At 44.5% G+C, this 144,179-nt stretch overlaps 4 protein-coding genes across 5 annotated transcripts; 3 read left to right on the plus strand and 1 right to left on the minus strand.

Moving 5' to 3' along the window:
• Positions 1-16,966: 16,966 nt before the first annotated feature.
• HIGD1B (HIG1 hypoxia inducible domain family member 1B) lies at positions 16,967-53,843 on the plus strand. Its single transcript, XM_077252610.1, has 4 exons — positions 16,967-17,105; positions 17,326-17,475; positions 19,147-19,281; positions 53,497-53,843. The coding sequence occupies exons 2-4, from the start codon at positions 17,379-17,381 to the stop codon at positions 53,568-53,570; spliced, it is 306 nt and encodes a 101-aa protein (XP_077108725.1). The 5' UTR covers positions 16,967-17,105; positions 17,326-17,378; the 3' UTR covers positions 53,571-53,843.
• Positions 53,844-54,045: 202 nt separating this feature from the next.
• On the minus strand, positions 54,046-79,115 carry EFTUD2 (elongation factor Tu GTP binding domain containing 2). Of its 2 annotated transcripts, none has more exons than XM_077252608.1 (28): positions 79,022-79,115; positions 75,135-75,253; positions 68,764-68,929; positions 68,576-68,654; positions 68,170-68,245; positions 66,530-66,595; positions 65,930-65,965; positions 65,748-65,838; positions 65,337-65,419; positions 64,986-65,152; positions 64,779-64,903; positions 64,088-64,151; positions 63,867-63,957; positions 63,650-63,785; positions 63,335-63,462; positions 61,701-61,894; positions 61,498-61,609; positions 61,222-61,362; positions 60,988-61,089; positions 60,775-60,857; positions 60,580-60,666; positions 60,253-60,379; positions 58,946-59,033; positions 58,733-58,851; positions 57,215-57,309; positions 56,971-57,124; positions 56,766-56,873; positions 54,046-54,401 (listed from the first exon to the last, which is right to left on the minus strand). In XM_077252608.1, the coding sequence occupies exons 2-28, from the start codon at positions 75,240-75,242 to the stop codon at positions 54,306-54,308; spliced, it is 2,922 nt and encodes a 973-aa protein (XP_077108723.1). In that variant the 5' UTR covers positions 75,243-75,253; positions 79,022-79,115; the 3' UTR covers positions 54,046-54,305. The 2 variants fall into 2 exon arrangements, with proteins under 2 accessions (XP_077108723.1, XP_077108722.1); XM_077252607.1 differs by lacking the exon at positions 79,022-79,115 and adding an exon at positions 78,885-79,001.
• Positions 79,116-79,197: 82 nt separating this feature from the next.
• Positions 79,198-97,810, plus strand: DNAAF19 (dynein axonemal assembly factor 19). The gene is made up of 4 exons (XM_077252609.1): positions 79,198-79,307; positions 81,619-81,760; positions 91,286-91,418; positions 97,210-97,810. Exons 2-4 carry the CDS (start codon positions 81,621-81,623, stop codon positions 97,615-97,617), a joined length of 681 nt encoding a protein of 226 aa, XP_077108724.1. The 5' UTR covers positions 79,198-79,307; positions 81,619-81,620; the 3' UTR covers positions 97,618-97,810.
• Positions 97,811-103,897: 6,087 nt separating this feature from the next.
• FAM187A (family with sequence similarity 187 member A) lies at positions 103,898-105,465 on the plus strand. The gene has a single exon (XM_077257721.1). It carries the CDS (start codon positions 104,008-104,010, stop codon positions 105,268-105,270), a length of 1,263 nt encoding a protein of 420 aa, XP_077113836.1. The 5' UTR covers positions 103,898-104,007; the 3' UTR covers positions 105,271-105,465.
• The last annotated feature ends 38,714 nt before the right edge of the window (positions 105,466-144,179 follow it).

Consider the following 144,179-nt stretch of genomic DNA (forward strand, 5'->3'; position numbering starts at 1 on the left):
GGTCACCACACGTACCGGAGCCACTGACGTGTGAAACAGGCCTTAGGCTATGTTCACTTGTTGCGTTTTGATGATTTTTTTTTCCACTGGCAAAACCTGCTCTCTTGGCAGTAGGAAAGTTGCCGCAAAAAAGCAGGGTTTGCTTAGTTTTTGTTGCGTTATTTGCTGCATTTTTGTTGTTTTTTTTCCTGCGTGTTTGTCATTGTACATTTGTCTCTTGTGCATGCTGATAACGTTTGGTGCATAAAAAAATCTGATACTACTTCATCAGGTTTTGACACCAAAAACGCAGTAAAAAATTATACCTGTGTTTTTTTTGCATTTTTTTGCACCACCTATTGCTTTCAATGGGTGAAATACGCTGAAAAAAAAGCTGAAAAAATGCTGACATGCTATTTTCTGCAAAACCCAAGGTTTTGCACAAAATACTGAGGACAAAAAAAAGCTGTGTGCATGGGATTTCTGAATTTTCACAGACTTTGTTGGTACTGTCAAACACAGCTGAAAATTTGCATAAAAAACGCAATGTGTAAACATAGCCATAGTCAGTTTACTGGAGCAGGAGTTTCAGGGAGAAAATTAACTTTTATTCACCCCTGCAGCCAATCACTTCCAGTCATCAAGGAAGGCAGTGTTGGGAACTATTAGGCTATGTGCACAAAGTGCATTTTTTCAGCATTTTTTCAGCACGGAAATGGTCAAAAACGCTATGGAATCCTTATTCAAGCTTATTCAATGACAATCCTGAAGTGGCGTGCACATAAGTAAGTTTCCGTACGTATTTGCAGTGCGTTTTTTTCTGCAGCATGTCAATTCTTTTTGCGTTTCTGCACCTGTTGACTTCAATTGAGTCAGTCAAATCCGCAGCAAAAATGCAGGTATAAAAATGTTTGCGGATTTGCTGCAGATTTGCTGAGTTTTTGTTTTACGTTTTACCGGCTTTCTATGGTGTTTCTCGCGCTGTCATCTGTGTGACAGCGTGGGAAACACCGGCACGGTAGTTCTTATCAGCGGTAACGCTGCCGCTGGTAAAACTGTCGGTCAGAGCTTTGCGGGGGTCATGCTGTCAGCTGTGACTGTCACCCGCGGTAACACTACCACACACTGTCGGTCAGAGCGCTGAGGGATCATGCTGTCAGATGTCAGCATGACCCCGCAGCTGTGAGCCTGTGTGCACACGTTGTGGATTTTTAGCGTTTTTTAGCGTTTTTTCACTATAAAAACGCTTAAAATACGCATGCATATGCATCACATCATTTAGAATGCATTCCGCAATTTTTGTGCATATATTGCGTTTTTTCCCCGCGAAAAAAAAAACGCATCGCGGAAAAAAACACAGCATGTTCATTAATTTTGCGGATTGTTTTGCAGATTTCACACTATATTATTGCATACCAGAACCTCCGGAAAAAAACGAGAGAAATACGCGAAAAAACCCACGAAAAATCCGCATGCGGATTTCTAGCAGAAAATGTCTGGTTTTGTTCAGGAAATTTCTGCAAGAAATCCTGACGTGTGCACATAGCCTGACTGTTACTGCAGGCGTGAGATAACAGTGACAGCAGGTGCCGCTGATGGTAGACAATACAAAGGTGACATCAATGCCACAAATAAGAACCCCATTTGCCACTGCTACAGGGCAAGTGGGAAGAGCGAGGCTAAGCGCCAGATTTGGCGCATGTTATAAATGCGTCTTTTCTGGGGAGGCTGAGAGCTGTTGTTTTTCGTCTGGGAGGGGCTAATATCCATGGCCCTTTCCCAGGCTGCCTAGCCTTTGCTGGTTAGATTTTATAGCGGAACTCTATGTCAATTTTTTCTGCGTTCCCCCTGTAAACTAGCCAGTAAAGTCTAAGCAAAGAACTGTGAGCTGATATTAATAGCCTGGGAACCTTTATGGCTATTGGCTCTTTCCCAGAATATTAACATCAGCCCTCAGCTTCCCTGTGCTGGCTAATAAAATTACGCGGGAGCCCACGTTTTTCTGCAGCGTTTTTCCTGCCAAGAGATGCAGAAACCTTGCAGAAATTTCTCCAAGCAAATACTCAACGTGTGCACATAGCCTTACAGTCACTGTTTACTATAGATTGTGCATGGCTGTAATTACTCCCAGGCATTTTGATAAAACATTGGATCACACTCTGACCGATGTTATTCTATAGAGCTAGGCACCTGTACGATTATTTCCTCAGACTGAGTCTGTCTGAGGAAAAAATCAAAGCATTTTTGATTTGCATCAGATATCTGGATTGCCCTCGGCCACGCAAGTCAATGAGTTTGAGGAAAAAATTGAACTGCACTCGGATGACATAATGGTGAAGAATGAAGATGGAAAACATGTTTTTTTTTTCATCTTCTCCACATCTTAAATCAAATCACACTGTAATCATACTCTGATCAACCTCTGATCAGAGTTTGATAAGAGTGTGATAACCATAATCGGACCAATTCTCTCGGATTTGAGAAAACACTGTGGTCTAATCCTAGCCTGACTGAAAATGATCCCTGCACTGCCCTGATGACTGGAAGAGAGCAGCTGCAGGTAGACTAAGGATAACTTCACACTAGACAGTTTTGCAGCATTTTTTTTCTGCAGTAAAACTTTCACTCTTGGCAGAAAAAAGCAGCATGTTTCGGTGTGCTTTTTGATGTGGTTTTTGGTGTGTTTTTCAAGATCCCAAAGTTCACTTTTGCCTTCACCAAAGAAGCATGAACACAGGTCACCACTACAAGACATATGTTCATGAAAAAATACATATACAAATGTAACAGCTCAGGAGGCGAATTGGTCTGGAATAATTTACCTAAGACCCTGGCAATGCATTGAGTTTGTAGGCCACTGTTTTACTTTCACACTTTGGTCTGCCATTGAGTTGCTCAGGCATTGTGCAATCTCACACCTTTGTCAGCCACAGGCATTATTCAATTTCACAACTTTGTCGGCCAATGTTTACACATCACTAATTTAATTAAACTGTACATAGCCAAACTGCCATCTCAAGTGACAGAACATGATGGTAAACATGGAATATCACAAAAATAAATGGTTTCATTTTCGATATTGCTGTACTTTTTTTTTTTCATTTTGTCAGCTTTTTTTTAAAGCAATGGGTGAAAAAAGCTGAAATAGCTGAGAAAACGCTGAAAGAAGTGACATGCTCTATGTCCAAAAATCTATGCAAAGCACAAAATACTGATGACCAAAAAAAAACAAGCTGTGTGCATGAGATTTCTAAAAGCTCATAGGCTTTGCTGGTACAGTAATAGGCAGCTGTAAATTAGCATAACAAAAAGCATAAAAAATGCTGCAAAAACGCAAAAAATAGTATTTCTGGATGTGACAGGCTCCCGATAAAATTCCTGCAATTTCAACTAAGAATAAAGTACTTACAAATGAAATCAATGTACAGTGTGTCCTCTAAAGCGTGAGACCTTTGAGAAAGGCTCCCTTTGAGAAAGGCTATATCGCCGAAACGCGCGTCGGGGAGGATGCTCGCGGACATACCCCTGGCATATTACGGGTAACAACTTCAGCTTATGCAGCTATTTACTTTTCTCCCCGTATTTATGATATAATACTTCATATACTAGATGTTATATAGGTTAGGCTGGGTGGCAATGGTGCAATATACGCATATCTTTATACCCTGAATTATGATACTGTATATGTCCCTTGTAGCCTGACTACTAATATATCTTATGTCTTTGTGAGCGTCCGTTTTTTCTGGCATGTGCTAGTGGGTGTAACCCTTCCTTTTTCCTTGCTGTCATCTATACCTGTTCTTTTTCAATAAATATATTATGGATTATTTAAACTATGTTTGGGAGTTTCTGGTCGTGGTTTTTTCATGTTATGCATTATGTTTGCGACTATTTCCGTAATTATGTCCTTAGAAATACATTATCACAGTATTCTGATACTTTAAATCTTGTTAATTTAGTTACTGTGAGTTTTTCTTTGTCTTCATGAGGTGTGTTGACAGCGTGAGACCATTGTAGTCACTCTGCTCTAGCTAGCAGATGAGGAACCTCCTTCTTTTAATTTAGGATATTTAAAGGGAACTTGGATTTGCCACCACCAAGTTACTCATTTCTTTTACAACATTACTCCAGGCTCATATGAGATTATGAAATATAGTATGATTTGCATACAGGAAAAAACCGGATGATTTTCATTAGTATCATTATTGGTATTTTTATTCCATTCGTATGCCATCCATGTCTCCATTTTTTTAAAAAATTTGTATGTTACTATGTTAAAAATTGCAATATATGTATAAATTGGATGCAATGCAGATGATCCAGTACGTGCATAATTGCAAGGTCCACGCTATAATATCACCTACTGTGGCATCATTGCCTGAAAAGAACCCCAAAGCTTCTGTGATTTATTTATGTCTTTGAGCATGCTGCAGCTGCTGACTTTTCTTGTGCTTCTAGTTCAGTAGAGGTGTATGTCTTGAGAGTTCAAACTGAAACCTCAGTGCATACTGCCATCAAATCTTGCTGTAGGTTGTTCACAGCTAATCAAGGGTTCTTGACCACCTACCTCTACAGGAATCTGGTGGTAGTGGGTGATAGCTATCTCTTTCGACCACGCCCATGTTGTATAGTCAATGGTCCCTTTTATTTGAAGTTGCTATGATTCTGACTTTACCTCTAGGGGCATTCAATGCCTTTGCTTTCTCTTTCCCTTGTTTGTTCAATGCAATGATCTCTTAACTTTTTTTGGACCACTTTCTAGACAACCGAAAAAGTCTTTAGTTACTTACCAGTAACAAGATTTTTTGGAACGCATGACAGCACCACAAGAGAGGGGATTGGCCCACCAAGGACAGGAAACCTACAGATTATCTACAGCATCAGTTGGATTACAGAGCATGAGAGGACCTCCAATGGTTATCAGAACAACAGTATAACCAAAACCACATAACACCTATAAGTGTGAAACTATAAGAACTTTTATAAAAGTAGTGCTCACCCACTCGTGACAGGAGGGAGTATAAGGGTTCTGTCATGGGTTCCAAAAAATCCTGTTACCGGTAAGTAACTAAGGACTTTATTTGATCACCCTTGACAGCACCACGAAAGAATTACAGAGATTGAAAGAAATTATAATCTAGGGAGGGACTACAGCCTGAAGCACCCTTCTCCCAAAGGTGAGATCAGCAGATGCACCCATATCTAATCTATAGTTTCTATAGACTATAGATGGAAAGGACCAGGTGGCAGCCATACAGATCTCCTCTATAGAGACATCCGTCTTCTCAGTCCAGGAGGTTGACCCAAATGGAATAAGCCTGTAAACCTTCCAGCACTTCCCTGCCTTTTGACAAGTAGGCTAGCCATCTAGCAATAGTAGGATTTGAGGCTCTATTTCCTTTCTAGAGTCCTGGAATGATATGAAGAAAGACCTATACTTTCTACATTCTATGGTGGCTGAAAGGTATTTAACTACACATCTCTCAACATCTAATGTAAGCAACTTCTCCTCCTTCTGGTTAGGACAAAAGGAAGGAAGTACAACTTCTTGCACTCTATGAAATCAACTTGCCACTTTAGGAAGATAGGCCAGATCTGGTTTAAAGATCACCCTATCATCCAGGATCGGTAAATCGCAGGGCTATAAAAAGGGCCTGGATATCACTAACTCTCCTGGCTGAACTTAATGCTACCAGCAGGGAAGTTTTGAAGGAAAAAATCTTGAGGGTTGCTGATTCTATAGGTTCAAATAGTGTGTCAGTTAAGGCTGTTAGTACTACATTTAAATCCCATGGCAACGATTTTATTTTTAAAATGGGTCTAGATGTTAAAGAAGCTTTAATGAATCTCGATACCCAATAATTACATGCTAAGTCGCAACTATATAGGGCCCCGAGAGCTCATAGTTGTACCTTTAGGGTATTGGTAGACAACCCTAATTCAAGGCCCCTCTGAAGAAACTCAAATATCTTTTGTATTGGTGCCCCCTCTTCAACCTTTGCACCTGAAAAGGGTAAGAATCTTTTCCAAGTTCTAGCATATATGTCTTCTCTGATTTTCCTCAGTGAAACCCGAGGGAAGGGGCACACTAGGCTGAAATTCCAGGGAATCATGAGAGCGTCCACGGCCAAGGGTTTTTTCCTGGGGTTCAGGGAACAGAACGCCCTCACTTTTTGGCTTAGCCTTGTGGCAAATAGATCCACCACCAGGAGGCCCCACATCTGGATTATATCTTTGAACACTTCTTGATCCAGTTCCCATTCCCCTTGTCTCAGAAAATCCACCTTGGTGTTTTCTTTCCCTCTTATATGAAGGGCTGTCAGGGAAAGGATATACTTGTCTTCTACCCGAAAGAGCTGATCTGTTACTCTTATCAATGTTTTTTACCAATCTCCCCAGTGGTTTACTTAGGCCACAGATACTCAATTGTCCGAGAGAATCTTGACATTCTGGCCTTGTAGTGATAGAAGGAACCTGTTTACCACTCGTTCTATAGCTAGCAACTCTTTAACATTGGAAGAGAGGCTTTTCTCAGTCTTAGTCCAGGTTCCCTGGATCACCTTCCTACCCAGATCGGCTCCTTATCCTGTGGGACTCGTAATTGTGGTGACTATCAGAGTGACGTTCTCCACCCAGGGAACTGGACAGGTTTGATACCTCTGACCACCGATTAAGTGACTATACTGATCGAGGAGACAATGTCATATTTTCCTCTAAGTACCCTCTAAGAGAAACCTCATTATATAGCACATCCCACTGCCGTGCTCTGGCATGGAATTTTGCCCATAAAACCGCTGGTAAGCATGATGTCCAAGTACCCAGCAGGGACATTGCAGCTCTAAGCAACGTGGAGGGAATTTTTTTATAGCCTTTGTCACACGGTACTGGATTATCTCTAGTTTAGATACTGGGAGGTGACACTCGTGGATCTGTGAATCTAACATAATCAAGAGGAACTGTTGAGTCTTTAAGGGGACTGAGACTGCTTAGGGTGACCATTACTACTTCTATTTGTTTTTTACATTGGTAGGCCGAATCTACTACCACCAAGAAATCATTCAGATAAAAATGATTAATGATTAAAATATCTTGCTCTCTGACTTGAGCCATAACTTCCGCTACCACTTTTGTAAATACCCAAGGGGCTACTGCTAACCAAAATGGGAGGGCCCTGAATTGGAAATGCCTAACCACCTCATCCATGACCACTGCCACCCTAAAGTATATCTGAAGTTCTACATGTATGGACACATGATAGTATGAAACTTTTAAATCCAGTACCGCCATATAACAACCAGAAAACAATAGTTTTATTGCTGACTTGACAGATTCCATTTTAAAGGTCTCTACTAGCAGGAACTTATTCAGGGCTTTCAAATTTATAATAGTCTTGAAGGAGCCATCTGGTTTGGATATCAGAAAAAGTTTCTGACTCTGGTACCTCAACAAGATGGCCTTTTGGACTAGTTTCAGGACTTTGCACTGTAGGGCTGATTGCTCTCTTAAAGAGGCATGGGAACGGTTGAGAAGAAGCCTAACCCGAGGGATCGAATTGATCTGTAGCCTTAGACCTGACTCAGTCAGGCTGAGGATCCAGTGAGTGCTGAGGACTGGCCGGGAAGAAGTAGTACCACCTGGGCTGAGTCATTCATTTGCTTTCTGGGCCATCTGAGCAGAGGAGCCAAATAAGAGTCCTCTACCTCTACCTCTACGATCTTCCCATTTGTCCTGATCTTTAGCAGACTTCCTACGGAAAAATCTCGTTTGTCTGTAGAATGCTTAGGAATGAATGGATAGATTAGGAAATCCTTTCTTTACATCTCTTGCTTTTCAGGGCTGGACCAAAGAAAAATTGTCCCTCACAAGGGATAGAACACAGTCTTGCTCTAGCTTGGATATCTCCTGGAAAACATTTCAGCCACAAAGCCCTACAGGCAGCATTTGACAGGCTGCTGACCTTGCTGCCAGTCTCACCAAGACCGCTGAAGCATCCGCCAAGAAGGATGCTTGTCATGGTTCTCAATGGCAAGAGAACGTAATAAAGCATACAAAAGGACTAGCTCTTGGAAGATGGGAACTCGAGCTGACCATGAGCTAAACCTACCGCACAACTAACAGTGGCCGGGTAGCGTGCCTACGTTTTATCCCTAGACGCCCAGCGCCAGCCGGAGAACTGACTGACCCTAGCAGAGGAAAATACAGACCTGGCTTACCTCTAGAGAAATTTTCCCCAAAAGGCGGACAGTAGCCCCCACATATATTGGCGGTGATTTTAGAGGAAATTGACATACGAAGTATGAAGATAGGTTTAGCAAATTGAGGTCCGCTTACTAGATAGTAGGAAGACAGAAAAGGGAACTTCACGGTCAGCTGAAAACCCTTTCAAAATACCATCCTGAAATTACTTTAAGACTCTAATATCAACTCATGACACCAGAGTGGCAATTTCAGCTCACAAGAGCTTCCAGCCTCAGAAAAATTCAATCACAGAGAACTGGAACAAAAATGCAAAACAAACTTAGGACAACAAGTCCAACTTAGCTGATAGTTGTCTAGGAGCAGGAACATGCAACAGAAAGGCTTCTGGTAACATTGTTGGCCGGCATAGAAATGACTGAGGAGCAAGGCTAAATAGAAAACTCCCACATCCAGATGGAAAACAGGTGAACAGAGGAGATGAAGCACACAAGTGCAGTACCACCAGAAACCACCGGGGGAGCCCAGAAACCAAATTCACAACAGTACCCCCCCCTCAAGGAGGGGGCACCGAACCCTCACCAGAACCACCAGGGCGATCAGGATGAGCCCTATGAAAGGCACGGACCAAATCGGAGGCATGAACATCAGAGGCTGTCACCCAAGAGTTATCCTCCTGACCGTAGCCCTTCCACTTGACCAGATACTGAAGTCTCCGTCTGGAAACACGGGAGTCCAAGATCTTCTCGACAACGTACTCCAACTCACCCTCAACCAACACCGGAGCAGGAGGCTCCACGGAAGGCACAACCGGTACCTCATACCTGCGCAACAATGACCGATGGAAGACATTATGAATAGAAAAAGATGCAGGGAGGTCCAAACGAAAGGACACAGGGTTAAGAATCTCCAATATCTTGTACGGGCCGATGAACCGAGGCTTAAACTTAGGAGAAGAAACCTTCATAGGGACAAAACGAGAAGATAACCACACCAAGTCCCCAACACAAAGACGAGGACCAACACGACGACGGCGGTTGGCAAAATGCTGAGTCTTCTCCTGGGACAACTTCAAATTGTCCACCACATGCCCCCAAATCTGATGCAACCTCTCCACCACAGCATCCACTCCAGGACAATCCGAAGACTCCACCTGACCGGAAGAGAAACGAGGATGAAACCCCGAATTACAGAAGAAAGGAGAAACCAAGGTGGCAGAACTAGCCCGATTATTGAGGGCAAACTCCGCCAAGGGCAAAAAGGCAACCCAATCATCCTGATCCGCAGACACAAAACACCTCAAATAAGTCTCCAAGGTCTGATTAGTTCGCTCGGTCTGGCCATTAGTCTGAGGATGGAAAGCAGACGAAAAAGACAAATCAATGCCCATCCTAGCACAGAACGCTCGCCAAAATCTAGACACGAACTGGGTTCCCCTGTCAGAAACGATATTCTCCGGAATACCATGCAAGCGCACCACATTTTGAAAAAACAGAGGAACCAGCTCGGATGAGGAAGGCAATTTGGGCAAGGGAACCAAATGGACCATCTTAGAGAAACGGTCACACACCACCCAGATGACAGACATCTTCTGAGAAACAGGGAGATCAGAAATAAAATCCATGGAGATGTGAGTCCAAGGCCTCTTCGGAATAGGCAAGGATAACAACAATCCACTAGCCCGAGAACAACAAGGCTTGGCCCGAGCACAAACATCACAAGACTGCACAAAACCTCGCACATCTCGCGACAGGGAAGGCCACCAGAAGGACCTAGCCACCAAATCCCTGGTACCAAAGATTCCAGGATGACCTGCTAACGCAGAAGAATGGACCTCCGAGATGACTCTACTGGTCCAATCATCAGGAACAAACATTCTACCAGGCGGGCAACGATCAGGTCTATTCGCCTGAAACTCCTGCAAGACCCGTCGCAAGTCTGGGGAAACAGCAGATAATATCACTCCATCCTTAAGGATACCTGTAGGTTCAGAATTACCAGGGGAATCAGGCTCAAAACTCCTAGAAAGGGCATCCGCCTTCACATTTTTAGAACCTGGTAGGTAAGAAACCACAAAATTAAACCGAGAGAAAAATAACGACCAGCGCGCCTGTCTAGGATTCAGGCGCCTGGCAGACTCAAGATAAATCAAATTCTTGTGGTCGGTCAATACCACCACCTGATGTCTAGCCCCCTCAAGCCAATGACGCCACTCCTCAAAAGCCCACTTCATAGCCAAGAGCTCCCGATTACCAATATCATAATTTCGCTCAGCGGGCGAAAATTTACGAGAAAAGAACGCACAAGGTCTCATCACGGAGCAGTCGGAACTTTTCTGCGACAAAACCGCCCCAGCTCCGATTTCTGAAGCGTCAACCTCAACCTGAAAAGGAAGAGTAACATCAGGCTGACGCAATACAGGGGAGGAAGAAAAGCGGCGCTTAAGCTCCCGAAAGGCCTCCACAGCAGCATGTTCAGGCACAGGTAGATTAAATAAACGACCCTTTGGAAACTTACTGCCCGGAATCAGATCTATAGTACAATCGCAATCTCTGTGCGGAGGTAGTGAACCAAGTTTAGGCTCCTCAAAAACGTCACGATAATCAGATAAAAATTCCGGAATCTCAGAGGGAATAGATGACGAAATGGAAACCAAAGGTACGTCCCCATGAGTCCCCTGACATCCCCAGCTTAACACAGACATTGCTTTCCAGTCGAGGACTGGGTTATGAGATTGCAGCCATGGCAATCCAAGCACCAACACATCATGTAGATTATACAACACAAGGAAGCGAATAATCTCCTGGTGATCCGGATTAATACGCATAGTTACTTGTGTCCAGTATTGTGGTTTGTTACTAGCCAATGGCGTGGAGTCAATACCCTTCAGAGGTATAGGAACTTCCAGAGGCTCTAAATCAAACCCACAGCGTTTGGCAAAGGACCAATCCATAAGACTCAAAGCGGCGCCAGAGTCGACATAGGCGTCCGCGGTAATAGACGATAAAGAGCAAATCAGGGTCACAGATAGAATAAACTTAGACTGTAAAGTGCCAATTGAAACAGACTTATCAACCTTCTTAGTACGTTTAGAGCATGCTGATATAACATGAGTTGAATCACCACAATAGAAGCATAACCCATTTTTTCGCCTAAAATTCTGTCGTTCGCTTCTGGACAGAATTCTATCACATTGCATAATCTCTGGCGTCTTCTCAGTAGACACCGCCAAATGGTGCACAGGTTTGCGCTCCCGCAAACGCCGATCAATCTGAATAGCCATTGTCATGGACTCATTCAGACCTGTAGGCACAGGGAACCCCACCATAACATCTTTAATGGCATCAGAGAGACCCTCTCTGAATTTCGCCGCCAGGGCGCACTCATTCCACTGAGTAAGCACAGACCACTTACGAAATTTTTGGCAGTATATTTCAGCCTCATCTTGCCCTTGAGACAGGGCCATTAAGGCTTTTTCAGCCTGAATTTCTAAATGAGGTTCCTCATAAAGCAACCCCAAAGCCAGGAAAAACGCATCCACATTGAGCAACGCAGGATCCCCTGGTGCCAAAGCAAATGCCCAATCCTGAGGGTCGCCCCGGAGCAAGGAAATTACAATCCTGACCTGCTGTGCAGGATCTCCAGCGGAGCAAGATCTCAGAGACAAAAATAATTTACAATTATGTTTGAAATTCTGGAAGCGAGATCTATCCCCAGAGAAAAATTCAGGTAAAGGAATTCTAGGTTCAGATGTAGGAGCATGAATAACGAAATCCTGTAAGCTTTGAACCTTCATAGCGAGATTATTCAAACCTGTAGCTAAACTCTGAGGATCCATATTAATCAGGTGAAATCAGAACCATTCAAGGATTAGAAGGAGAGAGAGACGAAGGCTGCAGTAAGCAGAGATGCTAGTGAATCAACTAATGAGCAAACTCAGGAAAAAAAAAAAAAAAAAAAATCTCTGCAGACTTCTTTTCTCTCCTTTCTTCTGTCAATTATTTTAACTCTTGGCCGGCCAAACTGTCATGGTTCTCAATGGCAAGAGAACGTAATAAAGCATACAAAAGGACTAGCTCTTGGAAGATGGGAACTCGAGCTGACCATGAGCTAAACCTACCGCACAACTAACAGTGGCCGGGTAGCGTGCCTACGTTTTATCCCTAGACGCCCAGCGCCAGCCGGAGAACTGACTGACCCTAGCAGAGGAAAATACAGACCTGGCTTACCTCTAGAGAAATTTTCCCCAAAAGGCGGACAGTAGCCCCCACATATATTGGCGGTGATTTTAGAGGAAATTGACATACGAAGTATGAAGATAGGTTTAGCAAATTGAGGTCCGCTTACTAGATAGTAGGAAGACAGAAAAGGGAACTTCACGGTCAGCTGAAAACCCTTTCAAAATACCATCCTGAAATTACTTTAAGACTCTAATATCAACTCATGACACCAGAGTGGCAATTTCAGCTCACAAGAGCTTCCAGCCTCAGAAAAATTCAATCACAGAGAACTGGAACAAAAATGCAAAACAAACTTAGGACAACAAGTCCAACTTAGCTGATAGTTGTCTAGGAGCAGGAACATGCAACAGAAAGGCTTCTGGTAACATTGTTGGCCGGCATAGAAATGACTGAGGAGCAAGGCTAAATAGAAAACTCCCACATCCAGATGGAAAACAGGTGAACAGAGGAGATGAAGCACACAAGTGCAGTACCACCAGAAACCACCGGGGGAGCCCAGAAACCAAATTCACAACAGATGCTGCCCCTTGCATCAGCGGAATGGTGGGCAAGATATCCTTTCTTGCAACCCTGTCTTTCAGCTGGGATTCTAGCTGCTCCAACCAGATCATTAATGACCTTTCCCCTCCCAGGTACCTTTGAGAAAGGTGTCTGCCTTTCTGTCTAGTGTATCCTTTAGAGCACCCATATCGTGGAGGGGAGAGAGGCTTTCCTGGACTTAGTAATTGCCACATGCTGCTTTGTATCAACAGGACGAAGAGAGCTCATCAAAGGGGTATTTTCTTTTGAATGAAGGGGCAAGGAACCCTTCCTATCTGGCTTACTCCACTCTTTCTGGACTAGTCCCTGGATTTTGTCATTTAATGGGAAACATCTCGTCTTCTTTTGATCTAAGCCATGGAACGTCACATCCTGCGCTGACATTTCTGGCCTGGCGTCCACAATCCCCATGGTAGATTGGTCTGCTTTAACCAGTCCGTCAACTTCATTCAATGGTAATCGATGGTGTCCTGAACCACCATTCAACGTCAAGGCTGATGATGCGGAATCTGCTGAGCTATCCTCGACGGATACCAGGGAGACATCAGAAATCGGGGATACATCCCTATCCACTTCGCTCTTCTGCTTCCCTTTCTTAGAGAAAGACTTGCCAATTTCTGCTTTAATGATAGATTTTAAGTTGGTACTGAAGCTAGGAGTTTCCTCCGCCACGGTCTGCTGTATGCATGCCTGACAGAGCCTTTTCTGATACGATTCTTCTAATAGGGCCCTGCACAGTGCTTGATGTTAGACACACACTTCTTTCACTGGAAACAAAATAGACAAGAAAGGAGTCCCTATTAAAAGGTGAACTTTCACGAAGATCACCCATCATGTCGACTCAATCAAATGGAACCGGTTTGGAGGAAGGATCTTTCTCAGCAGGGAGACCATCTCTGGAGGCTCCAGAATCATTCATTTTGCTGGAGCTTCTTTGGTTGGACCTACTAACAGGTCCCCACCTATCCATGGTCTGGCCACGTCCACTGACCCAAAGGCAAGGATGCTCCACTCTCTCCTTGGAATTCCCATACAGCTGCTGCTGCTCATGAATCTGCACCAACTGTCTCCATGTTTAGCAAGGGATAGTTGGGCTGGGAAGTCCTGAGCCCTAATGGCAGCCCCAATAAAAGCTGCCTCCTGCTCCCGGTACCTGAGTACTTCTGGGTTCAGCGCAGCTCCAGGGACCCAATTTTTCTATTTTTATTTTCATCAGTAACACCCCCTGGCCCCCACACATCTATAGTCCTGGAGCAATCCAGATGAAACTGCCCGTTGGGCACGTCACCTGTCGAGTCACGACGCCTCCCTATGACATCATCGGATGTGCCTGTGGTCGACACCATATGCTGTGCCCGCCTCTACTGAGAGCGCAGCACTTTCAGTATCAGCCTACGTGACTGCAGGGAGGGATCCAGGACGCAACAGGCATTGATACCCACCGCTTGTGCCACAGACGAACTGAATATCCCCAGGCTGACGCCCCTCACTCTCCATTACCTCCATGTGCCAGCCCCCTTGAGCGGATTGTGGAGCCTCCGGGAGCCCCACACCGGCCAAGGCAGAGAAGGGATCCCTGCCTAACTCGGCCGGCCGAGGCAAAAATAAATCTTTTGTCTTTCTTCAACAAGCCTGTCACTGGTTCCCCCATCAATGACAGGAAACCAACTGATGCGGGAGAGAGGTGCCGTTCTTTTTAGCCTGTAGGTTTCCTGTCCTTGGTGGGACCCCTCTCTCGTGGTGCTGTCATGGGCGATCAAATAAATATTATTGAAATGGAGGCCATTGTAATGAAGAATAGGCTGAGACTTTTTTTTATGCAGGTAAAATTGGACAAGCTGGGTTTGTAGCAGTGTATAATGACTGGTGAAAATGTAAGAGACCTCCTGAACTGCCAGAGATGATTCCAGAGGATAATATGCGTTTATATATAATCCAAGCTCAGAATACGTACGACAAGTCATTATATCAACAAATACATCAAGTGTTTGCGCAACTTGAGCAGTTCGACAATATCATTTGTCAATGTAAAAATAGATTGTACCTTTCCCATGGTCCAGGGAATAAACTGTACTGCAACCCGGGTCCTTCTGGAGCAATAATAGTCCTAGTCACGCGTACAGTCATGCTGACAAGTGATGTAACTTGTATAAAGCCCATTCATACTGGCATTGTACTGAATTGTGCAGTATATCGTGAATCAGAACATTTAATTAGATATCGGCTTCTCTTTCCAACACATTTTAGGTAACACCGTGTGCACTGAGCCTATACAGAGGCACAAAGAATGTATATGGCTGGCATGATGCCTTCATGTGGCACCAAGTAGGAGGTTATGTTCAGAGAGTGGAAAATCCGCAGCGTATTAAAATATGTGCACACATCTTTCTCAAGCAGAAAAAAATCTGCCTGAAAAAAAAAAACCGCTGCAAAAATGAAAATAGTGCAGAAAAATGTAAAAATGACATTTCCGTGAACATGTTCAGTCTTTTTCTTTTCATCGTTTCAGGATTCGGAAACCATGAAGAGGTTAAAGGAAGTATCATGTTCATTCTTCAGGCATTTTTTTGGGTCTCTTCACATAGAGGAGTAAACTCTGATCCAGCGCAGATAGATTTTTCTTTTTAATATTTATTGATCAGTGACGGACGGGTGTTACCGTAACACTATCTGCTGCAGGGTCAAGAGGGTGTAAGCGCTACTGGTTTTTGTAGATTGAATTTTTTTGGAAGCTGCTTGCTCTTTATAGTTAAAAAAATAAAGAATAGGCATAAAAAACAACGGCAAAACCGACCAATCATTTTTTCCTAAAGCTAGGAAAACCTTGGAGGGTCTGCAAGTGTCTTAAAGATTTTGTGTGAAGTGTTAATAATATAATAATTATAATAGCATATAATATATAATCATAATAACATAATACACTAATTATGACAGCAGTATTAGGAAACAGATTTTACTAAATCTTATTCACACTCTGTATAGAGAATTGGTGCAGAATTCATAAGGACATTTACCTGCGCCTTTTTGAATCTGCAATGGGTCAGTTTATGCTGCAAATTTCACAGCGGACTTCACCCTTTGCAATACAGAGTGAAATATGCAACAAATCAGCATGTAACACATATGGGTTTAGCACAGGTTCCTTGCAGATTTTGGACTAAAGTAACAATTCCAACTAAAAATATGTACCAAGTGGATGTAGCTCAGTTTCGCAATAGTGATGAGCGAATATACTCGTTACTCGAGATTTCTTGAGCACGCTCGGGTGTCCTCCGAGTATTTTTTAGTGCTCGGAGATTTAGTTTTTCTTGCCGCAGCTGAACGATTTACATCTGTTAGCCAGCTTGATTACATGTGGGGATTCCCTAGCAACCAGGCAACCCCCACATGTACTTATGCTGGCTAACAGATGTAAATCATTCAGCTGCGGCAAGAAAAACTAAATCTCTGAGCACTAAAAAATACTCGGAGGACCCCCGAGCGTGCTCGGGAAATCTCGAGTAACGAGTATATTTGCTCATCACTATTTAGCATATGATGGAACATGTCACAATTGTTATCTCATTGTTTTGATATGAAGCTAAAAACACCCAGAGGGTACAGAGCAGGTCCACAGAAGTTTGTAGGTGATGTATTATGGTTTTGCAATCACAGACCATACCAATTATATGCACGGTGTGTATAACTCCTGTATATTGCGATACACAGATGACTTATACAATGCACATCATCATACATGTATAGGTAAATGGCTCCTGTGTAGTTCCGACTCAGGAGCTTTCAGTGACACCTTGGGATCTACTAGATACTTATACTGGTCAAAAATATTTTATGAGGCAGAACGCACGTACTAAATGTAAAGTGATGGGATTAAGTAAGCAACACTTCTTTCTCCCCATTGTGGAAGATCTAGAAGATGCCAGTGGGTTAAGGCAGGAGGTGTTTGCCAAATTCAACATTCATCATTGTTTGTTTCATGTGTGTGATAGAGGCGCAGCCTGCGACCCCGACTACCCTTCCCAGGCTCTTCATGGAAAGAAGCCCAGTCTCCCTTGTACATAAAGCACCTCTGTGAGAACAGCATTCAGTCCTAGTGAGTGACCCAGAAAGAGAAGAAGGCTGGATGCTCTTCAGATACACGGCTAGTAGGTGGGTATTGAAAGAATGGCTTCCCCCCCCCCGGTTACATAGTTTAATTTATCAATGGCTGTATAGAAATTATTGTTGGTCATAATCACTGCTGGCATGACAAATACCTGTCCTGTCTTATGCACCTGTACCATGCCTACAAATGCCCTAGTAATGTAGACTTGTACACATCTGACTTAGATCTTATGTTATTTCATGTCTTCTACTGCTCACATGCCAGCCCTGTGCCATCCACAATGTAACCCAGTGCTGCAACTCTGTGAAGGTGGCGAGATGTCTGCAGATGGGGACGAGTGGGTCCCTGAGGAGCAGGAATCTGTACCCAGCAAATTACAGCGGAAAATGAAGCAGTCTCCTCTTGTTCCAGTGGGTGAGTAACAACAAAATATATCCATTTCTGCTTATGAGTTATCCTCTATCTTAGGGGCCAGAGTCATAGAGATTACAGCTACATTCATGCAGATATAAGAAATGGACCAATTTGTTTCTCATCCGTTATTTCGAATGAAGAAGGTAGACTGAACTGTTTTTTTATCCATTGAGCCTTAGCAATATATCAGTTAAAACCAGATGACATCTGAAGCACAAATTCTGTCTTCTGCGTGTCATCCGTTTTACATGGATCTCCATAGTCTTTAATGGCAGAGTCTAATTCACAAAACAGATGAGAATAGGACATGCTGTGAGTTTTTAACACTGATGTGTGAATGGATCAATGGAACTCTATGGGTCCAAGTGCTGTCTGAGGAAAAACGGACAACCCTAGGATGTGTCACACGGATATGTGAATGTGGTCCAAATTCAAGACCCAGCATTTTTTTTTTATCTGTGTTGGTTATAATTTATACATATAGGGTCCATTTCATCATTTATAATTTATTGAAATCACTTCCCTTTTTCTTGTCCTGTGCCATCTGCTGCCGTTTTTTTGCTCCAAATTCTTTAAAATGGCGCATGCAGTTTATAAATTTGGCACAAAATCAAAATTGATTTTTATTTTGGTCTTCAAACCATTTTTTTGCGACTTTCCAGCAGCAAATGTTACAAATCCTTTAAAAATTGCAAATTGAAAACTCCTTCATAAATCTCGCTCAAGGAGGAGACTGGAGTGAGATTCAGCATAGTCACATTTCATGAATCTGTCTAAAACCTCTGGAGAGGATAAGCGCTGTGGAGTTGCGCCTTTATTCGTTGTATGAAGAACACTTTTCGGCCGCAATTCCACTGCCCTTATAATCTCAGGACTATTTATGACACACACAGTAATCTGTATCTGATAAAGGTCCATGTTATGGGGACTGAAACATCAACAATATATTATTTTTCTATATGCTTTTTGATGCAGTGGAACCCTCCTTGAGCATCATTTTTATTCAGAAGAATGCCATATATCTATGTCTACTGATTCGTTACTAGTAATCTACAAATGTAGGCCAAATCCTAGCAGTGTAAACACCAAACGGACAGATGAGATATACTCCGGGTTATGTTATTTCATGGAACAACAGAACTAATATCCTGGCAGAAATGTATCCAAATGTGTGCAGATAGTACTAGAGTTCTAGTCCTCTTCCTCTCTGAAAAGGCAATTTGCATATTAAATTTATTAGAGGAGCATGCATGGCGTATAAGTCTCCTCATTCTGACATGCCAGGACTGGCTTGTCAATCTCCACAAGGAGAAATGTTACCCCTTACATCCCAGTCAGAGGCCTCTCACACAGACAAATCAGATCTCATACTTTGCACCGATGAGGGGCAACACCCCGAAACACATTGTCTGCAAATTGAGATTCTGGTTTGGTTTTTATCCTAAGTCATGTCGCAAGGCATGTTCAAGGGTCAATATTTACTTTTTACGATTGCTACTTCCGATAGGTGATGCTAAGAGTTCAAGTCCTCTTCCTCTCTGAAGAGACGATATGCAAATGAAAATTGTCGCATCTGGCATAAAGAAACCAATCACATCCTAGATCTACCTTTTTTCAGAGGCCCCTTTTTGAAAATGAGAAGGGCAATCTATGTATGCTTAATCTCTGCAGGTCTGGCTGGATTTGCCATGATTGTCATTTATGGACTTTACAGACTAAAACAACGAGGCAACGTAAAAATGTCTGTTCACCTAATTCATACCCGGGTAGCCGCACAGGCCTGTGTGGTAGGAGCCACTGCATTGGGTAAGTTTATGCCACAATGCTCATCTACCTCAGTATCAAAATAAGAAGCTATGTTTTACCTATGAATGCTCCATTCATTCCATTTGATTGTGCAAGTAAGGAGGAACAGGTCTTGGATGGATTGAACACCTATCTTTTGATCAGTGGGGGTCCTAGCTGGAAATAGTAGGGTTCCACTAAGTGCTATGGGTATTGTATAAGTCTATACTTGTACATATAGTTGACCATTTACATAAACATTTTTTTTCTTAGATTGTTCACACCCGACAGTCTGTCTATAAGCTCTATTAGGGACCATAATGACATCTTAGAACGGCCACCTATTGGGTTCTTGATATTTGGCCAGAGCAGTGAGCAGCTGGAAGAGCAGTAGACTTATGTAAAAAGGATCACAACGGATCTTGCAAAACTTTGACCAGTGTCACAATCTAATGACCTCCATGGGCCGTGAGACATGGGAAGATGATTCTCATGGTCACCGTTTCTTTTAACTCCAGCATTGCATATTCCCTTATCGTTACGGTTCTTCTTATGCCAGACACCTCTGGTGGTGACACCGTTACCCTGTTATGTGCATGTCCAGGCCGATCACTTTATCAGTATTAGTAAAGCTTTATAGCATTACCCATCTGTCTGCAGAAGTCACAGCTGAATGTCTGCACGTCTATTTCTCTTTGCATGTGACTATTCCGCACGATTCACAATTATGACAGATCAAGAGTTAATGTTCAGGAAATGCAAAAAAAAAAAAGCAAGATCCCAGGAAGAGGGTAAATTCCAGAATATGCACTGAGGGATTACAGAGCCTGGAGCAAGGGCACAGAAGGAGCACGTGTCAGCAGAGTCAGGGGAAAAAAGATTATTACAACTCATCACATAGGGCTCAGAAGCAGAGAATAATTACCCTGCGATCTACTGAAGTAATCATTTGCATTTTTACATTTTTTAAATGGATTTTTCCTCTAACCCAATCAAAGTTACATATCAATTTCATGATTATCCAGATATTAAGATTTTGGAATTGCTCAGAAAGTAACATTGTTTAGCTGCCTATAACACAGATCCTCAGGTCCTTCATGATTTAGGACAGTCACACACACATGTTATGGAGCGATTTGTTTATTTTAGAGTTGTTCAGTTTGGACAATCCCAACAAAATGACAATAAGCCAATTATGAAGTGGCAGCGTCACCAATGGAGAATATAAAGGGGATGTCTCATCTTGATAAATGGGTAAAATTGCAAAGTGCTTGAAAAAACAAGAGACTTTGCAAATAACCTCCCATTATAAAAAGTCTCTGTTCTTGAGAACAGAGGGATTTTTAAAGTCTATAGTTCCTAGGTTACCGGTTAAGACTGTAGAATATCAGAGGTAATCGGTCTTCTAGGCAGACTTTTTGCAATAGAGCTTGCAAGCACAGCTCTGAAGCCAACCTGATCACTAGATCCAGGTTGCTTCAGTGTCCCTGCGTTCCTTTGTTGCTGCAGAGACAGATCTGCCTGTGCATGCATCATCGTAGAGGGCACAGTTTGGATCAGTAGCTCAGCCTTACATCAGGAATGCATCACCACACAAGCAGAGAGGCACAGAAGCGGTGTATTCCTGAAGATAGAGGAGACTATTACAGGAGTAGTCCAATCTCCAAGATCCTATCCTAACATGTAGAAGGTGTAAAAATAATAATAATATTAGCAAATAACTCCAATTAGAAATGCAATATAGTTCTTCTGATTTGCTATGTTGCTTACCCCATATGAAGGGCATTGCAGTAGCTTAGGTATCCATGGTTATGACCACTCATATAATGACAGCTGTTAGTGATAGTAACCATGGATACCTCAGCTACTGCAATGCCCAGCACATGTGGTAAGCGACATAGCTAATCAGATGAATTATACTACTTTTCTAATTGGAGGTTTTTGCTTATATTATTATAAAGAACAGCAAAAAGGCAGAGATGCTTACCTGCCTAGGCCTCCAAACAAATGCACTATCAGGATGCAGTGGACCCATGTGGTTAAGATGGCGGCAACACAGGTGCAGAATTACCGATGAGGCAACCACTCACAACCTATCAAACTAATGGAGGGGGTGGCTGCTTGGCATATGACTGCACATAAGAGACTTGCATGTGGCGCTGTTCACACAATGGGAATGCACAGGATCCAGGTTAACAGCCTAGTAGTGACACCCTTCTATTAGATCAGGCGGGCTGCCCAGCGCTATCCAAATGCATCCCATGTGAACAGACAGCACAGTTTACAAGACGAAATGTCCCAACTGCACCCCGAAAAAAAGGGCAAAAAACACATATAAGAAAAAAATATATGTGAGATATTAGTTTATATTTTGGCCAAAATACGCAAGCTCATAACCCACGTCACAGGTCCCCACGCTTACAAGTCCTAGTTCTAAACAGCACTAGCACAAAATAGGGATTTTTGTGTACTAAAATTCTTTTCCCTGAGCCATTCATTGGGGAACACAGACAGTGGGTGTATGCTGCTGCCACTAGGAGGTTGACACTAAGTGATACAAAGAAAGTTAGCTCCTCCCCTGCAGTATACACCCTCCTGCTGGCTCTCAGCTAACCAGTTTGGTGCAAAAGCAGTAGGAGATCCAATAACAACATATGAAAATATAGCATGTCACGTTATATATGAGAGTATAGCATGTCAAATTATAAAACAAGCACAAGCTAATAACAGGGTGGGAGCTGTGTCCCCCAATGAATGGCTCGGAGAAAAGGATTTTACGGTGAGTACACAAAAATCCCTATTTCTCCTTCGTCTCATTGGGGGACACAGACTGTGGGACATCCCAAAGCAGTCCCTGGGTGGGGACAACATCAGATCAGGTCCTGTGTAACCGCTACTTACAAGTGCACCACCGAGGCCTGCAGAGTCCACATGCCCTGATTCACATCCACGGAAGTCTGGGAATTCTAGTGCTTCAAGAATGCATGCGGACTGGACAAACCCAAAAGCTTGCAGGCGTGCTTTGCCGACGCCTGGTGCCTAAAACCCAAGAAACCTCAATAGACATGGAGATAGGCTGACATCTAACACGTAAGGACTCCTGGATGGTGTAACGAATCCACCAGGCTAACATAGCCGATGAAACGGCTAAACCCTTCCTGTAACCATCAGGAAGCCTTCCTCTTACTGTCAGGAAGCCCAAATAAAGAGTCCAACCTTCGGAAGGACTCCGTCCTCGATATGTACCTACTCAGAGCACTCACTTCATCCAAAATATGGGGAACCTATTCCGTTTTGTGGACTGGTGCCGAAAGAGATGAGGGAAGAACGATGCCCTCATAACAGTGGGAATACAATACCATCTTGGTAACAAGGGACGGGGATGGCCTGAGGACAACCTTGCCTTGATGGTAATAAGGGCAAAAGAACAGAGCGGCTAGCTCCGAAGACTCGTCAGGATGACGATATCGCAGAAAAAAAAGGGCGACCTTCCCTGATAGTAAAGTCTGTTCGGATCAAAAGGATATAAAGCATAAGAAAATTGGAGCATAGTCCAAGGGTAATCAAAAAAATATAAATTTATTGAAATAATACACACTACATATAAATAGACTAGGATCAGGTAATAAAAACACAGACAAAAATGTCCTGACTACAGATGTTATTGCTATTCATGGGTAAAAAGTGCTCAAGTGCCGCAAGAAGGACCCTTGAGTCCAGACAGAATATATATAGTAACGATACAAGTATCCAAATGGCTGTAGTAATCTGCGCGCTATGCCATTAAACAGTGCGGTGACCGCACCTTGAGAAAGAGGCAAAACGCGCGTCGGTGGCGGCGTGGACAAGTGTCCTGACTTAGCAACATCATGGGTAAGCACGGATAAGAGCATGTGACCCTGTCCTGTTTAATGGCAAAGCGCGCAGATTACTACAGCCATTTGGATACTTTATGCATACAAACAAACCCAGGTGCATGATAGATACTATTAGGTGGGGGTACTAAGTAGTAACCCGACATATGCAGAACGATTCAAACTCCATAAGTAATATAGAATTCAGGAGAAAAGCATAGGAGTAACTCGAATCACAATATATAAAAAGAGTATAAATTTTATTTAAACAAATATTTTTTTAAAAACACATACATGATATGATAGGATTCAGGATATACAGTATACAATACTGTGCACACAGCAAGCCAGAGAAAAGATGACAAAACTCTTATAGCTGTAATAGATGTATATTAATATAGTTATAAATGTGACTCTGGCTCGTTTTAAGCAGTAAGGGCGATGCTGCGGTAATAGTAGCCATTTGGATACTTGTATCGTTACTTTATATATTCTGTCTGGACTGGGGCCCTTCCTGCTTTCGAAAGGCTCTCGGAAGTAGTGGAAAAGGGGTTATGGAAACTGGTACCACGGAAGAGCCAAAGCATGCACTGCGATGGCTTTTGGATCTCGAGGCCGAACCATGAACTAGAGTACATTGACGTTCAGTCTGGACGCCATCCGACCTACATCTGGAGTGCACCAGTGAAGGGAGATCTGATGGAAGACTTCCGGGTGAAGATCCCACTCACTTGAGGTGGGACCCTGACGGCGTCTGCCGCCCAGAGTTCTACTCCTGGGATGTGTAGTGCCGAGATCACCGAATGATAGATCTCGGCCGGCCCATCAGAGAATGTGAGGTACCTCGGCCATGTCGCCTGACCGTGGGTACCTGCTAGATGATTGACGTATCCGATTGAATTCGGATGGGGTATCCCGCCAGAAGGCAGTGTGCCTGCTGTAGGACTAGCCGTACCGTTCGGATCCCCAGAACAATGATCGGGAGAAGACGAATGGCAACGGCAGTCACTAATAACCATTGAACCGGGAGAAAGGATCTCCCCGATGAGGAAGGAGCTCAGAAACGACCCTCTGAAAGCCTGTTGACCTGCAGAAAACGAGAGGAGCAAAGGAAACTGCTTCCATTGCCGTCACCATTTTTCCTCAGAACCCTCCAAGCAAATCGAATGGAATGAGGGGATGAAGGGCCATGGCCTTGTCTCGAGGGAGAATAACCAACCTTCTGGAAGTGTCCAGGATCATCCTCAAAAAGGATATCTGCTGGGCTGGAAATGAGGAAAACTTGTCTAAGTTTAGACGTCAGCCCAGGTGAGAGAGGGTATCGCAAGAGATATAGACGACTCAGTGCAGTCCTGGAAGAGAGGCTAGAAAGTCGACCAGATAGGGCAGGATGACCACGCCTCTAGGGTGCAAGAGGAACACGACAGCCGCCATGACTCCTGCGAACAATCTGGGTGCGGTAGCAAGGCCGAGGGGCAAGGTACTGACTTGAAAATGCTATTCGCGAATGGAAAAGGGAAGGAATTTTTGAAGAGGGGAAAAATAGGAATGTGAAGGTAAGCATCACGAATGTCGATGGATGCCAGAAACTCCACCTTTTTCCGGTGAAGTAATGGCTGAGCGGAGGAACTCCATCCGAAGGAGGACCTTGTCAAGCTTGTTAGAAGTTTGAGGTCCAGGATCGGTCTTACTTTTCAGTCCCCTTTTTGGAACCAAGATCCCATAGGGCACGTGCACACGCTGCGGATCCGCAGCAGTTTTGACACTGCGGATTCGCAGCTGTTCTCCACGAGTCCACAGTACCATGTAAACCCATGGAAAACAAAATCCGCAGTGCACATGCTGCGGAAAAAAACATGCGGAAACGTTTACTCCGCAGCATGTCAATTCTCTGCGCGGACTCCGCTGCGGTCCACACCTGCTCCAGAATAGGAATCCGCAGGTGGAATCCGCACAAAAAACGCGGTAAATCCGAGGTAATTCCGCAGTGCGGTTTACCTGCAAATTTACAAAAACAGGTGCGGAAATATCCGCAGAGATCCCACCTACGCGTGCACACCCCCCCAGATCTACACTGTCCTGGACAACCCTTCCACTGCTGGTTGGGTCTATAAGAAACATGCGATCCTTTGTTCCTGCGTGGGGAACACTCCGAACTTCTCACCGAATAACCGACCACTCTGATAAGGGAGTGATGTCAGAGGCTTTTTGAACGCAGAGTACGCTTCCATTCTCTGAGCTATAATGCCCTACTGAGTGTAATGACATTTGCTGCTGACAGCGCCGCGCAACTAGCCGCATCCAAGAAGCGTGAACCAGTCTCCCGCTCAAGAGATTTGAAGGGCCAGCTGTACTGTCTACAGGAAAAGGTTACTGTTGTGAATCAAAGTAGTTAAGGTCTCCAACCAAGAGACCATTGCTCTAGCAACCCATGCGGCAGCTAAGGGAGGGTAGAGCACTGAACCCGAGGCCGCAAGATGGAACGAACCAGATTTGCTATCTGACAGTCTGTGGTATTTTTAATTCATGACCCATCGGGCAGGGATACTGGTAGGTATACCACAGGAGATTCTACCCGGTTAATCTGCCAAGTGGCAGAATGCGCGGCTGCATCCAGCAGGTCAGGAAAAACCGTCTCTTGCTATCGCCGCTCTCTTTTGACGGTGCAGAGTTAAAATGATGAACCTCTCGATCCACCATCCTCTTAACAGGGAAGTGGAGAGGGATCGTCCGCCTTCTTGCATCATCTGCTAAATAGTGGTATTAAAGAGGGCGGAGCTCAGACGCCAAAAAGGGTGCCTCTAATCCACAGAGTTAAGGTACCGGGGGGACAGGGCTGGTTGTTCGGCGTTAAGGTACCGTCACATTTAGCGACGCTGCAGCGATATAGACAACGATGCCGATCGCTGCAGCGTCGCTGTTTCGTCACTGTGTGGTCGCTGGAGAGCTGTCACACAGACAGCTCTCCAGCGACCAACGATGCCATCGAACCAGAGCACAGAAGAGACAGATTGGGTCGGCAGCCAGTTCACAAACAGCAGCAGGGCCGTACAGAAACTGCGCATAATAAGAGGTGGAAATCCTGACAGGGTCAAAGTAATTCAGAGTTCTTAAACAGACTCCGGTGACAGTATTGGTTGCAAATCCTTTTTTGTTGAAGTAAACTGGTTAAACGTTTCAGCGCCTCAGTCTTTCATTTGGACAATAGCCATCGATCCAGGATCGGGGTCATCACAGCTGAGAGGACCTGCTGCTGATCAAGTAAGTGTCTGTTCCTTCATGATATCCCTTACATTGTGCATCGCCTGAGGCCACAGCACCGGGTCAAGCCACTAGTGACATCCCCCTCAAGAGACGGACCTCATTGATCTGGTGCTGGGTACCTCGGTCTCCCGGGCGTCACAACTGGCGTCACGAACAGGATGGGGCCAGCCCGTGCACCGGGTATTGTGTGTCGTAATTGGAGTCTGAAACTGTGAAAATTTGGATGAAGAATCTTGGAGATTGACTTTGTTAAAGAAAATCCCGTTCCCCATTGAAAACTATTGAAAGTGACTTTTCTCCATTGGTTATAATGGGGTAAAAATGGCCGCCATCCCCTGATGTAATCATCTCATAACCGTTAGGCACAAAACTGTTAATCGAGCTACGTCATTACCCAAGCCCCAGTCTAACTGAAAAACTTCAAAATCCATCATCACAGAGCGTGCGGCAGTTAGAGGCAGCAGGGGGCGTGTCATTGTCATCCTGCTGCACAGAGGAACGAATCTACATTATCTAGACGGAAGCTGGGACCGGAGGGGTCTGGACTAACTAAGGGGGTACAGTATGTCGCAGCACGGAGACGCCGCAGCACCCGGCGACGCTAATGCAGCTGAAAGACAGAGTGTCGATAGAGAGCCTGGCAGCGCAGCAGTGCAAGGAGTGGCGCCCATCATGCCGGTGTTGATGCCATATACCCCGGGTGGCCCGTGGCTTCCAATGTATGAAGGTGAACCTAATACCCTTGACGGTTTCAGGGAAAAGATGCTGGCTCATTTTGATATGTTCCCCGTGGGTGAAGCTCAGCGTGTTAGTCTCCTGATGATGCAGTTAAGTGGCCATGCTAAGCGAGAAGTCACGGCATGGGCAACTGATCTAAAAGGTACTGTTGAACGCATATTTGCTGGATTAAAAGCTACATTTGAAACCACTGCCAGCAGCAAAGCTAAAGTACGATTCTTTAATTGCAAACAAAAAGCTAATGAGGGCGTGAGAGATTTTGCCTTAAACCTGCAGGAAGCCCTTAAATCACTTATACTGGCTGAACCCATTTTTAACACAGGAGCCGATAAACTGCTAAGAGATCAATTTATTGAGGGACTCTACACCCCTTCTCACCGGGGGCATGTGAGCATGCTTGTTTTTAAGAACCCTGAATTGACATTTGCCCAATTAAAGGAGAGCGCTATACGTCTCCAGCTGGCAGAGGCACCTCGGGATCAGGATCTCACACAACCCATGGCAGATGCACTTCAGCAACGGGGAATGCCAGTGACATCAGCTACGTCCGGTGCCAGTGCTAAGTCCCTGGGGCCCATTACTAATGAGGCTCTTCAGCAAAAGCTTGACTCTTTAACTGATGTTGTTGCTTCAATGGCTAAAACCATGCAGGAGGTGAGAGAACCCAAGATGGAGTTGGCAAACCGTAGAGAGGATGTTCCTTGGATGAGGTCCCGGAGATACCCGACATGGAGAGGACGACCCCGTGACCGCTACCAACCGGATGGACAGCCCATTTGCCGCCGTTGCCAGCAAGCAGGCCACTTTGCACGAAATTGTGATTTAAACGGGAATCCCCTGGGAATGCGGGCCGCTTCGCAGGAATGAATTTTCAAGGCCCAACACCCTGGCACGACAGGTACATCGGAGGACGACCCATCATCCCTATCGTGCTGGACGGAATTCCCCTCAACGCTTTGTTGGATACAGGTTCCCAGATTTCATCTATACCATATATCCTTTATAAGAGGTACTGGGCTGAGGTAGATATTGATAAAGGACCCTCTGATGTTGAACTAGATATATGGGCCAGTAATGGTAAGTTGGTACCGAAACTAGGATTCAGGGAGATGACCATAAAGATTGGTAAAGCAGAATTGAAGAAACAGGGTATAATTGTCGTTGATGTTTTTTTTTTTAAACCAGTTGTTTTTTATTAAGGAATTCAAAAAAATATAAGTAACAAACAGTTACCAGTAAAAGAATACAAACATAAAAACAAAACAGAGCAACAACAACAAGGAAGGGGAAAGGAAAATGAGCAGCTATACATCCTGTTACATATAAGATACAAAAAGCATTGAAACAGAATCTAACTGTTACTCGGTAATACACAATAATTCAAGATCTAACGAGAATCAGGGAGGTACTTCAACAATGTTATAAATAGAGGAAATCCACGGGTCCCACCAATTCAAAATCTTTATTTTTGTATTTAAATCATGTGCTAGCATGAGCTCATATGCACAGTGTAAATTTAGGCGAGATATAGTTTCGGGAAGAGTAGGGAGAGTCGGAGACTTCCAATGGGCTGCTATAGTCTGCCGGGCCGCAATGAGGGTATTTGTTATGATTGGTCTAATAGTAAGAGGAAAAGTCTCCAAATCCAAACCCAGTAAAGCTAGGGAGGGCGTTAGTATCAAGGGAAGACCCGTTAAAGAGGAGATAAGAGAGCTCACTTCAGTCCAAAACTGATTCACCTCAGGACAGTGCCACCACATATGGGCTTCTGTGCCCAAGTCAGAACAACCCTTCCAGCAAGAAGGGGAGGGGGAGAGACCCCGACCACTAAATTTCGCGATTCGAGAAGGAGATAGATACCAATTGAACATAAGTTTTTTCGATTGCTCCAGGTGGTTAATGCAGCGCGTGAAATGATAAGCATGACCCGAGGCTGTAAGCCAATTTTCTAAAGGAGTTGAAAAGGCAAATCTGGATTCCCATCTGAGCATATAAGAAAGTTTAGACGTAACTCGTGATTCAAGAAGGGCTTTATAAATAATAGAGACTCCGCGACGGGCCCGGGTGAGTTGACCAAATAACGCTTGTAGTGAGAGGTTAATCTCCTTGGGATCGCAGACTGGGAAGGATACAGAGTTAAGAAAGTGTCGGAGCCGAAGATAGGAGAAAAGGGAGGAGGGAGGAAGGGAAAATTTCGAAGCTAGGTCGTTATAAGGAGAGAGACAACCCTGAACCAACAGATCATCAAGTGAGAGTGTGGATGTGAGACTAATGCCCCAAGATGCAAAAGAAATTTCTCCCATCAGGGTTTCTACAGCTCGCAGGGAAATATGTTTAAAAAGGAAAGGGAAATGTGACATTTTAAATTTTTGCCAAGTCGAAAGGAGGCATTGGATAGAACGAAGAGAGGTGGGCGGAGGGGAGAAACGAAGTAGATTCATTTCCAAAAGAAGTCTGGTCGATCCACGAGGAGCAAAACACATCTCAATCTGCAACCAAAGCGATAAAGGAGACTCTAGCCACCAATTCCTCGCTACCTCAAGCACAACAGAGGAATAATACGATGCAATATCAGGGACCCCAAAGCCACCCCTCCCAGATGGAAGGGTCAGAGTGGTCATGGCGACACGATGTGATCCGTTACTCCAAATGAACCGACTCAGACCCGATTGAAAGCGGTTTAGATATCTTTTAGGGAAGAGAAGAGGGATACAACGGAGGAGGTATAGGATCTTAGGGAGAAACATCATTTTGACAGTTTGGATTCGAGCGATCCAGGATAATTGGTAAGACGAATATTCTGCACATAACGAACGGATATCGGAAAGAAGGGAATCACAGTTAACTCTAATAATATCTTTAAGGGAAGAGATGTGAATTCCTAAGCAACGAAAGCCGTTAGGAGTCCAATTAAAGGGAAAATGTGCGGAAAGTTTTTGCTGGGAAATAGAGGGAAGGTTAACTGGAAAATTCGAAGACTTAGTAAGGTTGAGTTTGTAGAAAGAGGCGTTAGAAAAGTCAGAGAGAACAGACATAATAGTTGGTAAAGAAACAGTAGGGTTTGTGCAAGTGAGGAGAACATCATCAGCATAGAGACTGATTTTATGGTCTACAGGGCCCACCAAAATACCCGAGATATCAGGATGTGTGCGAATAATAGCTGCTAGCGGTTCCATAACAAGGGCAAAAATGAGGGGGGAGAGGGGGCAGCCCTGGCGCGTCCCGCTGGTTATTGAAAAAGTGGAAGAAGCAAAGCCACCCGCTTTAACAAAAGCACAAGGGGACGAATATAGGGCCATAATGGCTGATTTAATGTTACCAGAGAAGGCAAATTTATCCAGGACCGCCGCCAAGAACCCCCAGTGCACACGATCAAAAGCTTTTTCCGCATCTAACGAGACGAGTACACCAGGGGATCCCCTCCTCTCCAAAATCTCCAATAGGTTTATGACCCTTCTCGTGGCATCCCTAGCCTGACGGTCAGGAATGAATCCCACCTGATCTAAAGCAATCAGAGACGGAAGTACTACTTTAAGACGGTCCGCAAGTAATTTAGAATAAATTTTTAGGTCGCAGTTAAGCAAAGCTATTGGACGATAGCTGCTCGGATCGGTGGGGGGCTTCCCTGGTTTAGGGATTGTAGAGATAGATGCTCTTAGTCCCTCGGGTTTGATGTGTCCCTCACGTTGCCAGAACTAAAAAAGAGATAGCAGATGAGGAGCAAGGAAGGAAGAAAAGGAGGAGTAATATTGATAGGGGAAGCCGTCTGGACCAGGGGCCGACCGTTTTTTAGAAGTACGAATAACTTCAAGAATTTCAGGGAGGGTAAAAGGCTCATTTAAGTATTTTAATTGCTCCGAGGACAGCGAAGGAAGTTTGGCTTTTGCAAGGAAAGCAGAAATAGTGTCAAGCGAGGGTTGCGGGGTAGAAGGAGAGGAGGACAAATTATATAGGTCATTATAGTAATTGCGGAATTGGTCAGCAATAAGAATAGGGTTACAAATTTTGTCTCCATGGGGGGAGATGATGTGGGGAATTCATGAGCGGATCTCCTTTTTTTTTTAATTCTACGCGCAAGGAGGGCACCAGCTCTGTCCCCCATGGCATAAAAATTGGATTTAGTTTTTTTCAGTTGAAGCTCAACTCGCGAAAGGAGAAGAGTGCGCAGTTGGTTCCGAGTCTTTAATAAAACTGAGAGGGACGTAGGGTCTGAAGAGGATAAAAGAGAATTTTCGAGTATTTTAATCTTAGTGAGGAGGGAATCCAGAATCATATTATATTGTTTTTTAGAGTGGGCTGCTAATTTGAGAAAATGACCACGCATCACAGCCTTATGAGAGAACCATAACACATCTGGAGCAATGTCATCAACATTATTAAACTGAAAGAATTCCTTCAGTTGAGTAGTAAGAGCTTTAAGATTAATCGTAGAAGTCAGGAGGTGTTCATTCAATTTCCAGTTAGTCAAAGGAGAATGGGGAGTGGAGTCAGAAAGAGTTAAAGTAATAGGGGCATGGTCTGCCCAAGAGATAATGTCAATGTTGGCAGACGCACATAAAGGAAGAAGGGAGTCACTAACTAGAAAATAGTCTAAACGGCTGAAGGATTTATGTCTGGGAGAGAAGAAGGTGTAGTCCCTTTCATTGCTATGGAGGTAACGCCAGGCGTCATGCAGGTGAAAAGAGGAGGTAATAAGAGCTAGATCAGATCTAAAAGTCAGGGAATTCGAGCAGTCAAGGGATTTGTTAAGGGGGGCATTAAGATCTCCCGCGATTAGTTTGTGACCCACCATAGAGGGAGACAGGTTATCTAATATTGAATTTAAAAAGGCAGATTGTTTTGCGTTCGGGGCATAAATCGCCAATAAAGAAAATAGGATCTCATTTAAACGACAAGTCAGAAGCAAATACCTTCCCTCAGGATCAGAAACGATTTTAATCAATTCAAATGACAACTTGGTGCTGATAAAAATTGCTACACCAGATTTTTTATCCTGAGCATTGGAAAAAAAACGCTGAGGATAAAAGCGGGAGGTTATGCGGTAATTATCAGTCTCTAATAGATGAGTCTCCTGCAAAAAGACAACGTCCGCCCGAGATTTCTTAAGTTGGTTATATAGAAGCGAGCGTTTTTGAGGAGAATTAAGGCCATTTACATTTAAAGAAAATACCGAGATAGGCATAATAAGAATCTAAAGTAGACCCTTAGCTCATATGTTAGATCAATGAAGAACAAGGATGGTCGACTGCACAAAAGGGAGGGAAGCGGGGGAAAGGGAGGAGAGGGGTACATAACCAGGGTACCAGTGCATAATGATTCAGACGCAAATGCGCCATAACAAGGACAATACAAAAACAAAAAAGAATGAAACATCAGTGGAAGTAACTGATTACCAGAAATATTTACAAAAAGCAACAATAAAATTAAGAAAAAAAAGTCCAGAAATTCAGAGCGAACAAAAGTCGCTCGATGGGGCCGCATTCCCAGGCGTATGTAATAGGGAAGGAGGGAAGAGAAGGGAAAGGAGCCGAAATATAACCTGGGAAACGAAAAAAAAAGAAAAACAGGAAGACGGACCCCTGAGCATATTATCCAGCAAAAATGAAATCCAGATCAACTAAAATCAGGTCAGGCGACTCTCCATTCTGGGTCAATCCTTTTCCCACGAGATCCACTCTTATCCAAGGAGTCCTGTCTGGGAGGCTGGAGCGTTGTAGAAGAGGACGCTGGGAGAAAATTCCAGGTCCTCAGGAGTTGCGCTGCTTGAGCGGGCGTAGAGCAAGTGTGAGTGATGTTATCTCTGCGAATAATAAGACGAGTAGGGTGCCCCCATCTGTAAGCTATTTCTTTATCCCGTAAGAGCGCTGTGTAGGGCTTAAACGAGCGACGTTGAGCTAAGGTGCCTGGAGATAGATCCGGATACACCTCAAGTTTCGTAAAGCATTCGGAAATAGCGGGAGACGCTCTGAGAGCCTTCAGAAAGTCATCCTTAACCTCATAAAAATGTACTCTTGCCAGCACATCACGGGGAAGATCCGAGCGGACACCAGCGGGCTTCTGCACTCTATGAATGCGATCTATTTTTAGGTCTCTGGGTTCTAAGCCCGGTAACACTTCTAACATGAAATCCTGGAGAAACGCTCTTAGTTCCTCAGGAGGGAGCGACTCAGGGACGCCTCTAAGGCGGACGTTGTTCCGTCTATGTCTGTCCTCCAGATCAAAGTTTTTAGCTTGTAGCGCTTCAACCGAGAGCTGGAGGTGTTCGTGATCATCCAGGAGAGTATTGTGAGATTGAATGAGTTCAGTCATTTTAGTTTCAAGATGGTCTGTGCGATTGCCGAGGTCCACAATCTCACCTCTGAGCTCCGTTACCATAGACTTCATATCGTCTTGAATAGAGGCTCTCAGTTCCGATAATAGACCTTTCATCAGAGATAGTGTGACTGGCGAGTCCGAGGAAAGAACTGCCGATGCAGCTTCTTGTGCCTGGGAGTCTCGGCGGGAAGCACGGGCTGAACGAGGAGAGGGAGGCGCCATATTGGAGAGAGGTAACTCGTTAGAGCGGCCTGGAGGAAAGTAATCTGAGACCCGTTTAGGGATCGTAGATTGTGAAGGTTTTACCTTTCCCATGTAGAGAGGAATGGAAAAAAAAGAGTCTCTGTTTAAATTCAGCTGGATCTGGAAGATCTGGATGCTTTAAAAGACGCTTTTGTGCTCAGGAGAACGGGAGCTCCTGGATCAAGCAGCCTCCACCATGAGCAGTCAGGCCACGCCCCCTTGTCGCTGATGTTGACCGACAGAACTGTGAACCAACTGTATTGATAGGGATGAATGTGTTAGAGAATTGCTTTTCCGAAGTTATTTCTGTCTTACAACAAATTGCTGAAACTGCCCGATCCTGCCAGCAGAGAGTTCTCCGGAGGGAAATAAAAGTATTAATGCAGGGCCGGACTGGCCATAGGGCACTTCTGGCAAATGCCAGAAGGGCCGGTGCCAGTGGTGGGCCGCTCAATCCGCCGCCCCCGCCGTCGCATTCAACTATACCGGCGTATAGACGCCGGTACAGTTGAATGCAATGATGGAGGAGAGAGCGTCTACAGACGCTCCTCTCCCATCATTCCCCGCTCTGCCTCTGACACTGCGGGTGCGCGATGATGTCATATCATCGCGCACCTGCTGTGTCCCGGGCAGACTGCAGCTGCTGAGACAGGAGCAGGAACCAGGAAGCAACGCTGGGCACGAGGAGAGGTGAGGAGAGTTTTTTTTTTTTCTGGACTGTGGGGCCATTCTCGGAGGAGGGGAGGGGAGGAAGAGAAGAGATGTGGGCTGTATATAGTTCTCTGTGGGCTGTGCTCTGTGCTGTATACTGCTGTGGGCTGTATATAGCTCTCTGTGGGCTGTGCTCTGTGCTGTATACTGCTGTGGGCTGTATATAGTTCTCTGTGGGCTGTGCTCTGTGCTGTATACTACTGTGGGCTGTATATAGTTCTCTGTGGGCTGTGCTCTGTGCTGTATACTGTGGGCTGTATATAGTTCTCTGTGGGCTGTGCTCTGTGCTGTATACTGCTGTGGGCTGAATATAGTTCTCTGTGGGCTGTGCTCTGTGCTGTATACTACTGTGGGCTGTATATAGTTCTCTGTGGGCTGTGCTCTGTGCTGTATACTGCTGTGGGCTGTATATAGTTCTCTGTGGGCTGTGCTCTGTGCTGTATACTACTGTGGGCTGTATATAGTTCTCTGTGGGCTGTTCTCTGTGCTGTATACCACTGTGGGCTGTATATAGTACTCTGTGGGCTGTGCTCTGTGCTGTATACTACTGTGGGCTGTATATAGTTCTCTGTGGGCTGTGCTCTGTGCTGTATACTACTGTGGGCTGTATATAGTTCTCTGTGGGCTGTGCTCTGTGCTATATATAGTTCTCTGTGGGCTGTGCTCTGTGCTGTATACTGCTGTGGGCTGTATATAGTTCTCTGTGGGCTGTGCTCTGTGCTGTATACTGCTGTGGGCTGTATATAGTTCTCTGTGGGCTGTGCTCTGTGCTGTATACTGCTGTGGGCTGTATATAGTTCTCTGTGGGCTGTGCTCTGTGCTGTATACTACTGTGGGCTGTATATAGTTCTCTGTGGGCTGTTCTCTGTGCTGTATACCACTGTGGGCTGTATATAGTACTCTGTGGGCTGTGCTCTGTGCTGTATACTACTGTGGGCTGTATATAGTTCTCTGTGGGCTGTGCTCTGTGCTGTATACTACTGTGGGCTGTATATAGTTCTCTGTGGGCTGTGCTCTGTGCTGTATACTGCTGTGGGCTGTATATAGTTCTCTGTGGGCTGTGCTCTGTGCTGTATACTACTGTGGGCTGTATATAGTTCTCTGTGGGCTGTTCTCTGTGCTGTATACCACTGTGGGCTGTATATAGTTCTCTGTGGGCTGTGCTCTGTGCTATATACTACTGTGGGCTGTATATAGTTCTCTGTGGGCTGTGCTCTGTGCTGTATACTACTGTGGGCTGTATATAGTTCTCTGTGGGCTGTGCTCTGTGCTGTATACTGCTGTGGGCTGTATATAGTTCTCTGTGGGCTGTGCTCTGTGCTGTATACTGCTGTGGGCTGTATATAGTTCTCTGTGGGCTGTGCTCTGTGCTGTATACTGCTGTGGGCTGTATATAGTTCTCTGTGGGCTATGCTCTGTGCTGTATACTACTGTGGGCTGTATATAGTTCTCTGTGGGCTGTGCTCTGTGCTGTATACTACTGTGGGCTGTATATAGTTCTCTGTGGGCTGTGCTCTGTGCTGTATACTGCTGTGGGCTGTATATAGCTCTCTGTGGGCTGTGCTCTGTGCTGTATACTACTGTGTGCTCTGTGCTATATATAGTTCTCTGTGGGCTGTGCTCTGTGCTGTATACTGCTGTGGGCTGTATATAGTTCTCTGTGGGCTGTGCTCTGTGCTGTATACTGCTGTGGGCTGTATATAGTTCTCTGTGGGCTGTGCTCTGTGCTGTATACTGCTGTGGGCTGTATATAGTTCTCTGTGGGCTGTGCTCTGTGCTGTATACTGCTGTGGGCTGTATATAGTTCTCTGTGGGCTGTGCTCTGTGCTGTATACTGCTGTGGGCTGTATATAGTTCTCTGTGGGCTGTGCTCTGTGCTGTATACTGCTCTGTGCTGTATATAGTTCTCTGTGGGCTGTGCTCTGTGCTGTATACTACTGTGGGCTGTATATAGTTCTCTGTGGGCTGTTCTCTGTGCTGTATACCACTGTGGGCTGTATATAGTACTCTGTGGGCTGTGCTCTGTGCTGTATACTACTGTGGGCTGTATATAGTTCTCTGTGGGCTGTGCTCTGTGCTGTATACTACTGTGGGCTGTATATAGTTCTCTGTGGGCTGTGCTCTGTGCTGTATACTGCTGTGGGCTGTATATAGTTCTCTGTGGGCTGTGCTCTGTGCTGTATACTACTGTGGGCTGTATATAGTTCTCTGTGGGCTGTTCTCTGTGCTGTATACCACTGTGGGCTGTATATAGTTCTCTGTGGGCTGTGCTCTGTGCTGTATACCACTGTGGGCTGTATATAGTTCTCTGTGGGCTGTGCTCTGTGCTGTATACTACTGTGGGCTGTATATAGTTCTCTGTGGGCTGTGCTGTATACTGCTGTGGGCTGTATATAGTTCTCTGTGGGCTGTGCTCTGTGCTGTATACTGCTGTGGGCTGTATATAGTTCTCTGTGGGCTGTGCTCTGTGCTGGATACTGCTGTGGGCTGTATATAGTTCTCTGTGGGCTATGCTCTGTGCTGTATACTACTGTGGGCTGTATATAGTTCTCTGTGGGCTGTGCTCTGTGCTGTATACTACTGTGGGCTGTATATAGTTCTCTGTGGGCTGTGCTCTGTGCTGTATACTGCTGTGGGCTGTATATAGCTCTCTGTGGGCTGTGCTCTGTGCTGTATACTACTGTGTGCTCTGTGCTATATATAGTTCTCTGTGGGCTGTGCTGTATACTGCTGTGGGCTGTATATAGTTCTCTGTGGGCTGTGCTCTGTGCTGTATACTGCTGTGGGCTGTATATAGTTCTCTGTGGGCTGTGCTCTGTGCTGTATACTGCTGTGGGCTGTATATAGTTCTCTGTGGGCTGTGCTCTGTGCTGTATACTGCTGTGGGCTGTATATAGTTCTCTGGGCTGTGTTCTGTGCTGTATACTGCTCTGTGCTGTATATAGTTCTCTGTGGGCTGTGCTCTGTGCTGTATACTGCTGTGGGCTGTATATAGTTCTCTGTGGGCTGTGCTCTGTGCTGTATACTGCTGTGGGCTGTATATAGTTCTCTGTGGGCTGTGCTCTGTGCTGTATACTCCTGTGGGCTGTATATAGTTCTCTGTGGGCTGTGCTCTGTGCTGTATACTGCTGTGGGCTGTATATAGCTCTCTGTGGGCTGTGCTCTATGCTGTATACTACTGTGTGCTCTGTGCTACATATAGTTCTCTGTGGGCTGTGCTCTGTGCTGTATACTGCTGTGGGCTGTATATAGTTCTCTGTGGGCTGTGCTCTGTGCTGTATACTGCTGTGGGCTGTATATAGTTCTCTGTGGGCTGTGCTCTGTGCTGTATACTACTGTGGGCTGTATATAGCTCTCTGTGGGCTGTGCTCTGTGCTGTATACTACTGTGGGCTGTATATAGTTCTCTGTGGGCTGTGCTCTGTGCTGTATACTACTGTGTGCTGTATATAGTTCTCTGTGGGCTGTGCTGTATATAGTACTCTGTGGGCTGTGCTGTATATAGTACTCTGTGGGCTGTGCTGTATATAGTACTCTGTGGGCTGTGCTGTATATAGTACTCTGTGGGCTGTGCTGTATATAGTACTCTGTGGGCTGTGCTGTGTATAGTACTCTGTGGGCTGTGCTGTATATAGTACTCTGTGGGCTGTGCTGTATATAGTACTCTGTGGGCTGTGCTGTATATAGTACTCTGTGGGCTGTGCTGTATATAGTACTCTGTGGGCTGTGCTGTATATAGTACTCTCTGGGCTGTGCTGTATATAGTACTCTCTGGGCTGTGCTTTATATAGTACTCTGGGCTGTGCTGTATATAGTACTCTGGGCTGTGCTTTATATAGTTCTCTGTGGGCTGTGCTGTATATAGTTCTCTGTGGGCTGTGCTGTATATAGTTCTCTGTGGGCTGTGCTGTATATATTACTTTGTGGGCTGTGCTGTATATATTACTTTGTGGGCTGTGCTGTATATATTACTCTGTGGGCTGTGCTGTATACTACTGTGTGGACTGTGCTGTATACTTCTACGTGGTCTGTGCTGTATACTACTGTGTGGTCTGTGCTGTATACTACTGTGTGGTCTGTGCTGAATACTGCTGTGTGGGCTGTGTTATCTACTACGCGAGCTGTGCTATAGTATGCAGGCTGTGCTGTATACTATGCGGTTTGTGCTATATAATATGCGGGCTTTGCTATATACTATGGGGAGTATATTATATTCTATGGGGGAGGCCATGTTATGTACTATGTGGCTGTGTTATATACTATTGTGGGGGTATATTATATTCTATGGGGGAGGCTGCGTTATATACTATGGGGGGCTGCATTATATTCTATGGGGGGCTACATTATATATTATGGGGAGGTGGGCTGTATTATATTCTATGGGGGTTACATACTCTGGGGTGGCTGCATTATACTCTGTGGGGTGGCTGCATTATACTCTGGGGTGGCTGCATTATACTCTGGGGTGGCTGCATTATACTCTGGGGTGGCTGCATTATACTCTGGGGTGGCTGCATTATACTATATGTGGGCTGCATTATACTGTATTGATGACTATGGGGAATATGTTATACTATATGAAGAACTATGGGGTGCATTATACTATGGGAAGTGAATTGTACTACATGGATGACTGTGGCGGTGCATTATACTATATGGAGCACTATGAGGATTGTATTATGCTATATGGAGGACTATGAGGATTGTATTATGCTATATGGAGGACTATGAGGAGTGTATTATACTATGTGGAGGACTGAGCAGTGTATTTTAATATATGGAGGACTATAGGGAGTGTATTATACTATATGGAGGACTATGGAGCACATTATAATATATGGAGGACTATGGGGTGTATTTTACTAAACAAGTAAAATGCTGCATATTCGGATTGTTTTTGCTGGAACAAAAAGCCTTGTTGTCAGCAGCACATTGCCAGTGTAAACTGTAGATGTGCTGCTGAAAACATGATACTGTATGGTGATCTATTAGTGATCGTTCTGTCTCATCATTATGCCTCAGCTGGTGGAAAGAGGCCGGGAAACAAGCGTTGAACAACTTCAGTATTGTCGATCAAACTCGTTTAGCGGCCTGAACTCAGCGCACGTAAATACAACAGAAAGGCTTCTGTGTGATGTGCAATATGTTAGCATTTGGGGACCCATTTTAAACTTTGCCTAGGGCCCCACTTTGCCTAAAACCGGCCCTGCCTACAAGTGTACAAAGATATTATACAGTCACCATGTGACAAGTGGGCCTGTGTAACTTCAAATGCCAGGGCTGAATTTTAGTCCCAGTCCGGCCCTGTATTAATGTTAAGGCAACAGATAGAAGTTGCAGGTGGAGAAATCGGCAGTGTGAGGGTGAGTGATCCAACGTCTATTGTAATCCCACCAAAAACAGAAATGCTGGTATGGTGTAGAGCGGCCATTGTTACTATTAAAGGACGAGACTCTCAAGCCTTAATAGAACCAGCGTACACTGACAGCAGGCCCACTATACTCACGGCACGAGGGGTGGTCGAGGTACACCGGGGACGGGTGCCGGTACGACTTTTGAACTGTGGAGAGGAAGAGGTCACTTTGCCAAGGTACGCTACAGTGGCAAAGTTATATACTGTTGACAACAATGCCATCACAACCATTGAGCCCTTAGAATCGACCTGTCAGGTGGAAAATAACGGCTCAGATGGAAAATTGGAGGATTGGTGCCAACAGCTAGACATAGGTGTAGATTCAACACCTACCCATCAAAGACAAGGGGTGTATAGATTAGTGACGGAATATGAACAGGTCTTCAGTAAACACCCATTGGACTTCGGACGGATAGAAGGGGTGGAACATACAATCCCCACCGGTGACCATCCCCCGATAAAAGAAAGATATAGATCCATACCGCCCGCTCACTATCAATGCGCGAAGGACATGCTGAGAGAGATGAAACAGGCCGGGGTAATAAGAGATAGTTGTAGCCCTTGGGCGGCCCCTCTGGTGATTGTCAAAAAAAAGGACGGAACCATGAGAATGTGCGTAGACTACCGGCGGATTAATAACATCACCCATAAAGACGCCTATCCCTTGCCTAGGATAGAAGAGTCCTTGACTGCTTTGAAATCTGCTAATTATTTTTCCACCTTAGACTTAACAAGCGGGTATTGGCAAGTCCCTGTGGCTGAGAGAGATAAAGAAAAAACGGCATTCACCACACCAATGGGTCTAAGCGAATTTAATCGCATGCCGTTCGGACTCTGTAACGCATCCGGTACTTTCCAGCGACTGATGGAATGTTGCCTCGGACACAAGAACTTCGAGACCGTCCTCCTGTACCTAGATGATGTGATCGTCTACTCAAAGACTTACGAACAGCACTTAACAGACCTGGCAGAGGTGTTCGAAGCCTTATCCAAGTATGGTATGAAAATCAAACCATCCAAATGTCACCTTCTCAAGCCAAAGGTACAATACTTAGGGCACATCGTGAGTTCGGAGGGAGTAGCACCGGATCCCGAGAAAATAACTGCCATAAGGGATTGGCCAAGACCTACCAACGCAAAAGAAGTGAGGCAATTCTTGGGATTAGTGGGTTACTATCGTAGATTTATAAAAGGATTTACCAAATTGGCAGCGCCCTTGCAAGATGCTTTGATAGGGCAGACGAAGAAACCTTCAAACCGAAACCCTCCTTTTCAGTGGAACGACGAAAGAGAAGACTCCTTTGAACAACTAAAGAAGGCACTAACCGGAGAAGAAGTTCTGGCGTACCCGGATTACCATCAACCTTTCATCCTCTACACCGATGCCAGTAATGTGGGATTGGGAGCAGTGCTGTCACAAAAGCAAGAAGGTCGGGAGAAAGTCATCGCCTTTGCAAGTAGAAAACTCCGGCCTACTGAAAGAAATTCTGAAAATTATAGCTCCTTCAAATTGGAGCTACTGGCAGTAGTTTGGGCTGTGACTGAACGTTTCAAACACTATATGACCGGTGCAGAATTTATTGTCTATACTGACAACAATCCATTGACCCACCTAGACACGGCTAAATTAGGTGCGTTAGAACAGCGATGGATAGCCCGGTTATCTAATTACAACTTCGTGATCAAGTATCGAGCAGGTCGCAAGAATGGAAATGCCGATGCCCTATCCCGGATGCCACACTTGAGAGATGTAGAAGAGAAACGGGGGAGCTTGAAGAAATTGAACTACCAGCCTTTCATCAGCCCAAGGTAAAACATCGTCAGTCAAATACCTATCAGAAACAACAAGAAGAGAATTTTAATCCGTTAGCACACCATAGATGGGCTGACACCCAAGATAGCAATCCGGCTGTGAAGCCAGTGAAGGAACTATTGACTGACCAAAGTGCATATCCCGATGAGGATGCCCCAGAAGAGACGCATCAACTCTGGAAAGAGAGAGGCAAAATGTTCCTGTATCAAGGGAAACTCTGTAGAAGATACAACAATCCGAAAACACATGAATTGGTTTGGCAGATTATCGTGCCTAAACAAGATGTGAGGATGGTCTTCGAGGCTTACCACAATGGTGCTGGTCACTTTGGTTGGAAAAAGCTAGAAGTACTTCTGAGAGAAAGATTTTATTGGGTCGGGATGAGAAAATCAATCGAACAGTGGTGTAGAAACTGTGGCCCGTGCAACCTCAGAAGGAACGATCAAAAGAGCCAAAGAGCACCACTGCAGCCCATAATCACCAAACAACCACTTGAACTGGTAGCCATGGACCACGTGAAGTTGACACTGAGCTGGTCCGGTTACGTCTATGCCTTGACCATCGTGGATCATTATTCGCGCTTCTTGGTAGTAGTACCTGTAAAAGATCTGACTGCAAAAACAGCAGCCAAAGCGTTCCAAACGTACTTTTGTAGACCCCATGGATATCCGGAACAGGTTTTCACTGACCAGGGTACAGCCTTTGAATCAGAGATCTTCAGAGAATTCTGTAATATGTATGGTTGCAAAAAGATCCGGACGACGGCCTATCATCCGCAAACAAACGGCTTATGTGAGAAGATGAACCATATTGTGATAGACCTACTAAAGACTTCACCTGAAACGGAAAGGAATCAATGGCCAGAGAAATTGCCTGACTTGGTGGATCTGTATAATCATGTCCCGGTGAGCTCTACCAACTGCACCCCAGCTTATCTTATGCGTGCAAGACCCGGCCAATTGCCAATCGATCTAGAAATGGGAATTCTGAAACCAGACGCAGAAGTTCAAGACTCCAATTGGGATGTCGTATGGCAAAAGCAGTATCGCCAAGTGCAAGAGAGTGTGGAAAGAAGCCTCCAGCAAACCAGAGAAAGACAAGAGCGAACTTTCAACCAGAATGCTCTAGCAAGTCCATTAAGACCTGGTGACCAAGTACTCAAGAGGAATCATCGAACCAATAAACTGGATAATCAATGGGAAGCCGTACCCTACACAGTTTTACCAACAAGAATGGATAATCCTAAAATGTGTCTCATTAGCAAAAACGGAGGTTTAACATCTGTACTAGTGTCAAGAGACAATCTTAAATTATGTCCGGAAACGTTGAAAGAGCCAGAAGTTGTCCAGCCAGAATCAGAAGTTATTCAACCTATACAGGTTCAACCAGTAAAGGAAAAAGAGGAGGAAATGTATCACACCTGTATAGGAGACTTTCCCAAAACCCTACTAACATACCATGGTGCAGTAGTGGTTCCCATGGTGGCCTTTTATCCAACACCGAATCCAATATTAGAAGTCCCAAGACAGGAAGAGGTTGACCCCGTACTACAAGAGGTTCCAGGTCAGGAAGAACAGATTCCTGATCAGAGTGATCCCATTCACGGTGGACTTGCCAACCCCTTAAGGTACCTTCACACGAAACGACTTTGTAACGATATCGCTAGCGATCCGTGACGTTGCAGCGTCCTCGCTAGCGATATCGTTTCGTTTGACACGCAGCAGCGATCAGGATCCTGCTGTGATGTCGCTGGTCGCTGAATAAAGTCCAGAACTTTATTTGGTCGTCCGATCGCCGTGTATCGTTGTGTTTGACAGCAAAAGCAACGATACCAGCGATGTTTTACACTGGTAACCAGGGTAAACATCGGGTTACCAAGCGCAGGGCCGCGCTTAGTAACCCGATGTTTACCCTGGTTACCAGCGTAAAAGTAAAAAAAACAAACAGTACATGCTCACCTGCGCGTCCCCCAGCGTCTGCTTCCTGACACTTACTGAGCGCCGGCCCTAAAGTGAAAGTGAAAGCACAGCGGTGACGTCACCGCTGTGCTGTTAGGGCCGGAGCTCAGTCAGTGTCAGGAAGCAGACGCTGGGGGACGCGCAGGTGAGCATGTACTGTTTGTTTTTTTTACTTTTACGCTGGTAACCAGGGTAAACATCGGGTTACTAAGCGCGGCCCTGCGCTTAGCAACCCGATGTTTACCCTGGTTACCCGGGGACCTCGGCATCGTTGGTCGCTGGAGAGCGGTCTGTGTGACAGCTCCCCAGCGACCAAACAGCGACGCTGCAGCGATCGGCATCGTTGTCGCTATCGCTGCAGCGTCGCTTCGTGTGAAGGTACCTTTAGTGGTGGAATTATCTTTAGCAGAGAGGGCAGATACTATATCCGCAGTAGACAGTAGTACACCACATAAAGAGACACCGCTATTACGTAGATCCCAGCGTAGTACCCAGGGTCAATTACCGGCCAGGTATGCGGATTACCAACTATAAGACTATAGTCATTGTTATCGTTCTGTAACGTTTAAGCCCAGTACCTACAGAGACTTACCTGTATGAACTTCTTGCATATTCTTGAACTTTTATCAGCCCGGAAACACTAAATCAAAGCTCCGGAAAGACTGCTTTGTGAACTTTGCTTCCTAGTACCTTCAAGGATAGAACTGTATTAATGGACGCTATTTGAAGTGACTTTTTACAGAATTCCATTTTTTTTGTTTCTTTGAGTGGTTTTTGTAACTTTTCATTTTTAAGACTCTGTACATATCAATTGTTATTTAAAAATGTTAGCATCCCACAGTCCCGGAGTACTGTTCTTAACTAAGGGGGAATGTGGTGCCCCTAGGGGTATTTGCCACAAAAATAGTTATTGACACCAAATACAAATATTAAAATAGCAAGACTGCACTACCATCTCCGGCCAGAAGGGGGAGCTCCAGAGACTCCCCTTGATCTATTCTGGTCTGAGAAAAGGACTGGCAGTTGGGTTGAGGAGCTGAAAGTGAGAGGTCGTATAACTGAACTCCTAACAGCCCTATGACGGATTATAGGCCCGTGATACCCATAGTAGGAAAAGAGGAATAGAGAAAAAGGACATTGTGAGAACCGGGTAGCAATAACCTCTACCCAGAATAGGCGCAGAGACGGATACCGGATCCGTGGCTATATTCATTATATATAATACAGCAACCGGAAGGAAGTGAGGTGATATCAGCTTCACCAGGGTAAGACGCAGCAACAGACACAGAGTTCAGCGGTACTCCCAGAGGGGGTAAGCCGACAAAAAAAGGACTCGGGTTGTCCGTCGAACCAGAGCACAGAAGAGACAGATTGGGTCGGCAGCCAGTTCACAAACAGCAGCAGGGCCATACAGAAACTGCGCATAATAAGAGGTGGAAATCCTGACAGGGTCAAAGTAATTCAGAGTTCTTAAACAGACTCCGGTGACAGTATTGGTTGCAAATCCTTTTTTGTTGAAGTAAACTGGTTAAACGTTTCAGCGCCTCAGTCTTTCATTTGGACAATAGCCATCGATCCAGGATCGGGGTCATCACAGCTGAGAGGACCTGCTGCTGATCAAGTAAGTGTCTGTTCCTTCATGATATCCCTTACATTGTGCATCGCCTGAGGCCACAGCACCGGGTCAAGCCACTAGTGACATCCCCCTCAAGAGACGGACCTCATTGATCTGGTGCTGGGTACCTCGGTCTCCCGGGCGTCACACTGGTCATGTGCCTTATACTGGTCATGAGCCTTTAAGACCATGAAATACTGGTCATGTGCCTTTAAGACCAGGGAATACTGGTCATGTGCCTTTATGACCAGGGAATGCTGGTCAAGTGCCTTTAAGACCAGAGAATACTGGTCATGTGCCTTTAAGACCAGAGAATACTGGTCATGTGCCTTTAAGACCAGGGGATACTGGTCATGTGCCTTTAAGACCAGGGGATACTGGTCATGTTCATGTGCCTTTAAGACCAGGGGATACTGGTCATGTGCCTTTAAGACCAGGGGATACTGGTCATGTTCATGCGCCTTTAAGTACAGGGAAAATGCAGGGGGAGAGAGCAGTGCTTCCTTACCAGGGTACTGATGTTGCAGCGTTGTTGTGCCCCTTTAATGCAAAACCGTCGCCCCTGTGTGAGCCGACTGGGTGGAGCAAGATGGCCGAGAGTTGCAGCAAGATGTGACGTGATAAGTACTTGTGGGGGTTGCCTGGTTGCTAGGGAATCCCCACATGTACTTACGCTGGCTAACAGATGTAAATCATTCAGCTGCGGCGATGAAAACTAAATCTCCGAACACTAAAAATACTCGGAGGACCCCCGAGCATGCTCGGGAAATCTCGAGTAACGAGTATATTCGCTCATCACTAGTAAAAATCAAAAAGGTAAAGCGCAAAAATTGAAAAGTAAAATAATAAGAGTTTGGGGTCTGAATAGCAGACCCGTCCGTGTGCCCCCTACGGACACCAAGCAAGAACTGGTTAGCTGAGAGCCAGCAGAAGGGGGTATACTGCAGAGGAGAAGCTCACTTTCTTTGTATCACTTAGTGTCAGCCTCCTAGTGGCAGCAGCATACACCCACGGTCTGTGTCCCCCAATGAGGCGTAGGAGAAAAGAGGATTCAGAGATCCTCCAAAAATTCAGAAAAATAGCAAAAAAGGCAGAGATGCTTACCTGCCTAGGCCTCCCAACAAATGCACTATCAGGATGCAGTGGACCCATGTGGTTAAGATGGGTGCAGTTGGGCCCATTTTGTCTTGTAAACTTATGTGCAGTCATATGCCAAGCAGCCACCCCCTCCATTAGTTTGGTAACTAATGGTTACCACCATCTTAACCACATGGGTCCACTGCCTCCTGATAGTGCATTTGTTTGGAGGCCTAGGCAGGTAAGCATCTCTGCCTTTTTTGCTATTTTTCTGAATTTTTGGAGGATCTCTGAATCCTCTTTTTGAGCTATTGCTGTTTATATTATTATAACTATTACATATTGGGATAGGATCTTGGAAATGGGAATACCCTTTTAAGCATTACACTGCTGGTTGAAAACGATTGTTGTTTCAGACTGAGAGGTGCTATTTGACTGCACTCTAGTAAAAAAAGTGAGGATCCTCTACAAAAGAAACGCTCTTCCCCATTTAGAATACCCTTATTTATAGAGTATAAAGATTTTCACACAGGACAACCCATTTAAGAGAACCTGATGCTATAACCTATTAAAATGGGATATCACATTGATTACCCAGAGGACTAAGTGGGTGACATGTTGGATCAGAATCTGCAATGCAGGTCTATGGGTAGATGAAAAAAATAAAAAAAATTGGACCGCACTCAGATGACATCTGAGTGTAGCCCAATTTTCACGGAGTGACAAAATGGGGAAACTTTTTTTTTTTTCTCCATGTCATAGGAAAACCTGATGCCACTGTGATAAGAATAATTGGACCACTGTGCTTCTATTTAACGCTGCATACACTCACCCGCGGTTTTGGTATACGAGCTGCAGCATGTTAATTATCTGCAGCGGAGATGCTAGTCTCCGCTGTGTAGTCTCACCCATAGCCATTCATTAGATGTGGTAAATCCGCCAGGTTCAATGAACACGTGCGGGTATAACTGCGTGATTAGAATGCAGCGTTAATACGCTGCTATATCCTGATCGTGGGCACATGCCTAAGAGATATTATGATATACGCCTCGGACGGGCTTTCCATTCAGCCTCAGTAGATTTGGCCTATTTAATGGATTCAAATACTATAATCAGTGTATCTCTGTTACGGCATGACATCAATACACTAATTTGCAGATTTAGACACCCGTGCTTCTGCGGAGCGCCCCCACACCGCCGCAGGGCCGAGGGGTACCCGGAGCCGGGCCTCTGGGATCTCAGTCCTGGGGTTGTCACGGTGGCTAGACCCGGTCCGTGGCCCTGTCTGTCAGTGGGGGACGTCCGGTGCAGTAAGTGGTGTTGTAACGGTGCAGTTGTGGGGTGCAGGTCGCGGTAAATAACGAGGACACCAGGTTGCAGTCTCTTTACCTCTTTACTGGAGATCTCTCGGTCCTCAGTCCGGAATCCGGTCCACCAGGCTGCGCAAGTCCGGCCGGTCCAATGGCACCTCCAGAGCTCTCCCCACAGGTGGAAATCAGTGCCCTCCCTCTTAGCGCTTTGTGTTGTAGTCCTTCCCTGCTGTGCTTACGGAAAGTACCCCACAACTGTTGTGTCTGTTTCTTAAGTTCCCTCACAACTCGATTAACTGATCTTCTGCTAATCTTCCGTCCCTTCCTGATGTTACAGTAAGAACGGCACCCGTTTGTCAGGTAGGCCTGGAGTTCTTCCGGGACCCTAGAGACGCCCCTCTCCCGCAATTGCCCCCCAAGACTTCATAGGTGATATGTGGTAGACAGCCCGCCTGAGACTGACTGTCCTGCCGCTGTTTGGAGTATGGCTTAAAGCTGTATATTATTCCACTCCCTCGGCGTTCCGGCCACCGGTAATGCGCCTCAGCAAGGTGCTGCCTCTTTCAACAAAACCCCTGCTGGTATTCTCCTTCTGCTTGATTTCGTTTCTCACTCAGCACAATCTATCTCGCTTCTAATCCTTTCTTAGGGCACCGCCGCTATTCTGAGCAGGCACGGTCCCGTTACGTTCTTTCAATGCCAAGCCTCTGCCAGGATCCCACCCCTGGCAGAGACCCTACTGTCTCTTCCTCCACAACACCCTCTCTCACTAGGTGTTGCTTCGTTCGATCCAGTCAGCTTTCTCTTCTAACTTCCTGCCTGACCCCCAGTTTACCCACTATGGTGGGGAGTGGCCTAATGAATAGCACCCTTAGCTCCCCCCGGAGGCCCAGCTGTGAAACATATTGGTGTCTGTGATACCTGATTGGAGGAACTCCTTCAGTGCCATCGAACGCACCGTGGCTCCCCATAGTGGCGGAGCCACAGTACTGCAACGACCAGGACTCTGGGGCGCTGCACTTCCACCAACCCAGATGTAGAACCTTAACCCCTTCATGACCCAGCCTATTTTGGCCTTAATGACCTGGCCGTTTTTTGCAATTCTGACCAGTGTCCCTTTATGAGGTAATAACTCAGGAACGCTTCAACGGATCCTAGCGATTCTGAGATTGTTTTTTCGTGACATATTGGGCTTCATGTTAGAGGAAAATTTAGGTCGATAATTTCTGAGTTTATTTGTGAAAAAAACGGAAATTTGGCGAAAATTTTGAAAGTTTTGCAATTTTCACATTTTGAATTTTTATTCTGTTAAACGAGAGAGTTATGTGACACAAAACAGTTAATAAATAACATTACCCACATGTCTACTTTACATCAGCACAATTTTGGAAACAAATTTTTTTTTTGCTAGGAAGTTATAAGGGTTAAAATTTGACCAGTGATTTCTCATTTTTACAACAAAATTTACAAAACCATTTTTTTTAGGGACCACCTCACATTTGAAGTCATTTTGAGGGTTCTATATGGCTGAAAATACCCATTCTAAAAACTGCACCCCTCAAGGTGCTCAAAACCACATTCAAGAAGTTTATTAACCCTTCAGGTGTTTCACAGCAGCAGAAGCAACATGGAAGTAAAAAATGAACATTTAACTTTTTAGTCACAAAAATGATCTTTTAGCAACAATTTTTTTATTTTCCCAAGGGTAAAAGGAGAAACTGGACCACGGACGTTGTTGTACAATTTGTCCTGAGTACGCTGATACCTCATATGTGGGGGTAAACCACTGTTTGGGCGCACGGCAGGGCTCGGAAGGGAAGGAGCGCCATTTGACTTTTTGAATGAAAAATTGGCTCCAATCTTTAGCGGACACCATGTCGCATTTGGAGAGCCCCCGTGTGCCTAAACATTGGAGCTCCCCCACAAGTGACCCCATTTTGGAAACTAGACCCCCCAAGGATCTTATCTAGAAGCATAGTGAGCACTTTAAACCCCCAGGTGCTTCACAAATTGATCCGTAAAAATGAAAAGGTACTTTTTTTTTCACAAAAAAATTATTTTAGCCTCAATTTTTTCATTTTCACATGGGCAACAGGATAAAATGGATCCTAAAATTTGTTGGACAATTTCTCCTGAGTACACCGATACCTCACATGTGGGGGTAAACCACTGTTTGGGCACATGGTAAGGCTCGGAAGGGGAGGCGCGCCATTTGACTTTTTGAATGGAAAATTAGCTCCAATCGTTAGCGGACACCATGTCGCGTTTGGAGAGCCCCTGTGTGCCTAAACATTGGAGCTCCCCTACAAGTGACCCCATTTTGGAAACTAGACCCCCCAAGGAACTTATCTAGATGCATAGTGAGCACTTAAAACCCCCAGGTGCTTCACAGAAGTTTATAACGCAGAGCCGTGAAAATAAAAAAATAATTTTTCTTTCCTCAAAAATGATTTTTGGCCCGGAATTTTTTATTTTCCCAAGGGTAATAGGAGAAATTGGACCCCAAATGTTGTTGTCCAGTTTGTCCTGAGTACGATGATACCCCATATGTGGGGGTAAACCACTGTTTGGGCGCACGGCAGGGCTCGGAAGGGAAGGCACGCCATTTGGCTTTTTGAATGGAAAATTAGCTCCAATCATTAGCGGACACCATGTCGCGTTTGGAGAGCCCCTGTGTGCCTAAACATTGGAGCTCCCCCACAAGTGACCCCATTTTGGAAACTAGACCTCCCAAGGAACTAATCTAGATGTGTGGTGAGCACTTTGAACCCCCAAGTGCTTCACAGAAGTTTATAACGCAGAGCCATGAAAATAAAAAATAATTTTTCTTTTCTCAAAAATGATTTTTTAGCCCACAATTTTTTATTTTCCCAAGGGTAACAGGAGAAATTGGACCCCAAAAGTTGTTGTCCAGTTTCTCCTGAGTACGTTGATAACCCATATGTGGGGGTAAACCACTGTTTTGGCACACGTCGGGGTTCGGAAGGGAAGTAGTGACGTTTTGAAATGCAGACTTTGATGGAATGCTCTGCGGGCGTCAGGTTGCATTTGCAGAGCCCCTGATGTGCCTAAACAGTAGGAACTCCCCACAAGAGACCCCATTTTGGAAACTAGACCCCCAAGAGAACTTATCTAGATGTGTGGTGAGCACTTTGAACCCCCAAGTGCTTCACAGAAGTTTATAACGCAGAGCCGTGAAAATAATAAATGTGTTTCCTTTCCTCAAAAATATTTTTTTAGCCCAGAATTTTTTTATTTTCCCAAGGGTAACAGGAGAAATTTGACCCCAAAAGTTGTTGACCAGTTTCTCCTGAGTATGCTGATACCCCATATGTGGGGGTAAACCACTGTTTGGGCACATGCCGGGGCTCGGAAGGGAAGTAGTGACGTTTTGGAATGCAGACTTTGATGGAATGGTCTGCGGGCATCATGTTACGTTTGCAGAGCCCCTGATATGCCTAAAAAGTAGAAACCCCCCACAAATGACCCCATTTTGGAAACTAGACCCCCCAAAGAACTTATCTAGATGTGTGGTGAGCACGTTCAACCCCCAAGTGCTTCACAGAAGTTTACAACGCAGAGCTGTGAAAATAAAAAAATCATTTTTCTTTCCTCAAAAAAGATATTTTAGCAAGTAATTTTTTATTTTCACAAGGGTAACAGGAGAAATTGGACCCCAAAAGTTGTTGTCCAGTTTTGTTGTGAGTACGCTGATACCCCATATGTGGGGGTAAACCACTGTTTGGGCGCACGTCAGGGCTCGGAAGGGAAGTAGTGACATTTGAAATGCAGACTTTGATGGAATGGTCTGCGGGCGTCACGTTGCATTTGCAGAGCCCCTGATGTGCCTAAACAGTAGAAACTCCCCACAAGTGACCCCATTTTGGAAACTAGACCCCCCAAGGAACTTATCTAGATGTGTGGTGAGCACGTTCAACCCCCAAGTGCTTCACAGAAGTTTATAACGCAGAGCCGTGAAAATAAAAAATAATTGTTCTTTCCTCAAAAATTATGTTTTAGCAAGTAATTTTTTATTTTTGCAAGGGTAACAGGGGAAATTGGACCCCAACAGTTGTTCCCCAGTTTGTCCTGAGTACGCTGGTACCCCATATGTGGGGGTAAACCACTGTTTGGGCGCACGTCGGGGCTTGGAAGGGAGGGAGCACCATTTGACTTTTTGAACGCAAGATTGGCTGGAATCAATGGTGGTGCCATGTTGCGTTTGGAGACCCCTGATGTGCCCAAACAGTGGAAACCCCTCAATTCTAACTTCAACACTAACCCCAACACACCCCTAACCCTAATCCCAACTGTAGCCATAACCCTAATCACAACCCTAACCACAACCCTAACCCCAACACACCCGTAACCCTAATCCCAACCCTAACCCTAATCCCAACCCTAACCCTAATCCCAACCCTAATCCCAACCCTAACCACAACTGTAACCCCAACACACTCCTAACCCTATCCGTAACCCTAACCACAAGCCTAATCTTAACCCTATTTCCAACCCTAGCCCTAATTCCAACCCTAACCCTAAGGGTTTCAAAAACCCTATTTTTGAAAAATCTGCAGGTAAAAGGCACTGCGTTTTACCTGCGGATTTCCAGTGTTTTTTTGTGCGGATTTCACCTGCGGATTCCTATTGAGGAACAGGTGTAAAACGCTGCGGAATCCGCACAAAGAATTGACATGCTGCGGAAAATACAACGCAGAGTTTCCGCACGGAATTTTCCGCACCATGGGCACAGCGGATTTGGTTTTCCATAGGTGTACATGGTACTGTAAACCTGATGGAAAACTGCTACGAATTCGCAGCGGCCAATCCGCTGCGGATCCGCGGCCAATCCGCTGCGGATCCGCAGCCAAATCCGCACTGTGTGCCCATGCCCTAACCCTAACCCTACCCCTAACCCTACCCCTAGTTCTAACCCTAACCCTAGTGGAAAAAGAAAAAAATATATTTTCTTTTTTTTATTATTGTCCCTACCTATGGGGGTGATATAGGGGGGGGGGGGGGGGGTCATTTACTATTTTTTTTATTTTGATCACTGTGATATAACCTATCTCAGTGATCAAAATATACCTGGAACGAATCTGCCGGCCGGCAGATTCGGCGGACGCACTGTGCATGCGCCCGCCATTTTGGAAGATGGCGGCGCCCATGGAGAAGACGGATGGACACCGGGAGCCTCGGTAAGTATAAGGGGGTGGAGTTTGGGGCACGGGGGGGGGGGGCGTCGGAGCACGGGGGGGTGGCATAGGAGCACGGGGGGAGCGGACAGGAGGACGGGGGAGCGGAGCACAAGACGGAGGGGAGCGGACCACAGATCGGTGGCTTAGGGGGGCGATCGGTGGGGTGGGGGGGGGGGGGGGTCACATCAGTGTTCAGTGTTTCCAGCCATGGCCGATGATATTGCAGCATCGGCCATGGCTGGATTGTAATATTTCACCAGTTTTTTAGGTGAAATATTACAAATCGCTCTGATTGGCAGTTTCACTTTCAACAGCCAATCAGAGCGATCGTAGCCACGGGGGGGGGGGGGGGGGGGGTGAAGCCACCCCCCCTGGGCTGAAGTACCACTCCCCCTGTCCCTGCAGATCGGGTGAAATTTGAGTTAACCCTTTCACCCGCTCTGCAGGGACGCGATCATTCCATGACGCCACATAGGCGTCATGGGTCGGATTGGCACAGGTTTTCATGACGCCTACGTGGCATCATGGGTCGGGAAGGGGTTAAATTCAGTTTGGCACAATACTGCTGTAGGGGCATTATGGCATCTGTAAGTGAAATGGTAGATTGCTAAAAGCCCTTTCTTTTTGGGACACCATTATTGTTTAGTCATCAAATAGAGTGGTAATAACACATCTTACATTGTGATAAGTTCAACTTATGCATTTAACTTTTTTCTTTATTTCTGCAGGAACTACATACGCCATGTACAAGGAATACAGGGAGAAAAAGGCAACCGAAAAAGAAGCTGTAAAAGCAAAATGAAAGATAGTCTACCAAGAAGCAAAGTAATCAGACTGATTTACACCTACCTATATTTTTCCTTAAAGCTTATCATCTAGATTATGATGTGTATTGTGCGCCACCACTTGTTATCCCATATACAACTTATCTGTAATGACACAGGACCTATAGCTCCTGCCCCAGAAAAATTGCTGACCAAGCAGAACAACAAAATAATAAGACTGGGTCTGCCGTAATAGATGCAGAATGATTGTATCAAAACATGTAATAAAAAGAAAAATAGAATTTCTGTACATAAACGGAAAAGTTGTGATTATTGCCAAATTTCCTTTTCAACTACCCAACTTGTGACATCATTATTACAGGTAATTCCCTTACAGCGCTCATATATAGTGTTCTTGTTCTATATGGCACCAAGGCCAGAGGGGGTAGATGCTGAGCAACGGCACCAGACATGACCAAAAAGGACTAATTAACAAAGGAACAGAAAATATAGTAGACGGATGAAAAAGTTTATTAAAAAATAAACATTATGTACACAACGAGATTAACTCTTACTGGGTTGATTCAGATTTTCTACAGCAAAAGAGCTCAGAATGAAGAGAATTTTCACTGCGATAAAACAGATTCACATTGGGCCAAAACCAATGGCTCATTATGCAAAAAAAATGCACAGACCCATCCTGATACCATACAGGTGACAAGGTGGTAATTGTAGCCGACTGATGAACCTTAGGGTATGGCCTCCCATTGAGTTCACATAGGGTAATTCAGTACCACATCCTGTTTGGCCAACTCCAACAACATAGGGTCGTCGAAAAACTTGCTGATGCTTACATCTTCACTCAGACCCTGCAACAAAGCGCAAAGGTTACTTATACCAATGGAAAATATATATAGATTTTTTTATGTCAAATAGCCATGGGCATTCTCTGTGCACCATCTCCACATATCCATACCGGTCAGCATCATGATGGCATCAGGGAATGTGAAAAGCCACTTATATTATTATGGAGAAGCCAGGGCATTACTGGGCATGATAACAAAATAAAAAAAAGACATCCTCACCTTACCATTCCCTTACCAGTCCCATTTTGGTGCTTCCTGTTGCTACCAGTCTCTGTATTTCCTACTCCTCCAGTGATGATTTCGGGTAAAAGGCAGCAGCTTATCCCTTACAGAAGTGCAACAGACACATCAGGACATCATAGTTGGTGCAGGAAATACAGAGACTAGGAAAAACTGGAAGCATCTGAACAACTGGACGGGAAAGGTATTGGTAAAGCGAGTATGTATTACTAGAATTGTAGAATATCGTAAGCAGGTTTCCATTCTTTTTTTCTGGCTGGAAAACCCTTGTACATTAGTAGTGCATGGTCTATATCTAGTTTAATGGTTTTTATTAAAAGAACGCTGAAAATTTATAATAAGACTACAGCAGACATTGGCATCAATGTAATCCACAGTAGAATATACAGTGCCTTGAAAAAATTATTCATACCCTGTGAATTTTTCCATATTTTTTCATTTTGCACCCACAAAGTTAAATGTATTTCATTGGGATTTTGTGTGATATAACAAAGTAGCAAATATTTGTGAAGTGTAGAGGAAATAATGAAGTATTTCTAAATACTGTATTTTGCGGACTATAAGACACACCCCAAATTTTGGGGAGGAAAACAGGTGTATTTTTCTTTTTAAATAAAGTGGTGGTGAGTCTTATAGTCCCATTTTACAGGAGGGGGTGTCTGCGGAGCGTGGTGATAGGTAATCAATGAGAAGGAGGACTCCAGTCACCACCGAAATCTTACGAGAGCCCAGGGCCCTCAGCCTCGATGCGCTGTGACATCCCCTCCTCCCAGCCTGTGGCCAGCAGCATCGCCCCGGTCCTCAGAAAGCAGTCACCTCCTGTGACCCGGCTCCACCGCAGCTACCTTCGGACTATAAGACGCACCCCCATTTTCATCACAAATTTTTTGGGGAAAAGTGCCTCTTATAATAAGAAAAATACAAATATAGAATTTAAAAAATATAAATCTGAAAATTGAGAAGTGCATTTGTATTCAGCCCCTAGTGAATACTTTGCAAGAGAACCTTTCACTGTAATTACTGATGATGGATTGAACAGTGCTCTGTGACATGTTCAGAGCTTGGGCTACTTTTTATAACCTAACCCTGCTTTACTCTTCTCCACAACATTATCCCTGTCCTGTCTGGTGAGTCCCTTGGTTTTCATGATGCTGTTTGATCCCTAATGTTTTCAAACAAACCTCTGAGGCCTTCACAGAGCAGCAGTAGTTATACTGAGAATAAATGACAATGGACTCAGTTTACCAATTATGTGACTTCTGGAGGCAATTAGTCACTCAGGATTTTATTTAAGGGTATCGGACTACAGGGGACTGAATACAAATGTGCGTCACAATTTTCAGATTTATATTTTAAAAATAATAAAAAAAAACAAGAATCATTTTCCTTTACACTTCCCAAATACTTGCTATTTTGTGTTGCTAAATCAGAAAATCCCAATAAAACACATTTAAGTTTGTGAAAGTAACTTTAAAAAAAATGTGGAAAAGTTCACAGGGTATGAATAATTTAAGGCACTTTAAGTCAGAGTTAAACAAAAATTTTAAGGAGTATTCTAGCCTAAACAATTAATCTTTGGTATCCTACTTTGAAATCCCGGTAATTACTAGAATAAAGTCGCAGTCATGCTTTGCAGAGCACCATGAGTTACAACATATAAAAAAGTAATGTATAAAAATAACAATTAGATAAGGCTACTTTCACACTAGCGTCATGCACTGCACGTAGCAATGCGACGTTGCAGCACACCGACGCTAACTGTGAAAGCGCCGCACATCGGTGGCAGCGGATGCAGTTTTACATCGCATCCGCTGCCCCATTGTGATGTGCGGGGAGGGAGTTCCGGCCATGCATGCGCGGTCGGAAAAGACTGTCACGACGCACAAAAAAACGTTACATGTAACTTTTTTTGTGCCGACGGTCCGACGCAACACGACGCAACCGTCGCACGACGGTTGCAACATGTGGCAATGCGTCGCTAATTCAAGTCTATGGAGAAAAAACGCATCCTGCAAGCAATTTTGCAGGATGTGTTTTTCCTACAGAACGACGCATAGCGACGTACAGTGCACGACACTAGTGTGAAAGTAGCCTAATACAAAATAAATGAGTGCATCTGTAACACACCTTCCTACGTCTCGTTTTGATCATAAATTCTCGGGCGAGGTGAGGTGCTGGTTGAGGCTCCAGTGGTCGTATAATGATGCTTTTGTCCAAAGGGTCTCCTGGCACAATCTGCCAATAATAAAAAAAAAAATCCACTGCAATGATTGATAGGAAAGATAAGCGTTATCCACTAATAATGTTTCAGACCCTTCAGTCCTATTTGTACCTGCCAGTGATGAAAGACAGATAAGGAGAAAGCTTGTCCTTGGGTGTGAGTGCGCAGATCTGTCTCAAAACCAAATGAGTCAATTGCTGGGATGAACGCTTTGATGGTATAGAGCGGTGACCCGGGAATAGGAGCATCTTGCGTGACATGGCCTCTGCATGACAGAAAGAAATGTGTTACTGACTATTAGAAGGTGGAAAATAATATACCAGCCAAGTATAAAGAATCATAAGTGATCTCTAACCTTCTTCTGGCCAGAACAGTGTACACCGCAGACACACAGTCCGCAGGAGCTTGCACTTCCACAAAGTAATATGGTTCCATGAGACGCGGAGTGGCCTGGAAGTCATAAAACAAGGTTGTTAACAAATCAAGTAACATTGGCAAAAAAAAAAAAAAAAGCAGCATTGTACATGGCATTTCATAGGTGCACACAGCGCTGTTTAAAGTGAACCTGTCACCCGGTTTTTCCCATGTAAAGTATGGCCAGCGCCTGTAAGCCCTGTGTGATAGCATACTAGAATGCTGTCTATATGTCCCCAATGTGCTCTCCATAAAACAAAAAATAGCTTTCATTATACTCCCCTACGGGGCAGTCCGGCGGCAGTCGCTGTTGTTGATACAGCGCCTCCTTTCTTCATGTGGATGACACCACAGTGCCCTCAGCATCGCACTCCTACGCAGGCGCACCTCTCTCCCCTACCGAGGGCAGAACAAAGTATTGTAGTGCGCATGCGCCGGTGCTCTTTGGCCTTCCCCGCGCATTACAGTACTGTACTTTGCTCTGCCCTCAACAGGGGAGAGAGGTGCGCCTGCAAAATAGTGCAATGCTGAGGGACAATGTGTGGATGACGTAGAAGGTGTCATCCATACCAAGCAAGAAGAGAGGAGGCGTTGGATCAAGACACGTAGACAGTAGTGATGAGCGAATATACTCGGTACTCGAGATTTCCCTAGCATGCTCGGGGGTCCTCCGAGTATTTGTAAGTGCTCGGAGATTTGGTTTTCATCGATGCAGCTGAATGATTTACAGCTATTAGCCAGGCTGAGTACATGTGGGGGTTGCCTGGTTGCTAGGGAATCCCCACGTGTACTTATGCTGGCAAAAAGATGTAAATCATTCAGCTGCGGCAATAAAATTCGCTCATTACTAGTAGACAGCATTCTAGTATGCTATCACATATAGGACTTACAGGTGCAGGCTCTTAAAGGGGTTGTCTTATAGAATAGATGTTAAATGTAGAACTGCTCGGGGCCCGGCTGTTGGGACCCCCACTTATCCCAAGAATGAGGGGCCCAAAGCTCTGTGTGTGAATGCTCACTACTATTCAACTCGCAAAGGGGGCTTTGGTAACCTCGTTCCTGTGATCATACATTTGTCACTTATCCTGTTGATAGGGGTTATAGGTTGTTTATGGGATACCATGTTTAAGGCACGATGTCAGGGCAAACCATCAATTAGTGGCCAATGTTACAAGGAGCGGCCTGCAGAATCTGTGCTAACATTACATCATTACTTGTTAATTGTCATTTGTTTTGTGAGAATGTGGAAAAGCTCCTCATTAATTCTCTCAGGTTTGGCTCATTTCCAGCTGAATGAGTTTTGCTCTAGTCCTTCATGCACAATTGGAGACCCTGTAAAGCGTTTACAATACATAGAATGGTGCACAGGATTGCCAGAGAAAGATTGCAACCACTCAAGCAATCAAAAGCGTTACTGTCATACATCTTGTTTAATAAGTAACAATACTAAGAAACTTACCATGAGAAAAGCGGAGTATACCACTCTGCGGGCTGTGGGAATAATCTGCCCTCCTCCCCGATGCAATGGCTCCTGAGCAATCACTGCATCCAGGATTTTAAACTTCACATTTCTGATCACTAAAAGGAAAAGAAATGAATATGAGACACCGGAAACCATTACAGACAAGACAATGTTTGCTCCTGGCATGCCATAACAGTGTACAGTACTCACACTCATCGCACAGAGGGCCCTCCCTGGTCCCCCACTGAAATCCCTGTACAATGCTGTCCTTCACAGAGCTCAGCAAAGCTTTGTCCACCTACAGCAACATAAAGAAAAGGAAGGAAACTGCTGGGAATTACGGTATCTGTCATTAGATCCAGGAATGGACCTGAACATGCAATAAAGGAAAAGTTGGTGCTAATTAAAAAAAATAAGAACAAAGAAGCATCTCCGAGCTTCCTGATATAACAATTAGACCATGAAATATTAGTATGTGTTACATTTAGTGGAGAACCTGAGCGCATGGTGAATGACACAGGGATTTAAAGGGACTGTCGGCAAAGAATGACTGTTCAAACCAAGTACAGGTGCTCGGTGCACCCTTGGTGTGGCCAAACACTTAAGTGCACCGAGCACCTGCTTGTTATCCCTCTATCTACTCCTCTAGTAACCTTTGATTGACAGCTGTGAGGTTTTAGAGACAGATAAGGCTGGAGATAAAGGGAAAACAAGCAGGTGGGAAGGTGCACTTAAAAGTTTGGCGGCGCCAAGGGTGCACCGAGCGCCTGTACAGGTTTTGAAGTCATTCAGTGATGACATATACCCTGTATGAGCAATCACTACCTCTATGTTCAACTCTGCGTGCAGCAGAATAGTGACGGAGACTATCATTTCAGCGCTGTGTCTTAGGTCTGCCTGTAGTATTGTTTTTCTTTTTGTGTTACACTTTATGTTTTGCTGCAGTCGCATCAAGCTGTTAGGAAGGAGTCCTAAGTATTTAAGAATAAATATGATCGAATATGTTCAGATAACGATTGCTGAATCCGAACTTGCCATATTTGTACCCTACTCGTGCCGAATTTATGCTTGACGATAATTTCCAAACATATTCCCTCATCTGTACTCCCACTGACTCCAATTGCGTTCGGCGAATATTACAAATATGGCAATCGTAATCCAGACCGAATATTGAAATATTCACTCTGTTTTGGACATAGGAGAAAATAGTTAGTCTGTAATGGTAGCTGTCAGGTCAGGGTGGGTCCGTAGGTCATGGATGAGGTCTCCTAAAGCTCATGCATACCATTGACAGGACTCCTGGCTCATTAATGCTGGAAGTAATAAAGTGAGTATCTCACAAAAGCTATACTGAAGCACATATATAACAGACAAGGCTAAAAACCTTACATAACACTAATAAATGCTACAATATAAGTTTATAAGTTTAGCCCAAGGCTTTCTTGTAAGAACAGACTGCTGCCTAGACTTAGAAAGCGCCCCCTATGTGTCAACATTGCAACAGACCAGGCACTTACCTCAGAGGGCAATGTGTCATCTACCAAAATGTTGGGACCAGTAGTATCTGGCCCAAAAGCCCAGATAGAACGGGCAGCTAAAAGATCCCAGTCATATTTTGTCTGGAAAAATTCTCCTAATTTCTTCCTGTGAATAAAGAATACAAAGCAACATTTAGAGACAATCCAAAAAGCGGTCAAGCTTTGGAAGAACTTGGTCCATCCATGAAAGATCCAACATGTTACATGTAATAACCTTGACACAATACACCTCCTATTACAAGGATATATAACATATGCAATGTCCTTCTATGTAAATGATCTGTAATGTCAATCCGAGCTTCACACCTGTTCCATGAAATCTGCACCACTTCATTTTCTATGTCTTCGGCTAGACCTTTTTCCAATGGCTCGGCAATCATTGTGATTTTATTTCTGCAGACGAGAAGCAGTTCAGGGTAAGCAGTGGTGTCACCGTGTGGCCGGAAAAAAAATAAATGTAACAAACACGTACAGTTTGGCAATTGGTGCACAGATACTTACTTCTTGTTTGGGGTCTCAGCAAAACATTTTAGTGACGACGTTTCCACTACAGTCTCACAAAACGTGACCACAGGATCCGCCACCTGAAAAATGATAAAGGGATTATTAAATAAGGAAAATAACAATAATGCTTTTGGCGATATACTAATAAGGCAAAAGTCATGTCTACTATGCTCATACATGTCAGCGGACCTAGCAAGCATCAAAACTTACCTTAATATCAATTTCTGAATACATTTTGCGGAGGTCGTGCATTACGCAGTCAAGATACAGCTCTCCGGTGCCAAGAATGACATGTTCCCCAGACTCCTCGACCTACATAAATGCAGGCAATTACTACACAAGAAATCAATCATTTAACATTACTAAACAAAAAAACTCCTATGGTTAGAAAATAATATCTGCATAGCTGGGGTTATGTACATTATGTGCAAGTGGAGACGATACCTTGGTGGTGAGAGATGGATAGCTCTTATTGACTTTCCTAAGACCATCTAACATTTTTGGCAGTTCTGAAGGGTTAACAGGCTCCACCGCAATCTTGATGACAGATGTGGTGTTGAACTTTAATGGCCGAAAGATCTGAGCCTAGAAAATGAAATTAGAATCCAGAACACATTCCTTATGAGCAGAATTAACTCTTAAAAGTTTATGGACCCCTCATCTGATCAGTTGACCATAAAATGGTATAAAGTAATAAAACGATTATTTGCCATTGTTTACCTCTTCGTTGCCCCTTGGTTCTGTGATTGTAGCAGTCTTGACTATAGGCTGATCCACGCCCTCAATTAGGACCCAGTTGCCGGCTGGCACTCTGTTCACTTCAATATGATACCTACAAGGAACAGAAAACCAAGGACAAAAAGCTACATTTTCAATAACTTGATATCAGTAGCTCGTGATATCTTTACAATACCAACACCTACCTGGCCACCGACACCCAAAGTCTTCCGACAGTGCAAATCTGGGAATCTTCTTCATCTTCTAAAGTATAATTTTCACCAAGGACCTTAACAGGCTGCCCTGCGTGAATGGTCCCACTCAGCACCCGACCAAAAGCGTGGAACTGCACTCCATCATCTGTGCTGTACATCTTGGTTGTGTGACACATCAGTGGGCCCTAAAGAGACAACCACCAACAATAGTAATGTCCGACAGACAGCAGCTATGTCACTCTGCTGACACAACAGATACAAATCAGCATCAAACTACGTCACTTGCAAAGGGTACATCTTGGACTGTATCTGTAAACCATATGTACAAAAAGACGAACATGTAATCATTGTTCAGTAATGGTTGGGCTGCTAATAAACACACAGCTCAAAAAAGAAAAGTTGTGGAATTACGGAAGTCACAGAATGGATAGATATGTTACTGATAAGCAAATGATGGAAAAAAATGGGAATAAAATGTTCAAAACCTCCCGATTCATTCAATATGAAAAAGCCCCATACTTACACAACTTGGCTGCTAGCAATGAGGTGATCAATGGTTATGAGGAATATTCTGCCACACTGAATGCACTTGGACAAATCAAGATCCACTGCTGGCAGCTCCCTTTGCAACTAGTTCGCATGTTGCTCCTGCTATTGCAAGCAGCCTGTGTGTCCTAAATGTGCTACTATGGTCTGCAGCGTCTCTGGACTGGTCTCCCATTAAGAACATCTGGAATATCATTGGTTGGCGATTGCAAAAGGAGCAGACAGCAGCAGATCTTGACGATTTGCCCAAGTGCATTTAGTATGGCAGAACATTCCTCAGACTAATATTAAACAACTTCATTGATAGTAGCCAAGGTGTGAAAGTGCGAGGATTTCTGTGTGTGGTGCTCACACTATGTACCGAATAAATCGAGATGTTTTGAAAATTGTGTTTCCATTTTCATCATTTGCATATCAGTAACCTGTCTATCCATCCTGTCAATTCCATAATTTCATGACTTTTCCTTCTTGGTGTTTCAATTTCGATGTTGAATATTATGTATACATATATGTATGTGTGTAGATTATAAACAAGCACACATTAAACATACCATACATACACATATATTGCATGTACACATATAGATCTCTATGAATATTAGCAATATTAAAGGGGTTGTTCACTACTAGGACAATCCCCTCTTAAACTAAATGTTTGGCCTTGATAAAATAAAAAAAACCTATACTCACCTCCTGTGCCGGCACTGTTCCCGCGGTGTCTGCACTTGGGACGCTCAGGCAGTGTTGTGACACGTGATCCCGATGCCCAATCAGTGCTGGCGTCACGGTCTCCATCTACCTATGGATTGAACATGAAGAAGTCTGAGATCAGCTGCAGCCCGGACTACTTCTTGTTCAATCCGTACGTAGGCAGACAGGGACGCCAGCACTGATTGGGCGTCGGGGTTCACATGCCACAACACCGCACGCACAAGAGCCCCGGGGAGAGCAAGGATAGATGCCGCGGGAACAGTGCCAGCAAAGGAGGAGAGTATAGGGTTTTTTTTTTATTATTATTTTATCTGGACCGAACATTTTGTTGTCCTACTAAATAACTGCAATTATGAAGTTGTACACACATCAGGATCACACTGGCTCATTTCCTCTCCTAGTTCAGAATCGACGCCTCCGGTATACGTGTGTTCAATCTTGGCTCTTGCTCCAGCCTTTGGAGATGGTATGTGCTGGACACACATATCCACAAAACCTGCAGAATGAAGGAATGGATTACACATAACTTTACATCACAACAAAATGTTAGGATAACTACACATCAATCAGCTTTATTATTAAATATGCTACAAAACTATAGTGGCTTTTAGATTGGCTTCTTATACACAGCATCTATGTACAAAGTACAGGCAGCAAATCCATGCACAGAGCAGGTGTGTTACCTGTGAATTCCCCAAAGAAGCGATTGCACACAAGCCTCAGCAGCGGCCGGATATTAAGCTTTAGTTCCTCCTTCGTGAGATGAATTCCTAATTCTTCCAGTGTCTGGGGAAGGGAAGTATCCACATCCCCTACAACCTGTAAGAGGGTAAAAACACACGATTAACTACTGAGTCTTATGCAGAAGAACATATCTCAGATACAAAAAGCAGTGCTGACCTGAGCCAGGATCTTATACAGAGGCTCCAAGATGAACTCCACAAAACTTCGCTGGGAGCTGCTTGTTGGGGCTTTCTTGGTAAATTTACGCCTGGAAACAGTGACAGAATTTTTTTTTAATTCTCACATTTAAAATTTGATTGCTGAAAAACTACATGGAGTTAACTCTATACTGGCTATTGCCCATATTTCTGACACACTCCAGTTCAAGAAGAACTTACGTTTTTGGATTGAAGTAGATGTCACCCCACAACCGCTTCGCAAACTCCTGATAGTTGATATCACCTGCAGATTAGAGGATGGAAGACTGTAAAACATTTTTGACTTTACTAAAGTTACACAAACCTAATGAATTCACAGGATAGTGCCACCTTTAGTTCCAAAGCTATCATTTCACAGAATTGCCCTTTCAGGAGCAGTGAGAAGTCAACCTTAGATACCAATCATAGCTTTTTACTATTGCACTTCTGCAGTTCTCCAGCAAAGGTCGGCATTTACAAAAGAAAACCGATAATAAAATATTTCAGAAATCAATAATCCTAAAAAGAAACAGAAAGGACAGACTAGAAACACAACATGGTGTATGATGGTCCAAAAATCTGATTGGTCAGATGTAAACCAAACTCAGTATCACTTTAGACATGTAAGACTGACTGAACAGACTCCAAGCATGGAATTGCTAGGTATGTTGTACAAAAATGTTAAGATGTCCCTAATGAAGCTTAAGTCATATCACTCAATTATTTAATTTCTGACAGATTGGTAATATGAAGATGGATTCTGATATATTTGCAAACAAATACATGCACATATAGGGAGGTATATATAGACAATAGCCACATTTTTTCCTGGAATGATGAAACCTCTAAATAATCCAGCAAGCTATCCTATAATCCCAAACCTTTAACTTACCAAATGTGTCTGAGTAAATCTTTGCAAACGAGCCCAGCGTGAAGCAGATGCTATACTGTGAACTAGCAAAGCAGACGTTGCCCAGGAGGGGGGATAAAACCAGGTTCTCATCTGTAGAATATATGCTGCAGAGATACAGAGGATTGTTAGATCTACCACAAGCTGCAGCACGTACCCGTTTACTACGACAATAAACCTCCCCTGTACCTGAGCAATCCATTAACTTCATCCACAATGTGTCTCAGCTTGTAATAAGCATCCGTGGGGGGCAACTTCAGCTCCAGAATTAACCGATCTATTTTGTTAATGCAAACAGTGACGGCTAAACGTTCCTGCACGGCGTGTTTGATCAGTCGCTCTGTGTTGAGCATTACCTGGTAAGGAAAAAATATATAAGATAAGACGAGAAACCCAAGAACATAAGGATGCAATTAAAGGGACATTTAAAATAAATGAAGAGAAAGCAGAGACAGACAAATAATGGCTGTAGCTGCCATTTCCTCTACCTGTGAGCTATTAACTAATATATTTTTGTACAATGCGAACTTAAAATCTTACCCCTTCAGCTGCATCGATGAACAATACAATGCCATCGGATATCCGAAACCCAGCTGTGACCTCGTCAGAGAAGTTTACGTGACCTGCAAAAAAGATCAGGTGAGTTACACTGAATTGAAGCCAACAGTGTGACGCATGCATGTGGCAAGATAAAGAAAGAAAAAGGGGAGCATGGGGCGCCAACTATATATAGATAGCTTTAACAAGTCCGTTGATGCCTGCGTAGTCTGCTCTACCACGAGATATGTGGAGAGAAAAGAGCCAAGGGCTGATCGCTCTAACACCGCAGGCAACAGGTGGAGGCGAGATACTACCATGAGATATAGTAGCGCTGGCTATACAGTAGCCCCACCTCTCCATCACCACTACTCCATCTAATATATACAATCTCCTCCAATGGTTCTTCCATACCTGGAGTATCCATTACATTAAACAGATAGGATTTCTCCTTGGTGTCGGGAAGTACGATGGTCACAGGCGTACTTTTCATACCAACGCCTCTCTGGAAGCAGAAAGGAATGCAATGTTAGAGATGGATAAGAAACTTAATTCTGTATTTAACATGATGTCATATGTGTCTTGTGGTCACTTACCTCCTGTTCTGTGAAGAGGATGTCCGTGTAGCAAAGCTGAAAAGAGAACATAAATCAACAAGGAGTGGACACTGGAAGAAAGTGATATAGAAAAAGACTAGCCATTAGTGATGAGCGAACGTGCTCAGATTGCGCCTTATCTGAACATCTGGGCATGCTCATATATTATGTTCGAGTTCCTGCAGCTGCATGATTTGTGGCTGTTAGACAGACTAAACACATGTGGTGATTACCTAACAAACAGGCAATCCCCACATGCGTTGAGGCTAACAGCCGCAAATCATGCAGCCGCAGGGACTAGAACATAATATACCAGCACGCCAGATGTTCAGATAACACGTAATCCCAGCACGTTCACTCATAACTACTAGCAAGGTTTCAGAGAATCACAGAAAAGATCAAATAGAAGCAATTTCACTGAAAGGGGGTGGGCGCACTCTTGTTTTTGGTCCAATATTATAACAAATTTCCAATACTTTTGCACTTAGGACTATCTGGGGAGATAGAGCCTTATGTTGGTGACACTGAGTGATGTGAATTGCTTGTTTTAAGGTAGGTACAACCCTGATGTGAAAGGTACAGGCAAATACATCTACTTACATCCTGGTCATGACGTTTCCGGATCTCTGGATGCGTTTGTTCAATCAGACAGTCCACGAAACATGTCTGGAGACAAATGTCGAAAGAGAATCATCATTTCCGTCCCCATAATTCCACTGAGACTGCTCTGACCAAAATTACTAACGACTTACTCACAGCCAAAGCGAACGGACAATACTCTATACTCCTCCTTCTAGACCTGTCCTCTGTGTTCGACACCGTTGACCACTGCCTCCTACTACAGATCCTCTCTTCCTTTGGTGTCAAAGACCTTGCCCCATCTGGATCTCCTCATACCTTCCCAACTGCACATTCAGTGTCTCCCACTCCCACACTACCTCCTCATCCCACCCTCTCTCTGTTGGAGTCCCCCAAGGCTCTGTTCTAGGACCCCTACTCTTCTCAATCTATACACTTGGCCTTGGACAACTCAAAGTCCCATGGATTCCAGTACCACTTTTATGCTGATGACAATCAGATCTACTTCTCTGGCTCAGATGTCACCTCTCTGCTGTCCAGAATCCCAGAGTGTCTATCAGCCATATCCTCCATCTTCTCCTCCTCTCGCTTCCTCAAACTCAATGTGGACAAATCTGAACTTATCATCTTTCCTCCATCTCATAGATCTTCCTTACCTGACCTATCTATTGCAATTAACAACATAACGCTCCCCCCCTACCGGAAGTCCGCTGCCTCTGAGTAACCCTTGACTCTGCCCTGTCCTTCAAACCGCACATCCAAGCTCTTTCCACCTCCAGCTCAAAAATATTTCCAGAATCCGTCCTTTCCTCAAACCTCAATCTACTAAAATGCTTGTGCATGCCCTCATCATCTCCCGCCTCGACTACTGCAACATCCTTTTCTGTGGCCTCCCTGCTAACACCCTTTTGCACCTCTCCAGTCCATCCTTAACTCTGCTGCCCGACTAATTCATCTCTCTCCTCCTCCGCTTCTCCCCTCTGCAAATCTCTTCATTGGCTCCCATTCCCTCAACGTATCCAGTTCAAATTACTAATACTGACCTACAAAGCCATCCATAACCTGTCTCCTCCATATATCTCTGAACTAATCTCTTGATATCTTCCCTCACATAATCTCCGGTCCTCCAAAGACCTCCTTCTTTCCTCCACACTTATTCACTCCTCACCTAATCGCCTCCAAGACTTCTCCCGAATATCCCCCATCCTCTGGAATTCTTTGCCCCAACACTTCCGACTATCAACCACATTCAGATCCTTCAGACGGAACCTGAAAACCCACCTCTTCAGGAAAGCCTACAGCCTGCAATGACCCCGCTGCCTCCTCACCACCACCGGAGCTACCACCTTACCAACAATGGAGCCGCCACAACCCCTCAACCTATTGTCTCCTTCCCACCATCCTGTAGAATGTAAGCCTGCAAGGGAAGGGTCCTCGCCCCTCTGTATCAGTCTGTTATAGTTCGTCTGTTTACTGTAATTTGTATGTAACCCCTCCTCATGTACAGCACCATGGAATCAATAGTGCTATATAAATAAATAATAATAATAATTATGTTATTGCCATAAAAATCAGGATGTAATGATGACTTTCACGCACTGTCCCATCATCTGTCTTGCAAATAGGTAAGTATAAAAATATACATATATTAGGACATTAACCTTTCCATGATGAAGGTGCCCACAAAGTGTCACGTTCCGAATGAGTTCGGGATTATCCATGAGATCAGCCAAAAAACTGTAAGAAATAGAAGCATATCAAGGATATGTATGATATCGGCCTTTAAAGGGGTTGTCTGGTCCAAACAGATAAGTCTGCTGTCACTCTGTGCGACTGATGTACGAGCTCTACATACTCCCAGGAGGAAGCCACCTAGTGGGCGTCATCTTCCAGTGAGTGTGGCCATGCTCCATACAAGTGCCTGGGAGTATGTGCAAAGAATGCATACCTCCGGTCCCCGCTCAAAAATTGGCAAATCCCTGCAGTGCGTGCGCAGTGTGTGCAATCAATTTCGACAACACAAGCCATTTAATCTAGAAAACAGAGGCTGATGTGAAATATACTCACTCCATGGCATACACTGTGGTGGGAAGCCCTTGTTCCATCATCGAGAATTTTTTTGCTTTCACGGGTTTAATAATAGGTTCTGTAAAAGTAGAGTACACGGTCTAGAACTAGCTAGCAGGACAGAGGTTGGCCACTATTATACAAGCCTCACAGATGATCTGTCACCTTATAGAAGACGCTCCTCTCACCTGTCAGCGGCTGCGTGTCCTCCTCCTGCACAATAGTCTCCACCTCGGGGCCATACACTTCCTCAGCGGTGGGGTAATACTTCTTGTCCTCATGGAGAACAACTTCCATCCCTGTACGATCCTCATCAGCATCTCCCATATAGTCATCATCGTCATCCTCTTCTGCCTGAGAGCAGTATGATGGAAGAGCAAATAAAGCCAAAGGAAAAGACAATTGACGCAGACTTATCATACAGGGCAGAACTACATTTAACAAATGTCACTGAATCTTCACAGCGGGAAAAAGTCTTGTAGGTTCACTGTGCGGTTACCAAACAGAATTACAGCTACTAATAGATGCTATTGCGCAGGCGACGCCATCTCGGAGGAGGCAATTTTTTTATTTTCTCTAGCAAGATTGCACCACCGTCGCCTGCGCAGTAGCATCTATCAGACCGCTGATAGATGTTACTGTGCAGGCGATGCCATTTTGAGTCAATTTTTTTCCTTTTTTAACCCCTTAAACCCCGAGGATGGTTTGCACGTTAATGACCGGGCCAATTTTTACAATTCTGACCACTGTCCCTTTATGAGGTTATAACTCTGAAACGCTTGCATGGATCCTGGTAATTCGGACATTGTTTTCTCGTGACATATTGTTCTTCATGTTAGTGGTAAAATTTCCTTGATATTACTTGCGTTTATTTGTGAAAAAAAAGGAAATTTGGAGAAAATTTTTAAAATTTACAATTTTCCAACTTTAAATTTTCATGCCCTTAAATCAGAGAGATATGTCACACAAAATACTTAATAAGTAACATTTCCCGCATGTCTAATTTACATAAGCACAATTTTGGAACCAAATTTTTTTTGTTAGGAAGTTATAAGGGTTAAAAGTTGACCAGCGATTTCTCATTTTTACAATACCATTTTTTTTTTTTAGGGACCACATCACATTTGAAGTCATTTTGAGGGGTCTATATGATAGAAAATACCCAAGTGTGACACCATTCTAAAAACTGCACCCCTCAAGGTGCTCAAAACCACATTCAAGAAGTTTATTAACCCTTCAGGTGCTTCACATGAATTTTTGGAATGTTTAAAGGGAACCCGTCACCAGAATATGGCGGGACTGGTTTTCGGTCATATGGGCGGAGTTTTCGGGTGTTTGATTCACCCTTTCCTTACCCGCTGGCTGTATGCTGGCCACAATATTGGATTGACTATGTCCCGGAAGTGTTTCGCTGTGTTCCGGGACATAGTGCGCCGGCGCATGCGCACTAATGCTTTTCGGCTTTGCCCGCAGTTGGGCAAAGCATACTGCGTGTGCGCAAGGCAAGATTGCCTTGCGCAGGCGTGTACTACGGAGGACAGAGCATGAACTTCAATCCAATATTGCGGCCAGCATACAGCCAGCGGGTAAGGAAAGGGTGAATCAAACACCCGAAAACCCCACCCATATGACCGAAAACCGGTCCCACCAAATTCTGGTGACAGGTTCCCTTTAAAAAAAAATAATTAACATTTAACTTTGTTTTCACAGAAAATTTATTTCAGATCCAATTTGTTTTATTTCACCAAGGGTAAAAGGAGAAATTGGACCCGAGAAGTTGTTGTACAATTTGTCCTGAGTACGCAGATAACCTACAGTAGATGTGTGTGGGGGGGGGGGGGGGGGGGACCGACCTCTTGTTGAGCGCATGGCAGAGCTCGAAAGGGAAGGAGCGCGATCTGACTTTTCAATGCAAAATTGGCTGGAATTGAGATAGGATGCCATGTTGTGTTTGGAGAGCCCCTGATGTGCCTAAACAGTGGAAACCCCCACAAATGACATCATTTTGGAAAGTAGACCTCCTAAGGAACTAATCTAGATGTGCTGTGAGCACTTTGAACCCCCGAATGCTTCACAGAAGTTTATAATGTAGAGCTGAAAAAATAAAGAAATCATTTTTTCACAAAAATGATCTTTTCGCCCCCAATTTTTTATGTTCCCAAGGGTAACAGGAGAAATTGGACCCAAAACTTGTTGTGCAATTTGTCCTGAGTACGCCGATACCTCATATGTGGGGATAAACCACTGTTTGGGCGCATGGCAGAGCTCGGAAGGGAAGGAGCGCCATTTGACTTTTCAATGCAAAATTGACTGGAATTGAGATTGGACGCCATGTCGCGTTTGGAGAGCCCCGGATGTGCCTAAACATTGAAACCCCCCCAAAAGTGGCCCCATATTGGAAACTAGACCCCCCAAGGTACTTATCTAGATGTGTTGTGAGAATATTGAACCCCCAAGTGTTTCACTACAGTTTATAATGCAGAGCCGTGAAAATAAAAAAATCTTCCCACAATTTTTTCCCACAAAAATGATTTTTCTAGCCCCCAGTTTTGTATTTTCTCAAGGGTAACAGGAGAAATTGGACCCCAAAAGTTGTTGTCCAATTTGTCCTGAGTACGCTGATACCCCATATATGGGGGAACCACCGTTTGGGCACATGGCAGAGCTCGGAAGGGAAGGAGCGCCAGATGGAATGGTTTGCGGGAATCACATTGCGTTTGCAGAACCCCTGATGTACCTAAATAATAGAAACCCCCCATAAGTGACCCCATATTGGAAACTAGACCCCCCAAGGAACTTATCTAGATGGGGGTTCAAAATGCTCACAACACAAGTGTTTCACTACAGTTTATAACGCAGAACCGTGAAATTTTGAAATCATTTTTTTCCCACAAAAATGATTTTTTAGCACCCAGATTTTTATTTTCCGAATGGTAACAGGAGAAATTGTACCGCAAAAGTTGTTGTCCAATTCATCTTGAGTACGCTGATACCCCATAGGTGGGGGGGAACCACCGTTTGGGCGTACGGCAGAGCTCGGAAGGGAAGGAGCACTGTTACTTTTTCAACGCAGAATTGGCTGGAATTGAGATCGTACGCCATGTCGCGTTTGGAGAGCGCCTGATGTGCCTAAACAGTGGAAACCCCCAATTCTAACTCCAACCCTAACCCTGACACACCCCTAACCCTAAGGGTATGTGCACACGTAGATGGAACCTCTGTGGATTTTTCCGCACCTGTTTGGAGAAATCCGCAGGTAAAAATCATTGTGTTTTACCTGCGGATTTTATGCGTTTTTTTCGTGGATTCCACCTGCGGTTTTACACCTGCGGATTCCTATAATGGAGCAGGTGGAATCCGCACAAGGAATAAACATGCTGTGAAATAAACAACGCTACGTTTCCGCGTGTTTTTTTCCGCAGCATGTGCACAGTGGATTTTGTTTTCCATAGGTTTACATGGTATTGTAAACTCATGGAAAACAGCTGTGAATCCGCAGCGTCAAAACCGCTGCGGATCCGCAGCAAAATCCGCAATGTGTGCACATACCCTAATCCCAACCCTAACCATAACCACATCCCTAACCCTGACACACCCCTCAACCCTAACTTTAGCCCCAACCCTAACTTTAGCCCTAACGGGAAAACAGAAATCATTTTTTTTTTTTAATTTTTCCCTAACTAAGGCTACTTTCACACTAGCGTTAACTGCAATATGTCGCAATGCGTCGTTTTGCCGAAAAAAACGCATCCTGCAAAAGTGGTTGCAGGATGCGTTTTTCTGCATTGACTAACATTAGCGACGCATTTGCGATGCATTGACACGTCGCAACCGTCGTGCGACGGTTGCGCCGTGTTGTGGCGGACCGTCGGGAGCAAAAAACGTTACATGTAACGTTTATTGCTCCCGACGGTCCGCTTTTTCCGACCGCGCATGCGCGGCCGGAACTCCGCCGGAACTCCGCCCCCACCTCCCCGCACCTCACAATGGGGCAGCGGATGCGCTGGAAAAATGCATCCGCTGCCCCCGTTGTGCGGCGGAGGCAACGCTAGCATCGGTGACCTCGGCCCGACGCACTGCGACGGGCCGAGCTCGACGCTAGTGTGAAAGTAGCCTAAGGGTGTGATGACGTGGGGTTTGATTTACTATTTATAGCGGGTTTTTGTTTGGCAGCTGTCACACAATAAAATCGCTTTTTATTGCAAAAGAGTTTTTGCATCACCACATTTTGAGATCTATAATTTTTCCATATTTTGGCCTACAGAGTCATGTGAGGTCTTGTTTTTTGCGGGACGAGTGGCCGTTTTTATTGGTACCATTTTCGGGCACATGACATTTTTTGTTCGCTTTTTATTACAATTTTTGGGAGGCAGAATGAACAAAAACAAGCAATTCATGAATTTCTTTTGGGTGGGGCGTTTATACTGTTGTGCGTTTAGTAAAATTGATAAACCAGTGTTATTATTCGGGTCAGTACGATTACAGCGATACCTCATAATTTTTTTATGTTTTGGAGCTTTTATACAATAAAAAAATAATTATTTTTGAATCCCTATATTTTTTTGAGGGCTATAACTTTTTGCTGATGACGCTGTATGGCGGCTCGTTTTTTGGGGGACAAGATGACGTTTTCAGCGGTAAAGTGTTTATTTATATCTGTCTTTTTGATTGCGTGTTATTCCACTTTTTGTTCGGCGGTATGATGATAGAGCATTGTTTTTTGCCTCTTTTTTTTTTTTTTTTACAGTGTTCACTGAAGGGGTGAACTAGTGGGACAGTTTTATAGGTCGGGTTGTTACGGATGCGGTGATACTAAATGTGCCCCTTTTTTTTTTTTTTTTTTTTTTACACAAAAATGTATTTATTGGAACAGAATTTAAAAAAAAATATATTTTTACACGTTAACTTTATTTTTTTTTACTTTTTTACATTGTCCCAGGGTGGGACATCACTATTTGACACTTTGTCCCACTATATGAGACCATTATGTTTTAGGTTTTTCACCCCTTCCTACAGGGCTTTTTAAAGGGTTGAAGGGACAGTCAACGCCATTGCTCTGCAAAAGGGTGCCAACCTCCACTATCAGGTAGGGTGTTTTTTAGATATTAAAGTAGGGCCAGGCACCTCCCTTGGCCTTATCTGTCTAAGTATTTTTCTCTAATTTGGTGATGGTATTGTTTTTGTACACCAGTATTTTAGTTGGTATTAATAAAAGTTACATTTTAACCTAGTATACTGGGGTTTTCTCGATGTAATGGGACATACACCATCCAAAAAGTTAAACTTCTGTCTCGTCAGTGAACAGAGTATTCTTCCAAAAGTCTTGGGGATCATAAGGTTGTTTTCTGGCAAGACCGAGACGAGCCTTTAAGTTGTTATTACTCAACAGTGGTTTTCGTCTTCGAACTTTTATATGCATGCCATTTTTGCCCAGTCTCTTTCTTAGGCCAGGGTCACACTTGCAAGTGCAATGCGAGAAACTCGCACGGGTCTCTCGCATCAATACCCGGCACTGCCACCGGCACTCGGGAACGGAGCGTTCGGCTCCAGTCCCGAGTGCCGGCGGCAGTGCCAGGTATTGATGCGAGAGAATCGTGCGAATTTCTCGCATTGCACTCGCAAGTGTGACCCTGGCCTTATGGTGGAGTCATGAACACTGACCTTAACTGAGGCAAGTGAGGCCTGCAGTTCTTTGGATGTTGTTGTGGTGTCTTTTGTGACCTCTTGGATGTGGCAGTAAACAATCCTGGGTGTGGCTAGGGATTTCGAACTCGGCTTTCCAAAGATGTGATAAACCACAGTTAATTTATGTTTTAAGGGAGGGGTGGGGGTGCAATCACTTTCACACAGGGCCCTGTAGGTCTGGATTTCTTTTTCCCTTAACAAAGACCTTCATTTAAAAACTGCATTTTGTGCTTGCTTGTGTTATCTTCGCCTAATATTAAAATTGGTTTGGTGACCTGAAACATTTAAGTGTGACAAACATGCAAAAGAATAGGAAATCAGGAAGGGGGCGAACACTTTTTCACACAACTGAATCTCTACCCTCTATGTTTCTAGATTGAAAGTTCTAGCTTTAGAAGAACCAGTGGAGGAGTAAATAGATGAAGAATGAATAGGTGGAAAGGGGCACTGTACTGCCCAGGCATGCTAAGGGTGCACGAGCTCTTGAGCTTCGTATGGAAAGATATTTTTGTGCTTGCACACCCCAGATCCAATTCTCAATAATACCATAATTTTTTTAAAGGCTTTATTTTCATTTTTTACATACAATGAAAATATTAACAATTGGAATCATTAGAATCAATAAGTATCATCATTGTCCACTGTAGCAAATTCAGTGTCTGACTTTAGATCAATATAATGCAGTTTTATAATTAAGCCATCATTTTTAAAGGGATAATGATTTAAATAATGACACCATTTATGGTATCACCACATTACATTGCACCCATTACTAATTATGCACCTTCAAGAAAGAATAGCTGATGTTCACGTAATCAAAAACAGGCAAATGGTTGTAATATTGGATCAATTATGCAGGAGACCTGTAACTTACCACATCTATGTCCCTGTCCTCTCTTCCCATGTCATCATCATCGTCATCATCAGAGTCAAGTTCAGGGCCAATATAATTACCAAACTCGTCATACGGGTCAGCGTCCATGTCTGCAGATCCTGAATGTGCGCAGAAATGCAAGTCTCAATGAACTCAATGATAAAATGTTAGTTCTCCTTAATTTGTGTGCAATATGATATCCTATTGCTCTATGCAAGGCCAAATTCACAGAGCATTATTTTTGCCCAGGATGAATGGTAACACAAGGGCATTAAAGGGTTATTGCCATCTCGGCCTTTCATAGACGAGACAGGAATACCAGGGGCCAGTGGCTACAGACAGCGTGGCAGACACGCACTCCATTGTTTTTGTAACCCCTTCCTCAGGTGCCCAGAATCTAGCATTTATTCCCATCTTTGAAAAGGGAATAACCTTTTGAAAGGGCTTAAATATGAAGAGATGGAAGGGGGATTCAGAATTATCCAGCTCCAAGTATAGAATCCAAAGCTAGGTCACAGGTCTAATGAAATAAAATAAATCACTGTATAAAAAAAAAGTTCTCCAACTCTCATTTAAGAATCAATTTCTCCCCCTTCTTAGGCTGTGTGCCCATGATCACGAATATCAGTGGTTTGGATGCAGCGCATCGGCACTGTCCAAAACGCTGAGTTCTACATGAAAAGCACAGTGACTGGGATTCACAGAAATCCCCTGCTCACTGTGCTTCCATTTACCGCTGCGTAAACTCACCCACGGTCTGGGTTTACAAGCCCATCATGGTAATTTTGCCAGCAGAGCCATTCATTAGATGCGTGGTTCACTAAAAACAGGACAATTTAATTGCATGCTAGAACGCAGCGAAAAAAAAACACTGCATCCAAAACACTGCTATTCCTGATCGTAAGCACATAGCCTTAGACCCGTTTGCTGTCAGCGACTGTATACAATATTGGTTAAATTTTTTCCTGTCTTGATACAATTGTACCCTCTGTAAACTTGCCTGTTTGTTAGGCAAACCGAAGACATACAGCTGCGGAGACTGGAACATATTATTCAAACACGCCGAAGACACTTGGTTAGCACCTGAGCATGCTCAGATAACACCTTATCCGAGAACGTTCACTCCTCACTGCTAGCCACATATCTGAACCTTCTGATTTCGGCAGAACTGTCCATTTACAGAGGAAACTATCAAGATGACTTTCTATGACTGACCCTCTTGTTCTAATGGGAAATAGGTTGATGTCAGACAACAACTTACTCACCTTCTTTATGCACAACACATGCATGCTCAGCTCACCTGAGGGTTCATATACAGGTGCATCTCACAAAATTAGAATATCATCAAAAAGTTAATTAATTTCAGTTCTTCAATACAAAAAGTGAAACTCATTATATAGAGTCATTACAGAGTGATCTATTTCAAGTGTTTATTTCTGTTAATGTTGATGATTATGGCTCTCAGCCAATGAAAACCCACAAGTCATTATCTCAGTAAATTAGAATATTTTATAACACCAGATTGAAAAATGATTTTAAAATCCGAAATGTTGGCCTACTGAAATGTATGTTCAGTAAATGTACTCAATATTTGGTCTGGGTTCCTTTTGCGTCAATTACTGCTTCAATGCAGCGTGGCATGGGGGCGATCAGCCTGTGACACTACTGAGGTGTTATGGAAGCCCAGGTTGCTTTGATAGCAGCCTTAAGCTCATCTGCATTGTTGGGTCTGGTGTCTCATCTTCCTCTTGACAATACCCTATAGATTCTCTATGGGGTTAAGGTCAGGCGAGTTTGCTGGCCAATCAAGCACAGTGATACTAATCCAGGTATTGGTACTTTTGGCAGTGTGGACAGGTGCCAAGTCCTGCTGGAGAATGAAATTTCCATCTCCAAAAAGCTTGTTGGCAGAGGGAAGAATGAAGTGCTTTAAAATTTCCTGGTAGACAGCTGCGCTGACTTTGGTCTTGATAAAACACAGTGGACCCACACCAGCAGATGACATGGCTCCTCAAACCATCACTGATTCATTTGACACGGGCAGATTCCTACTCATAAGGGCTGATTGACGATATAACGAGTAAAGCAGCGTTCGTTCCAACACATACATATTGATAATGCTTAGACTGGTACGATTCAGACATTCCCACTGATCAGCTGTTTATAGCTTTCCCGACGAACAAAAGTGTAGGCGAGCTGAAACATCACTGCTCCATTTACAGTGTATAAGACCTGAGCTGCACTATCCTGGAATGGCCATGACACCATGAACGGAGCAGTGATATTCCTGCTGTCTACAATGTTTCCATCTGGCTGCTAAAGCTGCTCACAGGTGATCAGTAGGAGCGCCGGACCCCACCGATCTAATATTGATGAAATATGTAGAGACCTGTAGAAGCGCACCAGCGCGAAACGGGCCGTCGTCTCATGACACCTGCATTCTCCTGTAAGACCTGCTACCACTATTTTATGCCACAATAAAGGATTGAAATGTTTGACGGTGAGTGCCCTCTTTCTCTCTACATATTTTATTACATGGACTATGCTTTTCAAGAGGTGCACCCCGTCCTTAAGCTCTGGCTGTATAGATTGACACACAGCAGTGAATTGGAGTTCTCTGAAACAATCACCTGTTAGTGCGGATAGATTTTCTTTTTTTCTCTTTTTTTGCACATTTAATATTGATGAGATATCTTAATCTGTTAGCATGGTTTCACAACTACTTATATGAGCATGTAGCTCTTTCAAACACAAGTCCAACAACAACTTTTCATGGCAAGTCGACACCTTCAGTTTTTAGAAATCAGTACTTGGATTGATATGCAAATGAGGAAGAAGAGCTTTGGTAGTACTGAATCCTCTGTCACTCCAGCTCTATTCTCTACCCAGTTGTGCGCCCTCCTGCCAGCCTGACGACTCCTTTTGCTAAACTCACACAGCATAGAGGCTGTCAGTCAAGCAGGAGGCACCGTCTGGCCATGTAAAGGTATTGCTGGACCTGTCTCTGAAGGAGCTCCATGCACATATAGTTAGGAGGGATCCTGCTGACAGATTCCTTTAAGACTTATTATATTATTATATAGTGGCCCATGGAACCTGCATGGATACAAACAATTACTAATCTGATCCTTCTGACCCCATACAGGTTACATATTGTCAGCCCCTCCCGATTACACAGGAAGATGTGGTGCTGACGATCACAAACGATGCAACCAGCGGACTAACAAGCCATAGTCACACGGGCCGATCTGGAATTAGCCATCCCATGAACACTTGTTCAGCTGATGTTCCACAGGCTGGGGGGTGTACATATCAGCTCAACCTATGGATGTAAACGAGGATGACAGCAAGCAGGGATACTAGAAATATTACAAACGTGCAACTACGACATTCTATGAATACGCAATATTTACATACAGCCAAATGATTGATAAGATTTATCACAGATCCGCCATGGGCTGCGGTAATTGGGGGGATGGCGCTGCTCAATGAAAACAAATGGGCCGCCAAGTAAAACACTGACCAGAATGCACTATTCAAGATAAAGAAAAGTAGGTGGAGAACTAAAAGTCCCAGCAAACTATGATATGCAAGATAAAGAAAACTAGGAAGAGAACTAAAAGTCCCAGCGAACTATGATATCAGTACTTGTGTAAATAGCATGTACTGAATGGCTGGGAGCTGCACTAGTACAATGGAGGGTGGTGAGGAGGAGCACAGCCGCCATAGGACATGAGCAGCGCACACTACCTGCAGCTTCCCGCTCACAGCCCGGAATCACACGCTCCTGGTACGTTCTCTCCGCTCACGCCGCTCTCACACACTCCCCTCCTGCGACACCGGCCACAAAGGCCCCCAAGCGCCGACCAGTTCAATACGGGGCTTACCTACTTCCGCCTGAACCAAAGTGAGGCACAAACATAACAAACGCTGCGTTTTCTCACACGCTGTGTATCGTGTCGCTTTTAGGTGCCTTGTAAAATAAAGGAATTGAAATAATATGAAAAATATATATATATTTTTTGAAGGCAGTAATTGAGACACCTATAAAAATACGGAAGTACCGGAGGCCGCTGCCGTGACGCTACTGCTTTCTGATTGGTCGAATGGAAGGCGAGAAGTTTTGTTACTATGGTGATAGCGTTCCTGCTGAAATGAACAAGGAGCTGTAAGGTAAGAAGGTGCTGTTATGTGGAAAGCTCCTTCTTTCTATACTTGTCCCTATAACTCCTGGAGTATTACTGACATAGGCCCCGGCACATGCATGAGAGTAACAGATTACATTGTCACCAGAAGTGCAAACCCCGGCTTCCAATGATATTCTGAAAGGATGCCACCGTAGATGCAGCGTATCACCTGAGCCCTGCGCACTGCTGGGATATTTCCAGACATATTGGGCATTTCAAGGTGCAAATAGTCTCTTCAGCTAGAACTCTAGCGCCGCCTGGTGGAAGCAGCAATGCTACAAGTCATTATTGACCCTTAGGCTACTTTCACACTAGCGTTAACTGCAATACGTCGCAATGCGTCGTTTTGCCTAAAAAAGGCATCCTGCAAAAGTGCTTGCAGGATGCGTTTTTTCTGCATTGACTAACATTAGCGACGCATTTGCGACGCATTGACACACGTCGCACCCGTCGTGCGACGGTTGTGCCGTGTTGTGTCGGACCGTCGGGACCAAAAAACGTTACATGAGTGTGACGGCAGCCTTAGCCTCTCACCTAGCCAAATCCGTTCTCATACGTTGCACTGACGAGGGCCAACAGCTCGAAACACCATGTCTGCAAATTGAGATACTGCTTTGGCTTTTATCCTAAGTCATATTGCAGGAGTCAATATTGACTTTTAAGATCGCTGCTTCCAATAGTTGGCGCTGGAGGTCTAGTCCCCTTCCTCTCTGAAGAGGCAATTTGCATATTTAATTTCCCAGAGGAGCATGCAAGGCTTTTAAGTCTCCTCATACTGGCATGCCTTTAAAGGGAGTGTGTTATCAGAAAATGCCTTATTGTTTAAATCAGGTTTTTATGTTACACATCCGGCTCCATATACGCGCACTCGGCCACTATCCAGACAGATGACCCTGATAAAGAGCTGGTGGAAATGTTGGACAATATCTGTTGGTGCCAGGTGAAAATAAATCAATTTGCAGCAAATCTCATTATCTGTGCTGAGGTTATCACTATATATCTATAAGTCCCTTCCTATTGCACAATTTGTTTATATTTAGATTGTGATAAAAAAAAATAAAGTGATCAAATATTTTTAAATATACACTTAAATGGGTTATCCTTTTTCAAAATTGTTTATCCCACAGGCTCAATGATGTATAAAATAGCCAACTGAGATTTACTTACCCTCCCCGGGTCCAACTCCGCGCCTCACCTGCTGCTCCAATCTTTGTTGATTGACAGCAGCGGTGTGTGGACAGCTCTACAGCCAATCACCGTGAAATCCACGGTTAGCACTCGTACGAGAAGAAATGATGTCTGGATGAGCCCTACCTCTAGTGACTTACCTTGATAAAGGTGCACCCCCCCCAAATGTACTGGGCACAAGAAACTAAAGCAATGCAAAAAACAAGGGCCAGCATGTATAACACCTGATGCCATATGGATGACAATATGAATGGAAAACGGCCTTTTTTTCTATGTGAAAATCAGATGAAATTTTTAAAATGTTTGTGTGATTAATTTTTTTTGTACTTTAGCCATTATTTTATTTATTGTGACACAAATGAGACTTTAATAATTTACTAATGCTCGGGGGTCCTCCGAGTATTTTTTAGTGCTCGGAGATTTAGTTTTCATCGCCGCAGCTGAATGATTTACATCTGTTAGCCAGCATAAGTACATGTGGAGATTCCGTAGCCACCAGGCAACCCCCACATGTACTTATGCTGGATAACAGGTGTAAATCATTCAGCTGCGGCAAGAAAAGCTAAATCTCCGAGCACTAAAAAATACTCGGAGGACACCCGAGCGTGCTTGAGTAACGAGATATTACAACATTTATCCCAGTAGACAGGTGTCTTTGTCTTTTTTTTTCAAATAACGTGCAACGTTGTCTTATTTGCATGTCATGAGATTTGCGGAGAACCATAAGGGTATGTTTCCACGTTCAGGAAACGCTGCTTGTTTGACGCTGCGCAGCGCTGCAGCGTCAAACAAGCAGCGTCCAGATGTTCCTGCATAGTGGAGGGGATTTGATGAAATCCTGTCTCCACTATGCATGGAAACCCGCACGCGGCGGCCCTGCGACTACGGACATGCTGCGCGTCTTTTCAGATCGCAGCATGCCCGTACACCTTGCGGGGACAAGGCAAGGCATATCATAGGGCCCTATGGGAGAGAGCGATCATCCCGGATGTGAAGAGTTAACACATCCGGCATGATCGCGTCCCATTAAGGGGGCGGGGCTTAGCGCGATACCGCCGCCCATACGTACCGTGGAGACATACCCTAACACTTCTATTTTACTGACTTAGCAATGGATACAGAAGTGCTTGATTTTCGGGAGTTGGAGCGGGAGTTGGCCAATGCCGTGGCTGCAGACGAGAAGTATCAGAGGGAGAATGCTGCTAAATTTCGCGCAATTCACCAAAAAGTGGCATCTTACGAGGAGTTCAGGTATGTAACATAATGTTTTCCTCTGGTCAATGCATATATGTGTATATATATGTAATACAGTCATGGCCAAAAGTATTGACACCCCTGCAATTCTGTCAGATAATACTCAGTTTCTTCCTGAAAATGATTGCAAACACAAATTCTTTGGTATTATTATCTTCATTTTATTTGTCTTAAATGAAAAAACACAAAAAGAATTGTCCTAAAGCCAAATTGGATATAATTCCACACCAAACATAAAAAAGGGGGTGGACAAAAGTATTGGCACCGTTTGAAAAATCATGTGATGCTTCTCTAATTTGCGTAATTAACAGCCCCTGTAACTTACCTGTGGCACCTAACAGGTGTTGGCAATAACTAAATCACACTTGCAGCCAGTTGACATGGATTAAAGTTGACTCAACCTCTGTCCTGTGTCCTTGTGTGTACCACATTGAGCATGGAGAAAAGAAAGAAGACCAAAGAACTGTCTGAGGACTTGAGAAACCAAATTATGAGGAAGCATGAGCAATCTCAAGGCTACAAGTCCATCTCCAAAGACCTGAATGTTCCTGTGTCTACCGTGCGCAGTGTCATCAATAAGTTTAAAGCCCATGGCACTGTGGCTAACCTCCCTAGATGTGGACGGAAAAGAAAAATTGACAAGAGATTTCAACGCAAGATTGTGCGGATGTTGGATAAAGAACCTCGACTAACATCCAAACAAGTTCAAGCTGCCCTGCAGTCTGAGCGTACAACAGTGTCAACCCGTACTATCCGTCGGCGTCTGAATGAAAAGGGATTGTATGGTAGGAGACCCAGGAAGACCCCACTTCTTACCCCGAGACATAAAAAAGCCAGGCTGGAGTTTGCCAAAACTTACCTGAAAAAGCCTAAAACGTTTTGGAAGAATGTTCTCTGGTCAGATGAGACAAAAGTAGAGCTTTTTGGGCAAAGGCATCAACATAGAGTTTACAGGAGAAAAAAAGAGGCATTCAATGAAAAGAACACGGTCCCTACAGTCAAACATGGGGGAGGTTCCCTGATGTTTTGGGGTTGCTTTGCTGCCTCTGGCCCTGGACTGCTTGACCGTGTGCATGGCATTATGAAGTCTGAAGTCTACCAACAAATTTTGCAGCATAATGTATGGCCCAGTGTGAGAAAGCTGGGTCTCCCTCAGAGGTCATGGATCTTCCAGCAGGACAATGACCCAAAACACACTTCAAAAAACACTAGAAAATGGTTTGAGAGAAAGCACTGGAGACTTCTAAGGTGGCCAGCAATGAGTCCAGACCCTGAATCCCATAGAACACCTGTGGAGAGATCTAAAAATGGCAGTTTGGAGAAGGCACCCTTCAAATATCAGGGACCTGGAACAGTTTGCCAAAGAAGAATGGTCTAAAATTCCAGCAGAGCATTGTAAGAATCTCATTGATGGTTACTGGAAACGGTTGGTCGCAGTTATTTTGGCTAAAGGTTGTGCAACCAAGTATTAGGCTGAGGGTGCCAATACTTTTGTCTGGCCCATTTTTGGAGTTTTGTGTGAAATGATCAATGTTTTGCTTTTGCTTCATTCTCTTTTATGGTTTTTCATTTAAGACAAATTAAATGAAGATAATAATACCAAAGAATGTGTTTGCAATCATTTTCAGGAAGAAACTGAGTATTATCTGACAGAATTGCAGGGGTGTCAATACTTTTGGCCATGACTGTATATGTAAAAAAGCCTCTTATAGTGGACAACTGTTATTTCTATATTGATGAGACATTGAAATCAGTTTGTGAGGGTCCGAAAGTAGATCAACTGTTACCACCTCTTTCGGTGGCTGAATATAAATGAGTACAGAACGGAACCGCAATGCTCCATAGACTGTCTAGTGTTCTCTTCAATATGATGCACAGGTTCTATTCTCCCTGACAATCTGGGCATCATATATTTGCCTCGGCAGCGCTACTGCCCAACACATATAATTGTGTCTCACCACTATGTCAGATTGGGCCGAAGAGTGCAGATAGGTCCAGAAATATTTGGACAGTTTGGGCATTTTAACTGTTTACCAAAAGATAGTGAATATTAGAGATGAGTGAACATCGTTGTCTCTCTCCTTATTCGGCAAGCTATAGCGCTTACTGAAGAAGCTGCAGCGGGAACACGGATACCTGGAGCGCTCCTGATAATCAGGTGTCCGGTGCCGCAGCTGCATGTGTCGCCGCTATGTGACAATCAAAACAAACAGGCTCTCCATGCATGTGTTGTGACTGTCACACAGCGGCGACACATGCAGCTGCGGCACCGGACACCTGATTATCAGGAGCGCTCCAGGTATCAGGGTTACCGCTGCAGCTTCTTCAGCAAGCGCTATGGCTTGCCGAATAAGAAGGGAGCCGAACATATTCACTCATCTCTAGTGAAGATAATGTATTATCATCAATATGGGCTTAAAGTGCAGACTCGCAGTTTTAATTTTAGGGTACTCACAACATAATTAGATTAAAAGGTTTAGTAATTACAGCTCTTTAGTATGTAGCTACCTCTTTTTCAAGAGAACAAAAGTAAATGGACAGTTATCTCAAAGCCCCGTATCCCTTCACCACCTTGGGTTTTCTGTTTTTGTTTTTTGCTCCCCTTCTTCCCAGAGCCATAACTTTTTTTATTTTTCTGTCAATATGGCCATGTGATGGCTTGTTTTTTGCGGGACACATTGTACTTTTGAACAACACCATTGGTTTTACCATATTGTGTACTAGAAATGGGAAAAAAATTCAAAGTGCTGTGAAATTGCAAAGAAAGCGCAATTCCACAATTATTTTTTTACCATGTTCACTAAATACTAAAACTGACCGGCCATTATGATTCCCTGGGTCATTACAAGTTCACAGACATCAAACATGTATAGATTGTTTTTTATGATAAATGATGAAATACATTTTGAAAAAAAAATGAAAAATTGTCACCATTTTACGAGATTCGTAGCGTCTCCATTTTTCAGGATCTGGGGCTAGTTGAGGGCTTATTTTTTGCACTCCGAGTTGATACCATTTTGGGGTAAATATGATGATTTGATCACTCGTTTTGGCATTTTAATGCAATGTTTTGGCGACCAAATAAACGTCATTCCAGTATTTTGATTCTTTTTCTCGTTCCACCGTTTACCATTTGAGTTAATTCTGTTTTTCTATTGATAGATTGGGCATTTCTCAACGCGGTGATATCAAATATGAATTTTTTTTATTGTTATATTTTGAATGGGGCAAAAGGGGGTGATTTGAACTTTTTCATTTTTAAAAAAAATATTTTTAGAAACTTTTTTTTAAAACTTTTTACTGGCTTCAATAGTTTCCATGGGAGACTAAAAGCTGCTATCATCCGATCGCCTCTGCTACACATAGCAAGGCTTTAGCATGGCGGCACTCATAGCAATCCGGCAATGACAACCACAGGGGGCTCCTGCAGACCCTGGGTTGTCATGCCAACCCATTGGTCATGGGAGACGAGTGCCGATGGGCGGAGCTAATTACGCACTTCTGACGCTATCATGTTAAATGCCACTGTCAGAGATTGACAGCAAAATGTAACATGTTAACAGCCGTGGTTGGATCACGAATCTACCCACAGCTGTTGGGGCATTTGTCAGCTAATGAAATCAGCTGACATGTGGTGGAAAAGTTGCAGGCTGGTCACCGGAGCATAAAACGGGCAGGCGTCCTATGATGTACCTATACTTCATAGGTCGTAAAGAGGTTAATGGTCTGCATAGGCTTTTTCCTTGTTAACCCATTTATTACATAAGCAAATGTCTGGAGATTGACATTTGCATTTGGAAGCTTTTGTTGTGGACCCAGAACACGTGGTCAAAGGAGGTCTCAATACACTGTGTTCCAAATTATTATGCAAATTGGATTTAAGTGTCATAAAGATTTAATTGTTTTGTTTTTCAAATAAACTCGTGGATGGTATTGTGTCTCAGGGCTCAATGGATCACTGAAATCAATCTTAAACACATGTGATAATTGGTTTTCCAGATGATTCTAATTAAAGTTAAAAATGATGTTCCACATTATGAAGTAGGTCACAGTTTTCAAGTAACATGGGAAAGAAAAAGGATCTCTCTGCTGCTGAAAAGCATCAAATAGGGCAATGCCTGTTGTGAATTCCGTTCTCGGGTCCCTCCTGTGGTCATGAGTGGTACTTTGTGAGTTCTGTTCATGGGCTCCCTCTGGTGGCTTTGAGTGTTATGGCTGGTCTGTAGCTGGACTCCAGCTGCCTCGTTTCCTGCTAGGCTTGCTGCCTATTTAACTCCACCTGGACCTTTACTTGTTGCCTGCTGTCGTTGTATTCAGTACTGGTTCAGATCTCTCTGGGACTTCCCTTGTGACCTGTCTCCTCGTGGAGAAGCTAAGTTCATGCTAGTCTATTTTTGCTTATTGCTATTTGAAAATGTTTCTCAGTATATGATGAGTTCAGTCCAGCTTGCTTATATGCTATTTGATTGCTAGCTGGAAGCTCTGGGGTGCGGAGTTGCGCCCCTCACATCGTGAGTCGGTGTGGGGGTCTTTTTGTATTCTCTGCGTGGATAATTTTTGTAGTATTTTATACTGACCGCACAGATTCCTTGCTATCTTCTGACTATTTAGTTATTAGCGGGCCTCATTTGCTAAAACCTGTTTTAATTTCTATGTTTGTGTTTTCCTCTTATCTCACCGTTATTATTTGTGGGGGGCTGCTCTCACTTTGGGGAAAATTTCTCTGAGGCAAGTGAGGCTTTGTTTCTCTCTAGGGGTAGCTAGTTTCTCAGGCTGTGAAGAGGCGTCTAGGCCGAGTCAGGTACGCTCCACGGCTGCCTATAGTGTGTGTTTGATAGGATCAGGATTGCGGTCAGTAAAGTTCCCACATTCCCAGAGCTTGTCCTTATTTTTGGTTTACTTATCTGGTCAGTTCATGTGTTCCTAACCACCAGAACCATAACAAATGCCTTGGTGAAGGGATGAAAACATTAGAAATTTCCCAAAAACTTAAGCGTGATCATTGCACTGTTAAGAGATTTGTGGCTGTATCTGAGTACAGATCTGTTTGTGCTGATAAAGGCATAATGAGGAAGATTTCTGCCAGGCAAGTTCATCAGATTAAGAGAGCAGCTGCTAAAAAGCCATTACAAAGCAGCAAACAGATATTTGAAGCTGCTGGTGCCTCTGGAGTCCCTCGAATCTCAAGGTGTAGGCTCCTTCAAAGGCTTGCTGTGGTGCATAAACCTACTATTCGGCCACCCTTAAACAGTGTTCACAAGCAGAAATGGTTGCATTGGGCCCACATATACATGAAAACTAATTTCCAAACAGTCTTATTTACTGATAAGTGTTGAGCAACCCTGGATGGTCCAGATGGATGGAGTAGTGGATGGTTGGTGGATGGCCACCATGTCCCAACAAGGCTGCAACGTCAACGAGGAGGTGGAGGAGTCATGTTTTGGGCCAGAATCATGGGGAACCAGCTGGTGGGGCCTTTTAAGGTTCCTGAAGGTGTGAAAATGACCTCTGCAAAGTATATAGAGTTTCTGACTAACAACTTTCCTCCATGGTATAAAAAGCAGAAACGTGCCTTCAGGAGCAAAATCATCTTCATGCATAACAATGCACCATCTCATGCTGCAAAGAATACCTCTGAGTCATTGGCTGCTATGGGCATAATAGGAGATAAACTCATGGTGTGGCCACCATCTTCCCCTGACCTCAACCCTATAGAGAACCTTTGGAGTATCATAAAGCAAAAGATCTATGAGGGTGGGAGGCAGTTCACATCAAAACAGCAGCTCTGGGAGGCTATTCTGACTACATGCAAAGAAAGACAAGCAGAAACTCTCCAAAAACTCACAAGGATGCAAGAATTGTGAAGGTGATATCAAAGAAGGGCTCCTATGTTAACATGTAACTTGGCCTGTTAGGATGTTTTGGCGTTAAACAGCTTTTCTGTTCAGTGAATGTGACCTCCTAATGCTGCAAATTCCACAAATGAGCATTTTCAGTTCTTTAAAACATATCAAATGTTTAGAAATTCTACTGTGCCTAATAATTTGGAACAGTGCATTTTAAGTTTTTATTCATTTTGGAGACTATACTGTTATCATTGGGAGGTTTCTTCAATAAAATTCGATGTATAATCTAACGGGTGATGACTTTTATTAGACTGACTGTCATTTGCACCGACCATTTAGGAAAATACGATAAAAATGTAATTTGCATAATAATTTGGAACATAGTGTAGAAGTGAAACAGACCATCATTAGGCTAACAAAAAGAAGAGTGATAGCAGAAATGTTAGGAGGGGCCAAATCAATTGTTTGGTACATTCTGCAAAAATAGAAACATTCTGGTGAGCTTGGGAAAAAGGTCTCAACGTCCACGGGAGACAACAGTGGTGGATGACCTCAGAATCCCTCCTATGATGTAGAAAAACCCCTTCACAACATCCACCCAAGTGAAGAACACTATCCAGGAACTGGGTGTTTCGGTATCTAAGTCTACCATAAAGAGAAGACTTCATGAGAGCAAATACAGAGGCTTAACCACAAGGTGAAAACCATTAGTCAGCCTTAAAAATAGAAAGGTCAGATTAGACTGTGCCAAAAAACATTTAAAGAAGCCAACACAGTTCAGGAAAAACATTCTTTCGACAGAGGAAACTAAGATCAACCTGTACCAGAATGATGTGAAGAAGAAAGTATGGAGAAGGCTTGGAACGGCTCATGATCCAAAGCACACCACATCCTCTGTAAAACATGGTGGAGGCAGTTTGATGGTATGGGAATGCATGGCTTCCAATGGCATTGTGTCGGATCACCTGTGTTTATTGATTGAAGACTGAGGCTAACAATCCAAAAATCCAAAGTACAGCGTAATCTCCTTCAAAAAGTTTTATTGACACCAGTGTAAAAGGAAAAGCGATAGCAACGTTTCAGGCCATGCTGGGCCTTTATCAAGCCAAAAAGAAGTCAAATGACACAAAAGTAAGTCAGTTGTAGACTGCTCCCCTTATTTCCTCTTATTGGTCCAACCTCCATTACCATGGGAACACTAGATAAATAAACCAAATACTGCTGAAGGGGTAGTTATTAATATATATACACTTATATAGATACATATACATAAATAAAAGGTAAAGGGCACAAGGACAATCTTGCATATGCACGTATAAAATTTAGAATGGGTACATTATCCATCCTATCTCATATCATTAGCATAGTTATACCCTCAATGAAATCCAACCCAATCAATCGTGTGCGTCAATTTAGCATTATTTACTTACTGGGGAGTTCTGGAAGGAGCTATTGGTTAATCTCCAGTAACATAAGGACACCAAGGGAGGGTCCTATTTGAAAAAATGCACCATATGGTGCTACATAGGGAATGCTACGAAGGGCATTCCGCCTCATCTAGACGTGGCTGGAGGAAACGCCCTGTCGCATGTCCTGGTCCGTAGACCCAAGAGAGAAGCAGCCGGATGAATTCTGAAGTGTGCAGGGCGATACTATCTGCTCAGATTCAACAAAAATGCCGCAAGGTTCATTGGGGAGCGCTTCACAGTACAGATGGACAATGACCCATAAGTACATATTTTTACGTAAAAACAAAAATAAACAAAAAAGTACACCTATTTGGTATCCCTGCATTCGGAACGATCTGATCTATAAAACTGTCACACTAGTTAACACTTTTAGTAAGAAAATACAAAAATAAAAAGTCAAAAACTATTCTTTTTCATCATACCGCTGAATAAAAAGTGGAATAAAACAAAAAGACTAGTGTAAATAAAAATGGTATGTTTTCATTTGTTAAACTTGTGAAAATTAAAACTTTGTGGCAAAAACACCATTTTGGTGGGAAAAATGTATTTTTTTTCATTTTTACAGCTCCGCGTTATAAAATTCTGTGAAGCATCTGTGATTTTAAGCTGCTCACCACACCTCTAGATAAATTCCTTGCAGGGTCTAGTTTCCTAAATGGGGTCCCTTCTGAGGGTTTTCCACTGTTTAGGCACATCAGGGGCTCTGCAAACACAACATGGCATCCTCTATAGATTTCAGACAATTTTGCACTCTAAAATGTAGTCAAATAGTGCTCCTTCCCTTCTGAGCCCTGCTGCCAAAACAGCCGTTTCCCCCCAGATATGGGGTATCGGTGTACTCAGTAGAAATTGCACAACAAACTGTATGGTCGATTTTTCTCTTGTTACCCTTGTGAAAAAGACAAATTTGGGGCTAAAGCAAATTTTTTGTGGGGAAAAAGTAAAATTTTCATTTTTTTTTCTTCCACATTGTTTTATTTTTGTGAAGCACCTGAAGGGTTAATAAACTTTTTGAATGTAGTTTTGAGTACCTTGAGGGGTTCAGTTTTTAGAATGCTGTGACTTTTGGGTATTTTCTGTCATATAGGCTCTCCAAAGTCACTTAAAATGTGAGGTGGTCTCTAAAAAAACTGAATTTGTATATTTTGTTAACCCATCTAATTTCCTAACCAAAAAAAAATATGTTTCAAAAATTATATTACATCTGGTTTAATGGCATAAAAATTAAAAGTTTGAAAGTTTTTTCACAAAAATCCGATATTTTCACAAAAAAACGCAAAAAGTATCAGCCTAAATTTACCACTACCATTAAGTACAATGTGTCACGAAAAACAGACGCCGAATCAGTGGGATACATTGAAGTGTTCTAGAGTTATTACCACATAAAGTGTAAAGTTTGGCTTGGTCAAGAAGGTGAAAACAGGCTCGGGGGTGAAGGGGTTAAGGCAAAGAAATGGAATATTCTGCAATGGCCAAATCAATCTCCAGATCTCAACCCGAACAAGCAGCATGTCACATGATTAAGACAAAATTTAAGGTAATTAAGACCCACAAACAAGCAGCAACGGAAGTCAGCTACAGTAAAGGTGGCGAAGCATCACAAAGGAGGAAACCCAGTGTTTGGTGACGTCCATGGCTTCCAAACTTCACGCAGTCATTGCCTGCAATGGATTCTATACAAAGTATTAAGTATGAACATATTATTTATGAGAAACTTAATGTGTCCAATTACTTTTCAGCCCCTGAAACGAGGAGGCTTTGTCGAAAAATGGTTGCAATTCCTAAACGCTTCACAGAATATTTTTGTTGAACCCCTTTATTTAAGCCTGAAAGTCTACGCTTCAATTGTATCTCAGTTGTTTTATTTGAAATCTAAAATAGGGTCCTGCAGAGCCGAAATCACAAAGATTCGGTCACTGTCCGAATATTTCTGGAACTATCTGTATCAGCATCAGATCACCATGAACACACATAAGTCTGCACAGGAGCTGTAGACACAAAAGACAGTAGATTTTTATTGGTCAGTGTATTGACTTGGCTATCTTGTAGGCAAAACTCCGGAGCAAGCAAGCCAACTGTATTATAATACAACTAGTTCATTTCTTTCTTTTTTACCTGTGGAAATTCCAGAAAAGTTTGATGTCCTTTTTGCTAGATTAAACTTTTTCATTTCTACAATAGATTCCACTTTCATTTGTTCTCCGCAGAGATATTGTAGCGGCTTCTAACCTGAAACCCTTGGAGCGGAAGGACAAGATTGGAGGCGATAGGAAGCAGCCATGGAACCCGACTGCCACAACAAGCTGCTCGTCCGAAGAGCCAGCTTGTGCCGTGTTACAGGTGAGGCGGAAACAGAAATTGATTACATCTGCTTGTCCCAGCCACGCGGCTCTTTTCTTTATGACATGATTTGAAACTCCATCTTCTCTTGTAATCCAGATGTATCCATTTGATTACCTCCAGCAATTCGCAGCTCCCGCACTGTGGTTTACCTTTGCTTGATTAGCAAATTGTCACAGTGAACGCTCACTCCTTTTAAGAAAAGAATAGACTATTATTTATTTAAAGGGCTTCTCTGTAATGCACAGGCAGCCATATTGTGTAAGGCATATGTCAAATCGAGGGAAATGACATCACTACACACCAGTGCAATAGTATTGCACAGAGGAGGGGGCTCCATCCAGTTCTCGCTTGCTTCAATGGATTCCCCAACTCCGAGGGTGGCATCATTGTCTGTGTAAAATATAAATTATCCTGATTTAGAGGCAAAGGGTTGAGTCTCATGTTAGGCCATAACCTTACCAATCTACAGTCTCTAGTTTTGGGGTTGTAATAGGATCTATAGTGATGATGTTTTACCTGTGTTATGCACAATTTCACCTTATATTAAATGGCCACTGTCCTTTTAATAAACTTAATATTCATAGTCTATACACTCGGTGGCAAAAATGTAAACCACATTACTTACAGAAAATGTTGTCTTACTCCTGTAAAAAATCCCTAAAGTGCCCTCCATTAGGTGTCTCCCGTACTTGCAGTCCACTGTCTGTTGTTAGGGTACATCTGCCTCTAGTAACAGAGAAGTAGAGACGGATACCAGGAGCGAGGATGGGACTTTGCTTCTGCCAGTTGTCAGTGGCAGTACATAAAGCTGAGGTTCTCCCTCTTATGCTTATGCACAGTCCAGATGCTTTGACTCCTGCCATTAATCTTTGCACTGCCCACAAACATTACTCCCCACACAGTAACATTAAAAGCAAAGCCACAAAAAGAGGAATTAAAATTCCCCCAAAATTCAACAATTTACACAGCAAAAAGGGCAACAGTATTTACAGTGCCTTGCGAAAGTATTTGGCCCTGTAGAACTTTTCAAACTTTTCCCACATATCATGCTTCAAACATAAAAATACCAAATATAAATTTTTGGTGAAGAATCAACAACAAGTGGAACACAATTGTGAAGCTGAACGAAATTTATTGGTTATTTAAAATTTTTGTGGAAATTCAAAAACGGAAAAGTGGGGCGTGCAATATTATTCGGCCCCTTTACTTTCAGTGCTGCAATCTCACTCCAGAAGTTCATTGTGGATCTCTGAATGATCCAATGTTGTCCTAAATGCCTAATGATGATAAATATAATCCACCTGTGTGTAATCAAGTCTCCGTATAAATGCACCTGCTCTGTGATAGTCTCAGGGTTCTGTTTGAAGCACAGAGAGCATCATGAAGACCAAGGAACACAACAGGCAGGTCCGTGATACTGTTGTGGAGAAGTTTAAAGCTGGATTTGGATACAAAACGATTTCCAAAATTTTAAACATCTTAAGGAGCACTGTGCAAGCGATCATATTGAAATGGAAGGAGTATCATACCACTGCAAATCTACCAAGACCCGGCTTTCCCTACAAACTTTCATCTCAAACAAGGAGAAGACTGATCAGAGATGCAGCCAAGAGGCCTATGATCACTCTGGAGGAACTGCAGGGATCTATAGCTGAGGTGGGACAGTCTGTCCATAGGACAACAATCAGTCGTACACTGCACAAATCTGGCCTTTATGGAAGAGTGGCAAGAAGAAAGCCATTTCTCGAAGCTATCCATAACAATTTTCATTTAAAGTTTGCAACAAGCCACCTGGGAGACACACCAAACATGTGGAAGAAGGTGCTCTGGTCAGATTAAACCAAAATCGAACTTTTTGGCAACAATGCCAAACAATATGTTTGGCGTAAAGGCAATACTGCTCATCACCCTGAACACACCATCCCCACTGTCAAACATGGTGGCAGCATCATGGTTTGGGCCTTCTTTTCTTCAGCAGGGACAGGGAAGATGGTTAAAATTGATGGGAAGATGGAAGGAGCCAAATACAGGACCATTCTTGAAGAAAACCTGTTGGAGTCTGCAAAAGACCTGAGACTGGGACGGACATTTGTCTTCCAACAAGACAATGATCCCAAACATAAAGCAAAATCTACACTGGAATGGTTCACAAATAAACGTATCCAGGTGTTAGAATGGCTAAGTCAAAGTCCAGACCTCAATCCAATCGAGAATCTGTGGAAAGAGCTGAAAACTGCTGTTCACAAACGATCTCCATCAAACCTCACTGAGCTCGAGCTGTTTGCCAAGGAAGAATAGGCAAGAATTTCAGTCTCTCGATCTACAAAACTGAGAGACATACCCCAAGCGACTTGCAGCTGTAATCGCAGCAAAAGGTGGTGCAACAAAGTATTAAGTTAAAGGGGCCGAATAATATTGCACGCCCCACTTTCAGTTTTTGAGTTTCCACAAAAATTTTAAATAACTAATAAATTTTGTTCAACTTCACACTTTCGCAAGGCACTGTATCTACCCAGGTCACGAAAGCTAATGCAAGATGCAGCAAACCCATATAATAAAGATGGAGGCAATACAGGTGCAAAATACTAATGAGAAAACCACTCACAACCTACTAATTCATGGAGGGGGTGATTGCTTATATTAAAATTGCACACAAAAAAGGCTTGTATAGAGCGCAGGTCACACACAGGTAATGCTCACAGCCCATTAGTGACGCCCATACTATTAGATTAGGTGAGTTGCCCAGCACTATATCAGTGCTATATCAGTTGAGGGCAGATAAGTACGCCTGCGCCGGAGCCGCAGCAGGAAGCAAAGAAGAGGACGTGATCGTATGAAGATGGGAGGCGCCGGCCCCGGACCACGACACCCATCAGTCCGGACCGCCCCTGGGTGAGTATAATATAACTTGTTTTTCTTACCTTTCAGGATACATCGGGGGCTTATCTACAGCATTATAGAATGCTGTAGATAAGCCCCAGATGGCGGTGGCCTTAGCTTATAGGCCTAAAATGGGGTGACAGATTCCCTTTAAAGAGACAGTGTTCAGTTGGCTACCTTCTTGTGCAGCCGAGTGAGCCGAACTACCACAGCTATCAGGGTACAGCAAATCCATTTAATAAACCATAACTTACCACTAACCACAACTATTTATACTGCTGTCTCTCTGTTAAATCTCTTTTCTCTCATTGTGCTGCTATCAGCTCAGTCTTCTCCCAGGCTCTTACTGTGGTGCTGATACCTCGATTACCTCTCTGGCTCTCACTGTGCGCTGCTACCTTGATCTCCCTTTCTAGCTTTAACTACCCTGCTGTCCCATTAATCTCCCCTCTAGCTCTCACTTTGCTGCTGTTTCCTCAAGCTCCTCTCTGGTGCTCACAGTACTGCTGTCACCTCAATCTGCTCTCTAGCTCTCATTGTGCTGCTGTCACCTGAATCTCCTCTCTAGCTCTCACTTTGCTGCTGTTTCCTCAATCTCCTCTCTAGCTTTCACTATCCTGTTGTTACCTCAATCTGCTCTCTAGCTCTCATTGTGCTGCTGTCACCTCAATCTGCTCTCTAGCTCTCACTTTGCTGCTGTTACATCAATCTGCTCTCTAGCTCTCATTGTGCTGCTGTCACCTCAATCTGCTCTCTAGCTCACATTGTGCTGCTGTCACCTGAATCTCCTCTTTAGCTCTCACTTTGCTGCTGTTTCCTCAATCTCCTCTCTAGCTTTCACTATCCTGTTGTTGCCTCAATCTGCTCTCTAGCTCTCATTGTGCTGCTGTCACCTCAATCTGCTCTCTAGCACTCATTGTGCTGCTGTCACCTGAATCTCCTCTCTAGCTCTCACTTTGCTGCTGTCACCTTGTTCCCCATTCTATCTTTCACTGTGCTGCTGTCACCTCGATCTCTATGGCTCTAAGGCCATGTGCACACGTTCAGGATTGTTAGCGTTTTTTTCGCGTTTTTTCGCTATAAAAACGTGATAAAAACGCGAAAAAAAACGCTTACATAAGCCTCCTATTATTTACAGGGTATTCCGCATTTTTGGTGCAAATGTTGCGATTTTTTCCGCGAAAAAATCGCATAGCGGAAAAAAAAGCAACATGTTCATTAAAAATGCGGAATTGCAGGGATTCCGCACACCTAGGGGTCCATTGATCTGCTTACTTCCCGCACGGGGCTGTGCACACCATGCGGGAAGTAAGCAGATTATATGCGGTTGGTACCCAGGGTGGAGGAGAGGAGACTCTCCTCCACGCACTGGGCACCATATAAGTGGTCAAAAAATAAGAAATAAAATAATAAACAGTCCTATACTCACCCTCGATGTCTTGCCGCCTCCTCGCACGCTGCCGTTCGGTTTCTGTACCTGGTGTGCGCTGAAGGACCTCGCCGAATGACGTCACTGTCCTGTGATTGGTCGTGAGCGGTCATGTGACCGCTCACGTGACCGTGACGTCACGGGAGGTCCTGTGCGCACAGACCAGCTATACGGAACGGACGCCGGTGAGATGTCTGGGTGAGTATAAGCATTTTTTTATTTTTTTTATTATTTTTAAACATTCTATCTTTTACTATAGATGCTGCATAGGCTGCATCTATAGTAAAAAGTTGGTCACACTTGTCAAACGCTATGTTTGACAAGTGTGACCAACCTGTCAGTCAGTTTTCCAAGCGATGCTACAGATCGCAGGGAAAACTTTAGCATTCTGCAAGCTAATTACGCTTGCAGAATGCTAAAAAAACGCGAAAAAAACGGAAAAAAAACGCAAAAAAAAAAAATGCGGATTTCTTGCAGAAAATTTCCGGTTTTCTTCAGGAATTTTCTGCAAGAAATCCGCAACGTGTGCACATACCCTTACTGTATTGCTATGTGTAAACTTTATCTGTCCCCCGTCACAGCTCTTAAAAGAATATGGAGAAGGAGGGTTTTCGGTTTAGGGCTCGCATCCCATTGGTCACTGCAGAATGGGTAGAGGTTGCAGCCTTGTATACTCCTGGAATATTGTTTAGGCACTGTCTGCACAAACTTGACATAGGTACAGTTGTGCTCAAAAGTTTCCATACCCCGGCAGAATTTTTGCTTTCTTGGCCTTTTTTCAGAGAATATGAATGATAGCACTAAAACCTTTTCTCCCCTCATGATTAGTGGTTAGGTGAAGCCATTTATTGTCAAACTACTGTGTTTTCTCTTTTTAAATCACAATGACAACCCAAAACATCCAAATGACCCTGATCAAAAGTTCACATACCCTGATGATTTTGGCCTGATAACATGCACAGAAGTTGACACAAATGGGTTTGAATGTCTACTAAAGGTAACATCCTCACCTGTGACCTGTTTGCATGTAATCAGTGTGTGTGCATAAAAGCTGAGTGAGTTTCTGGGATCCAGACAGACTCTTGCATCTTTCATCCAGCCACTGACGTTTCTGGATTGTGAGTCATAGGGAAAGCAAAACACTTGTCAACGGATCTACGGGTAAAGGTAGTTGAACTATATAAAACAGGAAAGGGATACAAAAAGTCAATTTTTGGGCTCTTGGTCACAGCGTTAGGTGACACTACCTTGTTGTAGTCTTGAGATCTACTGATGCCACCCTGCGCTGATCTACTGGAAGTGCCACCACTCACCCACCATCAACGTAATTGTGGCGCAAAAAAATTTTAATAAAAAATGACTAAATTATCCTGAATTATAAATCGCTGTGAAATTTGCCATCTGTTTTTTTATTTTTTTTGCAAAGTCAGAAAATCAACAGGTCTTGTATTTGTCCTTGTCTTTTACTCTTTATTATAGGAATCGCTGTCAGAGCCAAAAAATGCTTTTCAGTTTACCCGAGATTGGCGCAGGATAGAAGCGAAGAAAAGATATGACTTCCTATTACAAATTGGCGCTGAGAAGTTATCCCATATCTTCCGTGCAGAAGTGTGCTCGGGTCTGCTGGGAGAGTTCCTCTATGTGCTGGAGGAGCATCTCCAAGACAGACAGGTGGGTGATGTGATGGAAATATTGCAGTGTTTGGCAGAGACTCAACGCTTCAACCTCAACTTGGTCTTCCTGAGCAAGAACGAGATGGACCGCTGCCAGAGGCTGTTTATGAAGCTGACGACTTTAGTAAATGATGAAAATGAAACAGATGGTAAATTGAAATCAGCATTAAAGAAATTAATAACTCTGTATAAGGTCAATGAGTCAAGAAAGTAACTTGCGAATTACTGTCATCATTATTTGGATGAGTAATAACCTGCAATTACCATTCCTCTGATCCACAATGCCTTCACTTATTTTATAGTACTAAGCTGGCCTACTCTGTAAAATCTTCAACCAAGAACCGTGTAAAAAACAGGATTTAATTCTTTCTCCTGCTGAATATATATAAAAAAGCAACTTTCTAATATACTTTGGGTTTCATTTATTTATTATTTTCTAGATCCATACTTGTCACATTCAAATTCTGTATATCCACATGGGACTGATATGCTCTTGACATATCGCTGCCGATTTAGTGGCATAATTTCTGAAGATTTGATTCCAGCGATGTGTCACTTAGTTTACTGGATGCAGCAGTTGTGATACAATCAGGGTTTTCAGATGAAGCATGTAGCAGAGCTCAGAAAGCTGACCCCGTCTACACCACAGCTCTGTGTACATTATATATTGATAGTAAGCTGCTAATCAGTGGTGGCGTGGTTGGACTGCAGGCTGGCACTTGGTCCAAGCTATGATAATTTCTGAGAACAGCTGAGAAAACACTCATTGTATTAAAACAACAGCACACAGCCTAATAAGTGACACATCGCTGAAATCAGTGTCTCATCCCCTGTCTCATGCTGCTCTCAGAGTATACAGCAAAAGCCTTCAAATTACCTTTAACCCCTTTGAGACACAGGTACTTTTCATTTTTGATTTTTCCCTCATTACTTTCCAAGAGCCATAACTTTGACTTTACCGTAAATGTAGCCATATGATGGCTTATTATTGCAGGACAGGTTATAGTTTTGAACTACATCATTAATTTTATAACATGGATGACTCAAAAAAGGATGCTGCAAAATTCTAGTCTTGGTATCTATAACCGAGAGCATGCAACAAAGATTTATTAACATGAAAAGTCACTGTCTGTTCAAGCTTTATCTATACACTACAAAGGTTCAAAGTGATTTCCATTGGTGACAAGGCAGATGTCAAGGAGGCAGTCCGGTTCTGTCCAGATGAGATCCAGCTTCACCTCGGATATGAACTCTGCTGTTTTGGTGATGCATTGACATAGGTACAGTTGTGTTCAAAAGTTTACATACCCCGGCAAAATTTTTGCTTTCTTGGCCTTTTTCCAGAGAGCATGAATAATAACACCAAAACTTTTTCTCCACTCATGGTTAGTGGTTGGGTGAAGCCATTTATTGTCAAACTACTGGGTTTTCTCTTTTTAAATCATAATGGAAAAAAGCCAAGAAAGCAAAAATTCTGCCAGGTTATGTAAAATTTTGTACACTTCAACCGTGAGAGACAGAATCTAAAAATAAAAAAACAAAAAAATCATGTATGATTTTTAAATACTTAAATTGCATTTTATTGCATGAAATAAGTATTTGGTGATCTATCAACAAGCAAGAATTCTGGCTTTCACAGACCTGTTAGTTTTACTTTAAGAAGCCCTCCTACTCTGCACTCGTTCCCTGTATTAATTGCACCTGTTTGAACTTGGTACCTGTATAAAAGACATCTGTCCACACACTCAATCAATCACACTTCAACCTCTCCACCATGGCCAAGACCAAAGAGCTGTCTAAGGTCCTCAGGGACAAAATTGTAGACCTGCACAAGGCTGGGTTGGGTTATAGGATAATAGGCAAGCAGCTTGGTGAGAAGGCAACAACTGTTGGCACAATTATTAGAAAATGGAAGAAACACAAGATGACTGCCAATCTTCCACCATCTGGGGCTCCATGCAAGATCTCACCTTGTGAAGGATGATTCTGAGAAAGTCTGAGATGAGTCGTGGCTGGGGCTTCCAGCATGACAATGATCCAAAACACACAGCCAGGGCATATAAAGAGTGGCTCTGTAAAAAGCATTTCAAGGTCCTGGAGTGGCCTAGCCAGTCTCCAGACATAAACCCTATAGAAAATCTTTGTAGGAAGCTGAACTCAATGTTTCCCAGCGACAGCCCTGAAACCTAAAAGATCTGGAGAAGATCTGTGTGGAGAAGTGGGCCAAAATTCCTGCTGCAATGTGTGCAAACTTGGACAAGAACTACAGGAACTGTCTGACCTCTGTAATTGCAAACAAAGGTTTCTGTACCAAATATTAAGTTCTGTTTTTCTACTGTGTCAAATACTTATTTCTAGCAATAAAATGAAAATTGTATGATTTTTTTCATAATTACCGTATTTTTCGGACTATAAAACGCACTTTTTTCCTCCAAAAATGTGGAGGAAAATGGGGGGTGCGTCTTATAGTTCGAAAATACCTGCTCTAGCTGTGGTAGAGAGGTGGGGGAGTGGCAGGGGTGGAGCAGCGGGTCACACAAGGCAGGAGCCGGCGGCTGTGACTTATCCCGTGCACGCTGCTAAAGAGAAATGAATATTCACTGCATTCCACGCCCATGGGCGTGGAGGGCCATGAATATTAATTTCTCTTTAATAGCATTAAGTTATGCATAGCCCCATCCTTAACCTGGTAGTATTGGCCCCCATCCCCATCCTGGTATGCAGGGCCCCATCAAACAAACATTAAAAAAATATTAACCATTACACTTACCTTCCTGCGCTCCTTCGCAGCATCTTGTTCCGGTGCCAGCAGCTGCTTTATGCTTGTAAGCAGCTCATGGCAGAGACATCATGCGTTGCATACAAGCCGAAGGACAGCTGCTGCCGGGGAATACTCACTGCTCCCCACGTCGGGACTATGTGCGTGGAGGGCAGTGAGTGTTTACTAATCTTTAGTAGTGCACACAGTGTTAGCTGCAGGCTTCCTGCAGCTGCTGGGCTCTCCACTCCCATAGCCATGGAATGCAGTGAATATTCATTCCCTTTAGTAGTGGGGACACCTGACCGCCCGGCAGCTGCAGGAAGCCTTCGGCTAACACTGCGTGCTACTAAAGAGCAATGAATACTCATTGCCCTCCACGTACATAGTCCCGGCGTGGGGAGCAGTGAGTATTCTGGCAGCTGTCCTTCGGCTTGTGAGCAGCACAAACTTCCCTGCCATGCTCTGCTTACAAGGCATAAAGCAGCTGCTGGCACCAGAACAAGACTGCGTAGGAGCGCAGGAAGATAAGTGTAATTTGAAAATAATTTTTTTAATGTTTTTCTGATGGGGCCATGCATACCAGGACGGGGATGGGGGCCAATCCTACCAGGATAAAGATAGGGGTCCTGCATACCAGGACAGAGATGGGGGCCCTGCATACCAGTATGGGGATGGGGCCAATCACACCAGTATAAAGATAGGGGTCCTGCATACCAGGACAGAGATTGGGGCCCTGCATACCAGGATGGGGATGGGGGCAAATCATACCAGGATAAGGATGGGGCCATGCATAGCAGGACAGAGATGGGGGTCCTGCATACCAGGATAGGGATACGGGGGACATGCCTACCAGGATAGAGATGAGGGGGCCATGCACACCAGGATGGGAATGAGAGGGGCCATGCATACCAGGATAAGGATGAGGGGGCACATGCACACCAGGATGGGGATTAGGAGGCCATGCATACCAGCAGGGTGGGCCATGCATGCCAGGATAGGGATGAGGGGGGCATGCAAACCAGGATGAGGATGAGAGGGGCAATGCATACCAGGATAGGGATGAGGGGTGCTATGCATACCAGGATAGGGATGAGGGGGCCATTCATACCTGCATGAGGATGAGAAGAGTAATGCATACCAGGATAGGGTTTAGGGTGCCATGCATACCACGATGAGGGGGCCATGCATACCAGGATGAGGATGAGAGGGGCGATGCATACCAGGATAGGGATGAGGGGGCCATATACACCAGGGTAGGGATGAGGGGGGCATGCATACCAGGATAGGGCTGAGGGGGCATGCATACCAGGATTGGTGGTTGCTCTCATCAGTAGCTTGCACATGTGCTGCTTTAGCATTTATTATTGGGGGCCTGCTGCACCCTGCGAGTGCATTTGTCATTTGACAAGGTTTTGGTGAGTCTGCTCTTCATGTTGTGGTTTTTTTTAGGTATAAAGGGGCCATGCATACCAGGATAGGGATGAGAGGGGCCATATATACCAGGATAGGGATGAGGAGGAGGCCATGCATACCAGGATAGGGATGAGGGGGCCATATATACCAGGGTAGGGATGAGGGGGGGGCATGCATACCAGGTTAGGGCTGAGGGGGCATGCATACCAGGACAGGTATAAAGGGGCCATGCATACCAGGATAGGGATGAGAGGGGCCATATATACCAGGATAGGGATGAGGAGGAGGCCATGCATACCAGTATAGGGATGAGAGGGGCCATGTATGCCAGGATGGGGATGAGAGGGGCCATGCATACCAGGATGGGGATGAGGGGACCATATATACCAGGGTAGGGGATATTAAGTACAGAATTGACCACATTTTTGCTTCAATTTTTTTTCTAATTTCCTCCTCTAAAACGATGGTGCGTCTTATGGTCCGGTGCATCTCATAGTCTGAAAAATACGGTAATGTGATTTTCTGGATTTTGTTTGTTAGATTTTGTCTCTCACAGTTGAAGCGTACCTACAATAAAAAATTACAGACCTCTCCATTCTTTGTAGGTGGGAAAACTTGAAAAATCAGTAGTGCATCAAATACTTAGTTTCCCCGCTGTGTGTATATATTGAATTTGCAATGTCTTAATCATATACACAATAGACTTGAAATACTGTACGTTCAAGTATTTTGTGAGTCTTTTTCAGGTTTTCCCGCCATGTTTTGTGCATATACACTAACTAACATGGCAGACACAGGGGCCTTCAGTAGGCACCTGGCTGCCATGACAATCGCATCATGTGGGGCTGATGGTCATTGCAAGTGACCCTCTCCTCTCAGCCCGCAGGATGGAATGGGCTCAGCTGCTGAGCTTCTTCCATATAATAAGTGCACACATCTGCCCTAAATGTCTGTTGGATGTCGTCAAGAAGTTAAAATCTGCAGCAGATCGGTGTCAATTTCCTGTGGATTTTCTCTGCCACGTGGATACAATTTCATACAGTTTCATCCACAATGCCTATAATTTTAATATGCAGCAGATTTTCAATACCAAAATTTCCCAGCAAAGAATCTGCATATATGACCTATGTGGTCATACCCTAAATCTTCTCACAGGTGTGATTTTGCTACAGTTGTATCCACGGTTACGACCACTCATATAGTGACAGTTAGTTAGTTAGTGGTTGTAACCACAGATGCCTAAACTATCTTCAATGCCCTGTACATGAGGTAAGCGACATAGCTCATCAGAAGAACTATACTACATTTCTAATTGGAGTTATTTGCTCATATTATTATTATTACACCTGCTACATATTGGGATAGGATCTTAGAGATGGGAATACCCCTTAAATGCATTTTTAGCAGAAGACGAGGAGAATTGGGCACTCGATGCAGGATGGACCTTAGAAGCGGGACATCTGTGATTCTCATTGACGTAAGCTTCTTTTTCACATTTGTGGGATCCACCATTGCTGATTGTCTCACTTCTTATGGAAGAAATAGTGTTTCATGCTGTACTTTGTATTTAGTCTAAATGATGACAACTGTCCTCTGGGAACTGTTGGTATCCATTATAAGTAGAGATGGGCGAACTCAAACAGTAAAGTTCAGTGTCTGTACCGAACATAGACTTCGCCAGGAAGTTCGTGTTACTGTTCGGGTTCAGCCCCCCCGAACACCGGATGTTTGTCCTGCTGTCATGTGCTTGGCAGCACTGCAAACACTTCTTCTGATTGCCGGTAAAATCATTACCGCCGGTCAGACAGCCGCAGTTCCCATGCTGTCAAATGACAGCGTGAGCTCCAAGTTTTGATCGGAGTTAAAAAGTTGACCTCCGGTCACTGGTGTCGGCTGATGAGCTCCTGCGAGTGCAGCATCAGTGAGCAACAGTGACCTCATCACAGCTACGCACTCACACTGTCATTTGACAACGTGGGAACCACGACTCTCTGACCGGTGGTAATGATTTTACCGCCGATCAGAAGCAGCGTTTGCCGTGCTGTCATGCACATGAGAGCCCGGCAAACACTGGATGTTCGGGCCCCCCTTTCAAGTGTATGGGGTTCGGGTACTTTTTTTTAACTGTTCAGCCAGACCCGAACATCCAGGGGTTCGCTCATCTCTAATTATAAGCCTAAATAGAATAAATGGTAAGCGTTAAAAACAGAAACAAGAAAAGAAAATTGTCCAAAGTAGCGCACCACTTAAAGGAGAAGTACTGTACATTAGAACTTAGAATCTTGTTAACAAAGGAGTGTTAGATCATAATGATGATTCCGAGGAGCCAGTTGGGTCTCTCAGGTGACTTCCAACAACAGAGCAGTCATTAGAAGTTCTGATTTGATGTGTTTTTAAGATTGAGTCAGTCAACTATTTGCCTTGCAGAGGATGATGATTTCCTATTGTCCTCTCCGCCATTGTGTTGCTGCTACAGTCCTGCTCTATCTAATTCCAGTGAGTACTTTTGAGATTGTGGAAAGAGACGACATCTACAGATCTGCTCTGTGCCCGGCATTCCTAATATTTGACACAGCTGCCTACCTTAAAGACATGACCTTTGAGCTTCCTTGCCATTGCAAACCTGAGGCAACAAAGTCTGTGGTGTGGTACTATCAGAAGAGAACTGGTTCTAACAAGACCTGGGTGCTCACAGACTTCAATGGCACAGTCCAATTTGACTCTGAAAGAATTCAAGGCAGTTTCGAAATTGTCTTCAGGTTTACCATCCGGATGTTCAGCCTAATTGTATTTAAGGCACAGTTAGAAGATTCTGGAAATTACTTATGTGGCTCACGAGATGAACATTTCTTTTATGGATACAATATTGATATTCAGGAATCCAGTAACGCTTTTGTAGCCTTTACAGACCAAGGTAGTCACCCTCAGCCGGATCACATAACCAAATACTTTGTGACCTTTACCACTTTTTGGGATTGGACAGTGTGTGATCGATGTGACGTGCGAGGAGAACAGAGGAGAGTAGGCTTGTGCTATATCAAAACCAACCACCTTAATGCCAGGTTTCATACAACTCTGAGAAATGTGACTTCTTGTGGCTCAGAAGCTGTTCCATCCAAGCTCAAACCGTATGTCTCCGCTAGAAGACCTGAGATCATAATCCGGAGCTGCATGACTCCATGCCACCAGAAAAAGAAGGGAGTTTTGGGAAAACTTACCTCTTTAATGCATAGTGTAATGAGTTTGAAGGATTATATCCCTTTTGTCCCCAAGGTACCCACACAGATACATACTCACCAACTAGGCAGCAGGCTGAGCCTTGCGTGCCCAGGGGCCAAACCAGAGCATGCGGTGGCCTGGGACAAAGATGAAGATAGGCTTTACCGCTCACAGTATCTAATTGGGCAAAATGCATCTATGAGAGTCTTTATCGATCATGGGAACCATCTGAACTTTCGGGCTGTTGAGTACGACGACAAAGGAATCTACTATTGCTGGCTTCAGGGCAAGATGAAAGCCGGCTTTAGGTTGGCTGTGCAAAGAGATCCATCCAGGACACGTCGCTTCAATGACCCTGAATCTGTCTTTGCCATGAAGACCATCGGGATAAGTTTCTTTTTTTTAACTCTTATTTTCATCTTGATACAATGTGTGAAATGTTTCTTCTGCGGCATGGACATGCGGTGCTTTTAATCCTATACAGATGCGTAAAGACAGAGTGTCACTTCCATGAAATGTTGAAGCTTTTGCTTTATACGTCGTCACTTGCTCGCCACCTTACAAGGTTGATCTGTCGGAAATATCAATTTCAGTGGCAGAAAGCTCCATCTGGATGGCCTGAATTGTCATCTATTGGGCTTTGCATGTTATTATTAATAAATCAGTTCATACATGCATGTAGACTTTTGTGGTTTCTGATATATGAATCCGACTAAGTTCACAGTCTTCATGAAATCTGTTAAATATCTTGGATTTTAATCTGTTTAATCTGTTCAGAAGTTAGTGCAAAGTTTTGCCTGCCAGCAGGTGGAGACCACAGAGGAAACGACCATAACTGGATGATAAACATAAAATAACAATCTTTATTGTAATACACAATTCAAAAAATATGACAGCAAAGAATCATGACAAGACAAAATGGACAAGTGGTGCGAGTCGCTGCACCGAACTGCTACCATGCAGGAAAGCAAACATGCCGACTGGAAAAAACCTGAATCCCCAAATATAAGATGTACATACCAGGGGATAGCCACAGCAGAATGAAGGTGCTTAATATAGAAGGGTAGGATATATAAATAGGCATGGAGGCATCCCCAGGAACAATAGCGGACACTTGTACACTGTCAAAGTACATATATACCACACTGGGTTTAGGCTAATAGCCAAACATCTAGCATAAAGCTACAATGTCCTGGATAACCTCCCTACCACCTATACTAAGGTTACACCGAAAAAAGTATACACCACCCATGCACTACCACCCCTACAGGCCGGGAAAAAAACCATAGTATATGGCACATAAATGAGGATCTAAGGTAGCGGACGCTATACCGCCTAGCATAACCTACCTACACAGGGGGACACTCCGATGTGGCCAGGTAAAGTCGGCACGTCTCCCGACGCGCGTTTCGGAGTGAAGACTATTTGGCTATTGGCCTAAACCCAGTGTGGTATATATGTACTTTGACAGTGTACAAGTGTCCTCTATTGTTCCTGGGGATGCCTCCATGCCTATTTATATATCCTACCCTTCTATATTAAGCACCTTCATTCTGCTGTGGCTATCCCCTGGTATGTACATCTTATATTTGGGGATTCAGGTTTTTTCCAGTCGGCATGTTTGCTTTCCTGCACGGTAGCAGTTCGGTGCAGCGACTCGCACCACTTGTCCATTTTGTCTTGTCATGATTCTTTGCTGTCATATTTTTTGAATTGTGTATTACAATAAAGATTGTTATTTTATGTTTATCATCCAGTTATGGTCGTTTCCTCTGTGGTCTCCACAACTCTGCTGTATTGTTGATCTAACGACTTGGATTATTTAATATCCGTCACTTGTGCAACACTACTAGTTTACATTTAGTTTAATGTGTGTGATGTTGCTACTTAATACCTATTTTTTTCTGCCAGCAGGTGGCAGCAATGAGCTACAATTCATAGGTAAACCCAATCCTATAGCCTGTCTGCCTTTGTGCAGTCCAAACCTTTCATCATAATTTACTTAACCCTAAATATAACTGTCAGTTCCGATTTTCTTTAGTTGCTGTTGCCTTTTTTTTTTTTAAGTAATATTATATTACATTTGCTTTAAATCATCCCTGCACTCAAGTATTTAGGACAGATTTGGGAGTAATTATTAAGCAGAAGTTCCGGAGAGTTGATCCCTGGGCAGCTTCACATCTCTCATGACCAAGGGATATTAGATAATATAACTTGCATCCCCCCTGCTCATCACTGGGCCAATATAAGTAGTAGGCAGTGGCGTATCCAGGGGAGGGCAGCCGGGGCATGTGCCCCGGGTGCAGCCGACAGGGGGGCGCCAGCGGGCCGCCTGATGATGCGGCGGTCCAAGGGGGCTCCTCGTCCTGTACTGAGCGGTCACATGGTACCGCTCATTACAATAATGAATATGCGGCTCCACCTCCCATAGTGGTGGAGCCACATATTCATTACTGTAATGGGCGGTAATGGTGACCGCTCAGTACAGGAAGAAGCTGCCGGTGCCGGGGAAGCAGGGACTACACAGCGCCAGGAGTAGGTGAGTATAACGGGGAGGGGAGCGCTGCGTGATATTCACCTGCTCCCCGTTCCGGCGCCGGTCCGTCTTCAGCAGTGACGCTGAGGTCAGAGGGCGCGGTGACGTAGTTAGTGTGCGCCCTCTGCCTGAACGTCAATGCTGAAGATGGAGCGGCGGCTGGAACGAGGAGCAGGTGAATATTGAAAGTGCCAGGGGCCTGAGCGATGGAGAGGTGAGTATGTGATTTTTTTTTTTTTATCGCAGCAACAGCAATTTGGGCAAGTGTCTGTATGGGGCATCTTATGGGGCCATAACATTTGTGCAGCACTATAATGGGGCAAGTGTCTGTATAGAGCATCTTATGGGTCCATAACATTTGTGCAGCACTATATGGCGCAAGTGTCTGTATGGAGCATCTTATGGGGCCATAACATTTGTGCAGCACTATATGGCGCAAGTGTCTGTATGGAGCATCTTATGGGGCCATAACATTTGTGCAGCACTATAATGGGGCAAGTGTCTGTATAGAGCATCTTATGGGGCCATAACGTTTCTGCAGCACTATATGGCGCAAATATCTTTATGGAGCATCTAATGGGGCCATAATCAATGTTTCTGCAGCACCATATAGGGCAAATGTGTCTATAGAGCATCTTATGGGGCCATTATTCACCTTTATGCAGGATTATATGGGACTCCTGATTCAATATGGATATTCAAAAACAACCTACTGATATCTCAATTATTTTTTTCTTTTATTGGTATCTATTTTAACATTATGGGGATTCAGGAATGCACCTTGCCTTGGTCATACAGTTTCAATAGAGTTAAGGTTCAAATGGTGGAGGTTTGGGGGGGGGGGGCGCCAAACTGGTCCTTTGCCCCGGGTGCAGGAAAGGCTAGATACACCTCTGGTAGTAGGTGTCAATGGCACATTCAAACTACATTGATATTGGCCCAGTTCAGTTTCTAAAATTGAGCAAATACTGTTATACTGGAGATTCCTTGTAATTCATTCAGTGTTCTGAGCCACCTTGGCATACAAATGACTCTGACTACAAAGAACATCTCCCACTCTTGAGGACCTGGCACATCAATGCTTTACTGTAACTGTCTATTGATTTCTAAAAAAAACCCTGCTATGCAAATTGTCTCTTCAGATAGGAAGAGGACTAGAACGCTATAGCGCCACCTGTTAGAGAAGCAGTGATCCTACAAGTACAGGTGGTGCTATAAAGTTCAAGTCTTCTTCCTCTCTGAAGAGGCAATTTGCATATTTAATTTCTCAGAGGAGCATAGCACGGCAAAGAGGCCACCTTACATTGTCATGCTAGTGCCGGTATGTCATTCTCCATAAGGAGAAACGTTACCCCTTAAAAAAACATGAGTAATGCTTCATTTTCCCTGTAGGGGCACTGCAGAGGAACACTTGCTGTGGGCACATCACAATGCATGGATGCTTGTTGAGGGTCCCAACTGTACAACACCCTGCAACCTTTAGAATATACAGTAGGTGATAGCTAAGAGTGGACAACCCCTTTTAAAGGGGTTTTCTGGAAATTAAAAAGTGCTAGTACAAATATATTTATAAATATCTTAGCAAACCATACTCATTTGGTCTAAGAACCTAATCATTATAGGGAACTAAAATGGTAGCCGTCTTGTTACACTTCCAAAACAAAAAGCTTTCATAGAATGGATTGGTGTTTGTCAGCATGTAGAGTAGATGTGCTCACAGTGGATATTCTAATCTAATCCTGGAGGAGCCGGGGCTTCTGATGTAATAAGAGGCTGCTCACACTACTGTCCACCCTGTCTATCTGATCTAATACTGGAGATATCAGTAGAGCTGAGGTAAGAAGAGACTACTTACATTACTGTCTTTCCTGTCTAATCTAATACTGAAGATACCAGGGGTGCTGAGGTCAGAATGGGCTGCTCACACTGTGGTCCACCTGTCTTTCTGATCTAATACTGGAGATACCAGGGGTGCTGAGGTAAGAAGAAGCTGCTCACACTGCTGTACACCCTGTCTTTCTGCTCTACCATTGGAGATACCAGGGGTACTGAGGTAAGAAGAGGCTGCTCACACTGCTGTCCTCACTGTCTTTCTGCTCTACCATTGGAGATACCAGGGGTGCGGAGGTAAGAAGAGGCTGCTCACACTGCTGTACACCCTGTCTTTCTGCTCTAATACTGGAGATACCAGGGGTGCTGAGGTAAGAAGAGGCTGCTCACACTGCTGTACACCCTGTCTTTCTGCTCTAATACTGGAGATACCAGGGGTGCTGAGGTAAGAAGAGGCTGCTCACACTGCTGTACACCCTGTCTTTCTGCTCTGCCATTGGAGATACCAGGGGTGTTGAGGTAAGAAGAAGCTGCTCACACTGCTGTACACCCTGTCTTTCCGCTCTACTATTTGAGATACCAGGGGTGCTGAGGTAAGAAGAGGCTGCTCACACTGCTGTACACCCTGTCTTTCTGCTCTGCCATTGGAGATACCAGGGGTGTTGGGGTAAGAAGAAGCTGCTCACACTGCTGTACACCCTGTCTTTCCGCTCTACTATTTGAGATACCAGGGGTGCTGAGGTAAGAAGAGGCTGCTCACACTGCTGTACACCCTGTCTTTCTGCTCTAATACTGGAGATACCAGGGGTGCTAAGGTAAGAAGAAGCCGCTCACTTCTGTACACCCTGTCTTTCTGCTCTACCATTGGAGATACCAGGGGTGTTGAGGTAAGAAGAAGCTGCTCACACTGCTGTACACCCTGTCTTTCTGCTCTACTATTTGAGATACCAGGGGTGCTGAGGTAAGAAGAGGCTGCTCACACTGCTGTCCTCCCTGTCTTTCTGCTCTAATACTGGAGATACCAGGGGTGCTGAGGTAAGAAGAAGCCGCTCACACTGCTGTACACCCTGTCTTTCTGCTCTACTATTGGAGAAACCAGGGGTGCTGAGGTAAGAAGAGGCTGCTCACACTGCTGTCCTCCATGTCTTTCTGCTCTAATACTGGAGATACCAGGGGTGCTGAGGTAAGAAGAAGCCGCTCACACTGCTGTACACCCTGTCTTTCTGCTCTACTATTGGAGATACCAGGGGTGCTGAGGTAAGAAGAGGCTGCTCACACTGCTGTCCTCCCTGTCTTTCTGCTCTACCATTGGAGATACCAGGGGTGCTGAGGTAAGAAGAGGCTGCTCACACTGCTGCCTACTCTGTCTCTCTGAATGCTTATCAGCAGCTTGACAGCATGCAGTATAGGTTGCCTCCAGGTCACAGCTGAAGCGTTTCTTACTGAACGTGCTCATGGGCATCAGTCATATTAGCATTCTAGTACAGGTTTCTGGTATTGTAAAATGGCGGACATTTTAATGTAATGTAAATTTTACTATTCAAGATGTGCAGTGATCCTTTGGGAAATTAAATATGCAAATTGCCTCTTCAGAGAGGAAGAGAACCTGGACTCTAGTACCACCTAATGGAAGAAGCAATCCTAAAAGTCAATGTTGATTGTTAATTAGCCTTGCTATATGACTTAAGATTAAAGCCAAACCAGAATCACATGTGTTTTGGGGTGGTGACCCTCCTCAGTGAAAAGCACGATATCTGATTTGGATAGACGTTACCCCTTAGACCTCGGTTATATTTATTACCCAGAGGAGCATTGCATGGTCAACAAGTCTTCTACAACTGGCATCTCAAGAAGAGATGTTACCCCTTAGACTCCAGTCAGAGGCCTTTTATACAACTCATGCTTTGCACTGAGGAAGGGCAACACGATGAAACATGCAACTGCAAATTGAGGTCGATAATGACTTTTCAAGATTACTCCTTACAATAGGTGGCACAAGAGTTCATGTCCTTTTCCTCTGTGAAGAGGCAATGTGCATAAACCATTTAAAGGGAATCTGTCACCAGAAAAAATGCTATTAACATTCCGATATGGGGTTAATCTGCAGGTTAATAATGTTATCATGCTGGCCAGTGCATGCACACAGCCTAACGCTGTGGGGAGAAAATTATCTTTACTCTCACCGGCAACATTCCCGTTTCAGTCACGGGGGCGGCGCTGGTTCAGTCACCACTCTGAGAATATATACTCAGAGTGTTAACTGAACCAGCACCTGCGCCACCCCCGTAACTGAAACGGGAATGCTGCTGGGGAGAATATAGTCAATTTTCTCCTTGCAGTGTTAGGCTACATGCAGGTGTCGGCCAGCATAATAATGCTATTAACCTGCAAATTAACCCCATATCTGCAAGTTAATAGCGTTTTTTTTTTCTGGTGACATTCTCTTTAAGAGAAAATGAATGTAATTTGCTAATTAAAGTACTTCGCAATTTATTTTTAATGATATTTTATTCATCTATTTTTTTTCTATTCCTAGAGGACCTCTTTAATGTTCATCATGTTATGATGTTCATACAATCATAAAAAGCCTCTATATTGTCTGTTGCTAGTTGTAAGGGTTCTGGGTGTTACTGTTTGAAAAGGTTAAGGTAATTAGTCATTGTCTGCCTTTTATTATCGCTTTTTGAGACCACTAGGGATCAACTGAAATGTCATGGGCTATGACCATCAAAAATGTCCTATTCCCCCCTGCAGGGCCATCCCAGGGCAAATATATTATTATATATTGTTCATTAATTGAATATACAATTTGTGTTATGGTAAGACACTAGGGGCAGGAGTCCTATCGGTCCAATGTCAACTTTGTGGACCCAGGCCCCCCTACAACTATTAGTTTGTAGTTGTGATGTGTGCGCCGTCGTAATTCTGTTAGTGTACACAGAGATATATTTCTCTTCCCCCCAAAAAAATAACACAAATATATATAGATAACAGTCTTACAGACAACAGCACATAATACTACTATCCAATTAACAAATACCATTTTACAAAGCCCAATGTACGGCCACCAATGCTACTATATAAAAAGCAAAACCCCACAAATATGAACCCCACTTGCCACCGCTACAGGGCAAGTGAGAAGATCCAGAATTGGCGCATCTAATAGATGCACCTTTTCTGGTCAGCTGTGGGCTGCTATTTTTAGGCTGGGGGTACCAATATCCATGGCCCCGTAGCAGCCTGGGAAAACCAGCCCCCAGCTGTCTGCATTAGCAAGGCTAGTTGTCAAAAATGGGGGGATCCCACATTATTTTAAATTATTTAAATAGTTATAAAATACGGCTTTGGGACCCCTCTATTCTTGATAACCAGCCTTGCTGAAGCTGACAACTGAGGGTTGCAGTTCCTAGCTGTGAGTTTTACCTGGCTGGTTCTAGAAAATACATTGGAACTCATGCCTTTTTTAAAAAAGAAAAAATGTATTTACAGCACAGGTGCCGGCTGATGAATACTCCCATCAGCCGCTCCTACTCTCACTGTTATTAGTGGCAGCAGGAGTCTGCTGATGGGAGCAGTAGTCCCATCAGCCAACACCAATGAACGGAGATAAACTTTATACTTCCAATCGCAGCTGTGGGCTCAATTTGTCATTTGTCAGCATGGGAACAGAGGCTCTCTGACCGGTGGTGATGATTTGCCACCGATTAGAAGCGATGCTTGCCATTCTGACAACGCAAGAAACACCTGGTGTTCGGGGAGCTGAACCCAAACAGTAACAAGGACTTCCTGTCGAAGTCCATGTTCAGTGTCCGTGCCACTGAACTTAACTGTTCGAGTTCGCCTATCTTTAATCATTAACAATGAAAACAGGGTATCAAGAGCCTTATTGCCATCACACAGTGACTATAAGGTAATAAATGTCATTTGCTCAACGACGCTGTATAACATGTATGCGTTTCCTTTACAATAAATCTAGTGACTCACTAGTGATGTTCTCTCTGATCATTCTCATTCATTACCCCTGTTCTCCCTCTGTCCCAGAACACCATGATGAATTCTTCTAGTTACAGAAGAATATAGCACATAAAATCTTTGGCTCATTATTGTAATAGTACCACCTTCACTTTTACCCATCTCTAAACAATCTCAATAGTGACTTACTTGTTAATAATTCCACCCTCCTTTGCCAGATACTAGTTTTATGCCCTCCACAAGAAACAGTGCACCTGTACCTCAACACAGTTTTATATAGTGCCCCCTCTATGCATCCAGACAGTAATAGTGCCCTCTTACAATAATGACCTCCCTTTTGTGCCCTCATTAAATAATTAGGCTCTCACTTTGTAGCTCCATACAGAGACAACCAGAAGGGTAACAATGTATTGAACTTTTGACTTTCAAAATCATCATATCTCGCCATCCATTACTGCTTCTAAAGTGAGACTATCATAATTTTAAAGACAATCATCTTGGCTACCTCATATATAAATTTGATTTGCAACTATTTAGCATATGACTAGTTATTCAGATTCTTATCATGTCACTGCATTGTTTCTGTTTTTCTCCTGGTGGTGGAAAAATATTTTTCTTCAAAAATTGCAACACTTTCTCACATTCCCTAATAGCTCAGTGTGTTATTAGGTTGATTTCCTTCAGAAAGATCATTGGTTCAAACCGAGGAGCAGCCATGAAGAAGATTTCCTAAGAAAAGAGAAACAGCATCATCCAGCTCATCGATAGCCGTCTCTCAGCCAAGAAAATTGCCAAACTGGTTCTTGTGAGTTCCACGACAGTTGGAAGAATATGAAATGAAGTTGTCCATTCATTCAAAAGCCAAAAGCTGAATATCCAGGCAAAATATCAGAGTAACCAAGTCAGCTCATCACAAGGTCTATCAGTTCTAGCATAGATCCCAACCGTCCCTCATTGTGCGGGACTGTCCTGGTTTTGATGCTTTTCCCCGCTGTCCAGCATGGGACGCTCTGCTTCCCGCAGACAGCAGGAGAAGCATCCGACACGCCCCCTTGCATGAGGTCACACCCCTTCCCCTGCAGTCTGTTTTTCTTCCAGTGTGCGCGGTACAGCTCAGAGGGAGAGAGAGGGGACATTTTTGAGGTACGTGTCCCCCTTGTGTTAGGCCACGCCCCTTCCGGTATGTTCCTGAGTGAGTCTCCAGTGTGCCTGCGGTACAGAACTTTAGAGAGGGAGATACTGAAAGGGGACACTTCTGTTCTTTGAGGTACATAAGTTACAACACAGTCAGTCACCACCTCCAGGGCTTATCTGCCGAACACAGCCCTGGGTGCCGCAATAAGCAGCATACCAGTGGACTGCTGAGCTAATCATGCCTGGCTAGTAAACTAATCGTGCATGGAATGAGTGGGGCTGAGCATGGTGGGATGGACACTGACAGCCTCCTCTGTTACTGGCCTCTGCTGCTTTGATTGCAGATCGACGTATCAGGTATGGAGAAGTCTGTGCAGTTAGCCGTGTGTGTATGAGGTATATGGAGCGGAGCCGTGTGTGTATGAGGTGTATGGAGCGGAGCCATGTGTGTATGCGGTGTATGGAGCGGAGCCGTGTGTGTATGAGGTGTATGGAGCAGAGCCGTGTGTGTACGAGCTGTATGGAGCAGAGCTGAATGTGTATGAGGTGTATGGAGCGGAGCTGAATGTGTACGAGGTGTACAGAGTGGAGCCGTGTGTGTATGAGGTGTACGGAGTGGAGCCGTGTGTATTAGGTGTATGGAGCGGAGCTGAAGGTGTACGAGGTGTACGGAGCGCAGCTGAATGTGTACAAGGTGTATGGAGCGCAGCTGAATGTGTACGAGGTGTACGGAGTGGAGCCGTGTGTGTATGAGGTGTATGGAGCAGAGCTGAATGTGTATGGAGCAGAGCTGAATGTGTACGAGGTGTATGGAGCGGAGCTGAATGTGTACGAGGTGTACGGAGCGGAGCCGTGTGTGTATGAGGTGTATGGAGCGGAGCCGTGTGTGTATGAGGTGTATGGAGTGGAACTAAATGTGTACGAGGTGTGTGGAGCGAAGCTGAATGTGTACGGAGCGGAGCCGTGTGTGTACAAGGTGTACGGAGCGGAGCCATGTGTGTATGAGGTGTATGGAGTGGAGCTGTGTGTGTACGAGGTGTATGGAGCGGAGCTGAATATGTACGAGGTGTATGGAGCGGAGCTGAATGTGTACGAGGTGTATGGAGCGGAGCTGAATGTGTACGAGGTGTACGGAGCGGAGCCGTGTGTGCATGAGGTGTACGGAGCGGAGCCGTGTGTGTATGAGGTGTATGGAGCGGAGCTGAATGTGTATGAGGTGTATGGAGCAGAGCTGAATGTGTACAAGGTATATGGAGCGGAGCTGAATGTGTATGAGGTGTATGGAGTGGAGCTGAATGTGTACGAGGTGTATGGAGCGGAGCTGAATGTGTACGAGGTGTATGGAGCGGAGCTGAATGTGTACGAGGTGTATGGAGCGGAGCTGAATGTGTACGAGGTGTATGGAGCGGAGCTGAATGTGTACGAGGTGTACGGAGTGGAGCCTTGTGTGTATGAGGTGTATGGAGCGGAGCTGAATGTGTACGAGGTGTACGGAGCGGAGCCGTGTGTGTATGAGGTGTATGGAGCGGAGCCGTGTGTGTATGAGGTGTATGGAGTGGAGTTAAATGTGTACGAGGTGTACGGAGCGGAGCTGTGTGTGTATGAGGTGTATGGAGCGGAGCTGAATGTGTACGAGGTGTATGGAGCGGAGCTGAATGTGTACGAGGTGTATGGAGCGGAGCCGTGTGTGTACGAGGTGTATGGAGTGGAGCTAAATGTGTACGAGGTGTATGGAGTGGAGCTAAATGTGTACGAGGTGTATGGAGCGGAGATAAATGTGTACGAGGTGTATGGAGCGGAGCTGAATGTGTACGAGGTGTATGGAGCGGAGCTGAATGTGTGCCAGGTGTACGGAGCGGAGCTGTGTGTGTATGAGGTGTATGGAGTAGAGCCATGTGTACGGAGCCATGTGTGCAAAGTGTACTGAGCGCAGCCATGTGTGTAGGAGAAGCTATGTGTGGCCATTATACGGTACGAAGTATCATGTGCGGCCAATATACAGTATGGAGCATCATGTGCGGATATTATACAGTATGGAGCATCATGTGCGGCCAATATACAGTATAGAGCATCATGTGCAGTCATTATACAGTATGGAGCATCATGTGTGGCCATTATACAGTATGGAGCATCATGTGTGGCCATTATACAGTATGGAGCATCATATGTGGCCATTATACAGTATGGAGCATCATGTGCAGTCATTATACAGTATGGAGCATCATGTGCAGCCAATATACAGTATGGAGCATCATGTGCAGTCATTATACAGTATGGAGCATCATGTGTGGTCATTATACAGTATGGAGCATCATGTGGTGTATGGAGCGGAGCCGTGTGTGTTTGAGGTGTATGGAGTGGAGCTAAATGTGTACGAAGTGTATGGAGCAAAGCTGAATGTGTACGAGGTGTATGGAGCGGAGCTGAATGTGTATGAGGTGTACGGAGCGGAGCCGTGTGTGTAATGAGGTGTATGGAGTGGAGCCGTGTGTATGGAGCGGAGCCGTGTGTGCAAAGTGTACGGAGCGCAGTCGCGTGTATAGGAGTAGCTATGTGTGGCCATTATACGGTACGAAGTATCATGTGCGGCCAGTATACAGTATGGAGCATCATGTGCGGTCATTATACAGTATGGAGCATCATGTGTGGCCATTATACAGTATGGAGCATCATGTGCGGTCATTATACAGTATGGAGTATCATGTGCAGTCATTATACAGTATGGAGCATCATGTGCGGCCATTATACAGTATGGAGTATCATGTGTGGTCATTATACAGTATGGAGCATCATGTGGGGCCATTATACAGTATGGAGCATCATGTGCGGTCATTATACAGTATAGAGCATCATGTGCGGTCATTATACAGTATGGAGCATCATGTGCGGTCATTATACAGTATGGAGCATCATGTGTGGCCATTATACAGTATGGAGCATCATGTGTGGCCATTATACAGTATGGAGCATCATGTGCGGATATTATACAGTATGGAGCATCATGTGCGGCCAATATACAGTATGGAGCATCATGTGCAGTCATTATACAGTATGGAGCATCATGTGGGGCCATTATACAGTATGGAGCAACATGTGTGGTCATTATACAGTATGGAGCTTCATGTGGGGCTATTATACAGTATGGAGCATTGTGGGGCCATTATACAGTATGGAGCACTGTGTGGCCATTATACAGTATTGAGCAACATGTGTGGTCATTATACAGTATGGAGCATCATGTGTGGCCATTATACAGTATGGAGCACTGTGTGGCCATATTTTTTTGTTTATAATTATTCTTTAGTGTGATCAGCAGTGCTAAATGGGTGTGGTTGGGACGTGGATATGGGTGTGACTAGTTATGAATGGGTGTGGTCAGAGCCGTGGCCTAAAATTTGCCGCAGCGCGCGTTGCGCGCCGCAGACTTTGTCCCTCTTTCCCATCTTCAAAAGTTGGGAGGTATGGTTCTAGCACAACAAACACATCAGTGGAGGTGACTCATATGCTTCATAATAGTGAGATAACAGACGTCCATGCAAGCACCCTGTGACACACGTCACACAAATATGACATGGTGGCCCGAAAAAAGGTGAAGAATAGTGATGAGCGAGTGTACTCATTGCTCGGGTTTTCCCAAGCACGCTCGGGTGTCTCCGAGTATTTGTAACTGCTCGGAGATTTCATTTTCGTTGCCTCAGCTGCATGATTTATGGATGCTAGCCAGCCTGAGTACATGTGGCGGTTGCCTGGTTGCTATGGAATCCCCACATGCATTCAAGCTGTCTATCAGCTGTAAATCATGCAGCAGAGGCAACGAAAACTAAATCTCCGAGCACTTACAAATACTTGGAGACCACCCAAGCGTGCTCCGGAAAACCCGAGCAACGAGTATACTCACTCATCATTAGTGAAGAAGCCTAAAATTCAGTATCATCATAAGAAGCGTCTGCTTGAGTTTGCAAAAAAGTACAAAAAGTGGACAGTAGAAGATTGGAAACTGCTGATTTGGAGCAATGAGACAAAAGTCAATAGACTAGGCTCTGATGGGTGCAAATGAGTCTGAAAGAAACAAGGGCAAAAGTGGCTAACGGATTGAGAAATTGAAGGAAATGTCAAGTTCGGTGGAGGAAGTCTCATAATATGAGGTTGTTTCACAGTCAAAAGTGTTGGATACTTGACCAGGATCGATGGTGGTCTCAATGGCGAGCTATATGTGAGTATCCTATAAGATGAGTTACTTCATACACCCGAGTACTATGGGTATGAAAAGGACGATATAATGTTCCAGCAGGACAATTACCCAAAGCATATATAGAGATTGCCGAAGAAATGTTTCAATGACAATGAAGTAGAGGTGCTGGATTGGCCCAACAGTCTCCAGACTTCAACCCAGTCGAACACTTGTGGGTAGAGATGAAGAAAAAGCTTTATACATACCCAAGTGAGTCGTCCAGATTGCACCTGTGGCATCCCAGGAATCCGGTTGCCACAGTGGTATTGCCTGCCTCCCGGGGAGGGTGATGCCGTGCCTGGAAGCGAGAAGGAATCCCCTTAGCAGGTAACACTAGCATACAACACTTTCCTGACTCCAGGCCAGAAGGGGGAGCTCTAGACCCAGTTTCAGGGTAGCTTCCCTATAAGTTCTGGTCTGGAGGAGAAGTTAGAGTTCAGTCTGTGTGAGACAGTGAAGAGAGAGGAAGCATAGGAGGAGAGAGGAACTGGAGTGGAGCTGCGATTGAGCTCACTCCAGGTTTGAGCGCAAGAAACCAGACACCGGCGTCCGAGGTTGTGTGGGAACTGTATGCCCCACAGCAGAAACCGGAGGGCAGGAGATTGCAGGTCTCCTGGTCACCACTAACACCCAAAGGCACAGATTAGAGTCCGGAGTCACCACGAGAGAGGGACAACTGTAAAAAGGCTCGAGCTACCTGCCATGTGGGCAGTGTCCAACAAAAAGGACATTGAGAGAGAGACTTGAGGAAAGCTAATGCATCAAGAACCCAGAATTCAGCGCAGAAAGGAAGGCTTCCAACCCACCTGGCTAGGGGGATTCCGAATCGCTTCCAGGCTGCCTGGATTTCCAAAGACCACCTGTAATCTGTGTACCTGAACTTCACCAGTAAAAGGTAAAGAGACTGCAACCCTGTGTCCTCCAATTCTTTCCTGCATCTCAACATCTATCATCCTTTACCAATTGCACCTGGAGACCTGGGGACTAAGCTCTACCTGTGGAGAGCTATACCAACTCTGCTGCAATACCATCAACCCCAGTGGACGCCTTTAAGCAGCGTCGGCCATTCCTGGCCGAGTACCATAGGTGGCGTCACGAACATTTATCCCATAAACTTTATTTCCCCTTTTATTTCCCCTTTTATTGGATGCCCAGGGCCACGGACCGGGTCATTGCTGCCGTGACACATCCCCTTTAAGTACCGCCGGACCTGGCCCGAGTACCCCATGGTCCTAGTAGCGGGCGCTCCACACCAAGTTTAGGAACATGTAGGAAAGACCTGGAATCGGATTTCGGTTGAGGAGTGCTTTAATCTGATGGAGATCATGCCCAGAAGGATTCAAGCAGTGTTGAAAACCAAAGGTGGATTCCAAAATATCAACAAAATAATACAAATTAAAATTTACATTTTTAAGATTAAAAAAGTAACAATGCAGTAGCATGAGAAGAATCTGCATAACTATTCATATGCTAAATAGTTGCAAGTCAAATTTATGTATGAGAGAGACAAAATGGTTGCCTATAAAATGATGGTAGTCTCACATTCAAAGCAGTAGTGGATGGTGAGATATGGAGCCTGAAATTCAAAATTTCAAAACATTGAAGTTGAACATTTTGCTTGTCAGTTATATACAGTGGGTACGGAAAGTATTCATACCCCCTTTAAGTTTTTCACTCTTTGTTTCATTGCAGCCATTTGGTAAATTCAAAAAAGTTAATTTTTTTTCTAATTAATGTATGCTCTGCACCCCATCTGACTGAAAAAAAACAGAAATGTAGTAATTTTTGCAAATTAATTAAAAAGAAAAACTGAAATATCACATGGTCATAAGTATTCAGACCCTTTGCTCAGTATTGAGTAGAAGCATCCTTTTGAGCTAGTACAGCCATGAATCTTCTTGGGAATGATACACCAAGTTTTTCACACCTGGATTTTGGGATTCTCTGCCATTCTTCCATGCAGATCCTCTCCAGTTCCGTCAGGTTGGATGGTGAACGTTGGTGGACAGCCATTTTCAGGTCTCTCCAGAGATCCTCAATTGGGTTCAGGTCAGTGCTCAGGCTGGGCCAGTCAAGAATGGTCAAAGAGTTGTTTTGAAGCCACTCCTTTGTTATTTTAGCTGTGTGCTTAGTTAGTGTCATTGACTTGTTGGAAGGTGAACCTTTGGCCAAGTCTGAGGTCCAGAGCACTCTGGAAGAGGTTTTCATCCAGAATGTCTCTGTACTTGGCTGCATTCATGTTTCCTTCAATGACAACTAGTCGTCATGTCCCTGCAGCTGAAAAACACCCCCATAGCATGATGCTGCCACCACGATGTTTCACTGTTGGGATTGTATTGGGCAGGTGATGAGCAGCGCCTTGTTTTCTCCACACATACCGCTTAGAATTATCACCAAAAAGGTCTATCTTCATCTCATCAGACCAGAGAATCTTATTTCTCATAGTCTGGGAGTCCTTCATGTGTTTTCTAGCAAACTATATGTGGGCTTTCATATGTCTTGCACTGAGGAGAGGCTTTTTGTCAGGCCATTGTGCCCTAAATGCCTGACTGGTGGAGGGCTGCAGTGATAGTTGACTTCGTGGAACTTTCTCCCATCTCCCTACTGCATCTCTGGAGCTCATTCACAGTGATCTTGGGGCTCTTCTTTACCTCTCTCACCAAGGGTCTTCTTCCACGATTGCTCAGTTTAGCTGGACGGCCAGGTCTAGGAAGACTTCTGGTGGTCCCAAACGTCTTCCATTTAAGGATTATGGGGGCCACTTTGCTCTTAGGAACCTTGCGTATTGCAGAAATTCTGTTGTAACCTTGGCCAAATCTTTTCCTTGCCACAATTCTGTTTCTGAGCTCCTTGGCCAGTTACTTTTACCTCATAATTCTCATTTGGTCTGACATGCACTGTGAGCTGTGAGGTCTTATATAGACAGGTGTGTGCCTTTCCAAATCAAGTCCTATAAGTTTAATTAAACACAGCTGGACTCGAATGAAGGAGTAGAACCATCTCAAGGAGGATCACAAGGAAATGGACAGCATGTGATTTAAATATGAGTGTCTGAGCAAAGGGTCTGAATACTTGTGACCATGTGATATTTGAGTTTTTCTTTTTTTTCAATTTGCAAAAATTTCTACATTTCTGTTTTTTCAGTCAAGATAGGGTGCAGAGTGTACATTAATGTGAGAAAAATGAACTTTTTTGAATTTACTAAATGGCTGCAATGAAACAAAGGGTGAAAATTTTAATGGGTCTGAATACTTTCTGTACCCACTGTATAAATATATATACAGTACAGACCAAGGGTTTGGACACACCTTCTCATTTAAAGATTTTTCTGTATTTTCATGACTATGAAAATTGTACATTCACACTGAAGGCATCAAAACTATGAATGAACACATGTGGAATTATATACTTAGCAAAAAAGTGTGAAACAACTGAAATGATGTCTTATATTCTAGGTTCTTCAAAGTAGTCACCTTTTGCTTTGATGACTGCTTTGCACACTCTTGGCATTCTCTTGATGAACTTCAAGAGGTAGTCACCGGGAATGGTCTTCCAACAATCTTGAAGGAGTTCCCAGAGATGTTTAGCACTTGTTGGCCCTTTTGCCTTCACTCTGAGGTCCAGCTCATCAAAGTTGCTTGTATTTACAAGCATTCTGCAATAATAGTGAGAAGGCTCTTTTAAGCCTTTTAACTAAATTCTTTAATGGGAGTGTGTGCCACAAAGGTGTGTATCCATAGGTGGGGAGAACATCTATTCACGTGGTGGTCACGAGCTTCATGATGTCACAGGTAGCTATCACAGCAGCTCCAGTCACTGATGAAAGTACTATAGGTGCTCAAACTTGAAAATCCACAGGAAGCTACCCACAGTAGTTCTTCCAAAACCCCAATAACTTGCCTTATATTGTACAGTTGTATGTGTTCTAGTGCAACTTATGCACCAAGCCATAGTGCAGCAAGGTATAGCACCCATACAGCGGGGAAAATAAGTATTTGATACACTGCCAATTTTGCAAATTTTCCCACCTACAAATAATGGAGAGGTCTGTAATTTGTATCGTAGGTACACTTCAATTTTGAGTAACAGAATCTGAAAAAAAATCACATTGAATGATTTTTACATAATTCATTTGCATTTTATTGCATAAAATAAGTATTTGATACAATAGAAAAACCGAACAAAATATTTGGTTTAGAAACCTTTGTTTGAAATTACAGAGGTCTGATGTTTCCTGTAGTTCTTAACCAAGTTTGGACACACTGTAGCAGGGATTTTAGCCCACTCCTTCATACAGATCTCCAGATCTTTCAGGTTTTGGGGCTGTTGCTGGGCAACATTGAGTTTCAGCTCCCTCCAAAAATGTTCTATTGGGTTCAGGTCAGGAGACTGGCCAGGCCACTCTGGGACCTTGAAATGCTTCTTATGGAGCCACTCCTTAGTTGCCCTGGCTGTGTGTTTCAGGTCATTGTCATGCTGGAAGACCCAGCCACGATCCATCTTCAATGCTGTTACTGAGGGAAGGAGGTTGTTGACCAAAATCTCACGATACATGACCCCATCCATCCTCCCTTCAGTGTGAGGTTTCCCCCACCATGCTTCACAGTTGGGACGGTGTTTTTGGGCTTTTACTCATCCTTCTTCTTCACAGCGAGTAGAGCTGATATTAAAAAATTCTATTTTGGTTTCATATGACTACATGTCCTTCTCCCATGCCTCCTCTGGATCGTCTAGATGGTCATTGGCAAACTTCAAATGGGCCTAGACTAGTGATGAGTGAATATACTCGTTACTCGAGATTTCTCAAGCACACTCTGGTGTCCTCCGAGTATTTTTTAGTGCTCGGAGATTTAGTTTTTCTTGCCACAGCTGAATGATTTACATCTGTTAGCCAGCATAAGTACATGTGGGGATTCCCTAACAACCAGGAAACCCCCACATGTACTTATGTTGGCTAACGTATGTAAATCATTCAGCTGCGGCATGAAAAACTAAATCTTCGAGCACTAATAAATACTCGGAGGATCCCCGAGCATGCTCGAGAAATCTCGAGTAACGGGTATATTCACTCATCACTAGCCTAGACATGTGCTGACATGAGTAGAGGGACCTTGTGTGCGCTGCAAGATTTTTATCCATGACGAAGAAGTGTGTTGCTAATGGTAATGTTTGAGACTGTGGTCCCAGCTCGCTTCAGGTCATTGACCCGGTCCTCCCATGTAGTTCTGGGCTGATTCCTGACTTTTCTCCGAATTATCCTTACCCCACAAGGCGAGATCTTGCATGGAGCTCCAGACCGAGGAAGAATGACAGTCATCTTGTGTTTCTTCCATTTTCTAATAATTGTGTCAACAGTAGTTGCCTTCTCACCAAGCTGCTTGTCTATTATCCTGTAGCTCATCCCAGTCTTTTGCAGGTTTACAATTTTGTCCCTGGTGTCATTAGAGAGCTTGTTGGTCTTGGCCATGGTGGATAGGTTGGAGTGTGAGTCATTGTGTGGACAGGTGTCTATTATACAGGTAACGAGTTTAAACAGGTGCAATTAATACAGGTAATGATTACAAGGTAGGAGGGAAACTTAAAGAAAAACTAGCAGATCTGTGAGAGCCAGAATTCTTGCTGGTTGGGAGGTGATCAAATACTTACTTTATGCAATAAAATGCAATTTAATTATTTAAAAATCATGCAATGTGATTTTCTCATTTTTATTTTTAGATTCTGTCTCTCAATTGCAGTGTACCTACGATAAAAATTACAGACATCTCCATTCTTTGTAGGTGGGAAAACTTGCAAAATGGGCCGTGTATTAAATACTTATTTTCCCTAATTTATATGCTACTTAGTTTAGTAAGTACTGTATATGGGGTTTAGTGTCCTATGTTAACTAACTTAGCAGTCCCGCAGCTGAATTCCATCTCAGCTTGGGCACCACAAAAGTATTCATTTTAAAAATGGCACCCTCAAGGATTAGCTGTTTGTAAGACTTGCGGATGAATGTCTTAGGTTAAGTTCCCATGATGAGTTTTTGGTGTGTTTTTCAGGCTGCGTATTTTGGCTGCAGAATAAATGCACTGTCTTACAGTTCCAGCAAAGTGGAAGGGATTTATGGAAATCTTACGCCCACTTTTTTTTAAGCGCTGCTTAAACTGACCTGCAGTATGTGTTTAAAATCCACAACATATGAATTTTTTCTGTGGTTACGCTGAGCTTTATGTGCATATTTTCCCAACTGAATTGCATTAGATGATGAAAATTTGCAGGTAAAAAACACATTTCCGTTTTTAGTGTGTTTCCGCTATAGAAATGCACTAAAAACACATGAAATCCACACATGACTGTGTAAGCAGATTCAGGGATGCAGTAATGCAGGGAATGCAGAGCAAGGGTTAACAACAATGTGGTTTAATTTATAACAATAATGAGCTCCTCGCAGGGAGGCAACAGATAATTAACAATAGAATTATGGTATAACACAACAGTCTTGTTATTAAACTTCACTTATCGTGACTTCTCTGTTCCTCAATCGCCTGCAGTCTGATGGGAGTTGTAATACCGGCAAAGGCCGCTATGCCGTCCTGAGGCGTAACCCGCCAACACACGATCCAGCTTCTGGCGGCAACGGGTGGTCACCGGTTTTTCCCGTTGAGGCCCTAGTCCATTGATCTGTAGAGTCGAAGTGGGTAATGCCATGGAAGTCTCTACCCGGGGCGTGCTCAGCCGCACACCTGTCAGCAAGGGTGAATACACCTAACAACCCTGCACCTGGCACTCGCTTCTCAATGCGAGCACCACACATTGTCCGAGCGCCTGAAGCTCTGCGCCCTCACTGTTCCTCGGAGCCCTCACGTAACGTCTGCCGTGTCTCAGCTCTGCACCTCCTCTCTCCTCGCAGAGTGCGGCGCACACCTGCCTCTTCTCTCACGATTCCTGCTCTCTCTCTTGTCTCGCCACACCCCTCTCACTAGGTTATGGGTCCTGTTCGGCTCCCCATTCTATCTCCCAGCAACACTGGAAGCAGCCTCGACAGTTCTGGACCCGGCATTGCGCAGATACCTGCAGCCCGGTCTTCCTCATTATTATTATTATTATTTATATATATATATATATAGCACCATTAATTCCATGGTGCTGTACATGAGAAAGGGGTTACATACAGGGTCATAGATATCATTTATAGTACACAAATTTATGATGACAGACTGGCACAGAGGGGAGAGGATCCTGTCCTTGCGGACTTACATTCTAAGGGATACTGGGGAAGAGACAGAAGGTCGGGGATGCAGCAGCTCGGGTGGTTGGTGAGGCGGCAGCTCGGGTGGTTGGTGAGGCGGCAGAATGGTTATTGCAGGCTGTAGGCTTTCCTGAAAAGCTGGGTTTTCAGGTTCCGTCTGAAGGATTCGAGGGTGGTGGATAATCGAATGTGTTGAGGTGTGGAATTCCAGAGGATGGGGGATATTCGGGAGAAATCTTGGAGGCAGTTGTATGAGGAACGAAAAAGTGCGGAGGAGAGTAGGAGGTCTTGGGAGGATCGAAGATTGTGTGAGGGAAGATAGTGGGAGATTAGTTCAGAGATATAGAGAGGGGACAGGTTGTGGATGGCTTTGTAGATCAGTGTTAGTAGTTTGAACTGGATTCGTTGGGGAATTGGGAGCCAGTGGAGGGATTTTCAGAGGGGAGAAGCAGGGGAGTAGCGAGGAGAGAGGTTGATTAGCTGGGCAGCAGAGTTGAGCACAGACTGGAGTGGTGCAAGGGAGTTAGCAGGGAGGCCACAGAAGAGGGTGTTGCAGTAATCGAGGCGGGAGATGATGAGGGCATGCACAAGTATTTTAGTAGATTGTGGGGTGAGGAAGGGATGGATTCTGGCAATATTTTTTAGTTGGAGGCGACAGGAGGTGGCAAGAATTTGGACGTGCGTTTTGAAGGACAGGGCAGAGTCGAGAGTTACCCCGAGGCAGCGGATTTCAGGTGCAGGAGAGAGCGTGATGCCGTTTACCATAATAGATAGATCAGGTAGGGGGATATGCGAGATGGGGGAAAGATGATGAGTTTGGTTTTGTCTACATTGAGTTTTAGGCAGCGAGAGGTGAAGAAGGAGGATATGGCTGACAGACACTTCGGGATTCTGGACAGCAGAGAGGTGACATCTGGGCCAGAGAGGTAGATCTGAGTGTCGTCCGCATACAAGTGGTACTGGAAGCCATGGGACTTTATGAGTTGTCCTAGACCAAGGGTATAGATGGAAAAAAGTAGGGGCCCTAGGACAGAGCCTTGAGGGAATCCAACAGAGAGAGGGCAGGATGAGGAGGTGGTGTGGGTGTGGGAAACACTAAATTTGTGGTCAGAAAGGTATGAGGCAATCCAGGACAGGGCAAGTTCCTTGATGCCAAGGGAAGAAAGAATCTGTAGCAGTAGGCAGTGATCGACTGTGTTGAAAGCAGAGGACAGGTCAAGGAGGAGGAGGATGAAGAACTGTCTGTTAGCTTTTGCTGTGACTAGGTCATTAGTAATTTTGGTCAGAGCAGTTTCGGTGGAGTGGTGGGGGCGGAAGCCAGATTGGAGGTTGTCAAGGAGAGAGTTAGATGAGAGGTGGGAGGAAAGGTGACCATGGACATGCTGCTCAAGGAGTTTCGAAGCAAACGGGAGCAGTGATATGGGGCGGTAGCTGGGCATAGCAGTTGGGTCAAGGTTAGTTTTTTTGAGGATGGGTGTGATGGTGGCATGTTTGAAGGCAGAGGGGAAGGTACCAGAAGATAGCGATAGGTTGAAGAGATGGGTTAGGGCTGGAATTAGCATGTTAGTGAGGTTGGGGAGCAGGTGGGAGGGGATGGGGTAAAGTGCACAGGTGGTGAGGTGCGATTTGGAAAAGAGGCGAGTAAGCTCTCCTTCAGTGATGTTGGAGAGGGAGGTTATTAGGGAAGGGCAGAGGTCTGGTATATGGAGTGGTTGGGGTGGTGGAACAGTTAGGGTTTGCCTTGTTTGGTCGATCTTGTTTTTGAAGTAGGTGGCAAAGTCCTCGGAAGAGATGAGGGGAGTTGGAGGTGGCAGTGGTGGGCGGAGGAGGGAGGTAAATGTGCTGAATAGTTGTTTTGGGTTGTAGGATAGTGAAGATACAAGGTTAGTGAAATAGGTCTATTTAGCGGAGGTGAGGGCTAATTTGAAGTCAAATGTAGCTTTTTTTAAAGCAGTGAAGTCATCTGGCAGGAGTGTTTTCTTCCAACGCCGCTCCGCAATCCTGGATGCTTGTCAAAGTTTTTTTGTGAGATTGTTATGCCAAGGTTGCCTATTGGTTCGTTGCACTGTGCCATGCATGAGAGGGGCGACTGAGTCTATGGCTGATGTGAGGGTGGAGTTATAAAAAGCGGTGGCGCTGTCCGTGTCGTGGAGTGAAGATATGGAGGACAGAGGTAGAAGAGAGTCTGAGAGTCTGTGAATGTCTAGATGTGCGAGGTTTCTGCGAGGATGTGGTAATGGCTGGACATGGGGGGCGGGTGAGGAGGACAAGGATGAGAAGGTGAGTAGATGGTGGTCAGATAGGGGGAAGGGAGAGGTTGTGAGGTTAGATAAGGAACAGAGGCGGGTGAAGATGAGGTCTAGTGTATGTCCGTCTGTGTGGGTGGCTGTGGAGGACCACTGAGTGAGTCCAAAGGATGAAGTAAGGGCCAGGAGCTTGGAGGCTGCTGGCTGGCGGGTGTCAGTAGGGATATTAAAGTCACCCATGATGATGGTGGGGATGTCAAAAGAGAGAAAGTGAAGGAGCCAGGTGGAGAATTGGTCGATGAAGGCAGTGGCTGAGCCCGGTGGTCGGTATATGACAGCCATTTGGAGATTGGAGGGAGCGTAGATACGGACAGAGTGAACCTCGAAAGAAGGGAGGATAAGGGAGGGTGGGGGTTGGATAGGGTTGAAGGAACAGTTTTTAGAAAGAAGGATACCCACTCCTTCACCATGTCTGTTGCCAGAGCAAGGAGTGTGGGTAAATTGGAGGCCACCGTAACTCAGTGCAGCAGGGGAGGCCGTGTCAGGGGGCGTCAGCCAGGTCTCAGTGAGGGCCAGAAAGGAAAGGTTGCGGGAAGTGAAGAGATCATGGACCATGTGGAGCTTGTTGCAGACAGTGCGGGCATTCCAAAGTGCCCCAGAGAGAGGAAGCAGGGGGGTGGGGCTCAGTGGCACAGATTTTAAGTGTGAGGGGTTGCGATAGTTTCTCATAGTGTGAGGAGGATAGGGGTGAGGATTAGTGATGAATGAGGCGGGGGGGCAGGATTGGGGGGATGTGTCGCCAGCAGTGAGAATAAACAGAGAAAGAAGCAGGTGGGTGAAGGAGAGTGATTGGCTTATATTATATTTTGGTGGTAGAGGTCTGAGGTTAGAAAGCAGGACTGCGGATGGAGCGAGGTGGGGGGTAAGAGAGAGGGGAGATAGTTATGTGGTTTGAGGGTGCAGGGGTATGGGGTTAGTGGAGGAGAGTGAGGATTAGTGGAGCAAAAACGGTGGGGGAAATGTGAGCATGGTTAAAGAGCAGGGAAGAAAAGAAAGGTAATTAAAGTTGGAATGCAGTGATTAGTCTTACCGTCTGGCTGATTTCTGGACTATTTCTGGTATATTTCAGATGATACACTTAAAATATGTCACTTGAAATTATGTCACATCTGACTAAAGTCACATCTGACCCGCTCCATGCAACTTATACCATTCTAATGACCAAGAAATGAAGCCAGGTGAAACAGGGAGGGGAGGAAGGAGGTGGAGGAAAGTCCACAGCAGGGGACAATTAGCAGATTGCAGTTAATACAAGATTTGACTACCAAAGATGGAGACAGAGGCAGGATAAGATCAAAAAATGGGGCTAGGTGTGAGGAGCACAGAGATGTCAATATGCAGTCAGAAAATTTTCACAATGATACAGGAATTAAAAGTCAAGGAAAAGGAAGCAAAGTACCACTTAGAACAGAGGGAAAGAAGTACATGGGATTCAGGGGTGCAGTGGCTATTCCATGGTAGGAGATAGTTCAGACGTACCTGTGAATGAAAGCAGATGGATCAGGGCATGACAGCATGAAGGAGTTTTAAGTTTTCGTGAAATATCTAATGTTTTCATACCTTGTCCAAGGCATTGCACTATTTAACGCTTTTCAGCAGCAGAGAGATCCTTTTTATTTCCCATATTGCTTGAAACCTGTGGCCTGCTTATTAATGTGAACATCATTTTTAAGTAGTTTTCCTTTAATAAGAATCACCTGTAAAACTAATTATCACATGTGTTTAAGATTGATTTCAGTGATCCATTGAGCCCTGAGACACAATACCATCCACAAGTTTATTTGAAAAACAATTAAATCTTTATGACACTTAAATCCAATTTGCATAATAATTTGGAACACACTGTACATTAGAAAGAAGTAGGGTGATAGTTGATCGAAGATAATCTGGTGAATGTTTCCTCCAACAATGTGGTGACTTTTTGGTCTGAATTGGCTGTTACGATCATGGTAAGTGGTCATACATGTTCATTAACACCAGGTAAAGGATGAAAGATCTTTCTGGCAATTTTATTTTATGGTAGGATTGTTCAGGAACTAGCGACAATTTTGAACACAGCCGACTTCTTTCCAGATGATGACAGTCTGTCCTCGGTTGTCTAAATTTAACCCAATGAATGATTTTTTTAGTTGAAATTGTACAATAATTCCCTTTTACATGTATTGAAGCTCTAGTCTTTGGAGTCACTGTAAATACAAGAGGGGAACTAGCATCAAGGTGAAGCTTTATGACATGTGGATGTCAGGAGACAAGACACTGGGTAAATCTTGGACGTTGTCTCCTGTTGAATATCGAGCAGGAGGTGTTTAGTGAGATGTCAAGGTTCTCCTGAGACCTGACTCATATCCTGCTGCTCGTTCTCATTTACATAATATTTAATGCATGTGGATTTTGTAGGTTTTGGCTGTTCCATACATAATGCATATTTTATGTTTCACCGTAGCTTGGTTTTCTCTCTTTTGTTTTGAAATGTGAAATAATGAAATTGGCCTAGAATTGACTCAGATTCAGTACTTTGAAAATGGTTATCTGATAGGAAGAATTGTGCGCACTGTGCGATACTGATACTGGAAAGTCCTAAAATATTTATACCATAGCAATGGTCGGTTAGAATAGGATTAGTGAGCTTGGATTTTTTTTGGCCGTATGTCTGTTACCATCTACCATTCTTCATCTTGTCAGCTACTGACAAACAAACCTTTTGTGAAACCGAGTATAGGTACTGTCAGGATATTGCTTTTCAGAAAAACTGGTGTCATAGTCTGACTACAATGTAAGTGCAGCGCCCCAGAGTCCTGGTCGTTGCAGTACTGTGGCTCCGCCACTATGGGGAGCTATGGTGCGTCCGATGGCACTGAAGGAGTTCAACTGATCAGGTATCACAGACACCAATACATTTCACAGCCGGGCCTCCGGGGGGAGCTAAGGGTTCTATTCATTAGGCCACTCCCCACCATAGTGGGTAAACTGGGGGTCAGGCAGGAAGTTAGATCAGAAAGCTGACTGGATTGGACGAAGCAACACCTAGTGGCAGAGGGTGTTGTGGAGGAAGAGACAGTAGGGTCTCTGTCAGGGGTGGGATCCTGACAGAGGCTTGGCATTGAAAAGAACGTAACGGGTCCGCGCCAGCTCCGGGAAGCGGCGGGACCCAAGAAAGGACTAGAAGCGAGATAGATTGTGCTGAGTGAGAAACGAGATCAAGCAATAGGAGAATTCCAGTAGGGGTCGTGCTGTAAGACCGAAGCAACACCCTACTGAGGCGCACTACCGGTGGCCGGAACGCCGAGGGAGTATTATAACATTCAGCTTCAAGCAATACTCTAAACAGCGGCAGGACAGTCAGTTTAAGGCGGGCTGTCTAACACATATCACCTATGAAGTCTTGGGAGGCAATTGCGGGAGAGGGGCGTCTCTAGGGTCCCGGAAGAACTCCAGGCCTATCCGACAAACGGGTGCCGTTCTAACTGTAACATCAGGAAGGGACGGAAGATTAGAAGAACATCATTTAATCGAGTTGTGAGGGAACTTAAGAAACAGACACAACGGTTGTGGGGTACTTTCCGTAAGCACAGCAGGGAAGGACTACAACACATAGCGCTAAGAAGGAAGGCACCGATTTCCACCTGTGAAGTGAACTCTGGAGGTGCCATTGGACCGGCCGGACTTGCGCAGCCTGGTGAACCGTATTCTGGACTGAGGACTCAGAGATCTCCAGTAAAGAGGTAAAGAGACTGCAACCTGGTGTCCTCGTTATTTACCGCGACCTGCACCCCACAACTGCACCGTTACAACACCACTTATTGCACCGGACGTCCCCCACTGACAGACAGGGCCACGGACCGGGTCTAGCCACCGTGACAACCCCAGAGCAGAGACCCAGAGGCCCGGCTCCGGGTACCCCTCGGCCCTGCGGCGGCAGTGGGGGCGCTACAGCTTGGCGTCACGAACAGGATCTACTTAAGCCTGAGGAATCAGGTCATGTGTGCCTTGGAATTGTGATTTATTGTGCTTGGACTGTGCTTTATTGCAAAGACTGTGTGTTGCCATTTGCCGCCAAAAGTTCCCGCCAAAAACCGCCGCCATTACAGCGCTAAGGAGAGCGCAGGAGAAGAAGAAGGGCGTGGAAGTGGGCGTGAACAAGCTGAAGAGCGCGAAAGACAATGGCCGCCCAGTCTAAATATCTCGGCCCCTTGAGGACGTGTCCGTCAGCAGCCGAGATCCGCCTCCTGATCCTCAATGGTGGGCAGAGACAGAGAAAACGAAACCGCCCACGAAGGAGAGAGCGGGAAAAGGACCAGGAAGAAGAAGTCAGAGACATGGAGGGCGCCATGGCGAGCCACCCGGAGCCGGAGCGTGGGGTCGGAGCCGAGGACTCCCCCAGCTACCCGGAGGGGCACCGCAACCAGGCCTCCACTGCTGATATTGAATTCCTGCAGGCCAGAGCGGACGAGCTCGGCGACCAACTCCGGCGGACGCCGCGGAGCACTGAGGCCGGGTGGAAGAAGGCCATCATCAGGAGCCTCACCAGACATCTGTCGGCAGCCTCATCTGGTCCGGAGCAAGAAAGAAGTTCCAGCGCTCCGAAGCCAGAAAGCAAGGCCCTGCCGGAAAGCGAGGTGCTGCAAACGGAGATGATAGCGTCGCAGCACAAGGCCCCGCAACCAGCGTTCCAGACCCCAGTGGAGACGGAGCAGACCGGCACCGGAGGGACCGCATCGGAAGCAGGTATGAAGGACGACCCTGCCCTGACGACCGACACCACTCCAGTGACTGCTAGTGCCACAGCTGCTGATTCCGTTCCAGTGACTGATCTTGCAGCAGCCGCTACCTCTGCTGCAGCAAATGCCCATACTCAAGCTGCGCAGACCTCCATAGCTGCGCATGATTTAACTGTACATGAAAGACGGATTAACGGCGTTTGTCCAGCACTGGGTGTAACCCTGGACCTCACTCTTCCCAGGCCAGGAAGGGTTAAGTGCCAGGTGCAGCCCTGGAAGCCGTCCAACTAAACCTCGGAAACCTGAAACTGTACATAGTTAACTGTTTGTTTTCCTGCTGTTTTGCTGCCTTAAACCCGACTAGGGTTATTCTTAAAGGGATCCCTTTGTTTACCCGGGATCCCTATTGCTTTTTATTTTTGCTTTCACTTTCATTTTTGCTTTTTGTTCCACAATGTTATAAAAACTGCTGAATCATGAACAGTGCATGATACAAACTGCTTGTAAATAGTTTGCACCTTCTTAAAGGAGCTCCCTGCTGGTTATACTTAAAGAAGGACTCTTTGCGAAGATACCGCACCGGAGCCTTGCTGAGTACGGACCGGTAGCTTGAGAAGATACGCTACCTCATAAAGACTTGGTCCCCTCTTAAAGGGGATGTTCATTGATGGTACTTAGAGAATGATGATGCTCTAAAAGGAGAAGTAATAATGCTGCTATATGAAAGTTAACTGTGACAAGCTAGTTAAAAGAAAGAAATGTTTAATGATGTGTTTTGAAGGAAGATAACTATTGGAAAGGTGCAGTAGACCCGTAGGGGTAGACATGAAGTCCTGCACAAGTGAAAGTTAGAAGAAAGATGCAGCAGACCCGTAGGGGTAGACATAGCGTCCTGCATAGTTGCTAGTAAGAAAGTAATGATGGAAGTTAAGAAATGGTTTGATAATGTTGATAAGGAAATGGGGATAGAAGGTAAACCCTGAGTCCTCCATAGGAAGTTAGTCATTTTAGGAAAAGAGTTAATAATGTGTTACAAAGGACAGAAAGTGAGCCCGTAGGGGTTAGTCAGTGAGTCCTTTTAGGAGTCATGTAGAGATGGCTCAGTGCTCTTAAATTGAAAGAATGTTAGGATCTATACTGTGTATAGTAGTTGAAAAGGCAGTAGGCCCTGGCTGAACGGGGCGGTCCTGTAACAGAAAGGAGAGGCAGTAGGTCTGGTGCCGATAGGACAGGCGGTCCTGCAGATTCAAAGAAGGAGAATGAAAAAGTTAACTTACCTTATAATGTGATTATAGGAAGGTCTTTAGTGGACTAAGAGTGTATGTCCTTAAAGGCAATGTTAAAGTATTGTTCAGCAATTTTTGCACTTAGTAGAATACCCGGTTGGGTAACAGAAGTTAATTATAGCCTGTTGCTATGATATTTAACCATGTTTTGTAACGTTCAAGTGTCCTCACCTCCCATAAAGGGAAGCTTGTTCAAGTATACGTATTGTTATTTGCACTCAACAAAACTGTATGTCTTTTTGCTAAACTTGTATTGTTGTTTTCTTCCCAGTCCCGGAGTACTGTGTTTAACCAGGGGGGAGTGCAGCGCCCCAGAGTCCTGGTCGTTGCAGTACTGTGGCTCCGCCACTATGGGGAGCTATGGTGCGTCCGATGGCACTGAAGGAGTTCAACTGATCAGGTATCACAGACACCAATACATTTCACAGCCGGGCCTCCGGGGGGAGCTAAGGGTTCTATTCATTAGGCCACTCCCCACCATAGTGGGTAAACTGGGGGTCAGGCAGGAAGTTAGATCAGAAAGCTGACTGGATTGGACGAAGCAACACCTAGTGGCAGAGGGTGTTGTGGAGGAAGAGACAGTAGGGTCTCTGTCAGGGGTGGGATCCTGACAGAGGCTTGGCATTGAAAAGAACGTAACGGGTCCGCGCCAGCTCCGGGAAGCGGCGGGACCCAAGAAAGGACTAGAAGCGAGATAGATTGTGCTGAGTGAGAAACGAGATCAAGCAATAGGAGAATTCCAGTAGGGGTCGTGCTGTAAGACCGGAGCAACACCCTACTGAGGCGCACTACCGGTGGCCGGAACGCCGAGGGAGTATTATAACATTCAGCTTCAAGCAATACTCTAAACAGCGGCAGGACAGTCAGTTTAAGGCGGGCTGTCTAACACATATCACCTATGAAGTCTTGGGAGGCAATTGCGGGAGAGGGGCGTCTCTAGGGTCCCGGAAGAACTCCAGGCCTATCCGACAAACGGGTGCCGTTCTAACTGTAACATCAGGAAGGGACGGAAGATTAGAAGAACATCATTTAATCGAGTTGTGAGGGAACTTAAGAAACAGACACAACGGTTGTGGGGTACTTTCCGTAAGCACAGCAGGGAAGGACTACAACACATAGCGCTAAGAAGGAAGGCACCGATTTCCACCTGTGAAGTGAACTCTGGAGGTGCCATTGGACCGGCCGGACTTGCGCAGCCTGGTGAACCGTATTCTGGACTGAGGACTCAGAGATCTCCAGTAAAGAGGTAAAGAGACTGCAACCTGGTGTCCTCGTTATTTACCGCGACCTGCACCCCACAACTGCACCGTTACAACACCACTTATTGCACCGGACGTCCCCCACTGACAGACAGGGCCACGGACCGGGTCTAGCCACCGTGACAACCCCAGAGCAGAGACCCAGAGGCCCGGCTCCGGGTACCCCTCAGCCCTGCGGCGGCAGTGGGGGCGCTACAGCTTGGCGTCACGAACAGGATCTACTTAAGCCTGAGGAATCAGGTCATGTGTGCCTTGGAATTGTGATTTATTGTGCTTGGACTGTGCTTTATTGCAAAGACTGTGTGTTGCCATTTGCCGCCAAAAGTTCCCGCCAAAAACCGCCGCCATTACAGCGCTAAGGAGAGCGCAGGAGAAGAAGAAGGGCGTGGAAGTGGGCGTGAACAAGCTGAAGAGCGCGAAAGACAATGGCCGCCCAGTCTAAATATCTCGGCCCCTTGAGGACGTGTCCATCAGCAGCCGAGATCCGCCTCCTGATCCTCAATGGTGGGCAGAGACAGAGAAAACGAAACCGCCCACGAAGGAGAGAGCGGGAAAAGGACCAGGAAGAAGAAGTCAGAGACATGGAGGGCGCCATGGCGAGCCACCCGGAGCCGGAGCGTGGGGTCGGAGCCGAGGACTCCCCCAGCTACCCGGAGGGGCACCGCAACCAGGCCTCCACTGCTGATATTGAATTCCTGCAGGCCAGAGCGGACGAGCTCGGCGACCAACTCCGGCGGACGCCGCGGAGCACTGAGGCCGGGTGGAAGAAGGCCATCATCAGGAGCCTCACCAGACATCTGTCGGCAGCCTCATCTGGTCCGGAGCAAGAAAGAAGTTCCAGCGCTCCGAAGCCAGAAAGCAAGGCCCTGCCGGAAAGCGAGGTGCTGCAAACGGAGATGATAGCGTCGCAGCACAAGGCCCCGCAACCAGCGTTCCAGACCCCAGTGGAGACGGAGCAGACCGGCACCGGAGGGACCGCATCGGAAGCAGGTATGAAGGACGACCCTGCCCTGACGACCGACACCACTCCAGTGACTGCTAGTGCCACAGCTGCTGATTCCGTTCCAGTGACTGATCTTGCAGCAGCCGCTACCTCTGCTGCAGCAAATGCCCATACTCAAGCTGCGCAGACCTCCATAGCTGCGCATGATTTAACTGTACATGAAAGACGGATTAACGGCGTTTGTCCAGCACTGGGTGTAACCCTGGACCTCACTCTTCCCAGGCCAGGAAGGGTTAAGTGCCAGGTGCAGCCCTGGAAGCCGTCCAACTAAACCTCGGAAACCTGAAACTGTACATAGTTAACTGTTTGTTTTCCTGCTGTTTTGCTGCCTTAAACCCGACTAGGGTTATTCTTAAAGGGATCCCTTTGTTTACCCGGGATCCCTATTGCTTTTTATTTTTGCTTTCACTTTCATTTTTGCTTTTTGTTCCACAATGTTATAAAAACTGCTGAATCATGAACAGTGCATGATACAAACTGCTTGTAAATAGTTTGCACCTTCTTAAAGGAGCTCCCTGCTGGTTATACTTAAAGAAGGACTCTTTGCGAAGATACCGCACCGGAGCCTTGCTGAGTACGGACCGGTAGCTTGAGAAGATACGCTACCTCATAAAGACTTGGTCCCCTCTTAAAGGGGATGTTCATTGATGGTACTTAGAGAATGATGATGCTCTAAAAGGAGAAGTAATAATGCTGCTATATGAAAGTTAACTGTGACAAGCTAGTTAAAAGAAAGAAATGTTTAATGATGTGTTTTGAAGGAAGATAACTATTGGAAAGGTGCAGTAGACCCGTAGGGGTAGACATGAAGTCCTGCACAAGTGAAAGTTAGAAGAAAGATGCAGCAGACCCGTAGGGGTAGACATAGCGTCCTGCATAGTTGCTAGTAAGAAAGTAATGATGGAAGTTAAGAAATGGTTTGATAATGTTGATAAGGAAATGGGGATAGAAGGTAAACCCTGAGTCCTCCATAGGAAGTTAGTCATTTTAGGAAAAGAGTTAATAATGTGTTACAAAGGACAGAAAGTGAGCCCGTAGGGGTTAGTCAGTGAGTCCTTTTAGGAGTCATGTAGAGATGGCTCAGTGCTCTTAAATTGAAAGAATGTTAGGATCTATACTGTGTATAGTAGTTGAAAAGGCAGTAGGCCCTGGCTGAACGGGGCGGTCCTGTAACAGAAAGGAGAGGCAGTAGGTCTGGTGCCGATAGGACAGGCGGTCCTGCAGATTCAAAGAAGGAGAATGAAAAAGTTAACTTACCTTATAATGTGATTATAGGAAGGTCTTTAGTGGACTAAGAGTGTATGTCCTTAAAGGCAATGTTAAAGTATTGTTCAGCAATTTTTGCACTTAGTAGAATACCCGGTTGGGTAACAGAAGTTAATTATAGCCTGTTGCTATGATATTTAACCATGTTTTGTAACGTTCAAGTGTCCTCACCTCCCATAAAGGGAAGCTTGTTCAAGTATACGTATTGTTATTTGCACTCAACAAAACTGTATGTCTTTTTGCTAAACTTGTATTGTTGTTTTCTTCCCAGTCCCGGAGTACTGTGTTTAACCAGGGGGGAGTGCAGCGCCCCAGAGTCCTGGTCGTTGCAGTACTGTGGCTCCGCCACTATGGGGAGCTATGGTGCGTCCGATGGCACTGAAGGAGTTCAACTGATCAGGTATCACAGACACCAATACATTTCACAGCCGGGCCTCCGGGGGGAGCTAAGGGTTCTATTCATTAGGCCACTCCCCACCATAGTGGGTAAACTGGGGGTCAGGCAGGAAGTTAGATCAGAAAGCTGACTGGATTGGACGAAGCAACACCTAGTGGCAGAGGGTGTTGTGGAGGAAGAGACAGTAGGGTCTCTGTCAGGGGTGGGATCCTGACAGAGGCTTGGCATTGAAAAGAACGTAACGGGTCCGCGCCAGCTCCGGGAAGCGGCGGGACCCAAGAAAGGACTAGAAGCGAGATAGATTGTGCTGAGTGAGAAACGAGATCAAGCAATAGGAGAATTCCAGTAGGGGTCGTGCTGTAAGACCGGAGCAACACCCTACTGAGGCGCACTACCGGTGGCCGGAACGCCGAGGGAGTATTATAACATTCAGCTTCAAGCAATACTCTAAACAGCGGCAGGACAGTCAGTTTAAGGCGGGCTGTCTAACACATATCACCTATGAAGTCTTGGGAGGCAATTGCGGGAGAGGGGCGTCTCTAGGGTCCCGGAAGAACTCCAGGCCTATCCGACAAACGGGTGCCGTTCTAACTGTAACATCAGGAAGGGACGGAAGATTAGAAGAACATCATTTAATCGAGTTGTGAGGGAACTTAAGAAACAGACACAACGGTTGTGGGGTACTTTCCGTAAGCACAGCAGGGAAGGACTACAACACATAGCGCTAAGAAGGAAGGCACCGATTTCCACCTGTGAAGTGAACTCTGGAGGTGCCATTGGACCGGCCGGACTTGCGCAGCCTGGTGAACCGTATTCTGGACTGAGGACTCAGAGATCTCCAGTAAAGAGGTAAAGAGACTGCAACCTGGTGTCCTCGTTATTTACCGCGACCTGCACCCCACAACTGCACCGTTACAACACCACTTATTGCACCGGACGTCCCCCACTGACAGACAGGGCCACGGACCGGGTCTAGCCACCGTGACAACCCCAGAGCAGAGACCCAGAGGCCCGGCTCCGGGTACCCCTCGGCCCTGCGGCGGCAGTGGGGGCGCTACATAAGCAGCACTCCAAAAATACTGCAAATCATAGGATTTTAATGGATTTCAAAAGGTTCACTCTATGAACCAAAATGTGGTCATTAAAGTCCTATAATTTGCACTATTTTAGAGTGATGCATCCCTTTTTTTGTATATGTATATATATATATATATATATATATATATATATATATATATATATATATTTATGTCATAAAACATTTACAATGTCTCTGTCATTGCCAAGTTTTTTTTTTTCACCATAACCTCTTAGCCTGGCTTTGCTTTGCCAGTATTAGATTATTATACTGTAATGTCTAAAACGGTTCCGAATTATAGTGGTTGTCTTGTGAGGACAACTTTTTTATATACCCTCATATATATATATATATGAAAGAGGGCGATCTTTGCCCCAGATTTTTCTGTATTAACCCAAGCAGAGAATGGGTACAAGAGCAGTTTCCGCTACAACCATGCATTACATGATCGCACATTTATTTGATGCAGTGAGTGTAGGAGGCAATCTGCGGCTTGTTTCAGGTTTATCAGTTGATTATTTGTCCTTCAGCTGACCATCTACATGGTCAGTTCATTACAACTGAGTCTAAATTTGCAACAGGGGTAGCCCTGATGGGACCCCATACCAAGCAATCACAGATATGTACATAGGACTAGTCCGGAGTGGATGCCGAGAGCAAAAAACATGTTCGCCACAGATCAGAAAATTACTGTGAATACATCAGACACTTTGCACAAGTGCGTCACACATGTCACCCCTGGTTGGGACCCAGGTGTCACAATCATTTACTTATAACAATGTAATTGGCCACTGTACAGCTGCATCGGTTGCAAAGTCTATATGTCTGCCATTGTGATGGGTCTTTGTTAGTTGTCAGACAATGTCGTTAGCTATTAGGCCAAGTTACCATGTAAATGCTGCATTTTTTTTGCGTGGAAAATGTAATGAGCTGAACAGGAGGTGTAAGGGTTAAAGTTTATCCCCTGTGAAGGATTGGCATAGGGAGAATTGTAAGCCATGCAATGCTTCTATGGGAATTTAAATATGCAAATAGATTCTCTAGAAAGGAAGAAAGCTAATTCTAGCGCTACCCATGGATGGACTTATGTCCGCACAGAGGCCCACTTCCACCTCAAAAGCAGCAAGCAGGTTTTGCCACAGTCATATTATTGGACTGTGAAGGGCTCATATACCTTTCTTGCACAGGTTCTCTCTTCTGTTTGTGTCTGCACCTGGTGCCACCTATTAGAAGTAGAAATCCAAGTAAGAACCGCCTGCAAGTCTCCCTACACCAACTTGCCTCTCTCAACAACTTAAACTTTAAACCTTAGATCTCCTGTCCGAGACCTTTCACCGAGCCAACCCAGGTCTCTTGCTTTGTTCTAATGAGGGGCAATCATCCTGAAACATGTGTCTGCAAATGGAGTTTCTGGTTTGGCTTCTTATCTTAAGTCATATGACAAGGCCCTCAGTATTGACGTTTAGGATTGCTACTGCCCATAGGTGGCACTCTTCCTCTCTGAAGAGGCTATTGCATATTCAAATTCTCGGGAGCATTACAGGGCCTGTAAGTCTCCCTATGCCAACTTGGCACTCTCCATAACAAGAAACTTTTAACCTTAGATCAACAAAAAAGACCCAAAATCACATAAAAAATGCAGATAAATTTTCACCAAAAATGCATGAATAACGCAATAAGTAAAGGAGATTGCTATTACATATTTTGGTGCAGACACCGATGGAAGACATGTGGAACAAACGTGACATTACTGCATGTGGGAACACAGATATAGTTAAGCAGAGGACCAATGAAGTCTTTGACAACAGCAAGTACAGTTGGTTGCAGGAATATATAAAACTGTATATCATTATTCTTAAAGGGGTATTCTGGCTGGAAGAAGTTATCACCTATCCTCAGAATAGGTGATAACATCTAGATTTGTGAGTTCCTGACTGCTGGGAGCCCCATTAATCACCAGAACAGGGCACTTTTATCTACGTTTGAATGGAGTATGAGTGCGCATGTTTGGCCGCTACTCCATTCATTTTCTACAGGTCTGTCGGAAAAAGCTGAAGACAGCACTTTATCAGTACTATGAATAAAGTGGTGTTCAAGCATTTGTACTGCTGCTCCATTCTAAAGCGAATACAAGTATTTTGCTCCAGCAATCAGTGAGGGTCCCAGCCCTCGGACCTCCACCCATCTAGAAGTTATCACCTTTCCTTTAGAGAGATAATAACTTCTTCCAACCAGAATACCTCTTTAATAGGAATTATTAAGTGAATGTCTACCCAATATTTTCTGTGCACGTAATGTCCTTACACCAATGTTCCTCTCAATATCCAATGCTTTACTGTGGAGACTAAACAGTTCATTGCATGTGTCTCAATTTTAAAGAGATGTTGTTTCTATACAAACACAGATTACTGTGGATTGTATGGCTGTTTAGGAGAGAACAGGAGAAAATCCGGGAGGTTTATTGAGCTTGGTACAATCTCACACTGCAAACAACGCTCCCGCCTCAGAGAAGGAGAAAGGTTTTAAACAAAGACGGAAAATGTAAATAAGGTAGATGTGCAGACTCTGTAACATGGAGAGAAGGGGCTGATGGATGGGAGAATTATAAGAACTATTGGTGTATACGTTCCTGGGGATTTAAAGGGGTTTTCAATGAAAAGCACCTTTATGGCTTGTCAATTGAATATATCAGAAAATTATTTTTGGAAGATGACCATCTAGGGCTGCCTCCTCCAGGATGAGAAGGTCCCACTACTCGTTCTTGGTTGACAGGTGGTTTCTTACCAGTTATATGACTGGAAGTATGAAGCTAGCCATACATATGAGATGGCTGACAGCTATTTCTCCCGACTCCCATGAACTCTTGGCTCTTACAAGTAGTAGTACTTTTAATGGGGAGAAAGGAGACACTTCTGGTGGCAGGGGCTCATATCCCCTGAAAACATAACACTCGGGTGTTTACATTTCAGCAATCTAATCCTTTTCTTCCCAGACATCATTTGTAAATCATTGCCAAACCTCTCAAAAATGGCAAACTCGGCAGACTTTCTTCTCCTGGCCTGTTTTACTCTGCACCACATTTTCTTTGTTAAAACAACAATTTATCCTCCAGAGCTGCTGAAGACAGAAACTAGAACCCACCATAAAATTTCTGTCATTTGTTGTACATTACCCCAATAGTTTTGCCTGTGTGCCTCCTGCCTTCTCTTTGCATTTTGCTGAATGAGGGTTGCCATTGATTTCAGTATAGGTCACAGCCCAGGCCATTACACTTCATTTGGGGTTTTCCATTGATCACAATGAGTTTCAAAGTCCAGTACCCCTCATTTTAGTGTTTCAATTTATTTCAATAGGGTCACAGTACAGAACCCCCTTATTTTAGGGTTTTCATTGATTACAGTTGAAGCCATAGTGTTTTATACCTCAGTTACAGGTTTTCATTGTTTTTGGTGGAGTCACAGGTCCGTAATTAAAATTTTAGAGTTTCAATTGATTTCAGAGGAAGGTTCAGAACCCTTTATTTTAAGGTCACTATTTCTTTCACAAAGGGTCACAGGCCAGTAACCCTCATTTTAGGATCTCAGTCTATTACACCTCATTTTAGAGTTTCCATGAATTTCAGTGGAGGTCACAGCCCGTTACACTTCATGTTATGGTTTCTATTGATCTTAGTGGGGTTTAAAGCCCATTATGTAGCACCAACGCCTCTGCATGCTGTCTCTCTTCCCCCGGCAGAGACACTGGCCAGCATCTCTGCATGCTGCCCCTCTTACCCGGCAGAGATGCCGGCTTACTCACCATCGCGTCCTCCGTTGACGCACTCCCTCCGTCTCTGCTGAGGCCTGAGGTGTGCGCTTGTCATGCAGGTCCCCTGGCACTGTGCTTGGAGCATTCTCTCCCTCTTTCTTAAAGGGGCCGCATGCATCATCCTAAAGTGTCCCCAGCCAACAGCTGGGGGACACCTACTATTTAAGACAACTCCTCCAGCATGGAAGTGCTTGAGCAATATGAAGAGTTAGCCCATAGCACGCTTATTAGTTGTCAGGTCCCCAGTACCGACAGCCAGTATTCTAGTTCAGTACCTGTCTGTCTATCTGCATTCTAGTCCACCCCTGCCAGGACTCATCTGTACATCAGCTGGTGCAGTCCATAACTGCCAGTGCTGATGTGTATACCAGCCAGACCAGCCTGCAATTGTCAGTGCCCATCTGTCTATCAGCCGGACCCATCTGTATCCGTGGCTCCTGTGTTCCTTCAGTGCCTGCCTGAATCTGCTGTCCTACCCGTTAGGCCCTTCCTGGCCATTTCTGCCTCCTGTATCTTGGGTTGTCAGCTGCCATCTACTCTAGATCAGATCTGGTGTAGCACCTGGTTCCATCTCCCTTGGATCGCGGTATTACCAGCCGCTATGCATTGGAGGTCGGACTTGGTGAAGCATCTAGTAACGCCCCTCCAGGCTCTCCTTGGATCATGGCACAGTGGTTCCACCACCCAGTCTGTTACTCATTGCAGCTCATTTAAAGACTTCTGTTAATTTCTGTGAGGGGCACACTCATTACACCTTATTATTACACGTTACACCTTATATAAGAGTTATTCAGTTGTTACAGTGTAGTTCCCCCTTATTTTGGGGTTTTCTATTGATTTTAGTGAGGGTTCACGGCCAATTTACATTATTGTTTGACATGCATGTGTAACTAGTGAGACTCCTATCAAGACAAACAAATATCCTAGGCCCTTGAAGAAAGTGATTACGAGTTTATTTTAACAAAATATAATTTTCTCCTGATTGAAATTTGCAGAGATCAGACATTTAATCGTATGTTTAATTTTATTCTTTGCTCCACAAATGATCAATGTCATTTAACATTTCTACCAAAACTGTAATTGGATAATCACTTACTAAATCTTCTTCTGTTGCAATTATAATGGGAACAATTCTTCCTTTCAAGTGTGTCCACAAAACCGTGAAGCCCCATAACTGCTTTTTGGCTACTAAAGAGGTAAAGAGAGGAGATATGAGCTTAAAGAAGTTGTCCACTAACTACTTGGACAACTTCTTCTCATTCTTTACACTTGGCTTCGATAAAATAAACAGCTTATACTCACCTCAGATGCTGCCACCATTCCCGCAGT

The sequence above is a fragment of the Ranitomeya variabilis genome, chromosome 4 (genome assembly GCF_051348905.1).
Source record: "Ranitomeya variabilis isolate aRanVar5 chromosome 4, aRanVar5.hap1, whole genome shotgun sequence".
Taxonomy (NCBI): Eukaryota; Metazoa; Chordata; class Amphibia; order Anura; family Dendrobatidae; genus Ranitomeya; species Ranitomeya variabilis.

Excerpts from the sequence above, each read along its gene's own strand:
- FAM187A (XM_077257721.1), top strand. The coding sequence starts at position 104,008 with ATGATGATTTCCTATTGTCCTCTCCGCCATTGTGTTGCTGCTACAGTC.
- EFTUD2 (XM_077252608.1), bottom strand. The coding sequence starts at position 75,242 with ATGGACGCTGACCCGTATGACGAGTTTGGTAATTATATTGGCCCTGAA. Across the intron at positions 57,310-58,732 it reads TATACTCCGCTTTTCTCATG|GCCACTCCGCGTCTCATGGA; the intron begins GTAAGTTTCTTA and ends TATGACTTCCAG. Across the intron at positions 56,874-56,970 it reads CTGTCTTTCATCACTGGCAG|ATTGTGCCAGGAGACCCTTT; the intron begins GTACAAATAGGA and ends TATTATTGGCAG.
- HIGD1B (XM_077252610.1), top strand. The coding sequence starts at position 17,379 with ATGTCTGCAGATGGGGACGAGTGGGTCCCTGAGGAGCAGGAATCTGTA. Across the intron at positions 17,476-19,146 it reads GTCTCCTCTTGTTCCAGTGG|GTCTGGCTGGATTTGCCATG; the intron begins GTGAGTAACAAC and ends TAATCTCTGCAG. Across the intron at positions 19,282-53,496 it reads GGTAGGAGCCACTGCATTGG|GAACTACATACGCCATGTAC; the intron begins GTAAGTTTATGC and ends TTATTTCTGCAG.
- DNAAF19 (XM_077252609.1), top strand. The coding sequence starts at position 81,621 with ATGGATACAGAAGTGCTTGATTTTCGGGAGTTGGAGCGGGAGTTGGCC. Across the intron at positions 81,761-91,285 it reads GCATCTTACGAGGAGTTCAG|AGATATTGTAGCGGCTTCTA; the intron begins GTATGTAACATA and ends TGTTCTCCGCAG. Across the intron at positions 91,419-97,209 it reads CAGCTTGTGCCGTGTTACAG|GAATCGCTGTCAGAGCCAAA; the intron begins GTGAGGCGGAAA and ends TCTTTATTATAG.